A 114,659-nucleotide genomic window follows, 5' to 3' on the forward strand; every position below is an offset into this window, starting at 1 on the left:
GCTGAGGAACTCTGAGAGTTGAAGTCCACAAGTCTTAAAGTTGCCAAGGTTGGAGACCCCAGATTTACAGTACAAATGCAAGAGAACAGAGATATTTTTACAGTTCCATATCATGCCACTAGAGGGCCATATACATCACTGCACAAAATGAATATGTAACAAAAAAAATATGGCCTTTTAAATTGAAGGGTTTGACAGAAAACCAGCAGATTTGGAGTCCGTTCTCCAAATTATTATTGACTTAATTTTGGCTTAGCAACTTTTGTGAACACAGCCCCAATGGTTATGGTTTCATGACTTAAAGCTAGATTTGGATCCAGTCTTAGTTGTTGTTAACAGAATTTGTCTTTTGGGGGACTTATTTATAATTGAAGGAGGGTAAGTTTTTCCAATTTTCACAGGAATAAGAGAGACTTGAGAGCCTCTATTCCAGTAAAAATATCTGAAGAATGGGATAAATATGAAATTCTACCACTGATGTGAAAAATCGTTTTCAATTTGTCATCGTTAGCATCCAATGGGCAGATATATTTTAAACATTCCATAGAAAGAGAGCCAGTTTGGTGGTGTGGTTAAGGTATCCAGCTGAAAACACAGAGCCCATGAGCTGTAGTCCTGCCTTGAGCACAAAGCCAGCTGGGTGACTTTGGCCCAGTCACTCTCTCCCAGCCCTGGGAAAAGGGCAACGGCAAACCACTCCTGAAAAATATTGCCAAGAAAACTGCAGGGACTAGTCTGGTCAGTTCCCAAGTGTCAAAAAACTGGCAGGCAGGCAGGCAGGCAGGCAGTGAAGGGAAGGAAGGAAAGAAGGAAAGGAAGGAAGGAAGAAAGGAAGGAAGGAAAAGAGAGCGAGAAAGAAACAGAGAAAGAGAGAGATGACAGAAAGAAAGAAAGAGAGACAGAGAGACAGAGAAAGAGAGAAAGAATGAATGAAAAGAAGAAAAAGAAAGGAAGGGAAGGGAAGGGAAGGGAAGGGAAGGGAAGGAAGGCGAGAGGGGGAGGGAAGAAAGAAGAAGGAAGGAAGGGAGAAGGAAGAAAGGAAAGAAAGAGAGAATGAAAGATAGATGATAGATTAGATAGGTAGATAGATAGATAGATAGATAGATAGATAGATAGATAGATAGATAGATAGATAGATAGTGGTGGCACCACTTCGGAAGAACTGGTTGTTAACTTTCTGAGCAGTTTGGTGAACTGGTTGTTGGAAGAAATCATTAGGATAGAGAACCGTTTGTTAAATTGTTTGGATCCCACCACTGGATAGATGATAGATAGATAGATAGATAGATAGATAGATAGATAGATAGATAGATAGATAGATAGATAGATAGATGATAGATAGATAAAAAACTGACACTGGCATGTTTCAGAAACTGATTATGACATAGAAATAATGCTATTAAATTAAATTAAATAATGCATATTTCCAGTTGGTTAAACTGAGACTAAGGTTATATGATCTAATCTAGATAATGCCAGGGAGGATGGACTTTAGTTCTTCTTACAAAACATACTTTTCCTTTGCTTCTGTCAGCAAAGAGATACAGCTTTTTGGCTCAAGCTGTGTCCCTCAAACAGGGTCAAAACTGTGACATATAGCTAAAGCTTCATTCTCTCTTTGTGGGTCTGTTGAGATTTACTTACTAGGACATTTTTGTCAGTTCACCAGGAAGTTCGTGCTGGATCACAAACAAGAATAATCTGAATCAGAAGAGGACATCTGATAAGACCCTGTTGAAGTTAAGAAGGGAAGCTGGCTCTGTCTTCTTCAAATGGATCTATTGCCTTCTCTCTGACTGAAAACATCTTTGGATGCATTTTAAGAAGAGTTTGAAAATGTATTTAATAAAACAGACTGATTGGTGGGATGGGTTGTGAGCAGATTCTGAGAATAACAGAAGGGCTCTCGAGCGCCAGGGAAATCAGAAAACCCAGGCAGTTCAAATAAGTATAAGGAATCTTCCATGTTTGCACTTGGGATCAGCATCAACTTTTTGTGCATGCCATAACTATTTCTCTACAACTGTAACTCTCAAAATGAGTAAGCTATAAGTCTTATGCTAATTATTAATAAATATATGCCTCAAAAACAACAACAACAAATAAGCATAAAGAATCTGAACTACTAACAGTCAAAGCAAATTGGCAGTAGATAAGAGTCAATGGAATTCAAGATGGTCTGGTCTTAGATCCCTTGTGGGTGCGAAGGGACTCCAGACTGATGATGCACTTGTCTTGACCCCTCCTTCCGACTCAGTCTGGTCATCTCCTACAAAGCTATATTGCGGTATCAAATTAGTAAAGTTAGGTGGTAGGTAGAGGTTCAGGATTTTATAGTTATATAAATGTTATTTTTTATTGAGATTGTAAACGGCATATCTTTAATTTATTGGCTTTTTTAAAAAACGGTATTCAGTTTTTATTTGCTGGGTTTTTATTGCATTGAGGCTGTATTGTAAGTCAACATTTTTGTTTTAAACGCTGTAATATTGATAAGAAAGAAAGGCCAAGAACTCTTCCTTACGGCTGTGTCTTTCCTGATGCCAAGCTCTGTTCTGCCTCAGTGACAGGGGTTGGCAAGTGACACTGTACTGACAGTTTTAATTTGACCTAAGGACAGTCATTGAAGTTCCTTTCCCCTCCCACCCAGTTTCACCTGCCAGTGAGAAAAACTATTAATCATTCTCCTTAATGTATGGTTAGATGTGATTGGGTGATTGTGATTGGGGGTTGGTTTTCTTTCAAACTGACAGGGTAGAATAGAATAGAATAGAATAGAATAGAATAGAATAGAATAGAATAGAATAGAGTAGAGTAGAGTAGAGTAGAGCAGAGCAGAGCAGAGCAGAGTAGAGTAGAGTAGAGTAGAGCAGAGCAGAGCAGAGCAGAGCAGAACAGAACAGAACAGAACAGAACAGAACAGAACAGAATAGAATAGAATAGAATAGAACAGAACAGAGAATGAGTAGAGTAGAGTAGAACAGAACACTCTTCTTCTCCATGTCCCCAATAGATGAATCGGGGTATTTCTGAACACGAACTTAATATTTTCTGGGAGAGTCCAATTTCAAAAACACTGGTCAGGGTTCATGGAGGTGCCACCCATTGAACCAGGTGTTTGATTTCTCTTGAAACCCAGGTATTCAGCAATAGAAAGCAAAGAAGCCTAATTTCAGCTGCTTAGAATGGTGCCAGGGCTCAGCGGTTAAAGATGCTGAACTTGTCAGCTGGAAAGGTGAAGAGCCTGAGTTCAGGACCCGAGCGCCATGTGTCAAGCTCCCATTCTTGTCCCGGCTCTTGTCCACCTGGCAGTTTGAAAGCATGCAAATGCAAGTAGATAAATAGGTACCACTTTGGTGGGAAGACATTCTGTACGTCTCAGCATATAGTCATACTGGGCACATGACTACAGAAACTTCTTCGGACAATGCTGTGGCTCCCTCGGTTAAGAAACAGAGATTGAGCACCAATCCCTAGAGTCGGACATAATTGGAAAGAGGCACTGGTGGGATCCTGCTGGTTTAACAACCGGTTTGGTGATTGTGCGTTTTGCACACGCATGCGTGCTGCATGCACGTGTGCAGTTTTAACAAAACTAACCTTCCACATTACTTATGGTGAGTAAGACAGCTGAGGCATGGCAATCTGCTCTGCCATGTGAATCAGCTGAAGGGATAAAGGTAAGTAAAGCACAGGGGCGGGCAGGCAGGCAGGCCCACCTGATCATTGGCAAACCGGTTTACCCAAACCGGTCTGAACCAGCTGAATCCCACCCCTGGAAAGAGGAAATCTTTACCTTTACAAGAATAGCCAATAAGAATTGGACAGAATCTTGGCCTGACCACAGCATCATTAGCATCTTCTATGAAAGGTTGCGGATTGTGTGCAAGAGAAGACTCTCATCAGGAGAGGAAGGAAAATAGTAGTTCAAAAGTGGAACAACTGGCATAACATTTAAGCTACCTTCCATAGAGGTGAGCATGAGGTGAAGGAAATGCCTTGAAGACAAGTTTTTTCAAAATGGTTTGTGATGCATATTTGTGTTGCCTTTAGAGGGATGTTAAGGACAAGCTGCTAATACTTGTTTTGTGGTGTGCATTTCCAAGAATCGGGCAGTTCTAGTGATCTCATTCCTCTCATTTCACATCCTGCTGACTTCAGCTTTCATGTAAACGGGGACAAATCTGTAGATGGAAGACTTGAAAAAAAAAACCTATAGCAGGGGCGTCAAACTCAAGGCCTGGGGCAGTGGTGGGTTGCTCCCTGTTCAGTCCGGTTCTATAGAACCGGTAGTTCTATAGCCCACCCACCACGACATCATCATGGGTGATCTACGCATGCACTAGGGGTGAAATCCAGCAGGTTCTGACAGGTTCTGGAGAACCGGTAGCGGAAATTTTGAGTAACTTGGAGCACCGGCAAATACCACCTCTGGCTAGCCCCAGAGTGGGGTGGGCATGGAGATTTTGCAATATCCTTCCCTTGCCACACCCACCAAGCCACACCACACCCACCAGGCCACGCCCACAGAACCGGTAGTAAAAAAAATTGGATTTCACCACTGGCATGCGCACAAGCTTCTGCGCATGTGCAGAAGTGCGCACACATGCACGGTCCCATTGGAAACCAGTAGTAAAGGTAAGTAGAACCCACCCCTGGCCTGGGGGCTGAATCCGGCCTGCTGGGTGCTTAGATCTGGCCCGCAGGGCCGCTCTGGAAACAGCGAAGGACAGTCCCTTGGTGCCTCTGCCAGCAAAAACGGAGCTGCATTTTTGCTGGCAGAGGGTTGCAGGACTCTGTCCCAACTGAAAACAGGGCTCACAAGGGCTGTGCATGGCCCCCTTGAGCTCTGTTTTCACTGGCAGAGGGTTGCAGGAGGCTGTCACAGCTGAAAATGGAGCTTGGGAGCCCATTTTTGCTGGCAGAGCACTTGGGCGTCACCAGGTGCCCCCGACATGAGTGATGTCATGCTGTCCACGCCCAACCTGGCCCTCTGAGGTCAAACACAACCCCAATGGCCTAATTTTTTCCCCTTCTTTTAAATTTTTAAACTCAAATTTTAATTCGTTTTAAATTATTGGGAGTTTTAAATTGTCTTGGGCAAAAATTATTTAATTGGGTTTTAATCATGTCTTAAGTTTTGTATTTATGTGTTTTATTTTGTGCCTGTTCACCGCCCTGAGTCCTTCGGGAGTAGGGCGGTATACAAATTTAATAAAATGAAATGAAAATGAAATGAAATGATGCGGCCCTCAATGAAATTGAGTTTGACATCCCTGAACTATAGGAATAAATCCCATATCGTAGAAGTTTAATGTAGTGGATCAGTCACAATACTTCCCTCTACCATGTGAATAGTGGAAGGAATGACCTGGCAATAGGGTATAGCCTCTTTTTCATTTCATATGATTATTCATGCCTGAAGTGTTTAAAATACAGGCAGTCCTTGACTTACAACCATTTCTTTAGTGACCGTTACAACAGCACTGGAAAAAGTGACATATGACCATTTCTCACACTTACGGCCCTTGCAGCCTTTCCCACTGTCACATGATCAAAATTCGGATGCTTAGAATAGTAAAAATGAAATGATTGTGTTAGGATTAAAAAATTTTTTAAAATGTTTATAGTAATTGTAATGATTTATATTGTTAAAATACATTCATCTAAGTAAAAGATGGTAGGACAGGGGTTTAAGGCACCCTGTTATTAAGCTGGTTATTAAGACCAGCTGCCTGCAATTACTGCAGGGTTCGAATCTCGCCAAGGCTCAAGGTTGACTCAGCCTTCCATCCTTTCTAAGGTAGGTGAAATGAGGACCCAGTTTGTGGGGGCAATAAGCTGACTTTGTATAAAATATACAAAAAGGATGAAGGCTATTGCTGAGCACATTGTAAGCCGCCCTGAGTCTTCGGAGAAGGGCGGCATATAAATCAAATTTAAAAAAAAAAAAGGAAGAGGAAAATCGAATGATATCTGGTTAGGATTTAAGATTTAAGTAATGGGTTTTTGGGGATAATGGCATAGTTTAATTGATAGAATTTAGGAAAATAATTGAGTAAAATATTAAGTTGTGTTAATTGGAAGTTAATGATTTGTTAGTGGTTTGTATTAATCTGTGACCGGATCAGTGCTTTGTTTTGGAAAAGATGTGTTTTATGTTTGTGTTGTAAAAAAATAATTTTTTTTTTAAAAAAAATTTGGATGCTTAGCAACTGGCATGTATTTATGACAGTGTCCCAAGGTCACATGATCCCCTTTTGTGACCTCCCAGCAAGCAAAGTCTATGGGGAAGCCAGATTCACTTTACAACCGTGTTACAAACTTAACAACTGCAGTGATTCGCTTAACAATTGTGGAAGGAACGGTCGTAAAATGGGGCAAAATTCAGGTCACAAATGTCTCACTTAAGAGAAATCCTGCGCTCAGTTGTGGTTGTAAGTCAAGGACTGCCTATACACTAAGCTTCTGCCTACAACTGTTTTCGTCTGTCCTTGTAATCCTCAACCATATCTTCTGGATCCATAAATCAATCTATCCAACCTTGCATAAAATCAATGCAGCTAAAAAAAAACCCGAAGAACCATTTTGTCCTTATTTGGTGTTTTTGGGTCAAGTGAGGTGCTTAGACTCAAAGCAAGTTACTGTTCTGTCGGAGAGAATTTGCAAGGGCTGTCTCTTGCACAGCTTATTATTTAAATCTCTCCCTACCCCCTTTCATTTATAGCCATATATTAAAATCAGCTTGATTGTCTACTGGGGAACCAACTTTTCTCCAAACATAGCTTAAGCATTCCCTTCCAAATGGAATAGTAATTTGGCTGGATGCCTGGATGTACTCACAGCCAATCGCTGCAATGTTAACCATAAATGTAAATGCATTTCTAATGCAGAATGCACTGAGGAGAGCAACTTCTCTCAAATTGGTCCTTTCCCCAATTCCTAGCCAGCCATTTGAAGACGGGCTACCTATCATTTTAGCTGAAGCCACAGGCTTTCCCACTTGGTGTGAGCTTTACGGTGCACCCCAACACTTTTGTGAATCTCTTAATAGAAATGTGATTTCTCTCCCCCCCCCCCATTCTCATCCCCATCCCCATTACGAATGACTCTTTAGCCTTGACTTTCAAAGCAGCAAATGGCATTTCTATGTAAAAAGTTAGCTTGATACTCTACAGCAGGGGTGTCAAACTTGCGATGACACATTGTCATCACGTGATGTACCGCCACTTCCCCCCCCTTTGCTAAAAATGGGGGTGGGCGTGGCCAGCGTGTGACACATCCGGCCCGCGGCCTGCAAGTTTGACACTCCTGGTCCACAGGGTAGATCAACTAGCTTGTTGCTGACAAGATAGATTGCATGAACTCGGAAGGAAGGAAGGAAGGAAGGAAGGAAGGAAGGAAGGAAGGAAGGAAGGAAGGAAGGAAGGAAGGAAAGATAAAGGAAGTATAGGGCAAGAGCAAGGGAAGAAAGGAAGAAAGGGCTGTATAGGAGAAGGAAATCTTTGAGTTCACCAATCTCCTTTGGGATATATCTAGTAATATTTCTCTGTCTCTCTCTCATCTGTCTGTATCTGTGTATCTCTAACACATCTATCTATCTGTCTGTTGGTCTGTCTGTCTGTCTGCCTATCTGTCTGTCTATCTATCTGTCTATCTATCAGTCTATCGATCTGTCTGTCTGTCTGTCTGTCTGTCTATCTGTCTGTCTGTCTGTCTATCTATCTATCTGTCTATCTATCTGTCTGTCTGTATTTTTATTTATTTCCTTTTTGTTTTTATAAATTACACAAGATGATAAACAATAATTGTTTTTCTTCCTCCCACAGCTACAATCCTGTGGGATGTGGTGGGCTGAGTGTGTGTATGTGTGTGTGTGTGTGTGTGTGTGTGTGTGTGTGTGTGTGTGTGTGGCCTAATGAAACCCAGCCAGCTTTCAAGATGCAGTTTTTTATCCCTTCTGTGAATTTGGCCCCCTGACCATTTTTGGAAAATGATAACCAGGTACTTACAAGATGGCAGTGTTTTATTTATTCATTGAACTGGTATGCTGCCAAATCCTTACAAACTCCTGACTGTCTAGAGCAACAAAAAGGCACAGTAGACAATTAAAATGTCCATCATTATAATAATAAACATGCAGCAACCCAACTACTCCAAACAGTCACAGAAGGCAAAATCAGCTTACATAATTTTCTTAAAAGGATTAAACGGTTAATCCATTGGTGACAATGGGTCTCTTTGCAACTCATTTCAGGGGAGGTTGTTCCTGATATTGATGGCGTGACAGAAAAGGTCACATTTCTAGCCTCAGCAGAGACACCCCTCTACCCCCAATTTGCTTTGAGGAAAAAAAAGGCCTCCCCTGCTCATGACTTTCATTGACGAAAAACCCAGCTGCCATTCTACAAATGACTCAGTGTGGTGAGGCTTGGATTTCAACTGCACTTTGATCTGCTAAATTCATTACAGAATGAATGTGTGTGACAAGGTGGGGAGAGAAAGTAAAAAAAATGGTCCTTTTAAACCACAGAGTGCCTAAGTCGTTTTGCACCATCAAAACTGGAGTCCTGTTTCTCAAACACCAGTTCATAGTTTTTAGGGTCTATGAGTTATTCATTCAGATTCATTTTTTTCCCTAGACATTTGAAAGAAGCCTGGCACTAAAATATGAAAAATAAGTCATTTAAAATACATGCCTTCTTTCATCATTTCAAATACAGATGGACGGTTTCTTATGAATATATTTCTTTCTGCTTATTATTATTTCTGCTTAGGAATACAGTTTAACTACATTAAGGAACTGCAACTGGATTAACGGTTATATTACAGCTGCTGAGAGTTTATGACCACATAAAAAGTTTTTCATTTCCTTATTTGTAGTGATCATCAAGAATAGAGTAGAGTGCCTTTATCTGATCTTCTGGGAATACTACCAAGATTCAGCCTTTAAAATAGTAATGCCAGCACCCATGAGCCCACATTAGTCCCACGTACATAGAAATAGCTACAAATATGTATAAAATGGTCCTTTATATTGGTCCCTTTATACTAAATTTTAAAGCCCTCGGTGGAAAGTCAAATATAATTGAAAGGAAGTGAAATCAAATATATTTATATTACATTTTAAAACTCTAGATGTGAGGTTAAACGTGATAAATTATAGAGTCATAAAACTGTGCAAGTATTAATATGATTACACAATACAAGAGTAATGGCTATGAAGCACTCTTTCATTGGTGGTTGTCATTATTCCTTCCTCCCCTTCTACTTTATAACTAAGGGGTCATTATTCCTTCCTCCCCTTTTCCTTTATAACTAAGGGGTAAATTCAGCGGTGAAATCCACTTACCTTTGCTACCGGTTCGGGAATGGGAGTGCGCCAAGGGTGGGATCTACATTTTTTTTTACTACCGGTTCTGTGGGTGTGGCTTATTTTGTGGGCGTGGTTTGATGATCATGTGACAATTTTTTTAGGATTCAGCAGAGGTACTGGTCTACCAGGCTTTTAACTGCTTGCAGAGCTGTACCAGTCTACCCATTGTTCTTGGAGCATCCTGGTCTACCCATTTATTTTTGGAGCATCCCGGTCTACCCATTTGTTTTTCGAGCACACTGGTCTACCATACTGCCTTTTAACACTGATCAGCTGTAGGGCGGCCCTTTGAAGTCCCATGGCAAGAGTTTAAACAGTTTTTTTTCCTTCTAGGCATCAGCTGGGACTCGCGAGGCAGTGAATAGATTGGGAACGGGGCCAAATAAAAGATAAGAATAATGCGGGCAGGGCGGGAGGGCCCAGCTCCCGAACAAAGAGAACCGGTTCGATGACGTCATATTGTCACCGCTACCAGCTCAGCCGAACCGGGAGGAACCCACCACTGGAGTGCGCAGAGGGTCAAAAACGGGCCTCCCGGCGGGTGGGCAGAGCCTCCTGCTGCCGGTGCTACCAGTTCGCGCAAGCTGGATAAATCCGGCTGGATTTCACCACTGGGTAAATTATATAAAAATATAGACTTGGACAAAAAAAAAGAAAAAAGAAAGAAAAAAGTATTCTTTTTATAGCAAAGCTGTAGTACATTACAAAGAATTCATTAGGATACTGAGAAAGAACGAAAGAACATTACATAGGAAATAAGTTTCAAATATATTTAAAACATACCTAGATGTATTGTTGTTCCAAGAAAAGATGGGCTTGTGGATCCTGGAATGCATCAGCCAAAAAGCACACTAGAAGAGACAATGGAAATGCTTTATTTGTGTAAATAAGGGTGTGACGGAATAATTTTCCAAAACCAGCACGCATACTGCATTGGTGGCCATCCTTTTATTTATTTCTACAAGGAAGTTTCAACAACAGAAAAGTAAACTCTAAGTCAATAGAAGTGTTATCATTTTCAACAGTTCAGCTGGGTGTCATGATGGGTGAGGGAAAGTATGGGTTCAAGTTCTTACGGTAGTAGCTTATCAGTTGACCTGGTACTTGGTAGATAAAATATCATTCACAGCCTTCAATTATCTGACAAATCTACTGTTACCTACATAGCATTAGGCGTAGTTCGATAAAGAGCAATGATGGAGTAGCTCTGGCAGGTACTCTAGTATCTGGAGAAAATATCTATCCATCCCTCTATCCATCCATCCCTCCATCCATCCATCCCTCCATCCCTCCCTCCATCCATCCATCCATCCCACAAGTGTATATGAGAGGAACAGTATGAAAAGAACAAGAACATATTAAAAACATCAATATAATGACACAGATGATTCCTGATAGAAGTAACACTATATATTACATAATCAGATGAAATATCTGGTGCAATAAAAAGATTTTAAGATCACTTTGGAGACTCAATATCAAAATGGTAATTTGAATTTTTTCCTTAATATTCCAGTCTTACTCCATAGTTCCAGAATTAAGATTTATTGAATTCTTAATACTTAGAATTATGATGTAGCTTTAATATACGGAAGTGTAAACTAGAATTACGTGAGATCATACTTATGAGTGTGAACCAAGCATCAACTCACGTATATTTTAAGACTATGAATTGTACCAACGGAAAGCATTTCCTGTTTGTTGCTTGTTAATACATTGTATCTTTTAGCTTTGTCTCCGTTTCGCATCAGCACAAGAAATTGTGATATTCGAAGTGAATTTATTTATTAAATTGATATGCTGGCAATCTAACTGATAAGGCAATTCTGGGTAGCTTATGGATCATAAAAAGATAAATAGAAAAGTAATTAAAAATATAAAACTATGCAAAAAAACAACATCAAGGAGATGGGGGGCATGGGGATGAGGTCTTCTTACCTGATCAACCACCTCCAGCGGTAAGTGCCACCCTCTGGGCTCCAAGCCAAGTAGCATGTCCAAGTTTTAATTAATTAATTAATTAAATGTATTTGCTGCCCATCTCATTTCTGAGCAACTGGGCAGTTTATAGTATAAAAACATTAAAATAATCTGAAATAAATATTCCTAACCCAATAAATGACAATACAATTGAAGTAAAATCATGGTCACAAGATGGGGAATATTAAGTATTGAATAGATGGGCACAGGAACCAATCAGGAGCCATTAGCTAGAGCGGGAAAATTAAGCGCGCGTCAGTGGCTGAAGCCATGGACAGCTCCGGTTTAAAAAGGGCTGCCACGGCTCGCATTGGCATTGCTGTTACTGGAGATGAATAAAGCTGTTGAACTGCTGGATGTGTCCTGTGTCCTCTGTCTGCACACACTACTCAACAGGGAAGGAAGGAGCCAGATGCAGGGGGAGGGAGGAGGGAATTAACAATTAATCAAGCACCTTCATTATGATACTCCCCCATTGGGGTCCCAAGCCACCTGGCAGATCCAGATCTTTAGGCCCTTACAGAAGGTCAAAAGATAGGAGCTGATTTTACCTCGGGAGGTAAGATATTCCAAAGGGCAGGAGCCACAACAGAGAAGGCCATTGACCTAGATCCCGGCAGCCCAAATTCCTTGATTGATGGGATCTGCAATATGACCCCTCTGCTGGTGTCCCTGGGGCAGGCCAGTCCCATCAGAGTGAGATGTTCCCTTCTCAAAGGGTACAGCATTAAAAACTAGAAACTTTTGCTTATCAGAGACCATCCCTTGCTCTAACAAAAGACCAAAATTCTGTTCAAATTTTGTTACCTATTCAGCTCTACTACTGTTTTTGGTTGGCTGCTGTGAATCCTTTTATTCCCACTTCCTGCTTTCACCCTCTCCTTCATTCAGTCAGAAGAAGTTAGAAGGAGTTCTTTTATCCTTTACAAGCATTATAAGTTCTTTTATCCTTTACAAGCTACAACCGTTGTCCTCAATAATGTGTCTATTGACCCTTCCTTGGAGTGTGCCAAGTTTCTTGCCCTTAATTACAAAAAACGAATAAATGGGAAATCAGCAAGCAATCAAGCAAGAGACCAACTTCAAGGGATCTGTACTTCTAGGCATGCTTCTGGGTCCCCCTTAGACTTCCAAGGCCTCTTTAATAAAGTGGGGGATAGCCCAGTCTAGTGTTTTGCATGAGGGGTCTGTCCTTGGTGCCCTCTGAGCTTGCTTGTTTTCTTGCAGACGTTTCATTACCCAAAGTAGGTAACATCATCAGTGCTAGTAAGGTGTGGGGTTTGCCGACAGTTTATATTCTGGTGACTTTCCCTGTCGGTGTTGTTGGGAGTGGTCTTAGAGATTCTTTGGTTGGGGTGTTTGCTGTTGGCTTTTTTGGCAGTTTCTTGATTGGGGATATTGTTTACTTGATTGTTGGGCTGATGTTAACCTTGGAGTTAATCCATGCTGATCTGGGTGCTGATTGCTGGTGGACAGTGCTTCAGTCTTTTAGTTCCTTTTTGGCTGATTGATTATCTCTTTTGCATAGTCCATAGATTTTGTTAATGTCTTCTGTCTATTGATGGCTAATTTGTCAGAGTGCCAGGCTTCTAGAAATTCCCTGCCATTTTTGGACTTGGCTTGGTCTAGGACAGTGTTGGTGAATCTTTCTTCCACCAAGTGCTGAAAAGGGAGCGCAGGCGCAGGGGAGCACTGGAAACCAGAAAAGCAGCTCCCCAGCATACACACTGGGAGTGCCAGAAACCGGAAGAGCAGTTAGACCATCTGGCCGGCACGCATGCATGCACCAGAAAACGGAAGAGCAACAGGCGATGGCTGGTATGCCTGGAGAGATGGCTCTGCATGACACTTCTGGCATGTGTGCCATAGGTTCCGGTTTCTAGTGTGCGCATGCAGGGCGGTCACCTGGTGTTCCAGTTTCTGGCGTGCATGTGCGCATGAAGACCAACTGGCCAGCACGCATGCATGCCCTGGAACCCAGAAGAGTAACGGGTGATGACTGGCGCACCTATACAGATGGCTCTGCGTACCACTTCCTGCACGCGTGCCATAGATTCCCCATCACGGGTCTAGGATCATCACATTTTCCCGATTGAAACTATGGTTAAATCTGTCTATATGTTGTGAAATCAAAGAATCGTCATCATGTCTTCTGACTGCTAGTGTTTTGCATTAAGTGATGGCTTCAGGGACTTCTCCAAGGAATGTCTAAATAATCAAAATAGTGGCTGAACTCGTGCAGTTAAATTCTCACTTACTTTATATGTGCAACCCATGTAAAAAAAAAAAGGGGGGGGGACACAAGTGTTCAGTTAAGTGGTTATGACCCCAGAAGGTTGTTTCATCTTGGTAACATCTACTCTGGGGCCTATTCTTGAGAGGGATTCTCCCAGAGTCATAAAATTCCACTTAACAATTGGACCTCCCTGCCTTAAAGAATATGATTGCTGCAACAAATTCAGATATCTTTTTTTCTCTCATAATTCTTTTCTTTGTTCTCTTCTGTGAACAAAGTCGATTGTTCCTGTTGATTTTTAGGAATGGTACTTGCAGGCTCAGAAACTGGTGTGCCTGTGGAGAGAAACATGATTTTTAAATAAAAAGGATAAACGCTTTTTAGCAGGATCGCTCAAGTTTTAGGAGGTGGTTCTCGAGAGGCCCCGAGTCAACTGCTTTGCCTTATAAAGCAAAGGCATGTATTAGGTTCCCCCCCCTGCCCTTTTCTAGTGGAATGTTTTGGATCCGGCTTTGTAAGGAAGCTAAATCAGACAGTATTTCAAATTTATTGAAAAGGCTTTTTACTCTAGCGAGATCCGTGTGAAATGTGCTCTTTAATAACTGATCATTCTGAGGAAATGAGCTGAAGAATTCAGACTCTAACACGTTTTTCAGCTTATCTGGGTCCTTCCAGATAGTTTGGATTACAACTCCCCTCATCCTGACCAGTAATGGGAGTTGTAGTCAACAACTGCTGGTGGGGGGAAATCAGTTGTGTGTGAAGGGACACTGCTCTAGATTGAAGCACATTTGTTATTCCTAGATAACTACACAAAGAACTGCAGGCAGCCTACATAATGTATCCCTGATTCCCAACAATATTAATTTTAGTAACTTGAGCTACTAACTACAACATGGATTTCATATCCAAGTCTGTTTATTTCTATATCAATTGCTAAATTGAAATAAAGAACATGCTAATCCCACCATTAATATGAGAGCCTGGGAAAATTCCATTCAGTTCAGCAAATTTGGCTATAAACATTTAGTAAAATGTTAAAGAGGCCCTTGGACTTTCAGTGGTGTGAAGAAAGATATTAAGATACAAGAGTTTGGCCACATCTTATGATCCTGCAGATGCCATTGATGGAGATGTTGGATTGCTTACTTCAATTAAATTTAGGGGCAAACACTGGGATTTACTTCAGAGTAAATCTAAAACTCTCCCAGGTTTTAATCTATAAAACGGGCAATAAAACATGCCTATGGAGATTCTCAATCATCCAGATTACAGTTCTCCTAAAGATGCTTTTGAACTGGAGAAGCTTCTTGGATGAGAAGTGAAATGTTAACCAAAAGTACTCATATAAACTGGGTGAAACCAGGCTTAATAGCTGTGATTGTGAGAGGGATCTTGGAGTCTTAGTGGACAACCAGCTATATATGAACCAGCAGCCAAAAAAGCCAATGCAATCCTAAATTGCATTAACAAAGGGATACAATCAAGATCAAGGGAAGTACTAATGCCACTCTATAAAGCCCTAGTAAAACCACACCTAGAGTACTGCATCCAGTTTTGGTCACCACACTATAAAAAAGATGCTGGGACTCTAGAAAAAGTGCAGAGGAGAGCAACCAGGATGATTAGGGGACTGGAGACTAAAACGTATGAAGAACGGTTACAGGAACTGGGCATGGCTGGTCTAGTGAAGAGAAGGACCAGGGGAGACATGATAGCAGTGTTCCAATATCTGAGGGGCTGCCCAAGAGAGGAGGGGGTCAAGCTATTTTCCAAAGCACCTGAAGGCCAGATAAAGAATAATGGATGAAAACTGAATAAGGAGAGATTCAACCTAGAAATGAGGAGGAACTTTCTGCCAGTGAGAACAATCAACCAATGGAACAGCTTGCCTTTGGAAGTTGTGGGAGCTTCAACACTGGAGGCTTTCAAGAAGAGACTGGACTACCATTTGTCAGAAATTGTGTAGGGCAGTGATGGCTAACCTTTTTGACATCGCGTGCCAAAAGCAAGGGTCGCGCGGGGTGTGTGTGTGTGTCGCGCGTGCCCACACCCATAATTCCATGCGCTCCGCCCCCTGTGCATGTGCACACGACCCCTCCCCTGCACTCCCCTGCGCTTTTGGCACATGATGGCACGGTGGGCCCAGCAGGACCGTTTTTTGCTCTCCCCATGCTCCAGAGCCTTTCTAGGAGCCTGAGGAGAGTGAAAACAGCCTTCCCCACCTCCACAGGCCATCCAGGGCAGGAAACAGCCTGTTTCCCTACTTCCGGTGGTCCCAGAAGGCCCAAAAATCAGCTGGCCAACGTGCACATGTGTGCCGGTGCTGAGCTCACGTGCCCACCAATATGGCTCCGCGTGCCATATTGCACAGGTGGCACGCGTGCCATAGGTTCGCCATCACGAGTGTAGGGTCTCCTGCTTGAGTGGGGGGGAGGTTGGACTAGATGACCTGTAAGGTCCCTCCCAACTCTGTTAATCTGTCAAATCTGTTTTCAAAGAAAAAAACCAAGAAAATCAAATTGCGTTTTGGGGGGGGAAAAAGCACTTTTGGGATGGCAATAACCCATGTTTTTGTAATACGGTACATCATGAGCATAGTTTTCCTTTCCTTTTGTTTTGACTATTGTAACCCAGGATATCTCTTAGTCATATGTTTGATAAGGCATCTGCTCTGCCTTACCACTTTTCTTAGTGGCCACATAGTTCTAAAATCAAATCACAGCTTTGCTTTCCTGTTGTGCACAAGGAGGCATTAATCTCTCTGGCAGTTCTAACGTTTGGTCCCACCCCTCCCCTTACTCTGTGAATGAGATCTTTCCAGTATGGAACCAAGGCAGGATTAATGATTCCTCTTGTGCTCCATTGACAGCTCCGTGCATATAGTACACATGGATCTTGCCAAAGCATCTGCTCCATGCCAGAAACTGTCCCTGATGCACCAACTACCCCAGGAATCTCTCAGTAGCAGCAAGCTTGGATTCTCCTTGTGTTTATATAGCAGGCAGCCAAAAAGCTTCTCCTGGCTTTGTGAACAGCAGAAAGGAATGCCGAGCGGAGGAGCCCGAGCGACCAGCAGCCACCCAGAACTGAAGGATTTGTGGAGAAGCCCCTATATGGTTCTGTTTGACAGAGAGATGGAGATGGAGACTGGCTTTGCTCCTTGTTTGGTGAGCTGGTGGGAGGAGACAGGCTATATAGTCAGAGAATATGCCATTTCTCAGTGCACCATCCCAGAACGACACACCCTGAGCTGAGAAGGGTAAGTGGCATTAAACCCAGCATAGAGTGGAGAACGTGGAAACTGTCTTCTGAGTTAAGCATTGGGGAATTGGCTCTTCAGGGGTGTCTCCAGATAGAACAATCTCTGTCTCAGCTGCATAATACAGTTAATAGGTTTTGCTCTTGGGTTCAGAAGAAAGAAGCACAGTTCCTGCGTAGCCCTCGGCTCTGCAGATGTACCTGGAAGTAATACTATAACTGAACTCCATAAGAATGATTCCCTGCATTAGACATTTTGTAGGGGTGAAGCATTTAACACAGGGGGGCTTGTGTCTGAATGAATTTGCGACACACATAGCATTGTGTGGATTGGCACCTCTTGGTTAAGCATTTTTAACTCCTTTAAAGATTTAAACTGTTTTCTCCTGCTGAAGTCAGTGAGGTTGAAAGCAGATTTACTGAATTTGCTTTCTGCATTGGTCTCATTTCTATCCTTTATTTCCATCCTTAAAATTGCAGAGATAAAATAGCTATAGGGCTAACAGGTTTTGCACAACTGAATTAATTTTCTGCACAGCTTTCCATCTGTTTCGGTAATACGATCTTTTGTTTTACATTGTTCTTGGTGTGGGTCATCCTGATGGACAGCTCCCCCGCTCTTGGCTTCTTGCAGTTCAAACTGATCCATAATACAAGGCTTCATTTTTTGAAGCTGTAACTACAAATCATGAGTCCAGTTTTTCATGGTGGAACTGAGAAAGGTTTTTTTCATTTTTTGGTACATTTTTTTTTTCAAGCCTTCATCTGCATTCCCACATCTCAGACAAACCAGAAGCCCTGGGATCTAAGCGTATTTAGTAGTTGACAGTTGCATTACCAAGAAGGCAAGGACTAACTTTGATTTCAGTTGCTTCAAGGGCCTATGTAAGTAACAACCTGTGTTCGCTTGATGGTTATTTTTTATGGAAATGCCTGCTGTGCTCTTTAAGTATGAGAATAGAAACCATGCTTAGTATCCTTAGGTGAGAGTTCACTAGAAGTAAACATACCATCACCCTATTACTACTTCAATGACAGCTAAGAATAATTCTGAGCAGTAAATGTTACAAAAAATAATTGAAGAGGATGCTTATAAGTGTCAATCAAATACAGGCTTGTAATGAGTCCAAAAGGATCTTGTCTGGCATGATTCAAGACAGACCCTTTTCCTATTTACTTTTAGTAGACATTCTTTTTTTTGTTTCGTAATAACTTTTGATTTTATTTTATTAGTATATAAAAATTCCAACTTCAATTGAACAGTGTTGTCTGGGTACAAATCATTTTAGGAAGTAAAAAGTAAAGGAAAGTAAAGTAAATAATAATATTTACAACAATATTCATTGCATTTATATCAATTAATACCAGTAATAATCATACTATTTGTTTAACCATTTTAAAACCTCTTCCTTGTATCACTGATCCTTTCATAAATTTCCCTTTTAGTAGACAGTCAAAGATAATGTCCTTCAAACTGGTGAGGGAGAGGGAGGAGAGAGGAGGGAGGGAGGGAGAGAGGGAGAGAGAGGGGGGGAATTTCAATGAACGTCTATGGAACTCTGTTCCTCTATATCCTATTAATCCAAATATAAAAATATATGAAGAACAGAAATCTCATTTGTCTCAATGATACAATATATATTATTATATTTCATCAAACTTCCTATTATTTTAATTTACATGCTTTTGGTAAGCTGGGCATCTCTGTAACATACACGGTATTTTTATTTTCAGCATTATTATTTTAACTCTAATTAAATTATTATAAATAATAATCACTAACACTAGGAATAGTATAGCAGTTGGGATTCAGTGATGCAAGAGGGTAGTGGTATTTATGTGCATTTAAATGTTGTTCATTGCACTCAGCCTTTTCTTCATTGTCTCTGAGTTCATTGCCACTTTGATTTCTTAAAGACTGACTTCACACATGGTAAAAGGTAAAGCCATACTCTGGCTTGTATGCTTTAGGTTTGGTTAACATGTGAACTCCACTCCTGAGATCTGTAAGCCATGATAAGTCACACTTTTGAAAATAATGGATTGTTAGTAATGAGCCATGGTTTACAAATAATAACCCTGGATTTACAGTCACTGCAAACGAATTGTTTTATTGTCTAGAAGTCTGTTGGTCTATGACTTGATTGATTGATTGATTGATTGATTGTCTAGAAAACTGTGTGAACACAATTTAATTCAGGGTAACATAAAACCCAGAACTTTTCCCATAGTTACACATTTTTGCAGAATTCTCGGCCAGTGGAGACTATCTGTTTAAAGGGAGACTATTTCAGATACTAAACCTGAATTTGAATTATTCCCCTTATTCTTGAACTGACTTTTTTGGTGTGCTTTTCAACTGCTTCAGTGTAGATTTTCAGTTATATTGCTATCATATATCACTTATTTTGTTCTGACACATGTAGCTTGTTTTGGCTAGAAAGTTGCTATTGTTGTTATTAGTCCCAGCAAGCAATGCCTTAAAGTTACCAGATTTAAGTTCCAAAAATCAGAAAACCACAAGATGGAATTAAAAAGCACAGAAAATTCTAATTATTTTCTGGCTTTTAGTAGTCGTTCAGATGTTTGCAGCTCAGATCAGTTAACCCTGTGGATGACAAGCAATGAATTTATAATAGAGTTTGTCTTTCTTGTTGTATGTCATGATTGTGCTTAACTTTGTGTATAAGCACAACAATTATTTCCAGAGCTTATGCAGGACACACATGCATGTTTTCAGGTTTAGTGCTGACTTCTGGGCTCTGCAAGTTACTGTAAGGTTCCTAGAGCTTTAAATGACTGCTTGGCTGTTATTAAAAGTCTTGCCTGAAATGTCTGGTTTCCCTGATTTTTCCTGAGCTCTGGTAGTTACTAAATATGGTTTTCATTTAGAGTTCCCCATTCTGCTGAAGCAGAAATGCAGCATTCCCTTCTTCCCCCTCCCTTTAAGGATATTATTTCCCTTTTTGGCTCAGTTGAGTAGAGTTTGAGGCAAGGAACCCTTGACCTTTTCTGCTCTGTTCCAAAAACAGCCTTTTAAAAGGCTTTGTTTCCTAATTAGGAAATAGTTTGTTCCCAATCAGTCAGAGGTTTTCAGCATAGGTGCAGATTCTGTGTTTTTAGTAAATGTTTATCTATAAGTGAATAATCCTTATAAAATGCATTTTTTCAGCATTTCTTTGGAAAATCTTTCTTTCTTTCTTTCTTTCTTTCTTTCTTTCTTTCTTTCTTTCTTTCTTTCTTTCTTTCTTTCTTTCTTTTCTTTCTTTCGTCCAAGAATTTATCCTGAACTACAGTACACATTCTCATTCAATTTTACTTTCTCAAAAAAGTAACGGTGATTAAAAAGTAATTATACTACAGAATATTCAACACAGCATTCGTTTACACACTACATTTTGAGATGTGTGTCCCCTGCAAATATGACAAATTATTATTTGCAAATGTGAGATTTTTACTAGTGTATCCATAAACTGAACTCACACTAATTCACTTGTCCTCTTGTAAGGTGTGGGGAAAAAAACCCTCAATGTTTATATTCCATTCATAAATATGTATTTCTTATCTCCTGGCTTATATCAGGTTCTCTCACACAATCACAATAACACATTCAACACATTTCAGATCTAATGCCACATGAGGACTAAGTGTTATAATATAGCAATTTTGTTTTGATGGGAAACACATTGGAATCTCATCACCATGAATCTTTGAGGGAAGAAAATGCAATAAAAATCACAGAGAATGGGTATATATGGGGAGGTACCACCAACCTCTCCCTGTGCCCCCATTTTCTATCTTCCAAAATGTGTCCTTCCCTTCAGATGCAATTCAGTAAAATCCTCTTCCCTTTGAACCTACACATCACATCTAATGTGGGAAATCCAGCCTTTATAATCCATTTATGTGCATTTGATAGATAATTGTCCGGTGATAGACAATTATCTGATAGACAATTATTGATTGGTGATAGACAATTATTGATAGACAATTATCTGGTGATCAACCTATCCCATGCCTTTTTGGCTATTTTTAGTTATTTCTTTTAAATGCTAAGCATGAGCAACTCAATAAAGCAAAAAACTTAATTGCCTACATCTCTGACTTCTGAGGTGTATTATCCAATATTCTGAATCACAATTAAAAGATTGTGTGATATCCTGCCTTTGATATTGGAGAAGGCCTGAGTTTTGACCTCAGCTCAAGTTCATTAACTATGTTGGCTATGATCGGACAATCTACTTTTCTCACAGTATTTTTAAATACATGTCCATCAGTAGTGGGTTCTACTTCCTTCGCTACGGGTTCCGAACTGTGAGCGTGTATGTGTGCGTGCTTGCTTCGCTCATGCATGGTGCTTCTGCCAATGCACAGAATGTCCGTGATGACATCCGGGCAGGTGGGCGGAGTCTCCCACCGCTGCCACTACCAGTTCGCCTGAACTGGGACAAACCGGTATTACTGTGTTTTCCCCAAAAATAAGACCCTGTCTTATATTTTTTTGAACCCCAAAATAAGCGCTTGGCCTTATTTTGGGGGAAGTCATATTATTTTGGGGCACGTGGAGTAAGATGGGGCTCCTCTTGCCGTCTTACCTGATTTCCAGCTCTGCGTTTAAATATTTTTGGGGAGGGCTGAAATATTTTTGGGGGGAGGCTTATTTTAGCGCATGCGCTCAAAACCCCGATTGGGCTTATTATCAGGGGATGTCTTATTTTCGGGGAAACAGGGTAGATATAAAGTCATCAGCTATCTGGAAGAAATTATATCTCTCTCTTTCTTATCAAATGAGAAATGTATATATTGTAGAACGAAAGTTGAAATGTTCAGGTAGGATAAATTTTCTGCACTCGAGGACCACGTTCTGTTCTTTTCCTGTAAGTTTTGAAAACCATGCCTTAAAGATGCACTTTATTCATTCTGCTTCTTAAAATAAGGGAGACCTGGTGTAGGTTAAAGGACTAACAAACTGTAGGGGAAGCTTTAATCCTTTTTTATATGCTTCTCTAATACATTTCAACCATCACTACCTTTTTTTTTTTAAATTGCCTTTACTATTTTTATAAATTACTCAAAGCAATGAATATACCTAATATTCCTTTCTCCTCCTATTTTCCCCAAACAGCAGCCTTATGAGATGGGTTAGGCTGAGAGAGAGACTGGCTCAAAGCCATCCTGCTGGCTTTCTTGCCTTAAGCAGAACTAGAGCTCAGAAACTCCTGGTTTCTAGCCTGGTGCCTTAATCACTGGACCAAATTGTCCAAAACATGCAGCTTTATCATAAGGGTAATCAGTTTTTGTTGCTCAAGTTACCTTATGGAGGTTGCAAAAATCAAGATTAGCCAAAGAGGTAAAGTAGTCTCTTTGCTGCCATCTGTGGTTCATCTGGATTTCCGCAGGCCAGGTACAGCGGTTTGTTTATGCTTGAGCTCAGATTCATTCATTAAGTTAAAAAGTAAAACTAGCTTTAAGTTAGGCAGATTTAAACTTCCAGAGTTTGCTGAACTGCATCTCCCAACCTCTAGCTCTTCCATCTAGAATTAATCAGGTTGCGTTTAGGAATATGTGCCTCACCTCTGCTTTAAGTTAGGAAGTTTAAGTTAAGACTTTAAACAATTCCTTTACCGCTCTTTGATTTCCCTTTACCTATTCAAACAGAAAGTGAAGCTACATGTTTTAATGCACCTTCTGCTGTCCTTTATTGACTGGAAACGTTGGATATTTTCATTGGATCTTCTCCCTTCTCTTTGTAGGACAATACCTGTGTGGAAAGTCTCAGAAAGTGACTCTAGAAGATGTGTGAGGAAGAGGACAGCACGGCTCTGGTTTGCGATAATGGCTCTGGCCTATGTAAGGCAGGCTTTGCTGGGGACGATGCTCCCAGGGCTGTCTTCCCTTCCATCGTAGGACGTCCAAGGCATCAGGTAAATGAACAATTCAGTGGCTTAGCAAAGAAATCAAAACAGTCGTTTGAAATGAAACTATGGAAAACTTGTAGACACGCTCAACTCCATGACACAGTCCTCATGTTGTTTATTTTAGATTAGTGCAGTTGATATAAAGAGGACCTTTCAATCAGGTTCTTGAACAGGTGCCTTAGAAATTGTCTCAAAGGTGCTTTTTCAGGAGGCAACTAGACTTCCTTATTTTTTTCTTTTTTCTTTTTCTTTTTCTTTTTCTTTTTCTTTTTCTTTTTCTTTTTCTTTTCTTTTTCTTTTTCTTTTTCTTTATTTTTATATGCCGCCCTTCTCCGGAGACTCAGGGCGGCTTACAATACGTTAAGCAATAGCCTTCATATTTTTGTATATTTTATACAAAGTCAGCTTATTACACCCACAAACCGGGTCCTCATTTTACCCACCTTAGAAAGGATGGAAGGCTGAGTCGACCTTGAGCCTGGTGAGAATTGAACTCGCAGTAATTGCAGGCAGCTGGATGTTAAATGCTGCCTTAGTAGGAGGCATTAGCCTCCTACGCCACTCAGGCTCCTTGAGGATTTTGAAGATGTTTTGCTTCTCATCCAAGAAGCTTCTTCAACTCTGACTGGATGGTGGGGAAATAGAATGATTTATATTGTGAGGACACAGATAAACCTCCAAGTGCTTCAACGACCTTCTAAAAGGACGCAAATGAGCAGCTGTCTGCAAGGAATATAAATCCTTCCATTCCCCACTGTCCTGTCAGAGCTGAGGAAGCTTCTTGGATGAGAAGCAAAACGCCTTCAAAAGAAAAAAAACAAGAAAGTCCAGATGCCTCCTGAAAAAGCACCTTTGAGACAACCATGAGCTGGATGACTCAGAATCTCTACAGACTGTCTTAGAAATTAATAATTTTTCACAGGAAATTGGGAACCTCTTTTAATTTCTTCTTCAGAAATTAAAATTTCTTCTTTGCTGCTTTTGATTGCAAAGAATAAATATATTTTAAGTGGTATGATGGGAGATGGAATACACACAAATGGTGGTAAAGATGGGTTTTAGGATTGCCAGGAAATGAAATATAAAATAGCAGCAAATCTGATAAAATTATTTAACACCCCCCCCTTTCTAAATAGTCACGGATGTTACATTTCAGAGTCATTGCTTGTGAAAACTCTGAAACTGCTGAAATTTTTAACGAAGTATATGAGACATATGTTCGATAAAACCATCCCTGTCCACCAAATTGTTTCCTTCGTGTGGTAAAACTGGTTTCCTATTCAGCTGCCATTATGTACATAAATGGCTCAAAGCTGGAATAATCAAAGGCCCTTCCCTTTGGGGTTAACCATGCTAATTGCCTACTGCATGGTTTTCATTGGCTTTGAAAATCTCTGTGCCTCTTGATATAGATTTATAGCTACTTTATATTCTTCCTTGTTTACATTTCTCTCTTTCCCTGCTTTTGTCTCCCCTGTGTGCCGTTATCTGATTTTAAAATTTACTAATTTTTTAAAATAAACCTCAAGCTATATTTTTTGTCAGCTGAACTGAGTGGAGAGTAAACTTGCTCAGATCTGGATATAGGAAATGACTGGGACTGCACAGGTTACAAACTAAACTGGAAATCACCCACACTAATATTCCAACAATATAATAGTCTGATGAATTCTTGTGGTTCAGTGGGATGAAGAATACATATATTGTAATCTATTGGTGATGATGATGAAGAAGAAGAAGATACAGTATTACTCTCTCTCTCTCTCTTTTCTACCAAAAGCTGCAATTTTAAATACAATTATTTGGAAGTAGTATGAGGTACTTGAGTTGACTTCTAGATAAACATGCATGGGCTGATCTGGGATAATCTTATAGACTACAATCATATTTACTACAAAGTTTGTGTTAGATGGCTCTCTGCTCCTTTTATCTCAGTGAATTGTTTTTATTCTCTTCTTTAGTCAAAAGGGAGTCCCAGAGTAATTTATATTACAAACAGTGAGAAGATTGATGTTTGTCTATAGATTGACTATCTCAATGACATATTACAGGTGGAATGAAAATAGGAAAAAAAAATAGAAAAAATAAAAAAGAGGAAAACTTTAATTCTAATTATTTCAAAATAATTTGCTGGATGCAATTCAGAAGAGAAACCCTACGCAGCTATTTATTCAACTGGCCTGGTTAACTGACCTCTTTTGTTCTCTATTGTGGTTGCTGTCTAGTGACAGTTCAAGGAGGACCCTGATTGGCTGAATGTAAATTGAATCGATTGTAAAATAATGATGAGTAATCCATATTGGATTTCAGGTTGCAAGGCCCAGAAGAATCTAAAGAGCACTTCTCGTTTCCAGTAAATGGAATGGGAAAAGCATTTATTCAGGAAAGCTATTATTGAAAATATCTCAGATTACATTAGGCTAAATGGTTCAGTGCTGTTGTGACCCAGGGCAGTGCATATATATGTATGCTTGTGACTCTTTGAGTGACATAATTATTTAGGTGCACATAACACTCAAACCAAAACCAAGTATGCCACATTAACACAATAACCAAACACAACATACTGTATAGGAACATAATTATATATATATCATGCCATGCCATGCCATGCCATATCATATATCATATATCATATATCATATATCATATATCATATATCATATATCATATATCATATATCATATATCATATATCATATATCATATATCATATATCATATATCATATATCATATATCATATCACCATCACCATCTCATTTCATCGTATTGTATTGTATTGTATCATTATATTACATGGGGCTGCGGTGGCTCATCTGGTAAGACGCTGAGCCTCCACTCTGCCGAGGTCAGCAGCTCGACGGCTCAATTCCTGTGAGCGAATAAACCATGTAGGGACAGGGAAGGAGCCTCCCTCAATTGCCTACCGGCCTTCAGGTATCCCGTGGGTAAGATTACACTGCCTAAAAAATTTCCTTTCACAGAGGTAGCCAGCCATTTCGGTGATCCCTGGCTAACACGTGCCATACACTCTTGTGATTATGTGGCATACTTGGTTTTTGGTTTGGATGTCATGTGCACCTCAATAATTATGTCACTCAAGGAATCACGAGCCGTGGCTTAATGTGGATGAGCACTGAATCATAGCTACACACTGGAGAAAAGTAACACTATGAAATGATGATAACTTTGCTTTCTGTCCCAGTTTGCTTCTAAACCAGATGTGATCATGTACTGTATCTTTTCTCTCTTTTTAACTTTTAGGGTGTGATGGTAGGCATGGGACAAAAAGACAGCTATGTAGGAGATGAAGCTCAAAGCAAGAGAGGGATCCTGACCCTGAAATACCCCATCGAACATGGTATCATCACAAACTGGGATGATATGGAGAAGGTATTTAAATTGCCATTTAGATAGATGTAATCTATCTATCTGTCTAAGATTTAACAATGTCTATCAGAGATGGCTTCATATTACGTCTTAATTTTTAGAATTTTATTATGCAGCTTAATGCCAAAAATGTTTCTAATGTTTACATATTTTTGATCAAGGGTTCTTTTCTCTTTTTCTGGCAATTCAAAATGCACTACGTTGTTCTTGGATTTTTGGTTAATTGTCCAAGGGGTGGGGATGAGTTAGAGATGTTTCTCATAAACGCTACTAATTCATTTTGCCATTTATTCCAGATTTGGCATCATTCATTCTACAATGAGCTCCGCGTGGCTCCTGAAGAACATCCAACCTTGCTTACAGAGGCACCTTTGAATCCAAAGGCTAACCGAGAAAAAATGACACAGGTAAATGGTATATATAGTATTTTTATGTTCTTCTAATGTTCATCTTATATTGGACAGACAAATAGACGAATAAGTGTGCGTTTAGAAGAACATAAAAATGCAGTGAGGAAAGAAGAGCAAACTTCTTCTTTGGTACAACACATGAAAGCCACGGGACACAATATTGATTTTAATAAAACCAGAACAGTGGCGAAAGAGGAACATCTCAACAAAAGAATAATCAGGGAGGCCATCGAAAATGAAAAGAGGCCGCAGAATATGAACAGACGAGACGACGCCTCTAGGTTATCAAGTATTTGGGGACCTGCAATGAGAGAAACTCGAGTGTTAACATCAGAAGAGAGGCAGAGATTCCGACAAGCAACCAGTGGTGTTGTAAGGCCTGCCAGAATTCTTCCCGCTCTGCAGAGGGTGGCTAGCAATAGGGAGAGAGAGAGGATCGAACCAGAAGATAGGCTGAGATCTCAACTAACAATCAAGGGTGCTGTGATGCCTACCAAAATCCTTTCCCCTCTACAGCAGACAGATAATAATAGAGAATCTGAGAAAGCTGGGCCTGTAACACGCAGCCAAGCAGCTAGGAGGAGGAAGCAGGAAGAAAAACTGCTGTCCTCCAATCGGGACACAGAGTTGCAGGCAAGCCAGCATACGTCAGCAGCAGCAAATATAGATAAGCGACAGCTCCGATCTCGCAACAGAGAACCCATAGCTTCTAACAAAACAAGAGCCTGAAGATGACAAGGTTGTGAGCCTGTCGAAAAGTTGCTATAAGAAAAACTTTTAAAGTCACTGGTAGGATTTTAGCTGAGGTTTTAAAGGACCTTGCAGAGTGCTCTGTAAGGATTTTTAGAAGATTTTAAGCTGGGATTTTAACCAGAATTTTAAACATTTTAACCAACTTATTTACAATGACGCGGGAAAACACCTGAGATTTTAATTTTTTGCATATGCGCAGCCGCAAAAACTTAAGAAGACAACTATCTATCTATCTATCTATCTATCTATCTATCTATCTATCTATCATCTGCCTATTAACCTCTCATCCATCATCTCTCTCTCTCCTCTCTCTCTCTCATCTGCCTATTAATCTATCATCCATCTATCACCTCTCTCTCACTCACTCACTCACTCACTCTATCTATCCATCCATCCATCCATCCATCTATCCATCCATCCATCCATCCATCCATCCATCCATCCATCCATCCATCATCTATTTATATTTCCTATTCCTATCTATCCATCTATCATCTATTTATATTTCCTATTTCTAAACTTCCCATCTCCCTCAGAGATTGAGAATGCCCTTATTGCTATATATCAATAATTGGATGGAACTGCAGAATTGTGGGAGGTATTGTTCTATACATCTAATAGGCATCTACTACCAGTGATCTACCTATTAAATACAGTTACAAAATATTTTATAACATTGCAAGCCCCTTGCAATAGTTTAGAAAAATGGCCTACTGATGTTCAAATTAAAATAAGCCAAGGGAAGAATTTATTCATTTTTTTCTCAATTATTTTCAGATTATGTTTGAGACATTCAATGTCCCAGCCATGTATGTTGCTATTCAGGCTGTTTTGTCTCTCTATGCCTCTGGACGTACAACAGGTAAGAATGAGAAACTGCTTTGGGCCTTCAGAACATGAATGAGAGTGAGTTGACTTGAAGGCAATCAAAACCTGTTTTGTGTTACCTCAAGGGATTGTGCTCGACTCTGGTGATGGTGTCACCCACAATGTGCCAATCTATGAAGGCTATGCTCTGCCCCATGCTATCATGCGCCTGGACCTGGCTGGCCGTGATCTTACCGACTACCTCATGAAAATCTTGACAGAACGAGGCTACTCATTTGTTACTACTGGTAAGGAAATTACATGTGATCATCACTGACATAGAGCTTTATATGCTCCTATCGTCTATATAAAACAAATTATTTTCAAATATTCCCACAAGGATTCCCATTTATATATTTTCCTGATGTAAAATTTGGTACATATTATCAATATATAATATCACAGTCTCTGGGTCACAAAAGAGTGACCCAGAGATTGGGTTCAAATGGATTGCTGTTGGTAGTCAGAATACAGACAGATCGCCGAACTGGTTCATTGCATAAGGTATCTATAGTTGGTGCCAAATTCTCTTAGAGGAAAATGTGTTGCAATTTATAATGTTTTCCTGACAAACCCACAGCTAGTTTCTCGGAAACCTCAAGAAGAAGAAAAAACCTACTTACGGTTTGAAAAAAGTAGAGCAGAAATTGGCACCTATCCAGATGCAATAAATTATTTTCTGCCAAGAGTAATTCAAATTATAGCCTGGCACTGGATGAGAAACTGCATTGCTAAGTTTCTTTACCTCTAAATCATTGTCTGCTAACTCATGGCCTCTGGAGAAATAAAATCAGAATTGTCTACTATAGACAATCCCTGCTGTATCTTACAGGCTCTGAACTAGGGATCCTTGTTTATAGGGGATTGTAATCAATAGTGTCTATCCGAGAGTAGAATAGGTTCCTTATTATCCTTGCATTAAGGATGTGTACCAGTTCTAGAACTTTGGAGAACTTCATCGAGCACTTTGGTGTTTCAAGGGACTGGAGAAGGAGAAAGAAGAAGGGAAAGAAGGGGAATTTTATCACACAGGATGTTGCTCTCATTTCATGCTGCCATTATACATGTAGCTACTAGCCCTGAAACCAGGAAGTCTTCTTTAGGGCATAGAGTAGAATGTACAATTATATACAGTAGTGGGTTGCTCCCGGTTCACACCAGTTCGCAAGAACCGGTAGTAAAAATTTGTAGTAGTTCGGAGAACTGGTAATAATATTGGCTGGCCACACCCCCGAACCAGTCCCCGGCCCGGTCGCCACTCACTTACCCCGCCCACCTCATTAGAGGCTTTTTTTTTTTAACTTTTAAAAGCATTTTTTTCTGCAACCTCTTCGGCCGAAAATACCTTTAAAAGCCTCTGGCGATCCCAGCTGAGTTGCCTGATCGTCAGAGGCTTTTAAAAGCATTTTTTCTGCAACCTCTTAAGTTTGCAGAAAAAAATGCTTTTAAAAGTAAAAAAAAAAAAAAAAGTTGGCCACGACCACCCAGTTACATTATCCCCCCCACCAAGCCATGCCCACAAAATAAGCCACGCCCACAGAACCAGTAGTAAAAAATTTTAGAACCCACCCCGATTGTGTGTGTGTGTGTGTGTGTGTGTGTGTGTGTGTGTCCCACTCAAAAAAGCTCAGTGAAAAATACTGCTTAAATTTAAACTCAAATATTTAAAATTTGATATGATTTTTTTCCCTTTTTAAATATTGAAATTGAAATATTGAAATTGAAACACTGTGTAGGAGGAATGGAGAATCTGGAGGTGGAGTTAAAAAAGGAATCAGCCTAGAATCCTGATGTGGCCACAAATCCAATCCTTCCCCCAAATTCTGTGGACCCTTATCTAACTCCAAGCAGGTGCTAAACATTAGTTGAGAAGATTTCTATGCATAACTTGTTTAGCAATAAATCAATTGAATTGAATTGAATAAATCAGTTGAATTGGATCTTCATCTATGAACCTGGTCTTTCAGGCCTGACATTTGATTGCAATATAATAGCAACCAAATAGTAGCACAGATTTTATTTTCCAAACGACCAGTTCCTGAAGTTAGACAAATCCAGGGATGAAATTCAGCAGGTTCTGACAGATTCTGGAGAACTGGTAACGGAAAATTTGAGTAGTTCGGAGAACCAGCAAATACCACCTCTGACTGGCCCCAGAGTGGGGAGGGAATGGGGATTTTGCAGTATCCTTCCCCCGGAGTGGGGTGGGAATGGAGATTTTGCAGTAACCTTCCCCTGGAATGGGGTGGGAATGGAGATTTTGCAGTATCTTTCCTCTGCCACGCCCACCAAGCCATGCCCACAGAACCGGTAGTAAAAAAATATTGAATTCTACATCCATCTAGAATGTTTAATTTTGACAAATTAAAGGGAGAAAATGAAAAATGTTTGGGAAATTCAGAATATTTGTAGGATAATACATTTATGATAAAAATGCTAAATGTTGAATTGGTTTATTTAATTTCAGTCAGCATAAATATTAAACTACAGCTAAAGCAAACACCACAAGACTGCATTTTTTCTTGAATCCGATGGAACAGGAGTTCATGCAGACATCTCTTCTTCCAATTTCATCCACAGCTGAGCGTGAAATTGTCCGTGACATCAAGGAGAAACTCTGTTATGTTGCCCTGGATTTTGAAAATGAGATGGCCACTGCTGCTTCTTCATCATCCCTAGAGAAAAGCTATGAGTTGCCTGATGGCCAGGTTATTACTATAGGGAATGAGCGATTCCGCTGCCCAGAGACCCTCTTTCAACCCTCTTTCATTGGTACGTTGATATATACACATAATGTTATATTTTTGTGTGCTTCGGGTCAGTTTTGGTTCCTGGTAACTGCCTAGACTAGGCCCAGAAATTTTCTTACCAAGGCTTTTTGGAAATGGTTTCTAGTACTGAGAGAAAATAACTGGCCCAACGTCAGGACTAGAACTCACAATCTCTTTGTTTCTAGCCTGGTGTCTTAACCACTACACCATATTGGCTTTAATCTTGGTCTGTCTGTCTGTCTGTGTATCCATCCATCCATCCATCCATCCATCCATCCATCCATCCATCATCCATCCATCCATCATCTGATCTATCTCTATCATCTATCTCTATCATATCCATCCATGTATCCATCTATCACCTGTCCCCATGCCATGTCATATGACTGGACTGCCCTTTGACAGCTATAAAAAAGTCAATTTGTTCATTCAGATTTCTGGTTTTCAGCAATCTTAAATGTTTAAATCTACCTGTATAAACTTTCCATGCAATTTTATTTCAGATAACGTTTGCTCTATTTGTAAAAGGTTATAAATACTTTCAGCATTTGATTGTAAATCATTTTGAGGTGGTACTGTAAATCAAAAGATTTAACATGTTTAATTCGTTATTTAAGAATATTTAACAAGCGTTCCTTTTGAAATCTTTGTCAGGTATGGAATCTGCTGGCATTCATGAAACTACCTACAACAGCATCATGAAGTGTGATATAGACATCAGAAAGGACCTTTATGCAAACAATGTCCTATCTGGTGGGACCACCATGTATCCTGGCATTGCAGATCGTATGCAAAAGGAGATCACTGCCCTGGCTCCCAGCACTATGAAAATAAAGGTATTGTTTGATTGATCACTACATAATTCAGTGCCAGAGATGGCTATGTTTACATGATATGTCAGGATTCCTAGAGATGAGGAATCTGCTATGTTCCAGATGCTGAGCTGCAACTGTGAGCATCCTCACCATTAGCCATGCAGGCTAGGACCACTAGGAATTATAGTTCAGCAATATTTGGGAGTCATCAGTGAGTTGAAGGCACGAAAAATCCTAAACCAATCATTTTCTCAGTTCTACCCCTGAACTGGGAATGGTTATTGGAAATGTATTTTCTGTTTGATTTGATTTTATATTTTAAAATTATGTTTACTTTCCTTTGGCTGGGATACTTTTATTTTGCCTTGAGAAAATTGGATCTTCAGCATGAAATGGATTTTATCTCACAGTAGCCATATGAGGGAATGCAGCAACATGCACTCAAATACAAGTCAATGAAAACGCTAACAAAAAGCAATGCAAAGCACTAACATTCCAGCAAAAGGAATCTGAGTGAAAATCAAATGAAAATTAAATTGAAATAAACAAATTTGGATTTAACTTAATATTTTAAAAATCAAAATTAAGCATCAATGGGATTTTCTTTTTAATCATTTCATTGGGATAAATTAAATCCTAATCCGAATTCCTAAATTGAAGAGGTTGATGTTGAAAGAAAGTTCCCATAAGGAAATTCATCACATCAGTAGTGACTGGATTTAACTTGTCAGTATCATTTTTTAAAGTACCTATCATGTTTCCTTATCACAGTGAATCTCGGGAAAAAGGTTCCTATTTTCACACAGAGTATTCATAGAATTGCATTGCTTTTAAAAATAGAATAGAAATGCAACCCAAGTAAATAACACCTGTAAGAGTCTAAAGCCGCATGTGGCTCTCTCATCCCTCTGCTGCAGCTCCCCATCACTGGTCGGCTCCACAATTGATAGGGTTTTTGGTTAGGACAGGTAGAGGTAAAAGGACGCCACACTAGGAGGAGACCCTATGGTGGGAGGGGGACTGTACTTCTGGTCGGCAGAGGAAAAAAGGATGCCATGCTAGGAGGAGACTTTATGGTGGGGGAACTGGACTTCCGGTCGGCTCCAGAATTGAACGGGGGGCTTCTGGAACTTAGGAACTTTGTGGCTCTTGAGTGTTTAACGTTGCCAACCCCTGGTCTAAAGTAACTGAGTATAGCCCATTTTTCTGTCCAAAATGATTTGTGTAATTTCACCCTTAGATGTGCAACATCAAAAATAAACACATTTGCTTGGGTTAGATACATTACTTACATACAGATATGAAGTCTCTGTTACCAGTTTTGCAATGTGAAAAATGATGCCTGCATAATTTGTAACATTCTCTGTTTGAAGTAGTTCAATAAGATCTGTTCAATCCTTTTTCCTTCAGATTATTGCTCCACCTGAGCGCAAGTATTCGGTCTGGATTGGAGGATCTATTCTTGCTTCTCTTTCCACCTTCCAACAGATGTGGATCAGCAAACCAGAGTACGATGAAGCTGGCCCATCTATTGTTCACCGCAAATGCTTCTGAGTTGCTTCCCCTTCTGTGAAAAATATTCTAATTAGCCTACCCCAAGTACCTTCCTTACAATTAGCTGGGTTTCCAATAAGATGTATTTGAGGTTTTTAGGGGGCAGAGGAGGAAAGAATTGTAAACATGCTTTTCAGGTGCTTTGAATTTTTTTATTAATAAACCTCAACTTTTTCATACTCTACTTGGAGTAAATAGTATTCCTTCTCCTCTGGAAAAAAGAGTGAGACATGGCAGATCAACATTATACTAGTCAATATTTGCATTAAAGTTCTACGGATAGTGGAAAATGTGAATCTTGATTAAAGGAAGTTTGTGCTTGTTTAAATCATCCACTGGAGAACACACAAAGATAGCAGCTATTTTTACATTTTAGACCTAGATAGGCACACTGTAATTTATGCATAAGTAGAATTGTTTGCCATTCCTCCCTAAATCCTATGGTTATACCTAGTTTTCAGTTCTCCATGCCCTCTGACTTCTACCTGCTGTGACTCAGAAAAAAATCAGAATTATTTTAAGGTTCTTTCTTCTCAGTGAATTTATAGGGAGGCGACACTGACCCTTTAATAATGCAGTAGCAGGTGTTTGGGACTGAAGCTAGTTGAATAGAAGGAACTCGTGTTTGTGAGCTCACACATTCATTGTTCACTTTATTATTTGACCAGAGTTTTTCTGTGCGTTTCTCAGTAGAACCTGCTTTGCTCCTTTTGGCGAGTCTGTTCTTTCTTCCATATTTCCAAATCTATTTTATAGCTAGTGTTATTTTTAAACATGCTGTAAACATTCACATGTCACACTTAGGCACCCCTGGATACCTGTAGGGCAGGAAAACAATCATATATAGTCCAGAGGGGGGGGAAAAGAAAAAAAAAATTGCAAAGGAGTCAAGACTGTCATTGTGTCAAGTTCACTTTATTGTCATATTATTCCAATAAAATAACATACCCGGACTGAATGCCACCGTGAGCTTCATTTTGACTGTACAATGAAATAACTTCAAAATGAGAAAAGGGCAATAAATATCAAATTGTTAAATTCAAAACATACAAATATAAAATGTCAGTAACTTGGAAAACGCTAGGAAAACTGGACAGCCTTGTTTTCCTTTGGACTTATGTTTTACCGAAGGTATTCTTCTCTCTGTATCACCTCAGATCCAGCACAGTTATTTTTATCTCTTTTTCAATGACATGTTTGCAGATCTGCAAAAGAAAACACCAGATTAACCTTAGATTATCTGTCATTAGGCAGCTGCTGCAAAATTAAATAATTCAAATCTGCAACAATTTAAGGGAAATGTGGATTTATTTCACCGGGATATTCATCTAGGGATGAAGGTTCCCCTAAGGCTGTGATCCAATTGCAACTCTGAAAGGTGCATTTTCAAACAACCATCTTCTGTTCTTCCTTCTTTTGGAGAAGATAAAGATTTCCTTGAGTTAAGATGGATTCCTAGTGATTTCATTCACACATCTATATAATTTTCTTTATCAGCTTCTGGGATTATTTTTAACGCAACTTGATAAATGGAAACTTCCTGAAGATTTTCTGTTTTAAGGTCTAACTTGGTTTAGTTCTTGAGATAGTAAAAGCCAACATTATTTAGGTACTGTTACCTATTTTCAAGATTTCTGGTCAGTGTAAACCTAACCACATTGCTCATCTGGTTTGGTGGTATCCATGATTTAACAGACCTAGTTCTTCTGATTATCTAACTTTCTCCATAATAAACCATGAGGATGCTGGGATGTAGGAAGGTTTATAATCTGTAAGAAAGGTAATTTACTTTTTTTTGTAGGATAATATAAACAGTTCCATGGGACAAATGGCTATCATCCAATCTTGGTTTCTATGGTAGGAAGAGGAGTAAGTTCATTTTGAAAATGAATAATTATCTATTAAATCTATATCTTTGTTATATGAAAACAGACAAATCCCTCTCTCCACACACATATCCAACAATCTTGGCAACTATGCTAGTTTTTAATACAGTATATCTTTTTACAGGGTATTCTTACATTTCAATTTTGAGCAAATGATTTGACATTTATCAAATTTAGAGATAAGATAACTTGTCATTTTTTTACTGAGAGCACACCGGAATTTCATTTCTAATTTCATTAAAAATGAAATTCTGTTGCCTGCTCTCAAGGGAAAGTCTATATCTACCCAAACCCAAACCCATACATATACACATGCTATATACATACATAAATATATACCTGCACCATACATACATACATACATACATACATACATACATACATACATATATATATATATATATATATATATATATATATATATATATCTTGAGAGTTCACAAGGTTGATGCTGTATGCAACAAAATTGACTGAATCTAGATCAAGGGTGTCAAACTTGATTGCGTCACGTGATGTATCACGATGTATCACAACATTTTTTGCCTTTGGGGAGCCAGGGTGGGCGTGGCCTGCATGTGACACATCCGGTCCACGGGCTACCTGTTTGACACCCCTGATCTAGAGGTTCTGCTTTGAATACCATGAAGCATCCTCCCAAAAGGTAACAAGGAAAACGGGTCATGAAGAGGATGTGTAGCATCCCAGACAATTCTGCAGACTTTGCTCAAGCATCGCTTATATGCTATGTCCTGGATAAACAGAAGTGAACTGCCAATGATCTTTTCTGCCATCCTCACCACTCTCTGCACCGTCTTCCTGTCTGAAGCAGTAATGCTTTCAAACCAGACTGTAATGCCATATGACAGGATGCTTTCAATTATCCCTCTATAGAAACTGGTAAGGACGGTGGAAGGAAGATGTACTTTTCTCATGCGACATAGAAAATGTAGATGCTGCTAAGCCAGCCTTACCAGTATTTCACTGTTGAGTGACCAAGCTGGCCTACTTGTAAGCTGCACACCCAGAAACTTGATGTTGCTAACTACCTCCACAGGTGAATCATTTATATGTAGAGATGTATGGCTATGCCTGCCTTTTCTGAAATCAACAATAACCTCTTTAGTTTTTTCTATGTTTAAAATGAGGCTGTTTTTGTTACACCAGTTCACTAAACCCTCTACCTCCTTGTGGTAAGCATCCTCATTGAGAGAGCATCCATCTCACTCACAGAATGACACTGAGCGGTATATCTTTTACCTTTACAGAGGTTTAGAATATGAACAAGACAGGAATAGTGAAGAAAAGGCTCTCAAGACTATCTTGTTAGCAAACTCTGAATTCTACAGATTGCAGTGCAAAACATCTGGAAGGTGAGGGGTTGGGAACAGCAGCTATAGCAAATCAGTATGACCCACTTTAATTTCTACATCCTGCATCTGACCCTCTGCAAGGGTTTCTCAATGTGTCTGCAAGGTAACATTTGCCTTTAGCAGTTTTGGCAGAATTTCTGTATCTTCACTGCAGGCATGTTTGAATTTGCATTTGAATTTCCGCTTCCTATCCAAATTAACAAATATACTGATGTATGAAATGAACACATATCTAAGTATTGTTGAACTAATGTCCGTCCTAGTGCCATTCTTTTCAATCTTCCTGCCAAAATATAAATCTGAGATTTCTCCAAGCTGGGTGGTGATATGAATTGGACCATCTGGATCGGGGGGGTCAAACTCGTGTTGTCATGGTGTTGTCACATGATGAATCATGACTTTTTCCCCTTCGCTAAACTGGGCATGGGCGTAGCCAGCATGTGACACATCCGGCCTGCAGGCCGCGAGTTTGACAGCCCTGATCTGGATGAACTAGATTAGAGAAGAAGAAATTAGATTTCAACTTATACTACATTCACATTTCTGCATGTTTGAATAGTGGGGCAGTGAATGTACAGAATGTTAAATATTAATATGCTGCTACCCTTACATTAAATAGCCTAGGATCCTTGGTATGAGGGTGAAAGCTCTTCTTCTTACAAGCAGAAACTTCCAACATGCCAGCATTAGTAAGTCTGAAGATTCCCACCCTAGAAAACAAAAGAAATATTTTTATTTATTTATTTATTTATTTATTTATTTATTTATTTATTTAATTAATTAATTAATTAATTTCTATACCACCCTTCTCCTGAAGGACTCAGGATGGTGTACAGCCTAATTAAAAACACAAAGACAGACAAAATTTTAAAATAATTAAAATAATTAAATAATAGGCCCAATTTATAAAACTCCAAATTTAAAATCCCATTTAAAACCAATTAAAATCTTTACATTGATAGCCCAGCCTGGCGGATATTACATCTAAGAAAGCAGCACTAACCCAACTATCATCTATAGGAGATAGTGCTGATCTCAGTTGCCCAAAGAACACAATAACTTAATGGAATCTGCCTGCAAATTGAATTTGCAGCTGGCTACTAATGGAGACACAACATACAGTACTGAGAGAAGCCATTTACTCAACAATTCAAGTCACTTTTTGAAAATTACATTAATGACGAGTCACCTTGTTGAGAAACCTGTCACTACAATACTATGACAACCAAGGACTATCTAATGCTCAGAAATAAGTTTCCTTCTCATGCCGAGAGGCTTCCTTGCAAAGATAAACTTTCCCTGAATTAAGATAGTCATTCCTCTAGCACAATTGCATTGCAAATGATTTAAGTGATCTCTGAAATGATGGGCCAGAGGTCTACAGTATTTTGATTGCTTCAGCAAAAATGTTAAAATGACAAATGAAATATCCTACTTTTGAAAAATCCACAACTTAAAAACGAACCATGATTTAATCAAGGCTAAACGTATTGCATGTTACATGAAAAAGGTAAATCCCTGGCATATTTAATGTAAAGGATGTAAATAAATATAAAAAATATAAAAAAGACCGCAAACATAAAAGTGTCACTACCATTTAATGAGACATTTCTGGACTATAACAACATGGATTGGAGCACAGAGCAGGATTAACAAAGGTTTCTTCTATGGCCCATGGAGGAGAAGGAAGACTTCTATTAAATCTCTATGTCTATTCATCTACCCCTAATATTTTCTTCCCCAAAAAAACTAAAAAGTGAGATAGGCGATTTGAGAACCTGAGGTTCAATAATAAAACTATTCAGGTTTAATAAAACAGAGAGAGAGAGAGCAGTATGGGAAGGCATAACAGAAGGCATAACATAACAAAGAATATTCAGGAATTAAATTTGATTCTAAAAATGCATACCATTATCTGTAAAGATTGAAACTCGTACAATATGCATTTCCCCCTTTTTTCCATTGCTTGCCTTCTTGAACATTTTACAGTCGATATAGAACACAATAAACTAAGAACACATAGTATAGAACACAAGAAACTAATTATCTGAACATAGTTATCTGAGGATGGAAAAGGAAGCTCAAACTCACTCATTATGTTTTGGTGAACAAACAATTGCAATGGCCTCTGGCAGCATCAGCTGATAAGAACAATGCGTGTGAAGATCAACGCTGGATAAGAACGCAGTCTGGGTTGGATGGGACTGCAGAGAAAGGCAACATTTTACATAGAGTGTGACTTTTGGTCTATTTTATGAATACAAAAGAAAGAAGTCAGAATTAGCTGCACCCACTTATTATTTACTAAATAATAAATAAATGTTATTTATTTCATCCTCTCTGTCACAGGTTCTTTTAAGTATACCCAAGTCAGTGGATTTCAAAACATAAGAGAGCTAACACAACACCACAAGTCCTTAGGTAATCCACTCCCAAGCACACACAGGCTCTATGTTCTCTATTCCACTCTTCCCCATTGCTGCTACACCTCCTCCTACTGCTCCTCCAACTATTACTCCTTGTGAGTCCTACTGCCGGAGAATAGTATCTCTTTCTATCAGCTTCAGGCTGCTTTACAAACATATACCTACCTCCTTCTCTCTCTCTTTCCCACCCAGAAACAACACCCTACCCAGCTGTCTCTCTGCTCAACTTTTATAGCCAGCAATTGCTGTGCTGGCTATGAAGAATTTTAAAGAGACAGCAGTCATAGATGGTGGCCATTTTGTAGGCATCCTTTCCTCTCACAATGTCAAAGCATGATTCCGGGTAGCTATCAAAAGTTTAAAATGACATATACGAAAATGTAATACATAATTGGCAGCTGAAATAAAACCAAAACACTATCAAGTCAACATTTACATAACCACCTCACAGGCTCTGCTATATAATCCAGCCACCATCTGGTGGTGACATAGAGATGTCTTCAAGGCCTTAAGAAAGACCGATAGAGCTGAAGCAATCTAATCTCCATGGGGATGATGTTCCAAATAGCTGATACCATAACAGAAAATGTTCTTTAATATTGACCCAGGACAGCTTTCCATGTTTATTTATTAAACATGTTTAGCTACCCTACTCATACACAGTGACTTGATGCCATACAACATTAATGTTGTAACTAATAGAGATGTACCTAATTAGCAAGTCTCAAAGCCACGTCCCAAGAACAGTGATCTCATTTTAAAAGAACTGACTGAGATTTAAGGAAAAGGAGGAAAAAAGACAATCGCCAAATTTGAACTTTATTCAAACAGTATCTTTAAATGTTGTTGCTCTAACGGTGGAGTAGAAAATCATTGATATAGGACCTTGATGGCGAAACTATGGCAGGCGTGCCACAGGTGGCAAACAGAGCCCTCTCTGCTGGCACTCCAGCCATCGCCCCAGCCCAGCTCCACCGCACATGCGCGCATGCCTCCCACTGGCCAGCTGGTTTTAGGATCTCTGCCGTGCATGCATGGGGGTCGGGATGCATGCAGGGAATGTGTGCTTATGCGCAGGGGGTGGGGCACATGCGCGGGGTGCAGGTTGGTGGAGGAGGTGTGTGTGTGGGGGCTTGCTCAGCGCCCCATTTTGGCTTCCAGGTTGGTGCAAGAGGCTTTCCAGGCCCAAAACGGGGCCTGCCCCCCCCCCGTGCCTCATTTTGGCCCTGGAAAGCCTCCTGCACTAACCTGGAAGCCAAGAGGGTGCGGGGGGGCCTGGGGCGCATGCATGATTGACACACGTGCATACACGGGGCGGGGCGCATGCACGGGGGGGCACTCGCATTGCATTTTGGGGGTTCGGGCACATGCACGAGCATTTCCTCACGAGTGCGCATTCTTTGGGCACTCGGCACTAAAAAGGTTAACCATCACTGATAAAGAACATGGCATCCTTCTAACCTGACCTCCTGTCACTCATTCCACACCTGACATCATCATCTCTTCTGGAGTGATCTTATTTGGAAACATTTTTCAATATAAAACTTTCTCAGGACTACTTGGATCAAGGGAGACACTTCTGAATGAAGAAAGGTTACATTTTGCCCCAAATCCAATCTATGTCATCTGTTAGAATGTCCATATGAATATAAAAACACACATACATACATATACAAACATATGTATGTATGTATGTATGTATGTATGTATGTATGTATGTATGTATGTATAATGCAAAGATACGTTTGTCTGAGAGAAAGAAAGCTGATCTGGTCTATACTAGATGGCATGCAGCTCTGAACATTAGCTTAAAGAAAATGCAACCTTACAGTGGAATTTCCTCCTGCTGCAAGAAATGTCTACTATCTAGCCAAGCATACTTATCTCTACCTACATGGATCCATCCCAGCGTGAGAAGATCATGTTGGTCTTGAACGCCGAATAGCTCTTCCACATTCTCCATGTCACAATAGTCTGGTCCTGCAGACTGTTTTGGTATGATTACATGAGTAATAGTGAATTCATTATGAGTCTGTAAGACACAAGTCCAAGGAAATATCTTAAGTACTTCAATCCCCAGACCAGCATTGGCATCAATCAAATTTTTTAACTATTTATTTCACAGGAGCTGTGCACATTTACCCCAATCAATACCAAAGAATCATCAAAACAACAGGCAGAACAGGGGCCCTGGAGGTTCCTGTACTAGGGAGGCTGGTCTCCTACCTTGGCAACTTTAAGACTTGTGGACTTCAACTCCCAGAATTCCTGGGAGTTGAAAGCTGGCTGAGGAATTCTGGGAGTTGAAATCCACAAGTCTTAAAGTTGCCAAGGTTGGAGACCTCTGCTCTAGTTCAGTACAGATTGATAACACAAAAGTTTACCATTCCTACTTGGAAAATCCAAGAATAAATCTTGTGGCCTACCATAGAACTTACTTTCTTATTTATTTATATAGTTGCTGTATACTGTAAGTTAAGTGAAGACTCTTAAAGGATATGGATCTATTTTCTTGTAAAGATGGGAGGTGTTATTTTTTAATTAAACACTATTATTTCCTTATTCTTATTATTTAAATTCCATTTTCTTGCCCAGAATACAGAAGTCTCATAAAAGCAGTTCAATAGTTCAAAGCAGAAATGCACAAGGTGTTTTGAGGTGAATACTTTTGAATTTAGAATACCCTATTTCAAATGTGAAACGTCTGCCCCTGAAAATATGATGGACTGTTTTGTATATTTTAGAAGGGTTTTTTTAATATTAACATTTCTCTTCTGAGTGTAAAACACAACTTGTTCAAAACATATCAAAATATTGTTTTAATCTCAAAACAGCTATTTATTTTTCATTCAAATTAGGAAACTTCACATTTCACAATGAGGCATTTCAATTCAAAATGGTTTGAATTGAATTTAAAGCTGTGCAAAATATGGTATTTGGTCTGTGCTACCATTTAGGTTTTGTTACATTACATAATTGGTCTATGACCACACAGTCGGGCTGTTTTAGTACTTCTATAATCTGAAACAGCAGCAATATTCTCAACTTCTCTTCCTGGACTAAGGAATAATTTAGAACTGCTGCCTCCTTCTGTTCAGATAAGGATAAGATTATTGGCTATATATAAAAGCCATATTTATGATCTTTATGAAGAGAACAGCTCAACACAAACATATATGACAAAGAATGGGAACAATCTAACAAGCTTAGAGATGTGGAAGTTTTTTCATGCCTCAAAATCCAGGAGGGTTCAAATCAGGGGTGAAATGCTCCCGGTTCGGACCGGATCGCCCGATCCGGTAGCGATGGCGGTGGGTGGTATCGACCTTGGAAGGATGGAAGGCTGAGTCAACCTTGAGCTCATCAGAATCTAATTCTGGGCTGTGGGCAGAATCAGCCTGCAATACTGCATTCTAACAGCTTCTTAGAAATGTGTCCATATGTATTTTGGATACTATTCAATTATTAATCTCTGGAACATTCTCCCTATTTCCAAGATTGAACTAGCCTCTACTTTGGACATAAACTGATAGAAACATGTCTTTTTCAACAGATGTCTGGAGACTAACAGCTATGCTTTCCTTCCTGTCCAGTTTGCAGTTTATATTTTATTTATTTTTTGAGAGATATGATTATGTTTATATCTTTAATTGTTTCCATTATCTGTAAGTCTTCTAGAGATATGTAATGGTGGTAAAGAAATACTGAGAATAAAATTAATTTTAAAATAGACGTATTGATTCCTAATGGGATATTTTTCTAGACCACATTCTAAACCACTGCAGCCAAACATCCCAAAGTCTTAGAGACTCAAATCGTTCTTTAATCAACAAGTAAAAGATATTGAATTGCTGAAGTTCTCTGAGCTGTTCTTCCTTTTACATCACTTCCTGTGAAGGATTGGTTTACCCCAGCTTGAAAGTTTTACAAAATCATTACTAAGAATAACAGATAATTGGTCTCTTTGCTAAGTGGCAAAGATTCACCGAGGTATTGATTAATATTCCCAAACACAGATGATGAGTCAAATGATTTAGTTCTGCATATTCTATAGAACTTCTAAATAAATCCCTATAGCTTAAAAATTTATTATATATTTTCTTACTGAATGTACATAGTCTGCAATCACCCAAAAGGCTTATATAGTACCAAAACCATCAACCCCACTTCCCCAGTAACACAAAAATTATAATACAAACCAGATAGCCAAGAACAATAACAAAATCTTCCCATTTCCCATCACGTCATGGAAAATCAACAGTCATAGCAACAATCCAGGGGTGAAATGCTACCGGTTCACTCCGGTTCAGGAGAACCAGTAGGGATAAAAACTACCAGTTTGGGCGAACCGGTAGTAAAAAAAAAAAAGCTACCGGTTCCTCCGAACCAGTATTTCCGATGATCAGCTATGCCGCACGGTTTAGCTTTGCTGGACAGCAGGATTTCCTGCTCTCTACCAAAGCTAAATCACACGCCACAGCTGATCCCCCCCCTCGCTTCTACTTACCATCCCAAGCGTCCTTTTGACATGTATTGCATGCCCGTGCACAAAATGTGCATTTGGTACGCAGTGTGCATGTGCACACAGCACACGTTTGGCGTGCAGTGCGCATGCACGGCCAGTGAACTGATAGCAAACCAGTTCAGATTTCCCCACTGCAACAATCAGATAGATAACTATCCTACAGATAGGCCCCTCATCATGTTACTGATCTTCATAGCCTTTCTGATCAGGTGGCCTTCCTGATTGCCAGCAGGTTTGGTGCTGATCTGATCTTGGGAAAAATGCCAGGAAGGTCTCGGCTAAAGCACATTGATTATTTGTAATTTTTCCCCCCCAGAATCCAGAAGTTTCTAAAAGTGTGGTCAGAATCATTGGCCTAGCTTTTTTAGTAATTTTATCAGATTTGGCTGATTTTTTTTTCCCTTGAGTATCTTAAAATTGTTTGAGGCTAGTTTATAAATTTCAATATAAATAAAAAATAATTTTTAAATGTTTTACTTGAGAAATCTTATTAAACTCAGATAATTCCACTCCATATTACTGTATACAGAATAGAGCTGCTACAGACTGGATTTTTAAATTCTGTTTAGTTTTAGTTTGGTTATTATTATTGTAATACAGATACATATATGTCCTTAAGTCCTGGGTTCAGCATTTCATATGAAACTCATGGTTTAGAACAGGGCTGTCAAACTCCCGGCACATGGGCTGGATGCGTCATGTGCTGGCCATGCCCACGCCTGGTTTAGAAAAGAGGGAAAAAAGTCCCGATACGTCATGTGACACCGCTGTGATGACATGAGTTTGACACCCCTGGTTTAGAAACATCTTCACTGCTAATGATAGAAACCTTATTCAACGGCAAAAGAAAAAGAAAAAGAAGAAAAGAGAAGAAAACATCCAAGTTATATTTGCTAGAAGGTTTTCTTCCTTCCCTCCCAAGAATCTGGCATAACATTCCCATCATTGTATTTAATATTACTTTGCTTCTAATAAAATTTCACAAAAACTAAGAGAAATGCAATGCAGAATCACAAAAAGGAAGCTGCGCACATGGCAGGAAAATAGCTTAATAATTACAGGTTTTCCAGTCTCAACAATATTGCCAGGAAATTAGCAAGCAGCACAAAAAGATTTCTCAAAAAGACCCTCACAGAGGAGGAAAAAAAACCCCTCACTTATCACATCAGTACACTAGATGTTTCAGATCTACTTTCATTATGTTGTTATAACAAAAACTCATTCCAGTCGAAGTACCATTCAAAGTGCCTTTGCCATACAAATGTGAAGGTTTTATTGTACCAGTTTTCCACAGAGAATGCCACACGTCTCTATTCCTCTTGCGGTGTTTGCGTCTGCAAGCAGCAAAAACTTGTGACAAAGATCACTGGGTAGAACCACACTTCGCAGTCCTTCAGTAGCATCGTCTAACAAAGAGAAGAGCGACACTTACACAGCAGTCTACAGTGTGAACTGTTCTCATACCACATAATCTGAAAAGCACTCAGCAGGCAGTGTGCTGTTTTAGAGTGGGTATTTAAGTGTTCAGCACTACAGCCGATCTAAAGACTCTTATATCTGACGCATCCTGATCAAAACAGACTTTTTAGCCCTGATGTATCTTTTATTTCTTTATTGCAAACCAAACATACTAAGAAATGATAAGAGCCATGGTGGCAGAGTGGTTTGAATGCAGGTATTGCAGGCTAACTCTGCCCACTGCCAAGAGTTCGATCCTAACTGGCTCAAAGTCAACGCTTTCTGAGGTCGGTAAAATAAGGACCCAGACTGTTGGGGGCAATATGCTGACTCTGTAAACCGCTTAGTGAGGACTATAAAGCACTATGAAGCTGTATATAAGTCTAAGAGCCGCGGTGGCACAGTGGTTAGAATGCAGTACAGCAAGTTACTTCTGCTAACTTCCTGCAATTTGGCAGTTCGAATCTCACCAGCCTCAAGGTTGACTCAACCTTCCATCCTTCCGAGGTGGGTAAAATGAGGAGGCAGATTGTTGGGGACAATATGCTGCTTTTGTAAACCGCTTAGAGAGGGCTGTAAAGCACTGTGAAGCGGTGTATAAGTCTAAGTGCTATTGCTAAGTGCTATTGCTATAGAATTATCTATAAAACCTATTCAGCCAATAACTTAGAAAGGTTATTGACAGAAACAACAACAAAAAATATACTTTCTTACTCTGAACGGCACTTAAGGTAGCAGCTGGCTTTAAGGCCCGACTGATTGGAGGAGATTGACTAGCAGAAGCATCACACTTGTTTGCTATTATTTTGGGGAAAGTATTGTTCAGGTGTGGAGCAGATGACAACGTGTTCCCATCAGCTGGCTCTGATGTAACTGAATTATTCTTAGTTTTCTGACCACGAGCTATTTCTTGCTTTTTTAACTGATCTTCAAAGAATTGAAACTGTTCTGTTTCCAGCTGCTGTTGACGGATCTGTGCAATCCGCTTCTTTTCTGCCTCAATTAATTTCTCTTGCTCTAGTTTCTTCAGTAACTCAGCTTTGCCTTTGTTCTGCAAAATAGAATACATTAAAAGAACATGTCGTCACCTAAAACAGGGTTAATCCAAGCGAGAGGGTACAATGCATTTAAACAACATTAATCGTAATAGATCTGAATACTTTAATATCCGCTGCATCTACCAAGAACATCTCCAGATGTTATCAACATCTGAAGAGTGATGTTGCAACATCATTCTCCAGATGTTGATAACTCCAGCAGCCCTAGCCCAGCATGGCTAAGATGAGGACTGCTAACAGCTGCAAATCAGGAACATCTGGAAGGGTCAAGTTTCTATATTTAAAATAGATTTTAAAAGCAAAGGATCTGGATCTGGAAGATGATTAATTCTTCGGACTACAGATTTTCTCCAGCTTAATTTATTCTGACTATTGAAGTCCCAATAATAGACTGCTAGAATTCAATACCACTCTAACATCTGAATAATTATTTGCCACCCTCTGCCCCATTTTGCAAGTTTCATTAGGTCATATTTATTCAAATTATGTTTAGTTTGAATTTGGGAAATAAAAATAAAAATCTATATCACAAATATATATTAGACAGGTATATCAGGAAAGAACTGTAACCTTAACTAAATCATTAGGCTCATATGAAATAAATCTGGAGAGTTACATTGCATTTTAGAAAGTTATTCATACAAAAAAAAGTGCCACAAGAAAATATACTTTGCTATTTACACATGCATCAAGAAGAAGCTATGTCTTGGTGCACATTTCATACCAGTGGTGAAATCCATTTTTTTTTGCTATCGGTTCTGTGGGCGTGGCTTGGTGGGCATGGTGTTGCTTGGTGGGCGTGGCTTGGTGGGCATGGCAGGGGAAGGATACAGCAAAATCCCCATTCCCTCTCCTCTACTGGGGGAAGGATATTGCAAAATCTCCATTCCCACCCCACTCTGGGACCAGCCAGAGGTGGTATTTGCCAGTCCTCTGAACTACTCAAAATTTCCGCTACCGGTTCTCCAGAACCTGTCAGAACCTGCTGGATTTCACCCTGTTTCATACTCATTACACATTTTAACTTGTAATGTTTTAGTATTGGAAGAAGACTCCATATACAAAAGCAAGTACAATTTCACCAACAATATAATGTTAGGATACAAAATCATATATAATTGCTTCTAGTAAATATCAACAATAACTCTCCATCTCTGCAATATTTCAGCAAAGAAATATTCTTGGCATTGACTTACTTTGTTTTCAGCACCAAGGAATCCCCCCCCCCAGGCCTTTTCATTTATATCAATATGTTAATTATTCATATTCATGGTACACAGAAACTTGTAACTGCTCTGGCTGCTGCTTTTGTTTATTTTACTGTCTGTCTTAATGATTATTGAAATACTAATTTTAACTTAATGGGTTGTAAATTGCAGTGTAAAAACTTAGTTCTAAAGGGCAGCACAAAATTTTAAATTGTAAATAAATAATGGGAGCCATTAGGCCCCAACTTAAAACCTAATTATTTTCATAGGTTTTAAGCAGCCTCTCCAAAGGAGAGCTGTTGTAATTTTCAAACAGCGATAAAACCACCTACGGATACAAAAAGGTATTTAAGAAAAGTATATATCTAGTTCTTCTGTCTGGAATAGAGCAGCAAAGATTGGCAAAATAAATCACTGTGTTTTCAACAATTGCTGACACTGGAACAAGGCAGTCCTTGCAATGGGTAGATGACAATGGATTGTATCTCTTATTTACGTATTTATTTGTGTTCTGCCTTTATTATTCTTACAAATAACTCAAGGCAGTGAACATAGCCAACACTTGTTCCTCCTCCTATTTTCCCCAGAACAACAACCCTGTGAGGTGAGTTGGGCTCAGGGAGAAAGTCAGCCAGCTGGCTTTCATGGCTAAGGCCGAACTTCAACTCACAGTCTTCCAATTTCTAATAAAGGTAGTCCTCTACGTACGACCACAATTGAGTCCAAAATTTAAGTTGCTAAGTGATAAATTTGTTAAGTGAGTTTTGCCCCGTTTTACGACTTTTCTCGCTTCTTGTTAAGTGAATCACTGCAGTACTTAAATTAGCAACATGGTTATTAAGTGAATCTGGCTTCCCCATGGACTTTGCTTGTCAGAAAGCTGCAAAAGGGGCTCACATGACACATTTATGACATTGCAACCGTCATAAATGTGAGTCAGCTGTCAAGCATCTGAATGTAAATCACGTGATCATGGGGATGCTGCAACGGTCGTAAGTGTGAAAAATGGTCGTAAGTCACTTTTTTCCATTGTAAATTCAAATGGTCACTAAATGAACTGTTGTATGTCAAGGACTACCTGTATGGTGCCTTAGCAAAGCTAGTTCTCTGATTCTGACAGTGTGACATTCATGATCAACTCAAATGAGTGTCCATAGATGGGGAATGATAAGAAACCAAGATAATGACTGTACCTGCACAATTAAAGGCCTTTAGGCACATATGTGTCATTGTATACACATATGAAGAGGAAGGGCTTGGATCACATAGTTGTACCTTGACATTTGGTCCCCCTTCCCTCTGCGGATACCCCCATGTGAAAGAAGATAAATGTTAGCCTTGGGAGTTAGTCCAGACAAGAAGCACACTCACTAGTTCCACCTTGATTGTTAAGGTTATATTAACAGAATCTTGCAAGTCTGAAATTGTATCTTTCCCCTTTCCCTTGTTTTTACAATCCAAGAAACTAGAGAAGGGTCCCTTCTGACGTACCTGCCACACCCACAATCCTTCTGCAAACTCAGATGCTTCTTATCTCACTGTTGTCTTGTCTGTGGCAATTCCTCCTATCTGCCAAAGTCATTCCCACACACATTACACAAAAAGGACTAGCAGCATGTGGTGGGATGAGGAGATTTTCAGGAGCACCATGGTTTCCCAGGGAGGAGGAGAGAAACCTAATTAAGAGACTATTCAGTTTCAAGATGTGTGGTGGGCGGTAAGAAGAGATTCAGAACAAGAGATTCACCCTAGAATCTTAAGATACATCTATTAGGTTAGAAGATACGGCTTTAGTCTGGCAAGATTCTGTCTCTTAGGTGTAAGCAAATAAAGAATTGGACTCAACTGGATTTCACTGTTTTATCTCAGAGCTTGGCCTGATATAGCATCACTCAATGGAAGATGTTGATGCTTCAAGACCTAATAACACTTTTATAAAATTGATTATAAAGCCACATCAACTTTCTTTATCTAAAGGCAAAAGCAGTCACTTTGCCCAAACCAAAATGAATGATAACAGTTTTAAAATTGCTATTTAGTTTGTAGTAGCTTTCACCACATAAATTTATAATTTTGCTTTGGCACTGATATTCAAGGAATGTATTAGAGAGTTGATACTTATCTATATAGCTAAAAAGTAAAAGGTACCTTATCTTGCATATATTCTTGGTATTCTGCATTGTATTTCTTTAACAGCTCTTTCTTCAATTCATCAGTCCTTGGAAATGCTACATCCTTCAGTTTCTTTGTTAGAGAGAAAGTAAGAGAAATAAAATGCAACTTTATACACATATACATACACACAAACATATACAAACAATACTTCTGCTGCTTCATGTGCCAAATAGCTTAATCGGATCCTACAAGTAGAATAAATGGTTTACTAGCATAGTATTAAATTAGATTTAGGCTAGAAACTAGGAAACTTTGAGTTCTAGTCCCATCTTAGTCATGAAAGTCAGCTGGGTGAGCCAGCCAATGATAATACCGTAGACCCCACAGACAAACTGGGTGGTCAATTTCTGTGGCAACCAATTTGGCTGATCCAAAAAAAAAAAAATACTTGTGGAAAATGAAACAGTTCCAGCTGCAGAGTATTTATCAATAAGGTTGAAATTAAATGGCAGGTTAATCTTTACTCTACTATTAACACAAGGAATATGCAACTACAGGTAGTTCTTGACTTACAACCATTCATTTAGTGACTGTTTGAAGTTACAAAGGCACTGAAAAAAGTGACTTACGACCATTTTTCACACTTACGATCGTTAAAGCATCTCAATGGTCACATGATCAAAATCCAGACATTTGGGAACTGATTCATAAGTATGACATTGCAATGTCCTGGGGCAGTGTGAACATTTTTTGTGACCATCTGACGAGCAAATGAGGAAGCCAGATTCATTTAAGAACCGTGTCACTAACTTAATTGCAATGATTCACTTAACAACTGTGGCATGTAAGGTTGCAAAATTCACTTAACAAGTCTCACTTAGCTCAGTTGACTCACTTTGGGGTCAACTGTGGTCATAAATCAAGGACTACCTGCATTCCACCTTTGGGTAATAGACAAAACTTTCTTCAGATTATAGATTGCTAACTTTCAGGATTTGGCCCTAATGCTTTTTTTTAAAAAACTCAAGCTTGAACCTAGCATCAAAAAAATAAAATACTGATTACAATTTGTAAATTTGAATCTTAACAGGCTCAATAAGAGCATCCAACATTCTTAGGCCACTGTCAGGGTTTTTTTTTCATTAGTCATCCTTGCAAAAGAGAGAAATCCCCCTAGATGGCCATTTCTTTTGAAAAAGACACTCTACCTTCATAATATCCTGTTTCTCTGGAACTGCACATTGCTGGTAGTCTCGGTGACATGGCAGCTTCTCTACAAACAAACTGAAAAAAAAAAAAAACCCACACACACATTTATCCCTTTGCAAGCCTGATGAACAATACTAATGCTTTTCCACTGAGACAATTGCAAAATAGATGAATGAGGTTAGAAGGAAGGTTTTTCTTCTTCTTTCATTCACAGCAGCTTTCTGTATCTTTGAAGTTTAAATTAGCAGCACTGCTATTCCATTGTTGAGAACCTTCGGGCTCAAAGACCATAACAGAATATTCAGAGCTTTGAAGGGATATTTTGCTATTCTGAAAGTCCATAGCATGTGCCCCTCTGAAACTGTTCAGGAAAGGGATCTCTACTCACCCCCACCTCCTTCTAAACACAAAATGGTCACACCAAAGCTTCACTTGGCCATCTGAACAGTTGGAAATGATGAATGGGCAGAAGCCTCTTCCACCTCGACCAGAAGGTAACTGGAAGTACCAGAAGAGGCCTTGAAGGAATGGGAGATTCATTTCCATGTGAGATGCACACTGTGGTACCCCTGCATCTAATGATACCAATTGTGAAGGGCCTCATCAATGCAAAGAACTGCTCCCTTGAAGGCATAAGCCAAGAGTCTTGTGATGGTGACCAGAAGGTTGGTAGTTCAAGACCCAAGCGCTGCATAATGGGGTGAGCTCCCGTTCTTGCCCTAGCTCCTGCCAACCTAGCAGTTCGAAAGCATACAAATGCAAGTGAATAGATAGATACCATTTTGGTGGGAAGGTAACAGTGTTCAGCGCCCCTCAATCAGTGGTGAAATCCAATTTTTTTTACTACTGGTTCTGTGGGCGTGCTTGGTGGGTGTGGCTTGGTGGGTGTGGCAGGGGAAGGATTCTGCAAAATCCCCATTTCCTCCCCACTCCAGGGGAAGGATACTGCAAAATCGCCATTCCCACCCCACTCTGTGGACAGCCAGAGGTGGTATTTACAGGTTCTCCAAACTACTCAAAATTTCCACTACCAGTTCTCTGAACTGCTCAAAATTTCTGCTATTGGTTCTCCAGGACCTGTCAGAACCTGCTGGATTTCACCCCTGCCCTCAATGTATAATCATGCTGGTCACATGATCACAGAAAGTGTCTTTGGACAATGCTGGCTCCCTTGGCCAGGAAATGGAGATAAGCATTGCCCCTGGGAGTTGGATACTGCCGGACAGAGGGAACCTTATAATTGTTTGGAATCATATTATTTATTATGGTGCAGTGTCACTATTTTTAGTGGAACTCTTCTGAAAGAAATGGTTTGTAAATTATACTCAATGCCAACTTTCAGAAGGTATTTTTGCATGTCTACATTTACCAAAAAGCAATCTTTCTTTTCACCACATTACCCTCTCCTTTTCAAGTATAGCAAGCATTAGTTGACTCCCTAATATTTCCTCCCCTCCTCAAATACCAACAATGTCTCTTTGGTAAGAGCCTTGATAGTACAGTGGTCTACGCACCCTGTTATTAACACAGCTGCCTGCAATTTACTGCTGGTTCGAATCTCTCCAAGGCTCAAGGTTGACTCAGCCTTCCATCCTTTCTAAGGTAGGTGAAATGAGGACCCAGTTTGTGGGGGCAATAAGCTGACTTTGTATAAATATACAAAAGGATGAAGGCTATTGCTTAACGCATTGTAAGCCGCCCTGAGTCTCCGGAGAAGGGCGGCATATAAATCAAATTAAAAAAAAAAAATGTCAGATGCATGGCACAGCAGCATGCTTGACTTTCCACACCTCCAGAACAGTCAACTAATAAAACTGAATTCAAACAAATAACCTTTTCCAGAGATCTTGTATTTATGTATGTATGTATAATTGTAGACATATCCACAGTTTTAATGATGATCTCCAGTTTATGGTAATATTTAATTCACGATCATTTAGGAGTTACCAGATTTAGACTTCTTGTTATTAAGACTATGCAAAGTTTCATATTCAGTTTCTGAGCATATGAAGCACAGCACCTGTTTGGAAGCAGTTGCATCTTTTCATGGGGTTATTCTGCAGCAGCCATGGATTAATGGAAAAAGATGTGATTGCTTCTAGACAGTTGCAAATCAGTGCTTTCTCTCATGACCTCACATGCCCCAAAACCTTTCTGAAATTATATCCAAAGGACTGCACAGTCCTAATGCGCCTTGGTGGCGCAGCAGACTAAAGCACTGTTAAGTAACACCAGCTGCCTGCAATTACTGCAAGTTCAAATCTCACCAGGCTCCAGATTGACTCAGCCTTCCATCCTTTCGAGGTAGGTAAAATGAGTACCCGGTTTGTGGGGGCCATAAGCTGACTTTGTATAAAAAAGAACACCACTTGGGGAGGGGGTGGCGAAAGCCCTACTAAGCAGGTATATATAAAAGTATGAAGGCTATTGCTTAACGCATTGTAAGCCACACTGAGTCTCCGGAAAAGGGCGGCATATAAATCGAACCAATATATAAATAAATAAATAAATCAGTATGTTCTGCTAGTCCTCTACCAAGGTAATAAAATACTTATAATTTCTAAATTTTAAAGTACGTATTTACAAACTGATCCTTACGTTATAAATTTATTGTAGAGGACGAAGGCATTTTCAAGATTTCCCTCTTGCAGGTAGACGAAAGCCATGCGCTCCATCTCCACACCGGATCTGAAGTAGCGTCGGGGTGTAATGTCTTCATTTATTGTGATGTTACAGCCAAGCTTGCTTAAGGCACGGACACGCTCCTCTGGGCTCAAGGAAATATCTGTGTGGTCAGGAATAGCTGCTAGCTTTTTCTGTTAAAGCAGAGGTCATACATTGCACTTTATTTTGACAGGTGACTTTGATTCATGTATGTTCAATATTTCTGACAGGCGAATGAAATTATGGGCTAGGTACACCCCATGCTTTTAAGAAGAAGCTGTCATTATGTTTCCACAAAATCCCTGCAAAATAAATGATTATGCTAAAACAAACATTTCCACTGCATCAGTGGTGAAATTCAATTTTTTTTTACTACCGGTTCTGTGGGCGTGGCTTGGTGAGCGTGGCGTGGGTTGGTGGGCATGGCTTCATGGGTGTGGCTCGGTGGGTGTGGCAGGGGAAGGATACTGCAAAATCTCCATTCCCTCCCCACTCCTGGGGGAAGGATATTGCAAAATCTCCATTCCCATCCTACTCTGAGGCCAGCCAGAGGTGGTATTTGCCGGTTCTCCGAACTACTCAAAATTTCCACTACCGGTTCTCCAGAACCTGTCAGAACCTGCTGAATTTCACCCCTGCACTGCATTGTATGCATGCATGCACATGCACACACACACACTCATCAAAAGCATAATTACCTTGACACTTATTGCAACTGACATGCAACCACAGTAAGGTCTGTTGTGTTGCATTCCCTGGGGTTTTTTTTTTTCTTCTCTTTCATGTACACTTACGCAAATGCATTTTAACAATGAACCTTTCGGTCTCTATTTTTAAAATCAATGTGAGCTAGTGCTCTATTGTTCTCTAATGGAGATGACCGTGAGAGATAAAAAAAACAACCATGATTCATGCTGAAAAGCCTAAGGTTAAGAAACTGTTATTGAAAGCAGCATCTTCATAGCAATAGCAATAAAGGACAACATTATGAACCACCGGGAGTAACTTAGATGCATCTTTACTAGATTTGGGGAATCGGTGCATCCCAGGACATATTTGAATTTGAATAGAATGCTTGTTCTACAAAAGCCCAGCAGACGTGTTGCCTGATCAGCAGTTTTCCCTATATTATAAAGCATTCATCCTTACCAAGGAACTCACAGTGAATGGCTCTTCCATGTTGTGTCAGCAACCCAGCTTATTCTTTTTCTTCTTTCCGATCATGCCATCTAGTCACAAAAGAGAATGGGAAAATGTATAGCACTCATTGCAAACAGAAAAACTGCACAAATTAGTAGCCATTGGAGAAATTCCGAAGAAATATAAGCAAATGAAATCAAATCCTATCATTTGTTTAGAGTACAACAACAATAAAGCACAAATATAAATTTTAAAATACAGAAAAATCAGCCCTGAAACAATGAAGAATGAAAAAGGAATACTAACCAGCTTCTGCAAGCTATAGCTATTGCTAGAAACTTGGCAAACTTTATAGTGCTTACATCTTGCAGAAGGAAGACTGCAAGGAAGGAAGACTGTAATTCCTTGATCAGAGAGATAACAACTTTCTGATAATCAGATGTCATAGGTGATACAATGGGCACTGTAATGATACACCGATACTGACTCAACTGCTATATCTGAGCAGACACACTGACACATTTGCCTCTAATCTATAGTGTAATATTTTCAAGTAATAAAATTATCAACCTGAGAAAGCAACAATTATTTGAGGTTGTAGCTAATTTCCTCCACAGTATTTTACAAGCAACTGGATTAAAGGTTGTCCTTAAAGGTTACTTGGTGGACCATCTGCAACCAGCAACCAGCAACAGCTTCCCATCAGGGGGGAGGGCCTGCTCTGGGTACCGTCAGCTAGACATTGTCGGCTGGTGGTCCCCAGGGGTAGAGCTTTCTCTGTGGGCGTGCCCACCCTTTGGAATCAACTCCCCCTGAGGCTCCGGCTGGCTCCTGACCTCCGCACCTTTCGCCGCGAATTAAAAACATGGCTGTTCGCGGTGCCTAGCCTGGACTGAGGGGTTTTTTGATTATTTTAATATTTGTTTATGTATGTATTTTATGTTTTTATTGGTTTGTTTTAATTGTTGTGAGCCGCCCTGAGTCCTATGGAGATAGGGCGGCATATAAGTTATATTAAATCAATCAATCAATCAATCAATAAAGGCAACAACAAGTAGGTCTGGAGGGGTTTTTTTCAGCTAAATTGTGCAAAATTGCACGCTGATATGGTGGAATATCCTAAAATAGAACCTGCTTGTTCCTGAACTAAAATATTCTAATCTAAACATTTATGGTATAAAAATCAAGGATAGAGTTTACTAATTATTGACAATATTACAATTGGACAATAATTAGCAAGGTTTTGCCTTCTGTATTGCCTTTCTAGTATATAGGAACAATGACACAATGACGTCAGTCTTTGGAGACTAATAAAGAGTTATTTAATAGCAATAAACATAGGGACCAATATAGAGTCAGTCAGTTATTCAGTGACACTGGCAAAATCATATCTTTACCTCAGGGGTGTCAAACTCGTGGCCTGTGGGCCGGATGCATCACACACTGGCCACACCCACACCCGTTTTAGCAAAGGGGAAAAAAGTTACGATACATCACGTGTCCATGTGACAACTCATGTTTGACCCCCTGCTTTACCTGGAGCTTTGCCACTTTACAACTGATAAATTGGTTTTTGGATTTCTGATTGTCAAACCAGGGGCCAAGTGGGATAGAAAGCTCAAGAAAATCACCCACCAAAGGAATACTAAGTTGCCAAAATATCTCATCCAGGATTCCAAACAGATTAAATCATTCGCACTGGAACCAGGTTTATCCGAATGCAAGAAATAAGATGCCAGAACAGATGATCATCCTAATTTGTTACTACCTGTTGGAGCCGTGTCATGTCACTAGTGGGTCATTTTGTTTTGTTTTTCTCCCAGAAGCTTCTATTAATTCTTTTCTTTTCCTTTTTCTTTTTAGTAAATGAACAATTTTACAAGAGGGAGAATCATGATAAAACTAGATGTTTTTACATTTATTTATTTATTTTATTATATTAAATTTCTATACCGCCCTTCTCCCGAAGGACTCAGGGCGGTGAACAGCCAGAAGATAAAACACAGAGATACAAAAATTTAAAATAGATTAAAAACAAATTAAATAATTTGGCTGAATTTAAAATACCCCATAATTTAAACAGATTAAAATTTGTATTTAAAATTTATATTTAAAACAGGAGAAGATTTAGGCCAGGCCAGCTTGATGAAATAAAAATGTTTTAAGCGCGCGACGGAAGGTGCGCAGATCTGGGATCCTCCGTATCTCCGGGGGGAGCTCGTTCCAGATCCTAGGTGCCCCCACAGAGAAGGCTCTCCCCCTAGGGGCCACCAGTCGACGGCACCCGGAGGAGCCCCCCTTTATGGGAGCGTACTGGCCGGTGGGAGGCTATTGGTGGTAGCAGGCGGTCCCGTGGATAACCAGGTCCTAAGCCATGGAGCGCTTTAAAGGTGATAACCAGAACCTTGAAGCGCACTCGGAAGACCACCAGGAGCCAGTGCAGCTCATGCAGGAGGTGTTACATGGGAGCTCCATGTTGCTCCCATAACCACCCGCACGGCCGCACTCTGCACCAGTTGGAGCCTCCGAGTGCACCACAAGGGGAGCCCCATGTAGAGAGCGTTACAATAGTCCAGACGAGAGGTGACGAGGGCATGAGTGACTGTGTGTAGGGAGTCCTGATCTAGAAAGGGACGCAACTGGCGGATCAGGCGGACCTGATGAAAAATCCTCCCAGTCACGGCCGTCAAGTGCTCTTCTAAAGACAGCCGTGAATCCAGGAGGACGCCCAAGTTGCGAGCCCTTTCCGTGGGGGCCAATGATTCGCCCCCAATAGTCAGCAATGGCACCAGCTGACTATATCGGGACGTCGGAAACATTTACATGCTGAAATTACCTTAGTCTTGGTTTGAACATAATTCTTATCAAACCAAAGTTTGGAATGTGAGGTTTTAGTAGAAAACTGTAACTCTCCATAGCTACAATTCACAGTAAAGTCTGTGAGATGTCCGCGTGCAATTATGGACACATTAAGATGCTTATATATCCCTTACAGCACAACCTTCTTCCAGCCTGAGTCTAGTTGTGAGGAAAGAGATAATTTTGAAGATCTGAAGGTCCCTAAGGACCAAGCGTCTTGAAGAAATGGATTTCTAATTGATATAAAAAGCCATAAATGTAGATTTTGTCCACTTAGAGCACCATGCTGCAGTGTTGCAGGCAGCAAGTGGCACTTTGGGATGCTTGGTGGCAATTATTCAGATGGAACATCTTGAAGATAAGAGGTAAAAGCAGCCACTAGCAACAACCATTTTGTCATCAAGTCTGACGAAGCAATATTTGTCTTTAGCAATGTGAGGCATCTCTACAGACCGATGTTCATAAGTAACCTGATGTATTTTGGTTCCTAAGACAGAAAACCAAAGTACTGCCCACCAACATTATAAAATCTGTGCCATTATACTGTATTTTTAGAGGACACTATATACCGTGGCAACATGGCATTTCAACGTATTGCTGACAATTTGCCAGGGTTTAATAATGAATTAATTAAATAAATGTGTTCAATTACCTGCCTGGTTCCCTACATTATTTATTATTATGTTGCTAGCTAAAGAGGGGAAGATTTTATAATACATAGCAGGGTGGATTTGATTTAAATCAAGTTGATTTAAATCACTAGTAAAAAGGCTTGATTTAAATCAACTCGATTTAAATCATAATTTTTAAAGAGCAACTGTCATCTCTGCTACTCCTTTGACCCACTGTTGACTCACCGATAGTCCCAGTGTTGCAGAATATACAGCCTCATGCTACATAACTAAGCTCCATTTCATGCTGAATAAACTAAATTATTTATGTATCTTAAATAGAAAACTATCTTACGATAGATTTTTACCCCCAAAGTTTTTTATTAAAATAAATTCGATAAAAATCAAAAAAATCTGATTTAAATAAAAAAAATCTGATTTTTTTGATTTTTTAAAAATAATCATTGATTTTTATCCACCCTGCCTCTAGCACAGGGGTGTCAAACTCAAAACCCGGGGGACGGGTCCGGCCTGCGGAGAGCTTAGATCTGGCCCATGGGGCTGCCCTGGAAACAGCAAAGGACTGGCCCACGGTGCCTCTGCCAGTGAAAATGGAGTGGCCCTCCCGAGCTCCATTTTCACTGGCAGAGGTTGCAGGAGGCCTTCACAGGCGCCCCCAACATGAGTGATGTCAATCTGACCGCACACACCCTTGCCATCCCCACCCCTCCAAGGTCAAACACAACCCTGATGCGTCCTTCAATGAAATTGAGTTTGACACCCCTGCTCTAGCACGTTGGGTGACGCCACTACCAATAACTTGCCAGTGGTCCCCAACATTTAAAACAAAATAGTTGTAGCCTCTAATAGCTGTCTGTTCCAACACAGAGGATCACTGTTTCTACTTCTTGGGCACAGACGGGGAAGCTGTGGCTCTCCAGACGTTGCTGAACTGAATTTGGTCTGGGGAAGGATGTTGGAAATTCCAGTTTAGTAATATCTGGAGGGTCGTGGGATCCTAACCACAAGTGGATACCATTTGCAGTATAATACTGGAATACAAAATTCTTACTCCTATTCACTACCCCTCAGAAATTATTTTAATATTTTTTTTCATGTAGACCAGGATGATTACAGAACTCGACTATGGGAACATAAAAACTAATAAGCCTACATCCTGTAAAACAATAGCTAATCTCGGTGACCAGAACATTTTCCCCATCCATTATTCCCATTTCCAATATTAGCTTGGTGGTGCCAACCATATTTTTCTTCCTTTGGAGACCTGTTTGCAACAGTGATTGTGTATTTTTGTTTAGAATAAGAAAGTAAACAATACACTTTCCAGAAAACAGCTGTTTTGCTAAATAAGGCTTGCAGCAGGAACAAACCTTCAGTCAGAAACTCACTGATTCTATTGTTTTTCATACAGGTAGTCCTCAATTTACAGCCTTTCGTTTAGCAACCATTTGAAGTTTACAGCACTGAAAAAAGTTACTTATGACTGATTCTCATATTACAACCATCATAGCATCCCCATGGTCACATGATCAAAATTTGGATGCTTGGCAACTGGCATATTTACAATAGTTGCAATACATCACGTTACGTGATTACTGTTTACAACCTTCTAACAAGCTGGCTTCTGACAAGCCAAAGTCGATAGGGGAAGCCAGATTTGGTTAACAAACCATATGATTCACTTAACAATTGTAGTGATAGGCTTAACAACTATGGAAGAAAAGGTAATAAAATTGGGCATGACAGCTGCTTTGCTTAGCAACAAAAGTTCTGGTCCCAATTGTTGTAAGCTGAAGACCGCCTGCATTTGTTTTTTAAAAAGTGCTTCTTTTATTCCTCCATTATTGAAAGACATCAACAATCTCTTCCTCAACAGGGACTAGAACTTAGCTACTATTAAAACTTCTGTAATTCTAAAAGCTGCTCTGTGCCAGAACTCATGGGACCTTCAGAGTCATTTCCTATCAAGAAAACATTTTTCAACCTTTCTGATTTATAATACTATTCACCAGTACTGGAATACCTCAGATTTATTTATTTTTCATGTTTCTAGACTGCCCATCACTTTCAAGGAGGGCCTCTTAATGGTAGATTCAGGCTGAACAATTGTGTGCTTTAATAACCTTCCAAGATTTTTGGAGGGTACCGGGGATGAGTGTGAGGAGTTAAAATAAAAATCATATTGCATTACTATAATGTACAGTATTAAGTCATGTATTTTCATCTGAAATAATGCTTTAATACAGTGTCTCCATGCGATTTTTTTTTACTTCTGTGGAAACATTGAAGATGATTTATTTTATGGAGTCAGTAGATTTATATCCCATCCTTTTCTCCAGAAATTCAAGATGGCGTATGTCACATTCTCTTTCTTCACAATTTCCTCTTAACAGCCCTGTGAGATAAATTGGATAATGATCAGCCCAGTCACTCAATGAACTTATATTGGTGAGGGTGACCTCCATCCTAATTCAAAACCTTAACTACAAGGCACATATGTCTATGTTATTAGCTAATAGTACTTGGGCACTAACGCAATCCACAACATTTTGGAAAAAACATTATAGCGGAAGATGGATTTTTATCATTTTTCCCAGAATCTAAATACAATGCTTCATTTAATCTGGCAACCAAGCCCTTTTAATTTCATTAAACTGACAATGAACACAGTTTTCAAAAAATAAGGCAAGGCCACTTCTGTACCAATGTGATTTACTTATTTTTTTTTTATCAGCCTTCCTCCCAACAGTTCCAGCGCTATTTACATAATCTTTTTCTTAATCATAAGACATCTGTATAAATCATCACATTATTAAAAAAAAACAAACAAGAAATAACAATTAGAGCCATTCTGCCCTCACAAAGCTAACATTCTATTAAACCCTGTCACTATGTACCATCTTCCTCCAAAAATAGTACAAGTATGAAACATACAGAAACAAAATAATTGAAGATGGGGGAGGGGGGCTGACCAGGTTTGACCCGCATATCTCTCATGAAAAATTCAGTATTTACTCCATCATTACAGAAAACAAGAAACAGGATTTATTTTTTAAATAGGGTTGGGGGGGGGTCATCTATCTTCCAGTGACGTCATAGCAGGTTCTGCCTTTGAGGTTCAGCATCAAACCTGGAAGAACTGCAGATAAGTTATATGGGTTTTAATGTCATGTGTTGGAAATGCTATGATTAACCACTGTGCATTTTAAAATAGGAAAATTATGATCTAGAAACTTTTATTTTGAACAGACGTTATGCTGGTTTTGAATTCTGATTTTTGAACTCAAAACCAACATAACTTCTGTTCAAAACAAAAGGTTTCTAGATAATACATTTCCCATTTTAAAATGTACAGTGCTTAAACATAGCATTTCCAACACATGACACAATACATTAAAAACCCATATAACTTATCTGATTTTATTCCATATGCAAAGAGAATATATACTTTACTACCGGGTGACATATGAAAATTATTCTGTTCTGTTTTCAGGGTTGCAACCTTGTGAATTAAATTAGTGGATAAGCAACTAATTTAACATCATGGCAGAACAAGAATTCAAACACTGAATGGCCTGATCAAAAACTAATTTAATCCAATATTCAATGCTGTTTTTAACTTACCTTTGTGACTCCCAGGAAGTAACTTCTGCCCCAAAGTTATTATTACTTTCTTTTTCAATTAACAATTACTTTTATGAATCAATTACACTTCATTTGTTTCTGACACTGCATGAGCCATATTTAAAATGTGGAAGTGTCCTAATATACAGGATGTACAGAAGCAAGCTATTCATGCATTGCTGTTCATTTTTGCATATACTTAGCCAATCACAGTTGGTTTTATAATTGTTTGATCAGGCAGGCTGAGAAGCACAATCCCACTTCCTCTAAGCAGTGAAAAACAGAAAGTAGAAGATAAGAGTTTTAGTCCCCCAAAGGAACAATTAGTGTTTTGTACAGTTGTATGAATCCCTGGAGGGATTAATTTCTACTTTCAATTAGAAAATGGACTCAACCCAGGCAAAGATAATTGGAGATGCAACTCTTCGTGCCAGAGAGAGTAGAGGAAGATAGTGTGTGATTGTGTGATTACAAGTGTGTAAACACTATTAGTAATATTACAACTATCAGCAACTGCTTCAACTGCTAGTAACATCCATGGCAATCAGATATGAGCTTAGCACATGGAAATATAAGTTCCATATTCCTTTCCCCAGCCAGTTTATTACACGCTGGCTATTTCCCTGGATGCACTAAGACAGTGATGGCTAACCTTTTTGCTGTCGCGTGCCAAAAGCAGGGGGAGCACAGGGGGGTTGTGCGCATGCATGCCCACACCCATAATTCCATGGCTTAGGACCTGGTTATTTACGAGACCGCCTTCTACCACCAATAGCCTCCCACCGACCAGTACGGTCTCATAGAGAGGGGTTCCTCCGGGTGCCATCGGCCAAACAACGTTGACTGGCGGCCCCCAGGGGGAGAGCCTTCTCTGTGGGGGCACCTACTATCTGGAACGAGCTCCCCCCAGAGATACGGAGGATCCCAGATCTGCGTACCTTCCGTCGCACGTCAAGACTTTCTTATTTCATCAAGCTGGCCTGACCTAAGTTTTTCCCCTTTTTAAATGGAAATTTTAAATTTGGTTTTAAATTATTGGGATTTTAAATTTGTTCAGCCAAATTATTTAATTCATTTTATTCTATTTTAAATTTTGTATTTTATATATTTTATTCTATGGCTGTTCACCGCCCTGAGTCCTTCGGGAGTAGGGCGGTATATAAATTCAATAAAATAAAGTAAATAAATAAAAATAAATAAAAATGACCCCTCCCCTCACCCCCCACACATGCACGTGCAATCCCCCTGCGCTACCCTCGCTTTTGTCACACAATGGCAAAAAAGTTACCAGTGGGCCTGGTAGGCCCTTTTTTTGCCCTCCCCAGGCTCCAGAAGCTTTCTTGGGCGAAAACGGCCTCCCTTACCCCCCCATCCCCTGGAGGCCTTCCGGAGGCCGGAAACGGCCCGTTTCCTGACTTCCAGTGGGCCCAGAAGGCCTGAAAATCAACTGGCTGGCACATGCATACACACTGGAGCTGAGCTAGGGCAACGCTCGCATGCTCACAGATATGGCTCTGCTTGCCACCTGTGGCATGCGTGCCATAGGTTCGCCATCACGGCACTAAGGCTTTATAAGCTATGTTCAAAAACACTTCATATTTTTTCAAAATATTTTTTACAAATTAATCCCAAGTCACCACCTTTAAGCGCTCCATGGCATAGGACCCGGGTACCTTCGAGACCGTCTTCTGCCACCAATAGCCTCCCACCGACCAGTCTGCTCCCACAGAGAGGGTCTCCTCAGGGTGCCATCAGCCAAGTTATGTCGGCTGGCGACACCCAGGGGAGGGCCTTCTCTGTGGGAGCCCCAGCCCTGTGGAATGAACTGCCCCCGGAAATACGTAAGATCTCCGACTTCCGGGTGTTTCGTTGCGCATTGAAGACCCTGTTGTTCCACCAGGCCGGGCTATCAACATAATAATTTTAAATTGGGGTATTTTAAATTTTTGGGGTTTTAAATCGGCCAAATCTATTTAATTATTTTAATTTTTAATAATTGTTGTGTCTTGTGTTTTTAAATTGGCTGTACACCGCCCTAAGTCCTTCGGGAGAAGGGCGGTATAGAAATAAAATTATTATTATTATTATTATTATTATTATTATTATTATTATTATTATTATTATTATTATTATTCCACATTAAAAAAATAAACTAGATGTATTGCCTAGCAATACATCTTGGATATGCTTTGTTTATTTATTTTAGTAAAAGAACTGGAATATGGCTACAGACAAGAATGTTAGAAAGCTTCAGTAACATTTTATATATTATAAAATCTGTATTGGGGAATACATTATATCAACCCCCCTCAAAGATCACTAAAAATATGCCTGTTTTCAAGACTTTCAGGTAAATTTCCAGGAAGAAGAGAAAAACAGCAGAGGAAAAAATACTGTTCATGGTGCTGAAGTTAAAACTCCAGGCATAGTCAGGTCCAGGCATGGTCAGGTCTATGCACAGAAGGAGAAGTCTAAATATATGAAAATTGGGCTCAACTATACTACGTTTTAGAGTGAGCATGATACAAATGTTTTATATACTATATAGTATATAAAATGACGATTGATGTAGTGATGGATAATGGGCTCCTCAGGTCAAGTTGGCACTCAATGTGCTATAATACAGAGAAAAAAATAAAGTTCATTTAGGTTGCCAGCAATATTTGTTAGTACATAGCTACATGACATAGCTAGATTAAAATGTTTGGTATGTCTAGTTGCCAATACTGCTTTAAAAAATTCTGCAGACAGAATTACATCGAGAACATGGAACATCAGAAGTGTGAACATGGGAAAACATGGACTGGAATTGGACACGTTCAATCAGATCAGACTGTTTACTACTCAGGTGGTGAAAAAGAAACAATAATGTTGCTTTTTATTGTTAGGAAGAAGCAACAGCATTACTTGGCTATAGTCCAGTTAATGACCAAATAATACATAATATAGGATTTCATGCACAACCCTTTAATATTCTGATTACCAAGTTAATGTTCCAATCATTGATGTAGAAGAACTGGAGCTTTATGAGTTTTATAATCAGTTTGAAACTGACAGAACGTGAAAGCAAGAAGTACTGCTTGTATCTGGAGATTGGAACACCAAAAATGGGAAATATCAAGGAGGAAAAGGCTGTTGGACTGAGTGGCTTAGGAAACCGAAATGAAGGGGAACAACTTATTAATATCTGTCAATCCAATGATTTCTTCAGAGCTAGCACTGGCTTTAAACAACCAGTATGACGTTCTATAACCGTGATGGTGAACCTATGGGACGGGTGCCACAAGTGGCACACAGAGCCATATCAGTGGGCATGTGAGCGTTGCCGTAGCTCAGCTCCAGTGTGCATGTGTGCGCCAGCCAGCTGATTTTTGCGCCTTTCGGTCCTACCGGAAGTTGGGAAATGGGCTGTTTCCGGCCTCCAGCGGGGTGGGGAAGACTGTTTTCGCCCTCCCCAGGCTCCTAGAAAGCCTCTGGAGCCTGGGGAGGGTGAAAAATGGGCCTACAGGGCCCACTGTGCCATCACGTGCTAAAAGTAGGGGGGCATGCATGCACGGGGTGGGGCACATTGGATTATGGTGTGGGCACACATGTGGGCGACCTCCCTGTGCTCCCCCCACTTTTGGCACGTTGTTGCTAGTTTGGTTATCCTGGTTAGGCCCATATATAAGAGACTGTAGGCTTTCTTGTAATAGTAATATTTATTTCTTTTCTTCCTCAGGAACACAATTAGACAGGCACTAATCTGGGAGGAGCAAGAACTTATATACAGAGAAGGCGGGGCTAATGGTAAGTACTAACCAATGGTAAGTGACACAATGACATCACACAATGACATATAAACAAGCACACATATTTACAGATATCAGGTTAGGTATTTTCATCTGTAACAAATCCCCCTCTAAAATACCTAACTAATGGTGGGTTATTAAGATTATATATGCACATCAAGTTTGGAAGTCAAATACATATGTTGTTTGGTTGGCAATGGCTTAGTGAGGATATCAGCAATTTGTTCACTAGTATTGCAATGGATAGCTTTAATAAATCCTATACTTGACAGTTGTCTTACATGTTTATATTTTATATCGATATGTCGAGATCGTTGACCTATTGCTTCGGAAGCTGATATATCAATTGCTGCCTTATTGTCCTCATTGATAATAATTGGATAAACAGGTTCATCCCACACATTGGTTAACAAGTCATCGAACCAAGTTAGATTGTTGACCGCTTTGGATAAACAAACATATTCGGCTTCCGCTGTGGAAGTGGCAATTAAATTCTGTTTGCCTGTGTACCAGTGCACCGCACAGCCATTTATAAGAAAAACATATCCAGAAGTACTTTTTCTGGTTTTTGAATCAGTAGCCCAATCAGCATCAGCGTAGCAGGTCAAAGTTGGTTTTTCAGAAATGAATGGTTCTAAGAATAAGCACATATCAATGCTAGACTTTAGATATTTTAGAATCCTCTTAATTCCTTCCCAGTGGTATGAGTTAGGATTGCTTACATGTCTTGACAACAAATTTACAGCAAGGGTGATATCAGGCCTGGTCCAATTAGATATGTATAATAAGGACCCAATAATTGATCGATATAACGTGTTATCCTTGAATGGTTCGTACTCATTATACACATTCCTATAAAAATCAGTTGACATAGGAGTATCACAAATTTTTGAATTAATTAAATTACATTTTTGTATGAGTTCCATAATCTTGTCTTTCTGAGATAATTTGAACCCCTTATCTGTTTTGTCAATTTGGACTCCTAGATACTTATTTACCTTTCCTAATATTTTTAAGTTGAAATTTTTGCCTAGTTGTTCAGCGAAATTATCACATTTAATTTTGTCGTGTCCAAAATACAATATATCATCAACATAAATCAAAACATATTCAATAGAATCATTATTTTTTTTTGTGAAAAAACAAAAATCAGATGAAGTAGCTACAAAACCCATATTTTTAAGTATCTTTGATAAGCACTCATACCACCGCTTACCGGACTGTTTTAGTCCATAAAGGCTCTTGTTTAATAGCCAAATTTCTCCCTTTTTTGTATCCTTTCCTGGGGGTGCTTTCACATAAATTTCTTTATCTAGATCAGCGTGCAGATAGGCTGTCTGCACGTCAAATTGATATACTTCCAGATTTAAGATAGAAGCTAACACTAGTGCTGTTTTCACGCTTTCTGATCTAACGGTTGGGGAATAAGTGTCTTCATAGTCATCCGGAAATCTTTGGGCAAAGCCTTGAGCCACCAACCTGGCTTTGTATAGGAATTTACCATCCTCTAGCTCCTTGATTTTATAGATCCACCTAGTGCCAATAGGGGATTTCTCAGTGGGCAGGTCTGTTGGTGTATATACATTTAGTTCTCTCAAACTGTCCATCTCTTTTTTCATTGCTTCCTCCCACTTACTTTTTTCTTCTAGGGGTAGCTTAAGTATGTCATCATATGTGTTAGGAGTCAGGTGTTTAGCTTGGATAGACAGTACGTAATCATCTAATCTTTTAGGAATTATGCCCCTATTGGATCTAATGGGCCTATTCTGGGGATGTTCATCGCTATGCATATACTTAGCTTCTTTTTCGGTTAATTGATCTACTTTCAAAGTGGGGTGTCCTTTTTTCCATTCATCATTAACTATTACTGGGCATTTGATTCTGTTAGTAGATGTGGATTTGGGGTTCGTATCTGATGTGTGATGTTTTGCGTGCGTGTGTGTAATATTTTTTGATTCTGGGTAAATTTCATTGAGATGTAATTTTGACCAGTTCATGTGTTCATGAAACACGGCAGATCTGGATACAATGAAGTGATTATTTTTATCAATGAAGCGATATCCCTTGGTTCCTGATTCGTACCCCATAAATATCAGTCTTTTGGATACTTTCTCTCCTTTGCGTCTTAACTGTGAGGGCACATATACATCAGCAGATACACCAAATACGTGTAAATGCCCAATTTTTGGTTTCCTTCCATACATGAGTTCGTATGGGGTCTTATTGATTGTACTGGACCATAAGCGATTTATAGTGTAATTGGAATAATTAAGGGCTTCAGCCCAGAATGACTGGTTTAAACCAGCATCATCTAACACACATTTAACCATGGTTTGTAGCAAACCATTCTTCCTTTCAGAGACTCCATTTTGGAATGGGGAAAATGGACAAGATTTAAAGTGCAATATTCCTTGTGATTTTAGCCAAATTGAAAATTCGTTGGATAGGAATTCCGTCCCCCTGTCAGTCATTATTTGTTTGATTTTGGTATTGTATTGTGTTTCTACCATTTTAAAGAACTCCTTAAATTTTTTGAAAACCTCACTTTTGTGGTTAAGGGTGTATACAAAACCAAATCTACTATAGTCATCGACTATGGTCAGGAAGTATCTTTTTTTGTATTTAATTGAAGGTTTTAATGGGCCTACTACATCCATATGAATTAGTTGAAAGGTTGATTGTGTGGTGCGGGTGGCTTTTTTGGGTTTTGGCTTGTTTTTAATTTTGGAAGAATTGCATACAGAGCATTCTAAGTAATTTTTACAGTTCTTTATTTTTAAATCTTCGGAACACTCTAACATTTTTCGTATGACTGGAAAGCTCGCGTGTCCTAGCTTTCTGTGGAGTAAGTGACTACAATTATCGTGAATAGGTTTTCCATTGTTTAAATTTTCAGACATATTAGTATCAGTGTTTGATGCATTCTTATCATTATTTTCATCATGGCTATCTGAATTTGGTTTTTTGTTTCTTAATTGATAGTTTGCATAGACTAGTTCGTTATCTTGTGGCAGTAGGTATGTTAGTCCATCATTTGTAAATAGTTTACCTATGTTTCTGTTGTTCTTAGTCATGAATACCTTTCCACCTCTGAAAGTGGTTTCTATTGCATTGTCTAAGCTTAACTTTAGGGTTGCCAATATGTTATTTGGAATTTCGGGCACAAATAGTACCCCCTCTATTTTTCCTATACCTTTTATATGCGTGTCTCCTATTCCTCTCACTAGGACTCTATTTTGGTTTGCTACTTTAATATAATATTTCTTTTCAGTGAAGTTACTTAATATTTCTCTATTATGAGTTGTATGGCATGTGGCTCCTGAATCTATGAGCCAGGTGTTGAGTGAATCAGATATCAAAGTGTTATTATTTCTTATTCCATATAGTGATCCTTTCTTATTTTCTCTAGGGTTATTTCTGTATGTTTGTCTTTCTCTAGAGTGTGGTGATTCTCTTCTCTTATACCTGTAATCTGGGGAGGTTCTGTCTAAAAAGTGTATTCTTCTATCCTTGTGTTTATATGAGTCACTGTATCCTATATTCTTGGGACAGTCTCTACTCTGATGTCTTTCAGATCCACATGTGAGACATTCATGTGGGTATCTGTCTCTGGCCCTGAAATCAGTCCTTCTTTGATTTCTACCTTCTCTTTGTTGTGTATATCGCTCTCTTCTAAGTCTATCTTCAGTAATAAGCTTATTGGTAAGGTTTTCTAAAGTAATTTGCTCTATACTTAGGTTATCTATTAGTGTAATGTAGTTATCCCAGCTGTGATCTAGTGAGTTAATTATAATGCTTTTCATGGTGTTGTCAGAAATGGTTTCTCCCCTTTGAATAAGGTCTGCTCTTACAGCGTTTAAATTCAAGATATGCTCACTCATGGATGTATCATGTTTTAGTTTGGCAGAATAGAATTCCCTAGAGATTTTTGTGGTAGTGGCTACATTTTTGCTATAGAACAGTCTGAATAATTTTTGATATACTTCAAATACAGTTAAATTATGCTCTATACTGGGGAGTATACTTGGGGAAATAGAAACAATTAACATATAGTATGCTTTGTGGTGGAGGCAGTCTATTTCATAGGTCCAAGGCTTATTTGGTGGGTTATCAATAAAAAATAAAACATTTTCTTTCATATATACAATCTGTAAACACTGATCCCATTCCATTAAGTTGCTTCCATCTAATTTCAATTTTATAAAGTCTGGAGGTATTGTCCCTGAGTGTAGTGAGGTGTTATTCATGTTTAGTAGCTGTCCATGATTTAAGACCTTAGCATACTCACAATAAGGCCTGGGTATGGTAGATGTATGTCTGTATTTACTTATCTCTATGTTGCGCTGACTTGTATTTATGTTTCCTTCTTCTTTCTTTGCAGGCTCGTTCTGGGCATGCTCAGTCCTCATTTTTCTCCAGCAGTCGATGAGGGAGGTTCCTGTGTCTGCAGCTCCTGGGGTGAAGTCCCAGACGGCCTTCTGTTGCTCTGCTTTGTTTCCGGAGGGCCTCTGGTGACTGAAGAATGCCTGGGGTGCTGCTCTGCTCATCGGGGAGTCTTCTCTGAGGTCGTCAGTAAGTGGAGCTTGAGGCGGGCCGCCATTGCCAATGGAGCCGGGTTGTTCAGGGAGCTGCTCTTCAGTAGGTAAGTATGATTGCCAGCTTGTCTTTCTTCGGGTGGCTAGGCCTTTCTTTAGACAGTCTATTTCTTTTTGGCCTTTGGTAGATGGTAGTTTAGAATTTTCTATTTCATTTTCTGGTTGTTTGTTTGGTATTGTTAGTTTAGTCCCGAGTGCTGCAGTTAGCACCTGTATAGCATTGTCTATTTCTACTTCAGTAGGTTGAGCTTTGTTTTGTTTAAATAATTGTTTTTTATTTGTTTTTGGACTCGGGTAATCATCTTCTTGGTAGGTTTTGTTTTTTATTTCGTAGTTTGAGGTTTGGAATTCTTTTAGTAATTGGTCAGGCATTTTAGAGGTATTAGGTGGGTAAGATGGCTGCCATGAAAAAGGCGGGAAGCTGTCGCCATCTTTGGTGTCATTTTTGAAGTCAGGGGTTGAATTTCTTACCTTGCAGTTTTCTTGTTTGTTATTTTCGTTATCTGCTGCTGTTCCGTGGTCGTTTATTATGCTGCGGATTTTCACAAGCAGATTTGATTCAGCTGTAGTTGTTTCTATTAATTCTAGTATTTTTCTTTTTACCTCATCTTCTTTGTTTGGTGTTAGCAGTTCATTTTCTTGTAATTGCGTTTGTTTCTTAATATTTTCAAGTGGTGTATATTTGTCAGGAGTTAGTTGAGCTGCCATTCTTTTCGTTATGTATCTGGTGGCAGGTCTTCTTTTGTCGTTATGTGAGTCTTGCATCTTTATGTTCGGTTGGGCCTACCAAACCATCCTCTTGCTACCAATTTGTTGCTAGTTTGGTTATCCTGGTTAGGCCCATATATAAGAGACTGTAGGCTTTCTTGTAATAGTAATATTTATTTCTTTTCTTCCTCAGGAACACAATTAGACAGGCACTAATCTGGGAGGAGCAAGAACTTATATACAGAGAAGGCGGGGCTAATGGTAAGTACTAACCAATGGTAAGTGACACAATGACATCACACAATGACATATAAACAAGCACACATATTTACAGATATCAGGTTAGGTATTTTCATCTGTAACACACGTGATGGCAAAAAGGTTAACCATCATTATTCTATAAGCATGGACATCACCAGATGGAGCACAGGTAGTCCTCAACTTACAACCATAATTGGAACAGGAACTTCCATTGCTAAGCGATGCAGTTATGAAGTGAATCGCACCGATTTTGGTATTTTTTTTGTTTTTGCTGCAGTCGTTAAGTGAAGCTAGCTATTCCCATTGATCTTGCTTGTCGGAAGTTGTAAATGGTGATAATGTGAACCTGGGATGCTGCAACTATCATGAATACATGCCAGTCACTACACGCCTGAATTTTGATCACATGATCATGGGGATGCTGGAATAGTTGTAAGTGTGAGGACTGGTCATATGGCATTTTGAGCATATGATGGTGCAGTGGTTAGAGTGCAGTACTGCAGGCTACTTCTGCTGCCTGCTGGCTGCCTGCAATTTGACAGTTCAAATCTCACCAGGCTCAAGGTTGACTCAGCCTTCCATCCTTCTGAGGTCGGTAAAATGAGAACCCAGATTGTTGGGAGCAATGTGCTGACTTTGTAAACCACTTAGAGAGGGCTGTCAAGCACTGTGAAGTGGTATATAAATCTAAGTGCTATTTTTTTTCAGCACTTTTGTATCTCTGAACAATCATTAAACAAATGTAAATTGAGGATTATCTATATACAGAAATCAAACTGACTATATTATTGCTGGAAGAAGATGTAAGGGCTCAGTTATAATAGCAAACATATGTCCATGGTTTTACAGTAGAGGAAGATGTATGAATTGCTCATGTGCAAATTCCAAATTAAGCGAGAAAAGCATGAAAAAGAAAGCCAACTAATTTCAACGATATGATCTCGAGCACATATAATGCTACTTTGAAACAGAACATTGGGAATTGCTTTGAAGTTCTGAACCTCATTCATTAGGAACCAGAGAAAGTGGAATAAACTTAAGGAACTTAAGGATGCATGTGAAAAGAAACTACCAATAACCAAGAAACAGAAGAAAATAAACTGGAGGCCAGAACAAACTGTGGTTATTGCTAAAATGAGAAGTCAAAGCTAAGAAAGATCTCAGCAACAAACTTACAATAAAGAATTTCAAAGAACTGTTAGAAGACACAAGAAACAACATTACAGCAATATCTGCAAAGACACTGCCTACCGAAACAGACATGGGAAATCAAAGAAATTCTTTCAGAACAATGTCTGAACTCAGAATGTGGTTCCAATCTCAAATTGGTAAGCTAATTAATGCCAATTGATAGATAACAGTTGGTTCAAAGATCAAAAAAAAAGATGGAAGGATGATATTGAAATTCTGTACAGTAAAGATGTCAACATCGTAAGATATTTTAAAAGCATTTCCTATATAGGAGGTTAAAGATGAAGTTAAATCAGAACTCTGGTCATTGCCTAGCTGGCAGGCTACAGGAACGGATGGAATAGCAACAGAAATATCGCTAGCAATAGAAGAAGAATCAGTAAAATGACTGAGGCATGTCTAAGATATGCCATCAAATCTGGAAAAAGACACAGTGGCCAAAAAAATTGGAAAAGGTCAATTTACATAACAATACCAAACAGAATGGATGAATTATTGTATCATATCTTTAATTTCACATGCTAGCAAAATAATACTTAGGATCATGCACAAAGATTAAGCCTTATACGGAGAGAGATGCCAGCTGTTCAAGCTGGCTTTAGAAAAGGCCAAGGAACATTGCTGATGTAGGCTGAGTAACTGCAAAAGCCAAAGAATACCCAAAAAATGTCAGCATGTGCTCCATTGATTGTAGAAAAGCCTCAGTTGTTCTTCATGTCAAGCTGTGGACTGTGGTTAGAAAAATGGGTATCTCAGAACACCTTACTGTCCTCGTATAAACCTTTTACATACCTCAGGAAGCCACAATTCAGAGATAATATAACTTACTTCAAGTTGTCACAGGAATGAGATGAGATTGTATATTATACAGTGTAGAGTCTCCCCTTATTCAACCTATGTGTGGAACATACACTTTGATGGATTGGAAGATGAGTGTGGCTTTAATACTGGAAGAACACACAACAATAACTTGCCGTGCTATAGTGACTCTGACAGCATGCAAATGATCCACAAAATTTAAAAAAAGGTGGCCAAATTTATGACAACAGGTACAGCAACAGTCTTAGAATTGACAATAAAGATAATGAAGTGAACGATACAGAAGTGATGTATACCTCTTGCCTTTTAGGAGTAACTATCAGTAGTAAAAGAACCAGCAGTCAAGAAATGCACTATATACTAGAACTTGGAGTGAAGGTATTGGGAAAGATATTCAGATGACAGGATATATTTATAACTGCAAAGATCTGAAGAAACTTTCTCTGTGACACCGTATGGAAAATAATGCTAAACTTGGATGAAATGGATTAGAAAGATTACAGGTAGTCTTTAATTTATAAATAATTTAGATGAGGGAATAGAAGGGGAACTCATGAATTTTGCAGACGACACTAAGGTAGCAGGAATAGCCAACACCCCAGAAGGTTCAATTTCCAAAAGGATCTCAATGGACTTGAACACTGGGCCCTAACAACAAAATGAAATTCAATACTGAGAAAAGTAAGGTTTTACACCTGGGCAGGAAAAGCCAAAGGTACAAGTACAGATTAAAAACAACAACCACAAATGTTGAGTCAGATGGAAATTGACTCAACAGCAGTAACTGAGAGAGATCTTGGAGTCCTGGTGGATAATCATTTAAATATAAGTACGTATGGTGTATGGTGGGGAATGGAAGGATTTATATTTCTTATACTCCTTATACTCAAGGAGTATAAATTCTTCCATTCCCCACCATCCAGCCAGAGCTGAAGAAACTTCTTGGATGAGAAGCAAAAGAAAAACCAGAAAGTCCAATTGCCTCTTGAAAAAAAGCACATTTGGGAGAATCTGACTTTGCTTGTCAGAAGCCAGCTAGGAAGCTTACAAATGGTGATCACATAGGCCTCCAAGACAATGCAACTGTCATATGTGTCAGTTGCCAAGCCTCCAAATTTTGGCGATCACACAACCATGGCGGTGCTGCAATGGTAGGAAGTGTGAAAACCGGTCATAAATCACTTTTTTCAATGTTGTTGTTTTAACAGTGTTGTTGTTTGAATGGTTACTAAAGAAATGATTGTAGGTCGAGGTGTTTTTGAACTTAAATAGATCATTGATCAAATCAACCAGAATTCTCATTTGAGACACATCAGACTCAAATTATCTTATTTTAGACCTAATATTGTGGCCTAGCTCTCTGGAGAAGCCTATACTGGTGGAAAAGATGGTAGGAAAGAGAAGATTAGCCTCAGTTGTAGTTGCAAGAGGTGCACCATTAGTAGACCTGAAAGACCACAATGGGAAGAAGCAAATTTATCTGTATAGTTACTAAGATTCTGTATTGACTTGATGGCACATAATCAACCAAAGCAATATGATTGATTGCGGGTTTTCTTTTTCTTTTTGACCTTTGAGTCAGTTTTGATTCCTGGCAGTTTTGATTCCTGAGTAGTCCCTGCAGTTTTCTTGTAAGCGATGTGCCATTTCCTCCTTCCTAGTGAGTGACTGGCCCAAGGTTTTCCAACTGGAGGAGAACAAGAACTCTCCAGGTTTCTAACGACCTGCCTTAACCACTACACCATACAGGCTCTTCATGTGTATGTTACTTTATGTGTACTGTATGCCTTTTGCCTGATTTGGGAAGGTTGGGATGTATACCACTCAAGAGTCATTCATGACTGAAGTAGTTTATAAGACCAAGAAAATTAAGAGATAAATTTAAAATAAACAAATCAGACTTTCTTTATAGTATTTCTCCAACCTGACAACTTCCAGATGATGGGATTTCCAATTCACTGAACTCCCCAATTGGCACAGCCATTGCTGTCCTCATCAGTGGAAGTGCTACAAGTAGGTAAAAAATGGCTACAAGGCTGCTTGATGATGAACCAAATAAATGATAAGCCAGCCTCTTACCCTGTTGTTGCCAGGATTTCATCTCCATCCGGGATCAGATGGAAAAGAAATTTAGAGAGAAACCAGCCAGTTTATTTTAAAATGTAAAAGATGAAGGCAATGCACTGGGTAAAAATGACTTTACGCATCTAATATAACCAATGCAAACATGTATATCTAAAATGTACTGCTTTTATGATTAAAACTCAACTTTGCTTGTTTATTAAAAGCATATGCCTGGCATTATCCTCTGTATTATGATCTTATGACCCTGAATTGCTGAAGTGTTCAAGATGATTGTCTCCCTTCAGATTTAATCCAGTCCTACTCATATCAGTCATGTTAGAGATTATATGAAATAATGCATATTTTTCGATGGATCCAGTATAGAAATGGCAAACCTTTCTTTACGTAATGTGATATAATAACATTTCCATTTCATTGGTTTTTTAAAATATATTACCTGAAGAGAAAATATGGCCTGTTCAAAATCTTGAGGATGACAAACTAGTCCAGCCTCACAGACCAGCACTTTCCAATCATCCAGATGTATTTCAAAGCATTCCAGCAGTTTAAGTTCCAATACATCTGGAGGATTTACAAGGAAGGACGACCCCATTCAAGACAACACAAGTGCCTGAAACTTCTGTTCTGTTTTCTTTATAATGTGATTTCTATGTATCGTTTTGAATCACCTATGATAAAAACAGGGCAGGAATAACTGCTAAAGAGCCTTGATAGTACAGTGGTCTACGCACCCTGTTATTAACACAGCTGCCTGCAATTTACTGCTGATTCGAATCTCGCCAAGGCTCAAGGTTGACTCAGCCTTCCATCCTTTCTAAGGTAGGTGAAATGAGGACCCAGTTTGTGGGGGCAATAAGCTGACTTTGTATAAATATACAAAAGGATGAAGGCTATTGCTTAGCACATTGTAAGCCGCCCTGAGTCTCCGGAGAAGGGCGGCATATAAATCAAATTAAAAAAAACAAAAACAAACAAAAAAAACCCCAGAATTTCGTCTTTAATATGTTGAACCTGAATGGAAATAGAATACAGCTTTAATTCTGCCAAAATGTCAAGTCACCTTGAATTATGAAGTGTTCTTCCCCCATATATATATATATGGGGGAAGAACACTTCATAATTCAAGGTGACTTGACATTTTGGCAGAATTATATATGCAATTTATGACTATCCTTTTCCAGCAGGGCCTTCCAAGTCAATTATTGATCCTGGATCTTCTCAACGTTGCTTTTACACATTACCCCCGATATCCTTTTACCCTGACAGGCATCCGATTGCGTTCAAAGGCAGAGAGCATGGTTTTGTTTTTTTTTTAAAAAAAAAACCCCAACAACCCACAACCCACACACTCCTCGCGATCAATACACGCTAAACTGCTGAGGGCAAGCAAAGCCGCAGTCCTGCAAGCGAAGAACGAGCTCAAAAAGAAGAGACGCGGCAACGCTTGGAGTCGCAGGCACCACCTGCTTGCTAGAACAAGAAATCATAGCAATTGCTACTCCCCGGTGTGTGTGTGTGTGTGTTGGACATACATCCTGTGGGACAACAACTAAAGCCAGCGTCGGTCCCGTTGTGGGCTGACGGGTAGGAGGAGGAGAGAGATGTTAAGAGAAACACAACGTCAAACGACGGTTCTCTCTCTCTCTCTCTCTCTCTCTCCATGCCCTTCCTTGTCGCTATGAAAAATCGCTGCACCAATTTCCCGCAACTGAGGAAGGATGGGGCTGTGGGGGGGGGGTGAGGAATAGCAGTTCTGCCGTCGAAGCCCACCGTATCCCTCACACACGCCCCACAAACGCCAGCCTCATCAGCCCCGGCAGCGCAAGCGCTACAAAACATGGGGGAGCTGCTAGGTCCTCTCGGCTAGGTGAGGCGAAAAGCAGCTAACCCCCAAATCCGCCCGGAAGCTCCGAGCCAGGCGACGAGCAAGTGCCAGACCGCCGCCGCCACTAAAACACGCAACGCGCCGGCGTTTTTCCCGCCGCTCCCGCTCTCCTTCTTTGCCTTCGCATCTCCGCGCCCCGTCTTCCCGTCTTCCTTACGCCGCCACCCCTTCCCACGCGCTCAAGAAAGATACACAAAAGGAGGCGGGCGGCGCCCAGGAGGCTCGCTTACCCTGACGCCGCCAACGCCGCCGTTGCGCAGGGTGGCCGGATTCTCCTCGGCGCGGCGAGATAGTTTGACCGCCTGGCGCTCGCCTCCTTTCGGATGAGGAAAGCCGCGGCGGCCGCCCCGCCACAATCCCTTCAACAATGAGAGGCCGAGGCCGGCCCAGCACAGCACAGCACAGCTGCATGCACCCGCTCGCCCGGCCTCGCTTCCTCCCCTTGAGCGGCGGTGCCAAAGCCGCCGGGGACGGCGGAGCGCTGATTCCTCTCACGCGACAGGCCGCCCGTCCCGCCGGCAGGGTCTCGCCGAGGAAGAAGCCCCCATTTCTTCCCCTGGCGAGGCGAAGGGGTGGCGCCGCGCTCGGGTTTATAGTTACACCGAGCTAACGGGGATGGGGTGGGGCAGAAGGCGGACACCTCAGAGGAAAGGGATCCAACGGCGGGCTCGGCAGAGACAGTCGCATGCCAGCCTCTGCTTTTGGGGTGGGAGGTTGTTTTAGTTTTGTTTTTTCCCCCTCCAGCCTCAGGGAACCCAGATTGGCTTTGGGATTGTTGTAATTGGAGGTGGGCGGGGGGAGAGAAACTTTGGGGTAACCGCTCAAATCAGCCCCAAGAGCCTTGGTAGTACAGTGGTTTAAAGCACCCTGTTATTAACACAGCTGCCTGCAATTACTGCAAGTTCGAATCTCCCCAGGCTCAAGGTTGACTCAGCCTTCCATCCTTTCTAAGGTAGGTTAAATGAGGACCCAGTTTGTGGAGGCAATAAGCTGACTTTGTATAAAATATACAAAAGTATGAAGGCTAGTGCTTAACGCATTGTAAGCCGCCCTGAGTCTCCGGAGAAGGGCGGCATATAAATCAAATTAAACAAAAATAAATCAAATTAAACAAAATAACGGGGATCAGGTGGATGAGAAGAGAAGCAGCAGTGCCAAAGGAGGACCAGAGGCAGGATGACGTCAGCTCTTCAGTGTAAACCAGAGAGGGCATCCAAAAACATGGAAACCTTTATTGGGAGGGAATGGAGATGTCTGTGGAGATTCTCAGTCACCCAGGTCATGGGTGCTTTTTTTTTCAAGAGGCACCTGGAGAGATGAAGAAGCTTCTTGGATGAGAAGCCAAACGGCTTCAAAGAAAAACCAGGGAAATCCAGCTGCCTCTTGAAAAAAAAAAAAAAAAAAGCACCTTTGGAAGGGAATGGAGAGTTGGAAGACTCTTGCTAACTTGCTTGAGCTTAGCCAACTGTTGGGGATGTTATCACCTTGAAGGCCCTCCCCATCTCTTTAAACTTCAATTATTCCGACCCTGTTTTAACTGCCTTTTATTGACTTAAAATACTTGCACCGTTTTTATGTATGTTTTTCATTGTACAGTGCCCAGAGTTAATCTGTGAGTGAGATGGTCTGTAAATTTGATATAGAAATAAAATAAATAAAAATAAATATCGTGTAAGTTTGACAGCACGTTTCTTTGCCTTTACTTTCCAAAGAATTAAGGAGAGTCCCTTCTGAGATGCTTTCCATCCCTATTCGTTCTGTGGGCTGAGATGTCTCTTATATAATCTTGTCCTGGCTGCAGCCCCCAAAGTTATTCTCACACTCCATTACATCTGGAGGATAGGCCCATCTCATTCCCTCTTCCAAGCCAAGGAATATTCTTGTCAATCTATGCTGTTATGTGTGTCTGTCTATTATCTATCCATCTATCCATCCATCCATCCATCCATCCATCATCTCTATTATCTCCCTCTCTATAACTGTCTGTCTGTCTGTCTGTCTATCGTCTCCCTCTATAACTGTCCGTCCTTCCATCGTCTGTCTGTCTGTCTGTCTAACTATCATCCATCTCTCTATAACTGACTGTCTGACTGTCTGTCTGTCTATCATGGGGTGAAATCCAGCAGGTTTTGACAGGTTCTGGAGAACCGGTAGCGGAAATTTTGAGCAGTTCAGAGAACCGGTAGTGGAAATTTTGAGTAGTTCAGAGAACTGGCAAATACCACCTCTGGCTGGCCCCAGAGTGGGGTGGCAATGGAGATTTTGCAATATCCTTCCTCCAGGAGTGGGGAGGGAATGGGGATTTTGCAGTATCCTTCCTCTGCCACGCCCACCAAGCTATGCCCACAGAACCGGTAGTAAAAAAATTTGGATTTCACCACTAATCTATCAGCTGTCTGTCTGTCTGCCTGTCTATCTATCTATTCACACACACACACACATATTTATCTTGACTTTCCTCTATTGTATATGTTCGTATATGCACCCTAATTTCCTTATATGCAAATCAATGTTAAAATATGAGAGTTGAGAACACAAATGACATGGAAATTAAAAGCAACAGAACACTTAACATGATATGGGTATAATTTCTATGTAGAAAGCTTGGTCCAAAGTAGCTGAAGGTAGAGTGGGAAGCCATTTAACTTCCTTCTAGATCATACAGAAACCTGAGAAAAACCAATGAAATGATTTTTATGAAAAAGCAAATGCACAGCGCCACATCTATATCTCCCCTAGGCATCTTTTCCAACTTTCAGCCTTGGTTCAGATTAGTTCAAGCGATCAGATTTGCCATGAATGGTATGGAAGAATGAGTGTCTGGCTTGTTTGCCATTGGCAGCACCCATTTCAAAATCTGCAACCAAGCATTAACTTAAATCCTCGGGGACTTTCTCCATTCCCCAGGCAGTGACAAAAGATTTTTTACTTGTCACCTGCACACGTTGGATTACATGGCATTTCTACCTGCTATTTTTTTTTGCAAAGAATTTCCTTTCTCCTTATACTCTTTTCTTGCAATACCTGTTTCCCTGCCCTTAAGGGTTTGTACTCTGAAAGACGTTAAATGCTATCTGCTGCTGAGGTTTCCTCCTTGTATAATAAATGCTTGCTCTCCACCCACTTCTTTTCTTTTTCACATTGGAGGAAACCATTCGTCACCTTGGGTCGGGCAGGGAGTGGAGAAGGAGGGCAGAATATATGTTTTATTCCCTTGTTATCTCCAGTACAGTTTTTCTGCTGATGTACTTATGTACAGTACTTATTTGCTGTTCTAATTGTTAATTAGATCTTTGCTAAATTCTCACTCCTGTGCACACACCATTCATGCCCATACAGCTAAAATACTCCCTACTATTTTGATTTTTTTTTCTTCCAAAAATCTTTAGAATATAATATTTTTTTTAAAGTAACCTTACATACATTTCTACGGTCTATAATCTATTAGTTAACTTAATGATGCCGAAGCATACAGTATAACTTATATTGGGTGCCACCGGTACATAGATTTAGTAAAAAGCAAGTTATAATAATTCTACTTATGTGATATGCAATCAGCTCATTGCAGTTTTGCAATACTACTAAAGATAAAGACTTGCCAAAGTTGAGCTTGACTGGTTATCATGCAGAAAAACCCAATGGAATTTTTAAAATTTATACTCTTTTTGAAATAAGTAATGGCAAAGAGCAGAAAAGGAAAGAACAGATAAATTAAGGAAACCCAGATGAGTCTAGTTTATACCAACACCATTCACTGCATCGCTCTAAACTTTTCTGTCCTTGCAATCCATTGCTTTCTCCCAACCCCACACATTGTCCCTTTTAAGCTTCTCACCTCTTTCAGAAGAACTTATCAACTCCATCCAACCACGAGTTTCTCACTCTTCCTTTCTTCTTCCTCAAACCATTTACTCTCGCTCGCTTCAAATTCTTGTTTTGTAATTCAGTTCCCCTCCTCTATTTGAGTTCAAATATTGACTTTATTTGAATCCATAGACCTTCTGTTCTTCAATGTCCGATACAAATGATTCTCAAATGATAGCTTGTTATTTCACAGCTTCACAGCAGGTGGTGATATTTAACTTTTCTGCACTCTAAAAAAATCCCACTTCAATGTGGATTTTTTGTTTTTTTGTTTTGTTTTGCAGACTATTCATTTTTACATTCAACTTAATGAATGAAATGTAGGTACATCCACATTACACCAATTCTCCACGAGCTGCACTGGCTCCCTATTGGTCTCCGGTCACAATTCAAGGTGTTGGTTATTACCTTTAAAGTCCTACATGGCTCAGGGCCAGGGTATCTCCAAGACCGCCTTCTACTGCGGTAGACGACCGGTAAGATCCCACAGAGTTAGTCTCCTCCAGGTCCCGTCAGCTAAACAATGCCGGCTGGCGGGCCCGCGGGGGAGGGCGTTCTCTGTGGCTGCCCCAGCTCTCTGGAACCAGTTACCTCCTGAGGTCCGGACCATCCCTACCCTATTGGCCTTCCGAAAAGCGGTGAAGACCTGGCTTTTCCGGCAGGCCTGGGGCCGTTGATCTCGCTCTTGCGATCTGGCGAGATCCAGCCATGAATGGTGTGAATGAGTTTTAATGTTTTTAATTCTTAAATGTTTTTTATAATGATTTTAAATGCATTGTGAGCCGCCCTGAGTCTTCGGAGAGGGGCAGCATACAAATTTAATAAATAAATAATACTCACCAAACACCAATCCCATTCATTTGTGGGTTTCTAAATGGCTTACTTTTTTGTATCCTCTTATCTTCTTCCAAACTACCTTTTCATGTCATCATACATACATGTGTGTGTACTGCATATGTGTACTATACACACACACATCCATATATACATACTTATCTAATTATATATGCTACATATATTATTTGATGTACCAATATAAAAAAGTTTGCACTTCACACCTATATCTCCAAAGAAGAGTAACTCCACTGTATTTTAGACTAGGTATCCCACACATTTCTAGTAAGTGGGACTGCTATCAGTTGAGTTGTGACAATGTATATTATTATTATTCAAGTTTGCAGTGGTACTCCTGTAGCAATCTACACAATGTAACTAAAACACATTCTGTTATGCTAGTTCTTTATTATAGTTGCATCAAAACAAGATAGTTTGATGTAAATGTCCCAGATTCTTTGTTTTATAAACTGTAAACATCATTAGATGTGGTATTTTCAATTTTGAAAAATAAGAAAATGAGTGGCTATGTACAGTAGTGGCACAGATAAGAGACATGGTGGTGCAGTGGTTAGAATGCAGTATTGCAGGTTGACTCTGCCCATTGTCAAAAGTTTGATCCTGACCGGCTGAAGGTTGATTCAGTCTTCTATCCTTCCGAGGTTGGTAAAATGAGGACCCAGATTGTTGGGGGCAATATGTCGGCTTTGTAAACACTTTAGAGAGGGCTATAAAGTACTATGAAGCGGTATATAAGTCAAAATGCTACTGCTATTGTTACTTCACTTTAGAGTGAGTGCTGAATATTGCCAAACAATACATCAAACAATGAAAATTCCAGACTTCAAAGGTTTTTAACAAAGGTCATTTCTGAATTGAGTTCAGTTGGATGGATAGGATTGGCCCTATAGGTAAGAAAGGAGGAACTCAAATGTATACATTCTTCGATATTTTTCTTCTTTCCTGTTTCCTCCGAAATCCTTCCCCATAGACATTTTGACAAGGAATAAGGAGAAAGACAGAGAAACAAAATATTGTATTTTAGCACATCTGTATCTTCAAGTACATAACAGTGCTTTTTCAAGAGGCAACTGGACTTTCTTTGTTTTTCCTTGAAGACGTTTTGTTTCTCATCCAAGAAGCTTTCCAGTTCTGACTGAAGAAGCTTCTTGGATGAGAAGTGAAATGTCTTCAAAGAAAAACAAAGGAAGTCCAGTTGCCTCTTCCCTTATATTGTCAGCTAAGTTAGGCTGACAATTCTTGATCCAAAACATCCTTGTTTCTTGAACTTATTGTTTTTAAATGGCATGTGGTATCGTCTATAGGGCTGGTCCATGATATATACATAGAAATATCTACAATAATGGAAGGAAGCAAATCCTTTTTTACCTCTCCCTATAGATAAAATCCTAACATTTCCTTTTAAAGAATTTGGCCTCATAAGTGGATTTATGAAAAGCAACTACTATGACTTCCACTTCTGCTGACAAGTTGAAAAAAAAATCAGTTTGTTCACAGAAAAATCTGATAATAAAAGTCACTTGAGTAGAAGTTGCCTTCAGTTACTGGCCTGAAGCGTGTCATATTTCACTCCCTCAGAAGGAATTTCTGGGCCTGAATTTTTTATCCAATTCTGTTAAAAAAGGTTTTAAGTGCTAATTGATTAATAGCAATTAAAGAAAGTTCAACAAAATCAGAGGGATGGAAAGAGAAAGAAACACTGAGTTTACCTTCATGTTCTGGGCAGGAATCTAAGTTAAAGCATTTCTGATAGATGACTTTTTGGTCTCTGCTTGAATACATCCAGTGAAGAATAGGTTACCGCTTCCCCAGGTAATTGGTTCCATTGCCAAGCGGTACTGCCAGTCAGAAAGGATTTTCTTTCCTCTAACAGTGAATTAGAAACTTTCCTCCTGTGACTTAAATCCATTATTTTTTACCTGGCACACTGGAGGAGTAGACATTTGGGCTTGACCTTCTATGTGCCATTCTTTCAGTTATTTGAAGAATGAGATAATAAAAGCCTTCAAGCCTAAACATTCCCAGTTCCTTCAAACTATTTTCTTAAAATATAGTTTCTAGCCCCTTGTCCATTCATTTGGACCTGGAATTTAAATTCATCTGAAATAAGAAGATACTCCCTGATCATATTCCTATCAATGTCCTGCTTCATTGCTGACCCTTCAGTCTTCTCTTCTCAGTTTCCTGGAGCAACATTTACTTTCTTGTGGAGAACACCGAGACAAAAGAGAAGATAAGCGATTCTGTTTTTTCTGTCACTTGTTAGCATTGTTACCAGGGGCGGGCTTCAAAATTTTTAGTAAGGGATTCTCTGCCTGGTTGCTGGGTGGGTGTGGCCATGGTGGACGTGGCCTAATTGGTCTCCTGCACCACAGTTGGGGGGGGAGCATTTTTGCCCTCCCTGGGCTCCGGATGCTTTCCTTGAGCTTCAGGAGGGCGAAAATGGCCTCCCCAGGCTCCAAAGGCCCTCTGGAGGCCTTCCTGAAATGCTAGGCCTGTTTTTCACCCTCTCTGAGCCTTGGTGTGTGCCCCACACGCACCTGCATCCAAAACAGGCCACATGGAGACTCCTGGTAGGGGAGGGATGAGCGGGCCCAGCCAGGAGTGGGGTTTGGGGGTTCTCCAAACTGCAAAGAATCTTAGCTAGAGGTTCTCCCAAACCCCTGTGAACCGCCAGCAGCCCACCCCTGATTGTTACCCAAGCAGATGTCATACTGATCCTCTTCCTATATATCTAAGGAAGACTCATTTGTTATTCTTAATATCCTTGCAAATCTCAGCTCAATTTGAGCTTTCCTGATAATCTCTCTATAAATTCTAGATTACCTCCTTACATTCTTCCTTGACGATATAATCTGTCTCCACTTGCTCTCTGTGTCCTCTTTTTGTTTTATTGTTTTGTTTTTGGGGGGATAGTCATGAAGTCTTTTGGCAATCACATATGAGCCATCTTCTGTTTCTTCCTGGAATTGTTTGCAATTATGCCCTCAGAACAGTGGTGGGATTCAAATAATTTAACAACTGGTTCTCTGCCCTAATGGGTGGGTGTGGGCGTGGCCAGGAGGTGTGACAGGCAGCACTCAGCCTCCTGCACCCCCTGGGAACAAAAACGGGCCATGGGGAAGACGCGCCGTCTCCCCGTGCCCCGTTTGGGCTTAGTAAGCCTCCCTCCACCTCCTGGGAACAAAAACGGGCTGTGGGGAGGTACCCCCCCCACACGCTCCATTTTGGGCCTAGGCCTCCCTGAAGCCTCCTGCGAGTGAAAACAGGGTACATGGGGACTCTTGGAAGGGGCGAGGTGGGGAGGGGTGGTACCAGCCAGCAATTTAACTACTACTTCACCCAAACCGGCTCGAACCATCTGAATCCCACCACTGCCTCAGAATTAATTAATTAATTAATTAATTAATTAATTAATTTATTTATTTATTTATTTGTCATATTTCTATGCCGCCCACTCTCCGAGGACTCTGGGCGGCTTACACCAAAGACAACACCCCAACAATCTGGGTCCTCATTTTACCCACCTCGGAAGGATGGAAGGCTGAGTCAACCTTGAGCCGGTGAGATTTGATCTGCTGATCTGCTGAACTAGCAGTCAGCTGAAGTAGCTGCAGTACTGCACTCTAACCACTGCACCACCTCAGCTCAAAAGAATCTTCTTTTTAGGAACTCCTAGTCACCTTAGGTTCATTTTCATCTTGGTTAATGTTCAGTCAAGGATAGCAAATCTTCTTGTGCCTTTTGACGTCAAATAAAAAAACGTTATTGCCAAAGGCCAACAATAAAACCGTTTCAGACTCCCTCCGAAAATGAAAATTGTTAGCAAGACAAGCCAGAACTTTTCTTAAAGGATCATGCTTGGCAGAATTCATCTATTGACAGTTAGACAATTACATTCTTCCATGTTAAATTCCCCAAATTAAATGATGGAATTTCCAAATTATTGAAATTTGAATTAAATGCTGTAGTTGGGAAAGAGAGAGAGAAAGAGAGAGAGATTTAGCTGTATTTATTCATTAAAATGTCACCAAGCCCCTTTCCATTGAAAAGTGTAGCTCCAAATCATAAGTACTTTTAAAGTAGACTAATGCAATTAGAGCAAATTGAATGCATGTTTTAAACAAATTAGAAAGAAAATTAATCAAATATTATAACCAGTCAGAACCTGAATGAACCTAAATGAACCAAAATAATTCTCTCTCTTTTGGGAAAAGGCAACCAGAAAAGAGAAAATAATGTTGGATAATCTTTGATTTTCTCTCTCCAGTCTTCTCTGTCAAAATACTTTTCATTTCCCACAGAATTTGCTTCCTCTTGATTTCACATTATAAATAATAAAAAAAACCCCTCTGTTCAGATTTTAGTTCATAAGATGGTCATAATTGCGTATTGTATGAGGATCATAGTCTACATAGTTAGGTGTGTGGAATAATGTGTGGTCACTGCAATGGAACCATGATGGCATTCAGTTATGTTAATTAATTAAAGAAGCCAATAAAACAGATGAATTCTCATAAATAGCATGATTTTTAAAAACAAAAAACAAAATCATGGTTTTTCTCACCGCCTTATAGAAACTTGTTTGCATCTTCATTTAATAATTTTCCATTTTCAGTATTTAATTTAGAGCTCAAGGAACCAAAACAATGTTTTTTCCCCCTATATGTGTGTGGTACAACCCTGTAAAAAAAAAACCCTCAACTTCTGCTATAATAAATGTGGTTATTGAAACTGCATTAGATGGAACTATCTGGGAAATTGTTAAATTTTAGTCCAAAGTCACAACTCCACCTATGTTCGGTATTTAATCTGGATCATCCAGTTATGAGTTTAGGCCACTTGACTCATAAGAAGTATTGTGTCTATTTTTGATTTATGGCTATAGGCTATTCCTAATGTATTCTCAAAGCAAACTGTACCCAGCACTTGCTTATTTAGTCTACTGAAAAGAAGGACTAGGGGAGACATGATACCAGCGTTCCAATATTTGAGGGGCTGCCACAGAGAGGAGGGGGTCAAGCTATTTTCCAAGGCACCCGAAGGCCAGACAAGGAATAATGGATGGAAACTGATCAAGGAGAGATTCAACCTAGAAATAAGGAGAAATTTTCTGACAGTGAGAACAATCAACGAACGGAAAAGCTTGCCTTCAGAAGTTGTGGGAACTTCATTACTGGAAGCTTTCAAGAAGAGACTGGACTGCCATCTATAAGAAATGTTGGGCAGGGGGAGGGGGGTTGGACTAGATGACCTACAAGGTCCCTTCCAACCCCGTTAATCTGTTAATTTACTTCTTCATTCAGTACTTATCTGGCTATATAATATTACTCAGGGGTGCTTGGGGTAGGAGTAGAGATTCTATGTTTGTTCCCCCAGACATTGCTTAAATACATTCTCCACTTGGTCCCAAAAGCTCAGATGCGCAGTTAATTAACATCAAGAAGATTTTTGAGTTAAGGTCAATTCCTGATTATTATGTTCCTTTTTTTTTTAAAGTAACAAAATAGATATTGCTTTTCTCCTGTATGTTTCTCCTCACCTCACCCCCCCCAATTCCCAGCTAGGCCTTTTGAGATCAGCCAAAGTTGATTAGGTACACTAAGTAAGTTTTTTTAAAAAATGTTTGCAAGTATCTCCCATACTGACATGCAGATGACTATAGTTGAATTTAGAATAGGATGTTTTATTGGCCAAGTGTGATTGGACACACAAGGAATTTGCCTTGGTGCATATGCTCTCAATGTACATAAAAGAAAGGATACGTTTATCAAGAATCATAAGGTGCAACACTTAATGATAGTCATAGGGTACAAATAAGCAATCAGGTATGTATATATATATATATATATGTATATATATATATATATATATTCATTTTCTTTTCTTTTCATAGGCCTTTATGTGCATTTCTCTTTAGCCAGGTTCTTCCTACATAAACCAAGTTTTTTATGCAGCCCTAGTTCAGTGAAATCCCAATCCACTAGTTTCTAGGCTTTTTTCAGGCAGCCAGCAAGCACCCTGCTGCCCATTGAGAGACTAAGGAAACTAAGATAGATCTATTTCGGATTTATTAGTCCTCATCAGTTAGCCACACCCTCATCCCATGTATCCTCCTTGTAAAGGTACAGTATTTGTTTTCATATATATATATATATATATATATATATATATATATATATGTATGTATGTATGTATGTATGTATGTATGTATGTATGTATGTATGTATATATTCAGGTATAGCAGATATTCAGATAGCAAGGTGGGTGGAGAGCCGTTGAAGTCCGCAAGTCTTAAAGTTGCCAAGGTTGGAGACCCCTGCTTTAGGTGGACCTACTTTTAAGATCTGTCATTGGGATATCTTAAAGTATCCCAATGACAGATTATTGAAAGTATTATTTCAATAATGTATTTGTTTTCGTGACTTGATTTTTGTACTGTTCATCCCCCCTCCCCCCTCTTCCTTATTGAACTAGGGTTGCAACTGCCATCAGGCCTTTGTCCTGCTGTTAAACATGTTATGACTTCATTTTCATCCCTCCATAAAAGTAGACAGATTAAACACGGGACTCATATAAAGAAGGATTAGGGCATTATTATTTAGGAAGTGAGAGTCTTTAAAACTCCCTTACCTGCACTTTCTTGTATTTCAGCATTTTTGCGGTTTCATTCCGCTCTCCTTCGAGATAAAGTTAAACTATATGGACGTTAATTTATCTTTGTGGCTGTTTGCAAACCTCCTTAAGCCAACCACTTTTTTATTGCTTCACTGACAAACTGTGCCAATACCTTCTCTGTTGTAACTTGTACAAAGTTGTGAGAGCTTGCAGGAAGTGAGCACACCCCTCTGCTTCACCGGGTGGAGCCTCTCATTCTGCGTCTGATTAAGAAACCACTTACACCAAGCATGGGAAGTACTTAGGGAACTTAAGGAAAATGCACAGTCTTTGGGGTAGTTTGCTCTTCACCATATTCCACTAAAAAGGCTTTGTGGATCACATTTTAAAGAAATTTAATGAAAGGATTTCAAGTGGCGTCAAAAGGAAAAACATGGGGATACTATATTCACAGGTAAGTACTCTGTAGCCATTTACTACTATTTAAATGGGCTTCAACAGTAGCTATTATGCAATGAAGCCTGTTTGATATATGTTCAAAGGGGTTGGTTTTGCTTTTATCAAATTGAAGCATCTCTTATCAAGTCTGAGAAATTGCATTTTTATGGGGAATCAGTAGCTAGTGGAATAATCAACAGTTTTCCATTAAAATATGAATTGAATCGAAGTTAGAAGAGGGAAATATCTGAAACCGGGTTGCGTGGCTTATGGAAATCAGAAAAAGTGGCCCGTGTGTGACCTCTTGATCAAGGACTTTGGAGATGTTGGTTAAAGGTGGTGATTGGAGATACAGCAATGAATGTTCTAGCAAGTGCTTGCTTGATACTACTAAGAAAAAAACAGATTTATCTCCTCAGTATCTGTATAAACTAGTGAATGTTCTAATGACAAATCTAGTCTTTTTTGAGTATAAGAACGGGAATTAAAATAGAGCTAGATATTTAAAGCATACGCCAGTCCCTAAAACAGTCCAATAAGGACAGAACGTGTTCAAAGCGCTCTACCAGGAACAGCATGTTGAATTTGAGTTAGCAAAGAAAAATGTGTAAACATAATAATGAAATATCTTGCTTCATCAGCCTAACTAAAGGTTTCAGTTTGCATTAGAAAGTATGAGCAGTATCTAAAACAGAAACTTTCCTCCGTGATTATAGGTATATTGCCAAAACCTCTTCTAAGTTCCTGTGTCTACATTTAATTCCAAATTTGATTATGTGCCTTTTTTTTTTAAATTTGATTTATATGCCGCCCTTCTCCGAAGACTCAGGGCGGCTTACAATGTGCTCAGCAATAGCTTCATTCTTTTGTATATTTTATACAAAGTCAGCTTATTGCCCCCACAACTGGGTCCTCAATTTACCTACCTTAGAAAGGATGGAAGGCTGAGTCAACCTTGAGCCTTGGCGAGATTCGAACCCTGCAGTAATTGCAGGCAGCTGGTCTTAATAACCAGCTTAATAACAGGGTGCCTTAAACCCCTGTACTACCAAGGCCCATCAAGTATGCGTTCACTCTTATCAACCACAATGATATATTTTCTTCCTGATCCTTCAAATTTTCCAATGGTGCACCCATTATTGCTTTAATGAGTCATTCCTTATCTCCTTGTGACTAGTTGTCCTCTTCTCTTACTTTCTACCTTTCCCAGAATTATAGACTTATCCAGAGCTACATCTTTGCACAATATGTTTCATATTAATATATATTTTCATAATTTGTGCCTGGTCATTTGTGCTTTAAGTGAGGACTCTGATTATTCACGATATATTTGCTATAGTTATATTTATATAGCTATCGCTGATATTCCCTGGAGTCTTCTCCAATAATACAGTTCACAAGTATCCTTCCTCTTCAAAATCCAACTTTCACTTCCACAGAGCCTTTAGTGATTACATCAAACTGGCTTACAATTGCAAGCTTAAAGAATAGTAAACCGGTATGTGTATTTTGGGATTTTGTAATGATACAGTATGTGGCAATGATCTTGGGAGACATGAGGAAGAGCCACAGACTGATAAATTAAATTTTAGTCTAAAAAGAGGAGGGATCAGGGTTGAAATCCAGCAGGTTCTGACAGGTTCTGGAGAACCAGTAGTGCAAATTTTGAGTAGTTCAGAGAACTGGCAAATACCACCTCTGGCTGGCCCCAGAGTGGGGTGGGAATGGAGCAGTGGTGAAATGTAAAATTTGTTACTACCAGTTCTGTGGGCATGGCTTGGTGGGGGGGGGGGGTGTAATATGACTGAGTGGGCGTGGTCAATTTTTTTTTAACTTTTAAAACCAATTTTTCTACAACCTCTTCGGCTGAAGAGGTTGTAAAAAAATGCTTTTAAAGCCTCTGATGATCCCAGCTGAGTCGCGCGATCATCAGAGGCTTTTTTTTTTTAACTTTTAAAAGCATTTTTTTCGGCCAAAGAGGTTGTAGAAAAAATGCTTTTAAAAATTAAAAAAAAAAAAGCCTCTGATGATTGCTCGGCTCAGCTGGGCAATGGGGATGGGGACAGGAATTTTTGCTATCGGTTCTCCGAACCTTCACTACCGGATCAGGCGATCTGATCCGAACCAGGAGCATTTCACCCCTGGAATGGAGATTTTGCAATATCCTTCTCCCAGGAGTGGGGAGAAAATGGGGATTTTGCAGTATCCTTCCCCTGCCATGCCCACCAAGCCACGCCCACCAAGTCAAACCATGCCCACCAAGCCATGCCTGCAGAACCAGTAGTTAAAAAAATTGAATTTCACCACTGGGAGGGATGGTAAAAGAATCTCAGAAGGAACTATCCGTAGTTTTTAGGAAAATAAAAATGAGGGATGGAAGAGGTACTTTCAGCCTTGCAAGATTCTGCTAATGCATCTTTACAATAAAGGTTAAGCTAAAATTCCTGGCTGTGCTTCTTGCCTGGATTACCTCACAAGGCTAAGAGATACAACTCTCTGTCATTGTTCAAGAAAAAAATAATTTTACATTTAAAAACTTCTTATGAAAACTCTGTAACTAGGGGAGACAGTCCCTATTTGTTAAAAGTAAATAGAGAAAATGCAATTTGGATCCCCAACCCGCTTAATCTATAAACACACGGGTTTGTAGTATAAGCATATCCAGTTGAGCTGCATTCCATTTCAGAAATGATTTGGATTTCTGAATCCTTCACCTGGGTTATTGTGGCTTTTGTTCATGCACTGTCTTGAAATGCAAAATGTAGACGTGCGGTGATTCTGAAGCACAATCCATGCTGATGAAACTCCTGTACATAAGACATTCTCAGGCAAAGGAGAAAGTCAGGATGATATACGCGCCCTCTGAATTAGAGGGGCCCACGCCTTGTCACGAAGACACCAGAATGATGAAACGTGGTTTGTGTCATCATAATGCAAGCTCCACCGTTTTATATTAGTGTCATGACAAGGAATACATAAGGAATGTAGTTTATTTCACATCATTAGGATATTCTAACAGTGGAAGTTTTTAGGAAGATATTGGATAACCATTTGTCTAAAATGGTATAGGGCCGTGATGGTGAACCTATGGCATGGGTGCCATAGGTGGCACACAGAGCCATATCAGTGGGCATGCGAGCATTGCCATAGCTCAGCTCCAGCACCGGCCAGCTGATTTTTGGGCCTTCCAGTCCCACCGGAAGTTGGGAAATGGGCTGTTTCCAGCCTCGGGGGGGGGGAGAGGCTGTTTTCACCCTCCCCAGGCTCCTAGAAAGCCTCTGGAGCCTGGGGAGGGTGAAAAACAGGCCCACTGTGCCATTGCATGCTAAAAGCAAGGGAGGGCTGCAGTGAGGATGCACGCGCATGAGCAGAGGCTGGGCACATTGAATTATGGGTGTGGGCATGCACGTGAGTGACCTCCCTGTGGTCCCCCTCTTTTGGCACGCGATGGCAAAAAGGTTAGCCATCACTGGTATAGGCCAGTGGTGGCGAATCATTTACTTACCGAATGCTGAACAAGAACGCGCTTCGCACGCTGCACCCGCTCGTGTGCCATCCACGGTAACGCTGGCTCCTCCCCATGTGCTGCGCACGCAACCGCACCATCTGCGCACGCGCACAGCTTTTGCGCATGTGCACTAGCGTGTGCTGTGTGTGCAATCTCACCATATGCGCATATGCACAGCTTTCGTGCGTGCAATGCATGTGCGCAAACGCTGTCTGCACATGCGTGCACAATATTGCATGCATGCGCAAACATGCGCACATGCTCAGGAGAGCTCCGAAGACCAGCTGGGTCCCCTGAATTGCGCTCATGCGCACCAGAGGCCTGAACACCAGCTGGGGCACACGTGCATGAGCAGTTTCAGGTGAACTTGGTGATGGCTCGTGTGCCCGGAAAAATGGCTCTGCATGCCACTTCCGGCACACGTACCATAGGTTTGCCGACACGGGTATAGGATTTCCTGCCTGAGCAGGGAATTGAACTAGAAGATTTCCAAGGTCCCTTCCAACTCCTATTCTATTCTATTCTATTCTATTCTATTCTATTCTATTCTATTCTATTCTATTCTATTCTATTCTACTCAACTCTACTCTACTCTACTCAACTCTACTCTACTCTACTCTACTCTACTCTACTCCATTCCATTCCATTGCACTCCACTCCACTCCACTCCACTCCACTCCACTCCACTCCACTCCACTCTACTCTTGTTTCTTTGGGGGTTTGCCATTCTCTCCCACTCTCCCTATGCCCATGCCACCAATATATCTTTATATCATGGTATCAAAAAGTAACCAGGATAAATGTTACCTCTCTTTTTCTTTCCGTAAGAATGCACTATTGAAAAATAGAACCCCTAAGCAGTGTCACCAATTCATTTAGAGTATTTACTTGGCCAATAAAAAGTTCTATTCTATTCTATTCTATTCTATTCTATTCTATTCTATTCTATTCTATTCTATTCTATTCTATTCTATTCTATTCTATTCTATTCTATTCTATTCTACTCTACTCTACTCTACTCTACTCTACTCTACTCTACTCTACTCTACTCTTGTTACTTTGGGGCTTTGCCATTCTCTCCCACTCTCCCTATGCCCATGCCACCAATATATCTTTATATCATGGTATCAAAAAATAACCAGGATAAATGTTACCTCTCTTTTTCTTTCCGTAAGAACGCACTATTGAAAAATACAACCCCTAAGCAGTGTCACCGATTCATTTAGAGTATTTACAGCTGATCCTTCAGAAAAGTTAGCTACCTTTAGATTGGCAGGTGGTCCTCAACTTACGACTACAACTGAGCCCAAAATGATGTTGCTAAGTGAGACAATTGTTAAGTGAATCTTGCCCCATTTTATGACCTTTCTTGCCATGGTTGTTAAGTAAATCATTGCAGCTGTTAAGTTAGTAATGCGGTTGTTAAGTGAACCTGGCTTCCCCATTGATTGCTTATCAGAAGGTCACAAAAGGGGATCACATCACTCTGGGACCCTGCAACCGTCATAAATATGAATCATAAATGTGAATTTTGATCATGTGACCATGAGGATTCTGCAATCGTTGTAAGTGCAAAAAACTGTCGTAAGTCACTGTTTTCAGTGCCGTTGTAACTTTGAACCATCACTAAATGAACTGTTGTAAGTCAAGGACTACCTGTATAGTTCAAAATGAGATAACCCTAAGCTAAGAGTTGTTCTGTCCCCATCTCACACACGCACACAAACAGTCAGCCAGGAGTTAATTAAACCAGTAGTCAGGAATTTCTTTGAGATAACAGAATTGGCAGCAACCCAGTAGCTGCCTGCCAAAAACTTTACTCACAAAGGGAGGTTTTTCTCCTCCGTCCGATAAACCAAAATAAGTCCACAAAGCCAAAGAATTGTCAAGTCCAGTCCATAATAAATCAAAGGAGGGCATATAACGAAGTTCCAGAAATGCAGTATGACTTGCTAGCTTTTCAGTTTTGTCCGTCACAAGGCCTGAATGGCCACCACACCCCCTTTTATCCCCTGTGGGGTGTGGTCCAGTGACTCAGCTTAATCTCTGGCATGCCTCCTTCTCTGCTGCATGTGCTTGTCTTTCTGACGCTGTCGGGGATCCAGCCAAGACTCATCTCCGTCGCTGTCTAACTGCGGCTGCTCGGAAGTGCCTGGCTCCTGGCCTATCTCTTGGCCTTCGGAGGACACCTGAGGCATTGCCAGAGAGGAGGGTCCTGGAGAGGGAGGCCTTGCCAACTCCTCTCCTTCACTTTTGGAGTCTTCTCCCCCTGATAAGACGGGCTCGGGGATCACAACAAGAGGATGGAGAAAGAAAACAAGAAAACTGAGGCACAAATTCTTCATACTTGGTGGGATCTTATAATTGCCGACATTATGGCTGAACTGAAAGTTATTATGACAATTGACTTGAATTGAAATAACTCATAGAGTCAAACCATTCTGATCTGTATAGTTGCCTTTATGTAGTTTCCTCTTTTCTTTTTTTCACACAGTTGGATAGTCCGTTTTGGACTGAAATTATGCAATTTCTGAAACCCAAGTATTCTAGGCTTGGAGAGGGAAAGGACGTATGGACTTTTACCTTTTGATTCGTTATGATAAAACAAAAACAGTTCTAACCTAACCTACAAGCCTTTTTCACTAGCCTTTTGTTAAACAGTTTACATTCCTTAGAGGGCTGCCAATTTGTATTCATTAACAGTAGAAGTCAGTGCTCTCTACATCACACAGCTGATTAGACTTAGAGATCTTTGAAGCAACAGTCCAGTCTATGTGTATGAATTGGAGACTACAAATCTCTTTATGGCATGAGTTGGCCAGATTATGCCTTGTGGGAAGGGCAGCCATGCCAAGCCCTGAAAATTCATGGCCTAGTTTGCTGTGTACTTTCAAAGAATCCCTCACTTCCTCCTCCTCCTCCTCCTCCTCCTCCTCCTCCTCCTCCTCCTCCTCCTCTTAGCCATTGTCTATCCATTGCAGGATGAAGGCCTCTTTTTCATGTTTCCAACCAATATGGTCCTGAGCTTTCTTTTACCAATTGGGCCCGCAATACTTGCTGATTTCATTGATCCCTCTTTGAAATCCCTCCCCATTTTAGATCTTTGAAAAAATAGTTGCCCTTAAGTTGATTCCTGGTGACTACATACCTGAGTTACCAAAACGATTTATCTTTGGGCCTCCCAATCAAGCATACATTCTTGACGATTTCTTGATGGGTGGTCTCTCCTCCAAATACTAACCAGATCTAACCCTGTTTTAGGTATCTTTTTTTTTTTCCAAAATCATCTAAGTGCTGCCGTTTGCCTTACTTAACTATGATGGATCTCATATCATGATCAGTTTTACAGTTTGCAATAGCAATTATTCACCAAATGACTCAAGAATTCTTATTCGGAGAATGGATGTTAAAGCATGGAGATCTCACTGTTATCCTGCCTATTGGGCTTTTCAACTGGGAAAAAAAAAAACAATTCAGGGAAAACAAGAGTGATTGGTAATTCAGCAATCCTTGAAGCTGTCACACCAGTAGTTTTAGATTAATTGTTAATCTATTAGCACCACTTTGTGGATTTAATGTGGAACTGCAGCCTTAATGCAATACTTATTCAAGTTGTCCCTTAATTGCACACCTTTAAAAACTATTTTACTTTCTTTTAACATGTATATGAATTTATTCATTACACATTTGTATCCAGTGTGATGCCTATATACTGTATGTTAATTCTCCTGTGATGTTTCCAAGAGTGCTCACCAGGTGCTGGGCTGATTTAATTTGATTTTAAAATAAAGCAAAACAATGAAATGATGAAACAAAACGAGGAAATGGAAAACGGCATGTTGATAGCACATTACCTTTATTTCCAAGAAAGTGTTTGGATACCACAAAGACCCCAGAGCCATTCTTTGGAAATAAAAATCAGGGATGTTTGCAGCTTTTTTTTTTTTTTTAATGTGTTCTTGGTTTCAACTTCAACTTCAAACTTCAACTTCACCAGGAGTTTGGTGAATGCTGCATTGCTGCAATTCCTTTTCTCCTCTCCTTGGTTTCTTTGTCTATCTCTAAAAGTTTAGGATGATCCTAAGTCTGCTCTGTGAAAGTCAGTTTGGTGGTAGTGGTTAACGCATCAGGCTAAAAATTGGGAGGCTGTGATTTCTAGTCCCGCCTTAGGCGCAAAGCTAGCTTGAGCCAGTCACTTTCTCTTAGCCCTGGGAAAGAGGCATCTTGGAGGGGAAATGCTGGTATCAGGGTTTTGAAAGTAAAGAGCTTTCACAAGAACAAGTTGTATATGCATGATAAGACCCATGTGTATTAATTTATAGAACTGAAGACACCAATTTGTTCTTTACCTCATGGATGAGATCTCAGGCTGCTTTCAACTTACAGTAATCATCTGTCACAGTGGTGGGTTTCACATTTTGTTGCTACCGGTTTGCCTTGCATGTGCATGCTTGCTTCATGCGGGCACCTTCCGTGCATGTGTCCAACTTTCTGCACATGTGCTTTGCTCACGCATGTGTCTTCCACACATGCACCCAGCCTCAAAACCATGCCTAAATAGGACAGCATAGAGCCGGCGGGGTTTGGGGGGCCGGCCCACCTGCGATCTCCACTACCGGTTCCTCTGAACTGGTACGAACCGGCTGAATACCACTTCTGATCCGTTGGTGAAAGTTCATTTACCTAGCCTGCATTAGAATTACAGGTAATCCTCAACTTATGACCGTAGTTGAGCCCAAAATTTATGTTTGTTAAACAAGACTGTTGTTAAGTGAGCTTTGCCCCATTTTACGACTTTTCTTGCCACAGTTGTTGAGTAAATCACTACAGTTGTTAATAAAACAGTTGTTGAGTGAATGTGGCTTCCCCATTTGACTTTGCTTGCCAGAAGGTCACAAAAAGGGATCACGTGACCTGGGGACACTGCAACCATCATATACATGGGCCTGGTGGCTCAGCAGACTAAAAGCATTGTGATTAACACCAGCTGTCTGCAATTACTGTAAGTTTGAATCTCACCAGGCTCAAGGTTGACTCAGCCTTCCATCCTTTCTAAGGGAGGTGAAATGAGGACCCAGTTTGTGGAGGCAATAAGCTGACTTTGTATAAATATACAAAAGTATGAAGGCTATTGCTTAACGCATTGTAAGACGCCCTGAGTCTCCGGAGAAGGGCGGCATATAAATCAAATTAATATATATATACATACATGCCAGTAGCCAAGAATTTGAATTTTGATGACGTGACCATAGGAATGCAGCAACTGTCGTAAGTGTGAAAAATGGTCATAAGTGCCGTTATAACTTTGAGCAGTCACTAAACAAATGGTTGGAAATTGAGGACTACCTGTATGTTGAAAAAAGTTTGTGTGTTACAATTCAAAAGGGTGGATGGATGTGTTGAAGTAACAACCCACAATACATTTATCGTTTTGTCTTAAATCAAAAGCTGTTGAAACTGCTTACTGAAGTTCTCCTGCCTTTCTCTCTTTCCTTCCCTCAGCCCATTTGCCAGGCAGCTTATAATAATGACCTCAATGAACTTCAGCTCCTCTTGGAAGAAGACAGAAATAATCTGAATATCCAGGACTATTTTGGTGGAGACACGCCATTAATCTGTGCATGCAAAAAAGGGCACAATAGAATCGTCAGTTACCTTCTGAAAATGAATGCTGATGTGAACATAAAAAATAAGGTGAGAGCAGCTACTGCAATAGGACCTCTTCTTAGGTTGCTAAAACCAGGACTGATGTGCAAAGAGAATAGAGGAAGGATATGCTAGCTGAGGAATTCTGGGAGTTGAAATTCACACATCTTATTGTGGGCAGGTTTGAAAAACACCGGTTTAAAATCACCTCTTAAGCTTTGTAGAAATGTAGGTTTCCTTTCTGAGTTCTGAAGGGTGAGGCAGGCATTCCAGACATAGAGGCCAGGGGTGGGTTCTACTTATCTTTACTACTGGTTCACAATGGAGCCCCACATGCGTGTGCTCGCTCACGCTTCTGCGCATGTGCAGAAGCTTCCTGATGACGTCGGGGTTGGTGGGCGGAGCCTCCCGCCAGTTTTACTACCGGTTCTATAGAACCGGTCCGAACCGGGGGCAACCCTTCAGTGATAGAGGCAAAATGAGGAGATGTAACTAATGTTTTTGGTAACCTATATCTCTGTTTATAGATAAGATATGAGAAGAAGAGATCATTTGTTGTGTTTTAAAGAAGGCTATTAAAAGTCTTTGTACTGGTTGTGAAGAAAGTCATTTCTTTTCCTTTTTGTTTGCTGTATTCTTATTTCTTCTTCCTTTTCCAGTTTGTTTTTCTTTCTGCACCTTCTATTTTTCTTTTTAATTCTTTTTAGTTTGTAGTAGCCTTCTATTAGCCTTCTAATTATAATTTCTAATAAAGTTATTAACATGCTTCACATCCATTACATTTGTACATGTAATGGATGTGAAGCTTGCAAAAAAGGAATGGCGTTTCAATTATCCAATTGTGGCTTGCCAGCTTGATTTTTAAATGATGGTTGAATGCACAGTCAGCCAGTGATTTAATCTGCATTTGGCATTTTTGTCTATCTGCTGGGTCATTCCCAAGGATCTAGGCTGTTGTTTAATAGTATTAAAGGTATCATTGAAGGATGCCAGTGGTTCTGACTAATTGCAATTGACTAATTGTGATTTTTCTCAATGTTGATGGTGCTTTCGTGTGGTGCTCCAGATGTTTTGGAATTGCACGTAAGGTACTTATTACTATTGGTGTTATCCATTATTATTGTGGATGGTTGCACAATTAGCCAGATGATTAGACTGGCTGTGGCATTTGTATACACCTGTTGGGTTCTTCAATTCAATTCAATTCAAACCTTTATTGTCAGAGTACAACATGTGTACTATGAGATTGGCTGAGCCTCCCTTCATGCACACCCCCTCCCAACACAATACAACTCACCGTGAAAGATAGAAAATCCCTATCCCAGTGAATCCTGCTCACAAACACTATTGCACCATTGTTTGATGGTATTAAAGATGTTATTGCAGGATTATAAACTGTTCCAATTATAGCTGCCTTTTGCTATTGACTGATGATGATTTTGTCAATGTCAGTGATGTTCAAGATGTTGCTCAAGCAGAGATGCTCCAGATATTTTAGAATTGTGCCTCAGGTACTTATGACTATTAGTATTATTTTTGCTTTGGTTTGCTACAGTCATTCTATTTCTATGTCTTTGTATTTTGTGATTTCCTACAATTCTTTCTCTTCTCTGTCTCCAAGTACCGCAACATCCACTATCCAGACTCTCTCCTTCTTAGTTGTGAAGTCTTGGATATTTTGTGGAAGGTGTTTGTATGTTTGAATTCTAAAATCCCACCTTTATTATTCCTTTCTTATGAATGTTTCTGGGAAATGGGGGGATAAAATATCATAACCAGCGCTACTAAATGTTTGACTTCCATCAGGGGTGAAATCCAGCAGGTTCTGACAGGTTCTGGAGAACCGGTAGTGGAAATTTTGAGTAGTTCGAAGAACCGGCAAATACCACCTCTGGCTGGCCCCAAAGTGATGAGGGAATGGAGATTTTGCAGTATCCTTCCCCTGCCACACCCAACAAGCCAACCACGCCCACCAAGCCACGCCCACAGAACTGGTAGTAAAAAAAATTGGATTTCACCACTGACTTCCATGCAAGACATGGAGCTGAACTGGGGCGACGGCTTGCATGCCCACAGAGAGGGCGCTGCGTGCCACTTCTGGCATATGTGCCATAGGTTCGCCATCAAGGGGTTATGACATCAAAATGTTTTAGTAAAATTCCAAGTATTGGCAGAAGGCTTTTGCTTCTAAGAATTATTTAAAATTGTTGTACATTAAGATAGATCACAAAGATAGGAAATTATTAAAAATGTGAAAGAAAGGCATTTATAAAGCCCCCTTAAATGTTGAGGTAATTTTTTTTTTTTTTGCTTTAATTTATATGCCGCCCTTCTCCGGAGACTCAGGGTGGCTTACAATGCGTTAAGCAATAGCCTTCATACTTTTGTATATTTATACAAAGTCAGCTTATTGCCCCCACAATCTGGGTCCTCATTTCACCTACCTTTGAAAGGATGGAAGGCTGAGTCAACCTTGAGCCTGGTGAGATTTGACCTTGCAGTAATTGCAAGCAGCAGATGTTAATAACAGTGCATTAGTCCACTGTACTACAGGCTCTTCCATATTTGTACTATGTTGAGAAGTAAATTCCATGGATGTGGAGTAACCATGGGGAAATCTTGGCCTCTGGTGACTTGTTGGAGCTAAGCTTTGTAGGATCTAAGTGGGTGGTGCTAATCTGCAAGGAGAAAGCATTTTTCAGTGGTCCTTGGTTCAAATCGTTTGAGGCTTTTTAGATAATAATAACTATATGAAGAAATCAAAATTGCTGCATCATGGTTTCTATGGAGATCAATCTGCTGCAACGCTGTGTCCCAGCTGAAGTTCCATGTATGTAGAACATATTAGAGAAATGTTCTAAAGCTTGGAAGTTATCTGTAGAATGTACTATTGTTTTAAAGCCAGTTGTATCTAGGATTGGGTGCAGCTATCAGCAATGAGTCTTTTGCCTCCTTCTGGGGGATTAGGAGAGTTCTAGATTGCTTTGAAAAGCATGGAACTTTAGAAGCTGATCTTAATTACATAATTTAAGAGATTAAATGAGGACTTCTTGAAGATGGCTTTAAAAAGGATGAAACCTCCCTTCCCTCAGAGAAATATTAATCATGTTTACCAGGCCAACTCCCAGAGCTTTCTGGTAAATAGATACAAGCCATGTAAGGCAAGCATCAATACAACATGTGGTAGATTTTGCTTCTCTGAATAAACTATCCAGGTCCTCAAAAACATGCAAATTATAATTTATACATTATTCATGTATGAATTAGGAAAAAAAGAAGAAGGCAAATTGTCACTGTCAACTTGCCATGGCCAACTCGCTGCAGGACAACTTGCCATGGCCATCTCGCCACAGGACAACTCACTGCAGGACAAGAGTTACACTAATAGCAAATAAATAGTGGAATAATTTAAAAAAAAAAAGGATGCAAAAATGCAGAATTGAAATGTGAATGGCAAAAATTAAAATAATGTTTATTTATTTTAAATAATTAAATAGAATTGTTAAAATTGTCCCGCAATGAGTTGTGCCGTGGCGAGTTGGCCATGATGAGTTGGCTGCAACGACTTGGCCATGGCAAGTTGTCCCACAGTGAGTTGGCCATGATGAGTTGGCTGCAGCGAGTTGGCCGTGGTGAATTGTCCTGCAATGAGTTGCCCATGATGAGTTGCCCATGGTGAGTTGCCCATTAGTTGGCTTCAGTGAGTTGGCTATGGCAAGTTGTCCTGCAATGAGTTGGCCTTGATGAGTTGGCCATGGTGAGTTGGCTGCAGCAAGTTGGCTGTGGCAAGTTGTCCCATTCCCGCTGCAGGCTGATAACAATTCAGGTAGCTTCTAGTCCTTCCTAAATCCCTTATTCCTTGTTATTACTGTCTCAACAAGGCCATTCTTTCTTTCCTTATACAGTAACTGAGGGTAACTCTCCTGGAACCGAGAATATCTCCAGGGTAATATCTGCAATGGGAAAGCATCGAAAACCTTTCCAAGCTGACATCAAACAAATCGCAAATAATTTATGGTCAATGGAATGAGAAACTGTCTTAAAACTCTTTCTTTTCTCTCTAGAAAGAAAGAACCTGTTTGCACTACGCAGTCAAAAAACGATTTGGTTTCCTTGATTATTTGCTCATCATACTTTTAATGCCTGTTATGCTACTAGGATATCTTCTCATGGTAAGTTCCAGGTCAAACAAGTATCAAATGATGCCTACGGTTATTATCCGTGTGCCCTGTCCTTTCTACCACAGTTGTTGTAGTTACGTGTTTTAGGTTTGGATTCAACTGAGCAAGGAGTTTTGGGCTTTAGGGGTACCATAATTCTCTTTCCTGATTCAAAGAGGTAACTGTGATTCATCTCAATGAAACACTTCATATTGTTTCCATGTGAAAATTAGTCCTTACACAATACAGGCAGTCCTTGACTTACCACCACAGCTGAGCCCAAAATTTCTGTTGCTAAGTGAGACGGTTGTTAAGTGAATGCTGCCCCACTGTACAACCTTTCTTGCCACCCTTGTTAAGCGAATCACTGCAGTTCTTAAGTTTTTTTTTTATTATTTATTTATTTTTATATGCCGCCCTTCTCCGGAGACTCAGGGCGGCTTACAATGCGTTAAGCAATAGCCTTCATATTTATGAAGTCATTATACAAAGTCAGCTTATTGCCCCCACAAACCGGGTCCTCATTTTACCCACCTTAGAAAGGATGGAAGGCTGAGTCGACCTTGAGCCTGGTGAGAATTGAACTTGAAGTAATTGCAGGCAGCTGGATGTTAAATGCTGCCTTTGTAGGAGGCATTAGCCTCCCACGCCACTCAGGCTCCTTAGTAATGCAGTTGTTAAATGAATCTGACTTTGCTTGTCAGACATTTGCAAAAGGTGATCAGGTGACCCCCGGGACACTGCAACCGTCATAAATGTGAGTCAGTTGCCAAGCATCTGAATTTCATTCACGTGACTATGGGGATGTTGCAAAGTGTCATAAGTGTGAAAAAAGGTCATAAGTCACTTTTTTCAGTGCCGTTGTAACTTCGAACACGCCGTTGTAAGTCGAAGACTACCTGTACTGAAAAATTATATGATGGCATTGAAAAAACAAAGAACAGATGGGAACAGACCAGTCCACTCAAAAGACAGGGCTAGATAATCTGATATATAGGACAAGAATGAGAAAAAGTTTTTCTGAGAGGTTGGGATTTTTTTTTTTCTTTATATAGTTTGCTTTTGAAAGTTGCAGGGATTCTTGATAATGACTTTCTGATTTTTCTTATTGGAAGATATTGGATTCTAGTGATCTTGTCCTATTGGTTACAATCTTCTCTGCTTGGTAAAATCTGCCATGCAGCCCTCCCTTATGTCTTTCTTTTGTCTCTGGCAAAAAAAAACAAAAACCCAAAAAGCTTTTGGTAGGAGCTTCATATTTCCACAGTCTTTTTCCAGTTATTTTTAAAGTGCCAGAAAATTTAGAACACCCCCAGAGTGTCTCCTTAGCATTAGCCAGCTCACTCTAAAAGCAGAAGAGGCTCCTGAGCATGTAGAGAAGACCAACAATGATGATAAGGATCTGAAGGCTAAACCATACAATGAATGATTGAGGGAACTAGATATGTCTAGTCCAGGGGTCTGCAACTTTAAACCACTCAAAGAGCCATTTGGACCCGTTTCTCACAGAAAAGAAAACACTGGGAGCCACAAAATCCTTCCCGCGCCTGACTATTTCTTGAGCGGCCACAAAACTAGCATATGTAGTTGAATTAAACTTTGTTTTCTTCTGAAACTTTTCTTTTTTTGGATTTATCCATGGTTGGCCTACCGAGGGGGTGGGGGTTTGAAAAGCTCAATAAATTGTGTGCCGGTGGGTGTCGCACATTGGTGGTTTTGACACATATTTTGAATGCCAGGGAGCTGCAGCAGAGGGGTGAAAGAGCCACATGCGGCTCCAGAGCCGCAGGTTGCTGACCCCTGGTGTAGTCTAATGAAGAGGAGGACTAGGGGTGATGTGATAGCAATCTTCCAGTATTTGAGGAGCTATCACAAACAAGAGGGAGTCAAAGCATCTGAGAGCAGGAGAAGAAGCAATGGCTAGAAATTAATCAAGGATAGACCAATTTTGAACTAAGAAGAAGTTTCCTGAGAGTGAGAACAATTAACCAGTGGAACAGCTTGCCTCTGGAAGCTGCGGGTGCACCATCACAGGAGGTTTTCAAGAAGAGACTGGACAGTCATTTGTCCAGAATGGAATATTTCCTACCACAGGCAGGGGGCTGGATTAGAAGACCTCCAAATTCCCTTCCAATCCTATTATTCTATGTTCTGTGCACGCAAACTGTCTTCCAACCAGGAAGGCAAAACAAAGCCGGTCATATTGCCATGTAGCAGATTCAGGAAGTCGTTTTGCTCTTCTTTGAAGCAAAAAACACCCTCAAAGGTTTACAGTACACAGTCTAATATTTTCTGTACCCATTGATTACAGGAACACTTTTAATTCTAATTTGTACAGAACACTTTTAACTTTTATCTGTAAGAGCCCTGTCTCCCTTAAAGAGTGTTTTCTACATTAGTATTTAAAGAGGTGATTGTTTACCCTTATCTTTCAACTTGGTGTGTTCTAGATGTGCCGTGACAGTGACTTTCTAGCTATGTGGGAAATTACAACATCTAGAAGAACCCAATGTAGAAAAAGTCATTTGGCAACTCATCTGTATCATTCCCATGATGTACTACTTTTCTTCCTATAATAATTTTTGACTTCCTAAAAATGGAATTAGCCAATATTCAAATGCTGCTTCTTGGGCACTGTTCAACTGTCTAAGTATTAAAGTGTATCTCTTAAGTAACTGGCACATAACTTTTCTACTGTAGTTATGCATGTTATGGATACTCCCCATGTGCAATTTCTCAATTCATAGTCAGGGCGAGCCATTCCATCATTCAAATTGTGATCCTACAAATTGTGTTTACATTATGAAATGTACATTATGAAAGATCTGAACACACTTAGAATAATCCATAGTTTCTTAGGACAGAACTTGGGAGGCAACTAATCAGATATCCTAATTATGTTTTGAGAATTTTTAGTATCAGGAAGTTTAAGAACACCTAGATGTTCTCAGCCGGATTTGGATAAATTTATATAAGAGAAAGTCTTTATTAGCTGCCTTCTTAATATGACAGTGTTACCCATTTTCCAATAATGTTCCTTTTTTTTTTTTCCTTTCTCACCCCTAAAATCTGCTAAACAGGTTTCTAAAAGTAAGCAGAATGAAAACCTCATCAAGATGCTGCTTAGAGCTGGTGCATATGTTAACACTCAAGATGATGTAAGTGCATCTATTCATATACTCTAATTGTATCTAGATTATAGTTTGGGTGGTAACTGGATGTGACACATAAAAACCTCTTCATTTCCCTAAGGATGAGGCAGGAGAGGACCATTTTTCCCCTATGATTTCCCCTATATCAGGCCTGTCAAACTGGTGGCCCATGGGCCCAATGCGTCACATGCAGGTCAAGCCCACCCCAGCTCCGCAAAGGCAAAAAACGTTGTGATACATCGTGCTACATCATGTGACGCGATTAAGTTTGACACCCATGCCCTATATGGAGAGAAAATGGGAGCAATTGCTTCTTTCTTTTTGTCTAGTACCCAAGCCAGCCAACTTAACATGAGATCTATCAGGGCAGGGGTGAAATGTAAAATTTGTTACTACCGGTTCTGTGGGCATGGCTTGGTGATGGGGGTAATGTTTAAATTCGAAGTAAAATAAAAATAAAAATAAATTAAAACACCAAAGCAAACCAAACAGAAGTGGCCGTGAAGAGTTCAGTCCTTTAGCAAATAATTGTATCTCCTGAACAAGTATGATTTACGTCTGCTAGAACTTTGTGGCTTCACCTGCTTCAATTCTTTAATTAAAACCACACAATATTGCATAGTAGGGTTATTCAAATCAGAGTTAAACCTTATTTTTATTTCAGTCTGTATGTTGGGAATAATATAGGACAGTGATGGCTAACCTTTTTGCTGTCACATGCCAAAAGCTGGGGGAGTGTGGAGTGGTTGCCCACGTGCGTGCCCACACCCATAATTCTATGTGCCCTGCCCCCCCAAGCACGTGTGCGCAACTCTCCATGCTCCCCCTGCTTTTGGCATGTGATGGCATGGTGGGCCCGGTAGGTCCATCTTTTGCCCTCCCCAGGCTCCAGAGGCTTTCTAGGAGCCTGGGGAGGGTAAAAACAGCCTTCCCCACCTCCCCGTAGGCCCTCCAGAGGCTGGAAATAGCCCGTTTGCTGACTTCCGTTGGGCCCAGAAGGCCCAAAAATCAACTGGCCAGCGTGCACATGTGTGCTGGAGCTGAGCTAGGGCAACGCTCCCGTGCCCACCAATATGGCTACGTGTGCCACCTGTGGCACGCGTGCCATAGGTTTGCATCACGGATATAGGACTAGATCACTGAATCTGTCCTAGTACAATATTGTACTCAGCTTCAGGACTACAATGGAATAAGATGGTTTTTCAAATCTCAAGGCAATTAAGGAATACAGGTGAACACTTGCAGAAAATAATACAAATGGAACTAATTGAAAAAGAGTTGGCAGGCCATGTAAATTCATCCTTGGTTGCAATTTAATGCATAATTTGAAGAAGTTGCTACATTTTATCCTTACTGTTGCAACCCAATTGAGACCGTTTAAATTCTGTAGTATATATTAATTATGATAATTTTGTTTTGAAGTTTTTAATTTAATTTTTTAATTTAGCTTATTTTATTTATGGAGCCATTTTGCAGTTGAGTAGCATAGAGATACCTGCACGACATCAATGTCCAGTCTATAAGTGAATGAAACAATAGAACAAAAGTATAAATATATGATAATTCAAGAGTTTGCAAGAAAGAATTCCATTTTTAATTTTATACTTACTGAGAAGGATATTAGGGTAAGGGTACAACTTATTCCTGAAGAATATGTATTATGTTTTTTCTCTAGTCAGGACGGACTGCTCTCCACTATGCTTGTGAAATGAAGAACCAATCTATCATTCCATTATTAGTTGAAGCAGGTGCTGACCTTTCCCTAAAGGACAAGGTATGGAAAAGTAGTCTTATTATAATTTTGATCTCTAGCTCTGTGATTTGGACTATCTCTCTACTAAGAAAGAGGAATCTATTTTTATTGTAGAAAAGAAAAAATATATAAGTGGGGTTCTTTTCTACCAGGGCAGTACATTGGCTTAATGGTTAAGATCACGGGTGGGTTCTAAATTTTTTTACTACCGGTTCTGTGGGCGTGGCTTATTTTGTGGGTGTAGCTTGGGGGGTCATGTGACTAGGTGGGCATGGCTAGCTGGCCAAAGTCAATCCTGGAAGGTCTTCGCACTTACAACCAAGTCCTCGCACTTACGACCCAACTCATTTGTTTGCTTTTAACACTGATCAGCTGTAGGACGGCCCTTTGAAGCCCCGCGGCAAGAGTTTAAACAGTTTTTTTTCCCTCTAGTCATCAGCTGGGACTCAGGAGGCAGCAATAGATTGGGGGTGGGACCAAATAAAAGGTAAGAATAACGTGGGGGGGTGGGAGGGGGGAGAACCGGTTCGGTGACATCATATCGTCACCGCTACCGGCTCGGCCGAACTGGACCGAACCGGGAGGAACCCACCACTGGTTAAGATGCTGGGCTTCTCAGCTGGAAAGCTGACAGTCAGGGTTGAAGACCTGAGAGCTGTGTGACAGGGTGAGCTTTCATTATCATCACCCCAGCTCCTGCCAACTTAGCAGTTCTAAAGCATGCAAATGCAAGTAGATAAATAGGTACCACTTTAGTGGGAAAGGTTTTTGTGTTCTGTACTTTCATGTGGGCCACATAATGACAGAAGCCTCTCTCAGAAAATGCAGGATCCCTACGCTGAGAATTGGAGATGAGCATTGTCACCTTAAGTCAATCACAACTGAACAGGGGAACCTTTAAACCTTCTTTTCTTTTCTACCATTTTCCAAGATTTTCATCTACTAGTTTGCTAACTGAGGAAAATGTGAATATTTGTGGTGATGTATTACAAGTCATTACATTTGAAGATTTTGATACAGGTTATGTTGTCCAGAAGCAGCTGATGTTTAAAAAGTCAATATGGATAGTAGCAAGGGAAAAAAAAGCAAAAAGAAACAATAAAAAGGAATTAAAACCAGCTATACAGCATCCATAAATATTTAAAAAATTAGATTTATCTAAATAGATAGATCATGTGTAAGCCATCCAGCACTCCCCATTAAGCTTTTTGACTAGAACACTCAGAAACATTTACCATGAAGGTTAAAGTTAGCAACCTTAGATGATGACAGATAATTTTAAGTTTCCCATAGGGAGAATAATATTTAAAGCAACTAGTCCCCTTTAACAATTTGAACAAGGCAGTTAAAAGACGAACGGCGGTAGATGCAAGCATTTCGTATTGACTCGTCAGGGCCAAACTTACAATAACACAGTTAAAAATCAACACGGAGCATAAAGTCCAGTGAAATCATTCAATTAGACATATAACGTGTGTGAACACCAACCAGTGATGAAACTTTACACCCACGGAAGGCACAGATTGACATACAGTTGTTTCTGCACACCCAAGGGAGGCTTCACTCGATTGATGGCAACCGCTTCAGCTAACCACAGAAAACGAGAGTTCCTGTGACACCATAAAACTCTGAACTTGGTGACCCGTGGCTATACAGTATGTGGCTATAATATATGTCTCGCAATAGCAGAAGAAGACATTTTATAGCCATGATTTGAGAATTATATTGTTTAGCAGTAGCTTAGCAGAAGTAAGCGATGTTTTAGACTCATACATGTTTCCCCCTCCAAAAAATAATAATATCATAAAATAATATTCAGACGTTTCCACTGCGTGAAAATCAATCTTTATACAAGGAGTTTTATTTCTCACTGATAAGGCACTTTTTGTCATACCAATAACAACCATCACTCACCTTTTGGTCAAAATTCTTTTCGTTTGACCTAACATTGAAGAGATTAACTTCAAATGGTAATCTTACCTGTATTACCATTTGCCACTGGTTTCAGACTATATGGACTACTTCCAACATTTCTTAAACAAATTTGCACTGGAGAGATTCATCAAAACTTTGAAGCAAATAGAGGAAAGTTCTAATGGTAGATTAACACAATTATTTAACCACAATGGAGGTGGTTGTTCGATTAACAACAGATCCCATCCCCCCCCAACTGTTCTCCCACATCTTTAATTAGATCATAGTGTTTGGCTTGTTTTAACTTATTTATGTTTTATTATATTTATATCTAGCATTCATGACTATAAGCAGCCCAGAGTTACCTTGCGGTTAGACAGGTGGAGAAAGAAAGAAAGAAAGAAAGAAAGAAAGAAAGAAAGAAGGAAGGAAGGAAGGAAGGAAGGAAAGAAAGAAAGAAAGAAAGAAAGAAAGAAAGAAAGAAAGAAAGAAAGAAAGAAAGAAAGAAAGAAAGAAAGAAAGAAAGAGATTATGACTTCCTCCTAGAACTTGGAACATTTGTAACATTTGCTTCAAAAGCCAGTATTGGATACTATCCAAAATGAAATTATTCTGCGCAACTTACAATGAAATAACTGTCTTCTTGGCAATAGTACTCTTTCAAATATCTAAAGTTGGCCAAGTTAGATGTTTATGGAGATTCTCAGTCATCCAGGTCATGGTTGTCCCAAAGGTGCTTTTTTAAGAGGCAGCTATTTTTCTTTGAGGACGTTTCGCATCTCATCCAAGAAGCTTCTTCAGCTCTGACTGGATGGTGGGGAATGGAAGGATGGAAAGACATTATTGTTCTGACCTAGGCTTCCTTAGAAAGCATGAAGCAAAGTCTTAGTCCTGCAAAACCTCTTTTATTTATCCGACTGTAAATTACTTTCATTTACAGTCCTCAAGGCTTGATAAACAGTCTTTCAGAGGAAGGTTATCAGCACCCACCTATCTCATATGGAATGCTGCCAGAGAGCTAATTTCCAGATGCAGGGCAAGGCCAAACTTGGCACAGAGTCACAAACAGAACTTTCAAATCTTGAACCGTCCAAATGAACTAATTGCTTCCTGCAAAAGCTCATGTCCTGTTCGCTCTTCTTTTATGTTTTATGGGAGGGGCCAATCATCTCCAAGCTTTACTCCCTGTTTTCTTAATTGTTCTTGTCTTCTGGCAGCTCTACACATGTACACACTGGGAACAGGCTCCCACTGTTCTTCTGCCTCATTGATGTCAGACTCCGGGGGCTGCATATAACTAACAAATAGCCTTGGCCTCCTCCCTGCCTCTGATGCAGAGCCCTCATCCGAGCTTTCTCCAGCCCCAGGACTGGCCCAAGTTCCTCCCCAACCTCCTCACTGTCCATCTCTGTTGCCAGCTCTGCTGGCCGCCAGCAGGCCACAACAACTATCCTGTCAGAACTGAAGAAGCTTCTTGGATAAGAAGCAAAATGTCTTCAAAGAAAATCAAGAAAGTCCAATTGCCTCTTGAAAAAGGACCTTTGGGTCAGCCAAGTTAGATTTTATATATGTTGATGCTTTCTTCATTCATTCTTTTCACCTTTGTTCATTTTATCCCTTTATTTCAGGCTGGAGAGACTCCACTGGACATAGTAAGAAGATTAAAGTTCCTCAACATAGAACACATATTAAAGAAGGATTCCTAGATCATTACATCAGATATTGTTAGAAAAGCTCCGACCCATGGGGCCAATTCATTGTGATAAATGTAATTCCTTTTATAATTTCAAGTGACATCAGGCAGCCAATAAGCTTATGCAAAAGAATAGACTGCATTAAATCCTGTTGCTGGAGGTTTAATGGGTGATAAAATCAAAATGAGGTGGTCAATTCTGTGAGCGTCAAAATATCATTTTTATTTTCATGATTGTTTTCTTACTAAAGTACAGCGTTTGTATAAGAGTATAAGTCAGTGTTTTTCAAACTTGGCAACTTTAAGATGTGTGGACTTCAATTCCCACAATTCCCCAGCTAGTTGAAATCTACACAGTGGTTGTCAATTTGAAAACCATTGGTATAGTATAAGCCAGTGATGGCTAACCTTTTTGCCGTCATGTGCCAAAAGCGGGGGGAGCATGGGGTTTGCGCACGTACGTGCCCACATCCATAATTCAATGCTCCCCACATATGTGCATGTAACCCCCCCTGTGCTCCCCCCACTTTTGGCACGTGATGGCGCAGTGGGCCCGTAGGCCTGTTTTTCACCCTCCCCAGGCTCCAGAGGCTTTCTTGGAGCCTGGGGAGGGCGAAAATGGCTTCCCCCCCCCGAGGCCCTCTGGAGGCCAGAAATGGCCCATTTCCCAACTTCCAGTGGGCCCAGAAGGCCCATTTTTTGCCCTCCCCAGGCTCCAGAGGCTTTCTAGGAACCTGGGGAGGGTGAAAACTGCCTTCCTCACTCTCCCCGGAGACCCTCCGGATGCCCGTTTCCTGACTTCCAGTGGGCCCAAAGGGCCAAACATCAGGTGGCTGATGCGTGCATGCGTGCTGGAGCTGAGCTAGGGCAACGCTTGTGTGCCCACAGATATGGCTCCGCATGCCATAGGTTCGCCATCACGAGTATAAGCCATATTATTTATTTCATTGGTGTTAAATTGTGCTATTTATATGTGTTGTAATCCAAAACAGGTTTAGCAATAAAGTTATGTTGTAAATTGACTTTTGGCTTGTCAAAAGGTGTTTGTCTATTTTGTTTTGAATGTATGTAATAGTAATAGAACAAGGAGATAAAGTGCTTTAATGCCTGGGAGTTGCCAACTTCACATGGGAATGGAGATAGAACAGCCACACCCTAACAATTCCTTTTATCTTTGTTATTAATGATTTGAGCAGAATGACACAATCTCTTCAAATGTTGCAGAATACTCAAAGGCACTCAAAGGGATATTGTTGAGATTTTACTGTTTTATCTTAGGTCTCCTCCTTGGGTGCCAGTTCATCTCCTATTTCATTTCCCCGTTGTTAGTTTTTGATTTCCCCCCCCCCCATTTTACAGACTGCTTTTCTAAGACTTTCTGGTTGTGTATCATAATAAAGAAACTGACACATTATATTAAGACAAATCCCAAGAAGTATATAGATCCCAAGAAGTATTCATGTTAGGCAGTGAGGCTGCACGGCAACATTTTTTTGCCAATGTATCACTATCGCCATCTGCATCTCTATCTCTGTCTTCATCTCTATATAGGATGGTATGCATTAAAAATGGAAAGCCTTTAAGTGTTAAACAAAACAGCTAAAACCATAGTAAAACTCAGATTAAAACCACCCAAAACTAATAAATACAATGACTAAAAGCCAGACTAATTGTTGTGGCCCGTCACCTGTATCAGAGGAGGAGGAAGCATGGGAGTCAAAATCAGCATCAAGGCAACCTGAGAGCTCCGAGGGGGAAGAGGGAATGGAGCTGGCAGAGAGAGGGGGGGGAGGGAGGGAGAGGGAGGGAGGGAGGGAGGGAGAGAGAGAGAGGCAGAGCCTTGGCCATCTGTCAGCCCTCAGATGGAGACTCAACAGCCTCCAGGTCTGGAGGTGACTGATGAGGAAGAGGAGCAACAGCTGGGTCCAGTGCCTGACGTGTGGATGCGCAGGCAGAGGAGAGGAGAGCAGTAGAAATCTTTGGGCCTATCCTTGGGAAGGAAGAGCCACTGCTGCTAGCGAAGCCCCACCCTAGCTCTGGGGATAAAAGGCAGGAGGCAGAGATGAATAGATACGGCAGACAATTATCCATCTCCCTGTCAGACAGACTTGTTAGCCTGATGTGAGAGAGAAACTTTTTCCTCAAAGATTAAAGGAATCTTTGAGTTCACTTCCGAGGGTTTGTCGTGTTTGGGGAGCTGGGTCAGAACACTAATATTATGAGCCTTTATAATTCTTTCAAAGACCTTTAAAGAAGCTAGACTTTGATTTTTTTCTGGTGGTTTTTGTTTCTAATGTAGCTCGCCCAGAGTAATTTTGGTATCAGAGTCTTCTAATTCTCATCAGTCGATCAATGAAAGCTACAAGAAAACTCTTTCTGAATTTAGGGTAACAAAATTAGAAGGCTTGTTCTCAAGTTGTCTGGGAACTCTTCTGATTATTTTAATGAAGACAGAGTTAACACAAAGAAAAGAGTCACCTCGGTATTTTGCATTTCACCCAGAAGCATATCAACAAACTGTGGTAAATTCTTAAGCATATCAGCTTAGAACAAACATAACACAGTCTCTCTTAACAGATCAATGTCGCTGCTGCATCTTGAATTAACTGAATTGTCCAAGATACGTATTATAATAGTCATATTACCACTTTGTACAGCAGTGCTTATTGTATATGGATAGTCCTCAACTTACAACTGCAGTTGAGCCCAACATTTCTGTTCTTAAGTGACACATTTGCTAAGTGAAGTTTGCTCCATTTTACGAAATTTCTCACCTGGTTGTTAAGTGAATCTGGATTCCCCCATTGACTTTGCTTGTCAGAAGATCACAAAAGGGGATCACATCAGTGGTGGGTTGCCCCCGGTTTGGACCAGTTCTATAGAACTGGTAGTAAAACCAGCAGGAGGCTCTACCCACTGACCCTGACATCATCAGAAGCAATCTGTGCATGCGCAGAAGCAAGGCGTGCACAAGCGATCCCACTGTGAACTGGTAGTAAAGGTAAGTAGAACCCACCCCTGGATCACATGATCCCGGCACACTGCAACTATCATAAGGATGAACCAGTTGTCAAGCATTTGAATTTTGTTCATGTCATCATGAGGATGCAGCAAAGGTTGTAACTGTGAAAAACCGCTTTTTCACTTTTTTCACTGCTGGTGTAACTTTGAACAGTCACTAAACAAACTGTTGTAAGTCGAGGACTACCTGTATACTGCACAAGCCAGAAAGAGGGCTGTGAAAATATCTACAGACCCCTCACATCCTGGACATAAACTGTTTCAACTTCTTCCCTCAAGATGTTGTGGCTCCGTTGCCTGAGCCTGGGCTATCGACAGATGCAGACTCTGAGAGTGAGGGAGAGGAGTTGGCAAGGCCTCCCTCTCCAGGACCCTCCTCTCTGGCAATGCCTCCGGAGGACACTGAAGGCCAAGAGATAGGGCCAGAGCCAAGCACGTCCCCGCAGCCACAGGTGGACAGCGATGAAGGAGATAAGTGCTGGCTGGATCCTTGACAGCGGCGCACGGAGAAGAATGCGCAGCAGAGGGGAAGGCATGCCAGAGATTAGCTGAGTCACTGGACCACACCCCACAGGGTATAAATGTGGGTGTGGAGGCCGGTTAAGTTTGTGACGAGCAAAAACTAGAAATAATCCATGATCTCTGCATTACTGGACTTCTGCCTATCTTGTTGGACTGCATTTGAACTAATCCTTGTATTGCTGAAACTTTGCCTGCTTTATTGGAATGCTTGCAGTCTAATCTTTGTTTTATGTGAGTAAAGTCTGAATTGGCAGCTAGCCACCGGGTTGCTGCCAGCTTTATCTTCAAAGACTTTGTCGTGTGGCTTATTAACTCCGGGCTGCCTGTGGGGGTGCATGTGTGGGACGGGGACAGAACACAAGATGACATTATAGGGCATTGCACACTAAAACAAAGAACAGCCTTGGTGACACAGCAGACTAAAGCGCTATTAAGTAGCACCAACTGCCTGCAATTGCTGCAAGTTCAAATCTCACCAGGCTCAAGGTTGACTCAGCCTTCCATCCTTTCGAGGTAGGTAAAATGAGGACCCGGATTGTGGAGGCAATAAGCTGACTTTGTATAAAAAAGAACACCACTTAGGGGGGCCCGAAAGCCCTACTAAGCAGGTATATACAAAAGTATGAAGGCTATTGCTTAACGCATTGTAAGCCGCCCTGAGTCTCCGGAGAAGGG

General features: G+C 40.2%; 3 protein-coding genes across 4 annotated transcripts; 2 read left to right on the forward strand and 1 right to left on the reverse strand.

Annotated features, from left to right (window-relative positions):
- The first annotated feature begins 16,631 nt into the window (after window positions 1–16,631).
- On the forward strand, window positions 16,632–33,515 carry ACTA2 (actin alpha 2, smooth muscle). Its single transcript, XM_034430363.2, has 9 exons — window positions 16,632–16,854; window positions 22,607–22,777; window positions 26,036–26,164; window positions 26,458–26,568; window positions 28,102–28,186; window positions 28,278–28,439; window positions 30,772–30,963; window positions 31,617–31,798; window positions 33,188–33,515. The coding sequence occupies exons 2-9, from the start codon at window positions 22,649–22,651 to the stop codon at window positions 33,329–33,331; spliced, it is 1,134 nt and encodes a 377-aa protein (XP_034286254.1). The 5' UTR covers window positions 16,632–16,854; window positions 22,607–22,648; the 3' UTR covers window positions 33,332–33,515.
- A 710-nt stretch (window positions 33,516–34,225) lies between these two features.
- STAMBPL1 (STAM binding protein like 1) lies at window positions 34,226–77,543 on the reverse strand. 2 transcript variants are annotated; one of them, XM_034430360.2, is made up of 11 exons: window positions 77,071–77,543; window positions 54,400–54,479; window positions 53,185–53,402; window positions 50,586–50,661; window positions 49,411–49,506; window positions 45,711–46,047; window positions 44,820–44,944; window positions 40,908–41,045; window positions 38,679–38,791; window positions 37,198–37,297; window positions 34,226–34,536 (listed from the first exon to the last, which is right to left on the reverse strand). In XM_034430360.2, exons 2-11 carry the CDS (start codon window positions 54,427–54,429, stop codon window positions 34,480–34,482), a joined length of 1,290 nt encoding a protein of 429 aa, XP_034286251.1. In that variant the 5' UTR covers window positions 54,430–54,479; window positions 77,071–77,543; the 3' UTR covers window positions 34,226–34,479. The 2 variants fall into 2 exon arrangements, with proteins under 2 accessions (XP_034286251.1, XP_034286252.1); XM_034430361.3 differs by having other exon boundaries at window positions 54,412–54,479; window positions 77,071–77,467.
- A 10,816-nt stretch (window positions 77,544–88,359) lies between these two features.
- On the forward strand, window positions 88,360–111,463 carry ANKRD22 (ankyrin repeat domain 22). Its single transcript, XM_034430359.3, has 6 exons — window positions 88,360–88,631; window positions 97,626–97,817; window positions 101,834–101,941; window positions 105,010–105,087; window positions 106,757–106,855; window positions 110,377–111,463. Exons 1-6 carry the CDS (start codon window positions 88,611–88,613, stop codon window positions 110,452–110,454), a joined length of 576 nt encoding a protein of 191 aa, XP_034286250.1. The 5' UTR covers window positions 88,360–88,610; the 3' UTR covers window positions 110,455–111,463.
- Window positions 111,464–114,659: the final 3,196 nt, after the last annotated feature.

Source organism: Pantherophis guttatus, chromosome 6 (genome assembly GCF_059756535.1).
Source record: "Pantherophis guttatus breed Tessera chromosome 6, ASM5975653v1, whole genome shotgun sequence".
NCBI lineage: Eukaryota > Metazoa > Chordata > Lepidosauria > Squamata > Colubridae > Pantherophis > Pantherophis guttatus.

Bases quoted from the DNA above. Each gene is read 5' to 3' on its own strand.
- ANKRD22 (XM_034430359.3), top strand. From the start codon at position 88,611: ATGGGGATACTATATTCACAG. The intron at 88,632-97,625 runs GTAAGTACTCTG...TCCTTCCCTCAG, and splicing joins TGGGGATACTATATTCACAG to CCCATTTGCCAGGCAGCTTA. The intron at 105,088-106,756 runs GTAAGTGCATCT...TTTTTTCTCTAG, and splicing joins ATGTTAACACTCAAGATGAT to TCAGGACGGACTGCTCTCCA.
- STAMBPL1 (XM_034430360.2), bottom strand. From the start codon at position 54,429: ATGGAAGAGCCATTCACTGTGAGTTCCTTG. The intron at 53,403-54,399 runs GTAAGGATGAAT...CTGCTTTAACAG, and splicing joins CATTCACTGTGAGTTCCTTG to AAAAAGCTAGCAGCTATTCC. The intron at 46,048-49,410 runs GTACCTTTTACT...TCTATTTTGCAG, and splicing joins AAGAATATATGCAAGATAAG to AACAAAGGCAAAGCTGAGTT.
- ACTA2 (XM_034430363.2), top strand. From the start codon at position 22,649: ATGTGTGAGGAAGAGGACAGCACGGCTCTGGTTTGCGATAATGGCTCT. The intron at 28,440-30,771 runs GTAAGGAAATTA...TTTCATCCACAG, and splicing joins CTACTCATTTGTTACTACTG to CTGAGCGTGAAATTGTCCGT. The intron at 31,799-33,187 runs GTATTGTTTGAT...TTTTTCCTTCAG, and splicing joins CCAGCACTATGAAAATAAAG to ATTATTGCTCCACCTGAGCG.